Genomic DNA, 131,696 nt, shown 5'->3' with positions numbered 1-131,696 from the left:
ATGGTTTCTAACCAATTTTATTTATTTTATCAATAAATAGTGTTCAGATAACTGTAATAATTATCTCCATTATTTTTAATCTTCACTTATGAACACTGTTGTATATTGACCTTTTAAGTATTTAATCATTATAATATATTTTGGACAATTTAGGAAACTCAGTTTACAAGAACAGATTATTGCTATACAGAAGGGAAGACCAACCCCCAGCACTACCTGGTGATACATGTATGCATGTAGGCTAATTTGTAGCATGTTTCATTCAAGAAGGTGTCATTTCGTCCTGTTACCTTCTTTCCTCCTCTTAAGAAATACGCAGGAGCCGCCACTGTCATATACCCTTATTCTAGGGGATATTCAATTGTTTTACGTAGATGATTTTTTTTTTTAGAAGTATTACCTTTATGAACAATATATATTTTTTTCAACATAGCAGCATAGAGACATTGTACAATTCAAACATATAGCTTTAAGTATAGTAGATCTTTAATTAAAGCAGCAAAGCATACAGCAAATTCTGTGATACAAGTTCCTATTAAGACTGAGATTTGTTTATTCTTTATACGAAGTGATATTTCCATCTTTTTTCAGTAATCTGATGCTGCTGACACGCACGCACGCGCAGAGGTAAATTTAAATTCAGAAACTGAAAAAAGGAAAATTTTTGTGTTGTTGGATAAAGTTTCCTAGCTGCTACGAGAAAACTGTTTAAAATTAATCATGTTCAATGCTGATTATTCTTTGTTTTGAGTGATTCTGTATAAGTGCAAATACAATATAAGCTTTTACAAAAAACCACTGCATTGTACCGGTACTTAAACGAAGAGAAACAATGCATTTTCACAAATTTCGCGACTACTGTTTTAGCATATTAGTGGAAAACATCTTGAAGATATTAAGCTGCTAAACTTACACCATATTGTTTAATTTTCATTAGTATTATTTGTTAAATATAAGATAATATCTGTAGATTCTTTTTTTACGTAAAGACTTGCAGAGGGGACAAATATCTACACAAGAATTGTTTAATTGATTTAAATAGAGAATAAGAAAAGGTTGTTATAGTGGAGCCAGCCAGATATTATGATCTCTTACAGCAATCGTTTCAAAATTTTACGAAAGGTGTATGTTGTGGTCTTTTTATATTGTGAAGTGACTTTTAAAACAGCAATTTGGAAGTATAATTGTAACTTTAATTTTCATTTATTTCAAATTCATTTTTATAGTTACCTCCCTTTACCCAAACAACACAGATATGTAATGAGTAAACTTAAATAATTTAGTAAATCTTGCTTAGCTGTAAATTCACACTTTTTTAATTTGTAGTGAGCCTCAACTATATCAGACTATATTCTAATTGCAATATAAGTTGTGACATTGTTTTTGTACTTACCATTTTCATAAGTCTAAGCTAAGAAATTATCACAAACCTGTTACAAGTTACATTTATTAAGTTACTAAAATAAACCATTATTTTGTAAGACATCTTTGAGTGATGATTATTTATGACGTATTGTATAATTTCTCCGAACCTTCAAAATGCACACTTATAAGCGAAAGTTTCCTGTCAATGGGAATTGCTGTATTTTGATAAAACTTATAGCAAATTGCAGAGCTTGAAATTCAGACCGCAAACATTTGGGTTATAGGAGATGATGATCAGCTATCTTTCCAAAGACTGAGTTTCTAAAACCTTGTCAGGAGCCAAGATACCTGAACCAATAACAATGTGAACGAATAATATACACAGGATCGTAGCAAGGGACTGACGAACTGGGCGGTTACCAGGGGTGCACAATGACTGAATCGACATGAAGATTAATTGCTTATATCACGAAACGAAGATATATAAATTACCTACCTATCTTACAGGCAATTAAAACTTTACGTAAAGATTAATTTTTTGATCCTACAGAATTATCTATTATGGTTACTTACTTGCTGGCTTTTAAGGAACCCACAGGTTCATTGCCGCCCTCACATAAGCCCACCATCGGTCCCTATCCTGTGCAAGATTAATCCAGTCTATTATGGTTACCGTTGGTTATATGGAGATCATTCGCCCAACAGTGCAATGGAATCCCAGCCAACAAGTCACTCAAATGAGTGCGCTCCTTGTGTGATGACAGTTGACGTAATATAATGTGTGTCAATATGTATGTCGAATATGAAGTAAGGCCACTAAGGGAAAATACCAAAGGAAAAAGATTCGATTCAGTGTTGCGGATTGAGTCTCTGTGTAGCTCAGTGGTTAGAGCACCCAGTGTGTAGAACAGAGGGTCCTGGGTACATTAAAGTAATATACAGCAAACATTGTTGAATGTAATTCTTTGATGAGGTCATAATTGGTGAGTGGGTGGGAAAAGTGCGTTAACTCCAATTTTTCACAGCATCTTACATTTACACTCATTTAGATTCTTAATTTAAAATTGACTTTCAGATGTTTTTAAGAAAGGTTAACAATACTCTACCAAACGCTATAAGAGGATTGTGAAGTAAAAATACACAAATAAGGATTTTGGGGAACTATTTCAACTTTAAAAATCATTTTTCTCGAAAACAACTTTTCATGGAGTTAACACACTTTTCCCACTTACCTGCCAATTGCAAAAAATGTTCTGAATTACAAACAAGATAATCAATTGTATAAAATTCTTAAATCAAAACATTTAGTTGAAGTCTGGGTGGATCTGTTCCAAATTGTTGATGAAAAGCTGCTAAATTAATTAAAGTGACAGACTTTATTATGTGGAACATATTGTTCTCCCACATATACTGATGAGAAAAACAAGTTGCATATAAAGACAGTAAAATCAAAGCTTATTGTGAAATCATTTTTCAGTGAGGATTAGGTTGTATTTCATGACTTAATGCTTCACAACAAACGACTGCTATAAGAAATTAATTGTTCAAAATAATATTCTGAGTGATACTGTTCTATAATAGTGTATTCTTAGGTGAACCTATTTTATAAGAATACATTTTCAATTCATTTTTTTTAATGTATTCTTTAATTTTCAATAATGGATTAGTGTTTAATTTGATGAATTGTATTGTTTTAATCTGTTGAAAGACAACATGGATAATCACGACGAATTTCCCGTGATTTTTTTTGTTGTTTCTCAGAACCCTACATATTGTATAGCAATGAGGGAAGGAGGATGAACTAGGACATTTCTCTTAAAAAGAGAAAAAATGTAATAGATCACTTTAACATAATTTCTAATTCACCAACAGACGTCTCTCCCATTCTGTAATTACGTGGCATGTTTTTAAAGTAAGTTCCGTTTTCAATTATAGCCCTTACATCACTGCAATCGTTGTTTTGCGCATGCGTGTTTTCTTCTTCAGTCCTCAGGCAAGCTGTGCATGCAGTTTCAGAGCTTCAGTGCGTGTGTGTGGTTGTGTTCAGTTGAAATGTTTAAAGTGATCGAGCACCCCTCCGACTGTGAGATGCGGTCTGTTATCCGTGTCTTGAATGCGAGAAACATCAAACCAGCTGACATTCATTGTCAACTGATGCCATTAGTGATGGAATGGTCAGGAGATGGGTTAGAAAGTTCAACGAAGGCCGCATCTCTGTGCATGACGAGCAGCGTACCGGTCGGCCATCTTTGATCAATGACGATTTGGTGCGTGCTGTCGATGAAAAAATTCATGAGGACAGGAACAAATTGACCATCCCCCCTACAGTCCGGATTTGGCTCCGAGTGACTTTCATCTCTTCCTGCACCTCAAGAAGATCCTCGGTGGTCAACGTTTTGATGGTGACAACACCCAAAATCTCATTTCGAAATTTGACTGGGAACAAATTGACCATCCCCCTACAGCCCGGATTTGGCTCCGAGTGACTTTCATCTCTTCCTGCACCTCAAGAAGTTCCTCGGTGGTCAACATTTTGATGGCGACAACACCCAAAATCTCATTTCGAAATTTGATTGAGAACAAATTGACCATCCCCCTACAGCCCAGATTTGGCTCCGAGTGACTTTCATCTCTTCCTGCACCTCAAGAAGTTCCTCGGTGGTCAACATTTTGATGGCGACGATGAAGTGAAAACAGCAGTGCGGGAGTGGTTCGCATCGCAATTCTACAATGAGGGGATAGAAAGACTTGTGCCACGACTGGATAAATGCCTCAATAGTGGTGGAGATTATGTTGAGAAGTAATTGAAGTGTGGGGAATACAATGCAACAAAAATGGTTTGTAAATACAGTAGCGTGAAAATTAATCTGAACAACGTAATTACTTATGCAAAAACACTCAAACGGGATAAAAAAAAAAGGACCTAAGACATACCTCAGTAATCTATGTGGCCTCCTTTGTTCTTAATAACAGCTCTGAGACGATTTGGCATGGATTCCACTAATTTCCCACAAATAGTCTTCATTTCTTCATCGCGAAACCATACACCAATGAGGGCAGAAATCATCTTCTCCTTTGTAGAACAATCCATTTTTTGCAAATTGACCACAAGTCCTCAATGGGGTTGATGTCGGGTGAGTTGCCTGGCCAGGGGAGTACCTGAATATTCTTCTTATTGAAGAATTCTGTAGTTTTTCGAGACGTATGGCATGGTGCCAGGTCTTGTTGGAACACACCTCTGCCATCCGGAAATGATTTTTGCAGCTGGGGTACGATTCTGGTTTCCAATAAGTGAATATATTTGTCAGAATTCATCATTCCCTTGATATGTATTAATGCACCAGGCCCTTCATGTGTAAAACAACCCCAAAACATTACTTTAGGGGGGTATTTGGATGCTTGTTGGAGATGAGCTGCTGTTACTTTTTCGGATTCTTTTCGTACATAAGAAACACGGTGGCCGTGGACCTCGAAATGAGACTCATCAGAAAAAAGTACATTCTTTCAATCATTCACTGTCCAGTGTTGATGTAATTTTGCCCACATTAAGCGTTTTTTGCACATAACAGGGGTTACCAGTTGCTTCTTAATAGGCTTACGAGCCCTTCGTCCAGCTTCCAAAAGCCTACGCCGCACTGTTGTGACGTGAATATTCGCCCCAGTGGTAGCCATTAACTCGCGGGTTAAGTCGACAGCAGTTAGTCTAGGATTTAATTTACTTTTCCTGACAATTAAACTATCATCTGCAGGTGAAGTCTTCCTTTTCCGGCCACAGTTTCCTTTTTTCTGGGGTGTGATGGATCCAGTCTCTCTGTATCGTTTTATGATCGAATTAGCAGTAGCCAAACCGATGTGACATTCTGCAGCAATTTGCCTCTGTGTCATAGAAGAATACTCTGCTAATGTTATAATTTTAGACTGTTTTCGTGGAGTTGTATCCATTTTCGAAGGCGACAGAATGTATACAGGATTGCAGTATTAAGTCTTCAACACAACTGAAATGCTTATAAGTACAAAACGACAGGCAAAATGTCACATATTATAAAAAAAATAATGACAGATCTTCAACAATGGAATTACACGTACTACAGATGTCAATTAAAGCCATATGAGCAGCTGTGAGGCCAACAATGACAGAAAATGTAAAAATATGTCGTTCGGATTAATTTGCACGCTACTGTAACTGATTCTTCTGTCACTGAGAATATCCAAACTAAAAATTGATCTCAATAATCTAGTTGGGAACTGGAATAGACAAGGTACTTTTAATGTTTTATAATAGGCCTATAGGAATGTAAGGAACATATTATGTATCAATTCAATTGGATGTTGCAACGATCATTCCAAATTATATATATATTCAGGATTCTACAGCTACTGCCGTCTTCCTGTGCCAATCCTCCAAAGCCTTCTGTCTTGTGCGTCTTCAGTCCTCAACCCCCTCTTGTGCATGACCTCCATTACTTCGTTGTCCCAAGTTCTTTTTGGTCTACCTCTTCCTCTTCTTCCTGGAGGTTTCCACTGGTAAATTTGTTTAGGCCATCTATCGTCACCCATTCTCATCAGATGACCAAACCACTTCAAACTCTTATTTTCTATTCTATTGAACACTGTCTCTTCAGCATCCATTCTATGCCTAATTTCTTCATTTTTAATGTGGTCCAAGTGGGAGACTCTAGCACTTCATCTCAAATAATCCATTTCTACGGCCAAAATTCTTTTTCTATAATATGCATTCGTTACCCATATTTCACTTCCGTATCTTAATACAGATTCAACTAACATTTTGCCAATATATTTTTTGGTATCCTTCCGAAGATGTTTATCCCACCATATACAATTTAAACATGTTATAATTTTTTTACTTTGTTCAATTCGCTTTTTTATTTCCTCTTCGCCAATACCTTCTGCTTTAGTTATAATTGTACCTAGGTATTTTGCCTGGTTAACTTGTTTAATTTCAATTGCATCATCTATAACAATATTGTCACTACTTTTAGTATTAATGGCCAAATATTCTGTCTTCTTATAATTTATAGAAAGACCGCAGGATTCATAAAATTTGTTTAATCTTTTGACCATAAATTCTAAATCAAAAAGATCTTGGGCAATCACTACTTGATCGTCCGCAAATTGTAAATTACATAGAGATTTATCTTCAATTTTCTTAACTTTTATTTTAATTTAATGTTTACTATTCCTAACCCATATTTATCCTGATCGAGAGTAGTGCATGTAAATAAGTGGCCTAGATGAGGCAAGAGATTTCTTTTATATACTGCATTTGTCTTTGGTTTTCATATTTTTGTATTGGTACAGTATGTATTTTTTAAGTTAGAAGTACAGTAGCGTGCAAATTAATCCGAAAACGACATATTTTTACATTTTCTGTTATTGTTGGCCTCACAGCTGCTCATACCACTTTATTTGACATCTGTAGTACGTGTAATTCCATTGTTGAAGGTCTGTCATTTTTTTTATAATGTGTGACATTTTGCCTTTAATACTACAATCCTGTGTACATTCTGTCGTCTTCGAAAATGGATACAACTCCACGAAAACAGTCTAAAATTATAACATTAGCAGAGTATTCTTCTATGACACAGAGGCAAATTGCTGCAGAATGTGACATCGGTTTGGCTACTGTTAATTCGATCATAAAACGATACAGAGAGACTGGATCCATCACATCCCAGAAAAAAGGAAACTGTGGCCGGAAAAGGAAGACGTCACCTGCAGATGATCGTTTAATTGTCAGGAAAAGTAAATTAAATCCTAGACTAACTGCTGTCGACTTAACCCGCGAGTTAATGGCTACCACTGGGGCGAATATTCACGTTACAACAGTGTGGCATAGGCTTTTGGAAGCTGGACGAAGGGCTCGTAAGCCTATTAAGAAGCAACTGCTAGCCCCTGTTATGTGCAAAAAACGCTTAATGTGGGCAAAATTACATCAACACTGGACAGTGAATGACTGGAAGAATGTACTTTTTCCGATGAGTCTCATTTCGAGGTCCACGGCCACCGTGTTTCTTACGTACGGAAAGGATCCGAAAAAGTAACAGCAGCTCATCTCCAACAAGCACCCAAATACCTCCCTAAAGTAATGTTTTGGGGTTGTTTTACACATGAAGGGCCTGGAGCATTAATACCTATCAAGGGAATGATGAATTCTGACAAATATATTCACTTATTGGAAACCAGAATCGTACCCCAGCTGCAAAAATCATTTCCAGATGGCAGAGGTTTGTTCCAACAAGACCTGGCACAATGCCATACGTCTCGAAAAACTACAGAATTCTTCAACAAGAAGAATATTCAGGTACTTCCCTGGCCAGGCAACTCACCCGACATCAACCCCAATGAGATCTTGTGGTCAATTTGCAAAAGAAGAATGCAAAAAATGGATTGCTCTACAAAGGAGAAGATGATTTCTGCCCTCATTGGTGTATGGTTTCGCGATGAAGAAATGAAGAATATTTGTGGGAAATTAGTGGAATCCATGCCAAATCGTCTCAGAGCTGTTTTTAGGAACAAGGGAGGCCACATAGATTACTGAGGTATGTCTTAGATCCTTTTTTTTTTATCCCGTTTGAGTGTTTTTGCATAAGTAATTACGTTGTTCGGATTAATTTGCACGCTACTGTAATGTAGAGCACATTATATATTTAATCTCATTTAGGATGTTTACGTACAAGTTTAGGGAATTCATAGCTTATATTAAATTGAAAGAAATAGTTCAAGATAACCCATAATATAAGTACCGGTAATAATAATTTCAATATGCATACACGGACTTGGGAGGCAACATCATTGTAGCAACTGTGTTAGAAAGAGAGAGAGAGAGAGAGATATTCCCTCACCAACATGGCGACGCGCGAACCTAATGGCACGATATTTTAACATACTGTGTTTCCTCCATTTTAGTGTAGAGCCACTGCCATCGTGATCTAATACAGGCCGTAAGGCAGACCACGTGACTCGCTTAACAGCTGATCGCGAAAGGCGGTCTTTCAACCATATGAATTAGTTGCAGTGCACGAAGAATAACATATATTTCTCTGAAATGCAGTGTAATTGCGTCAGTAAAATTTTAAACAGTGATTGTGAGACACTTGAGACACAATTTACTTGCAATTTAAGGTATAATATTATTTTTGGTGTGAAAATTACGTTGCTGCAGGCAAAGTTCGTATGTGTAATACCTGCCTTTATTTCGATTAAATATTGCGCCCTTATGTGGTTAAGTGAAATTTTGGTCTTATAAACAGTAGGCTAAATATGTGTAATAATATATACGTGAAAGTGAAACACTGACTGGCATGTAAAGTAAGTTGTGATTAGGCCGAAGTGCAGCGTTACCGATGTTACTATTGTCTAATCCATTATTGTTAGTTTAACGTATTTGTCTTATTAAATTTAAATTATTGCGCCCTTTTTATTTGTGAATAACCTACATTATACGAGTAAATAATACGACGTTTGATAATATACACAATTTGAACTAAAAACGAGATACATATAGTATATTACGAAAAATTATACCCTATAGTTTTCATTACTGTTACAGTATCTAGAATTGTAATTAGTTGAAATAAAGCACTCATGCTTCATTACGAAATTCTTGCACATTCATTTATGCACGTTTCAACAATTTTCAGTTGCATCGCACGCATATTTTAATGTGTTGTATTTATAGGTTATGTTTATTCTATCAGTACTTGCCTTATTTCCATATTCGCAATTATGCATTATAATTAAGCATAACGCTACGTATAACTTATAAATACAATTTGTCTACACTTCAATTGTATTTATTCGTTTCAGACGGTACTCCAGTCTGAAGTCTGATTAGTTTAATATGTTACTAGGGCTAAACTAGCGCTGAGGTAGTTCCCTTCGTATTCATACATCTTGCATATACAAATTAGTTCGGTTCGTTCAGGATTTTAATATGCCTTGCTTATAGGATCAAATGCATCTCCACAAAAAATAAATTCAACTGTTTTCAGTTCAGAAATTACCGGAACTATATCTCAGCGCTACTAAGTAATATAACGTATGTACATTTCATATGAGGGACTGTGGTGAATTTTCTACCTATAAGTAAGGACGGTAACCGTGTTCTGAAGTTTATCCTAAAAATATATTCTTCTTTATTAAATCTCAAAACCGTTTTCGTTCTCAACTTAAGCCTAAAATGTTGACGCAGATAGGTTATGTTAACATGGTAAATTCTCTTCACATAAAAATAACACAGTTTTATTTATTATTCCTGCCACATTATGCAACACATAAATGGAACTTATGCACATATTACATTGAATAAAAATTTAATTGTATTATTTATTTGTTCCCTACTTTACTGGGTTGTAATGAATTGTATTTATCTAACCTACCAGATTAACACACAACTGTACATACACTAATTTCATAGGAGGGACTGTGGTAAATATTGTACCTACAAGTAAGGAAGGTAGACGTGCTAAATTAAAATCACAATATAAATAATTCTTCTTTATTAAATCTCAAAATAGCTTCTATTCCAAACTTAAAATGTTGATGCAACCAGGTTATGTTACCATGTAAAACTCCGTTCACATTAAAATAACACAGTTTTGTAATTATTTCTGCAACATATTATGCAATAAGAAGTGTGAAGGGGTCTTATACACACATTACACTAAATAAAATTGAGCGCCGACACGCTATAAAGTAATATCTTTCTCTCAGCTCCGTATACTCAAATAGAAAAGCCCGACTCATCGAATGACGTCACACAACCTGCATTACGGCCTGGTCTAGATCACGATGGCAGTGATAGAGCTCAATGGTTGGATCGTACGATACTTCTTTTTATCCTCTCAGTACGATACCAAATTATCGTACATACGACCCTAGATCATATATGTAATAGATATGTCGGGCTTATAGGCTTTGAGGTTAACAACTTTTGTCAGGTTTACTAAGCTGCCATCTAGTTGTTACATGAGAAGTCACGTCATAATTCCCATTTGAATTGCATTAGCGACTGTGCTGCCATCTCGTGTTCGTTTACGGCGGACGGGTGGCGATCCTGGCGGTTGTTCTCTTCAAAGTGCTGCCGATTTTAACGTAGCGAAGAGTTATCTGTTACGTATAAGATCTAGGATACGATCCAGATCATACGGTTGGCAACCCTGTTTCCTCTGAGAACTCGTCACTGAGAGATTAGAAAAGAAACTAGACTGAACAATTTCAATGTGATTATAAATTAAATGAGGAGTCAAAAACAAGTCAGCTTGATCTCCGTTCATGTAGACTTTCAGTGCAACAAGATGTTGGTTGGTTGGTGCTCCACCCAGCGCAGACTTTCTGAACTTCGTGTAAAGCTTATTTCTCACACACGCGTTGGTTACACTGGTGAACATTCCCGAGGTATAACTCGACTTTGCCCTGCATACTTGCGTTACATTTGTCCAATCAGTTTTGAGTTTAGTGGTAGGCGTTGAGGTGTGAGGAAAAGGATATTGGAATTTGTTTGCTGTGGTGAGTTATTTGGTGAGTATTCTTCAAACGATTCATAGCTTATTTTGTAATAGTAGAAACGCCATCAGAAAGTTTAAATGACTTGTTGAGTGGTCTGTTAAGCCTGTGTGTGTGTATTTATTTATTCATTTATTACGTTTTTATGGAGTGTTCAGATCGATCTGAATACGGTTACCATATTGAAACTTCCATGAAAACGAGAATTCAAAACGATCTGAGTCTCAAGGTCGATACGCCTAAAATGGGATCGGATCCTATTCAATACGGATTGAGTTCCATGAAAACGGGTATCGTATTCAATACGATCTCAATACGCGAAGCGCGTGATCGATCGTTATATGTTTGATGTGTCAGCTGTTTTACCCATTGAGGTCTATCAGAGCCTTCTTTAGTTACGTCGGCAACACTGTAATTAACTGTCACCCGGGGGCTGACCGTACAAAACACGTGTTTGTGCTAATGCCGATTTCCAATGTAAATTAATGTTACAATATAAGTGTGTGTCGATGGAATTATGTTTGCGGTCGTACCAAACGTTAATTGTTGATGTATTATAAACTAAATGCGTGTTGGTGATAAAAAAACAAGACAGTAAATGAAAATAAGATGGTTGCAGTCTTTGGGAACTTTTACGGTTATGGATGACAAAGTAATTGACTATTCTATTAAATATTGTATAACCACATTTTTATATTCTTATTTGTGATTTGTGTGTATCAGAATTCTAGTCAAATTGTTGGGTCTCGCCTGCTATATCAATAAAGTTACGCCGTTTGTTTTCAAAGTCATTGTAAACAGCTGTTTTGTGATCCCATAAATGTTGCAGTTTTGGGTCAATGTTACTTATGTCCCGCCCACTATAGAGACATAGGCCAATTTTACACATATTTAGTATAACTTGTTGCTTCTTTGACAGGTTAGGTTTGGTTAGTTTAGGTTTTTGTTATAGCCTACCTTGCATATACGATTATAGCGCAACATTGGCAGTGATAAAAGTGAAATATTCGTTCAGTGGGCGTTGGATACTCTACATTCACCCACTTCGTATTTACAGCTAAAGTCCACTGAGTTTACGCTAATTGATACATACATGTACTTAATAGATAATGTTGCGTTTTGTTACGTATTATGTTGAGGGGATGTGTTTTCATTTATTCATAAATTGTTTTACTTGGCTTAACTGTATTTACATCTTACTTGGCTTAACTGTATTTATATCCTCATACTTTTATTATGATAGGAATGTCAATAGTTTCTTCTGTTCACATTTTATTTTAGGCCTATTTGCATAATTCACATTCTTAGCTTGTTTTGTGTAGTTATATTTATTTAAAATTATATTTTTAAAAGTTTATAACAAATAATTTAGGATAACAGTATTTGTTATGATGACTGGCCAGGTTCAAACTAAAACTGGCTTCCTGGACATCTGAAATATTTATAGAAAAGCACGACATAATCACATGAAATTAAAATGCATGTGATATCCTACACTTTTCATGTCAGAGGTGAAACAACATTAAGCGGCAAAACACTGTCAATTTACTAGCCACATAATGGTTAATTGATTGGAATAGGGTATTGCGAAAATACGTCATTATTTTATTTATTTTTGGTACAAGTAACATTTCTTTAAGTATTTATTGATTTTGCCTTGTACCATCAATAAAAAAACAAGTATGTTTTTATTTTTTTTAAATTATAAGTGGCTGGCGATAAAAACAAGACAGTAAATGAAAATAATATGGCTGCAGTCTTTGACAATTTTTACTGTTATTAATAATGACAGAAAGAGATTTACCATTCTTGTAGACATCAAATATTTTATAAACTGTATTTTTATAGTCTTGTGGTTTGTAGTCCGGCAGAAATGTTGTTCAAGGGAAAGTTGTAGGATCTCGCCTGCTGTGTATCAATAAAGTCGCTCAGCTGCAAATACCTATTTTCTGTTCCCACCAGAAGTTCAGTAGTTCTGTTGAAGACTCACAATACCTGCTGTTTGTCACAACCATTTGTAGTTTGTAGATGTATATAACTGTGTTGATTTCCAAAGCTTGTTTATTTTTCTTTGTAATTAGTTGTAAAAGTGTTTTCTTTTCACTTCGTATTTACAAGATTAAAGTTCGCTCAGTTTAGGCTAATTGGCACATATTTAGTAGATAATAATGTGTTATGTTACATAGCCTATATTAAAGATATGTTTCTGCACTTTTTCGTAGACCTATATACTCATTGGCCTAACTGTATTTGCATTCTTATATCTTGTTATATGTCGATAGTTTCCTTTGTTTGTAATTTTTTATGTTTTTTTTTCGCATAGTTTACATTTTTAACTTGTTTCCTGTAGTTATTTAAGATTATATTAGAAAAAGTTGACAACAAATAATTCAGAACATTAACGTTATGGTGACAGTGGCAGGTTAAAACCAAACACCATTGAAACAGATGAAACACCATTAAGTCGCAAAACATTGACAATTTGCTAGCCACAAATTTGTTAACTGAATGGAACTTAAGAATACTGCGTAGGAACTTACGTCTTTATTGCATTATTGATTTTATTATTTTCGGTGCAAGGAATATCTTTTTTATTTATTTATTTACCTTCGTACTATCAATAAAAACATGTTTTTTGTAATTATTTTAAGTGGCAGCCTTTGTATGTAAGTAGCCTACTTACGCCGTATTCTGAAGTATAGCTAATTGATTGCAATAAAACACTATTTTCGAACCCGTAATAATTTACATCACTACTCTGAATCTTGATCTTACCTTTGTGCATGAAGTAATATTGAAAAAATACGCGTTACGTATAACGAAAGCAATGAGCAAACACAATATCACTTTAAAATCTCCCGCCTCCACTCTGGGCTGCCAAACCTACCCATGCCCCGGCTTGTAACTAAAGAAGGCTCTGTAATGTACCCATGGCTAACGAGAAAGACAGGCTAGGGCGCGACGTCACATTCTTAGTCATAACATGGCCAACATTGAACAACTTTATCTGTAAATGCACGTTTAACAGGAGTTTAATATAGGTTTTCCTCAACCGTAATGTTAATGCCAGGTAATCTATGGCGAATCCTCGGCCTCATCTCGCCAAATATCATCTCGCTATCACCAATCTCATCGACGCTAAATAACCTAGTAGTTGATACAGCGTCATTAAATAACCAACTAAAATAAAAATCTGTATTACTGAAAGTTTTTTGGGAGATTTTCAGATAATTGAAGTACAAAGAAAGGGATCAGTTATATTACCGGTTGTTCTTTACGGTTGTGAAACTTGGACTTTCACTTTGGGAGAGGAACAGAGGTTAAGGGTGTTTGAGAATAAAGTGCTTAGGGAAATATTTGGGGCTAAGAGGGATGAAGTTACAGGAGAATGGAGAAAGTTACACAACGCAGAACTGCACGCATTGTATTCTTCACCCGACATAATTAGGAACATTAAATCCAGACGTTTGAGTTGGGCAGGGCATGTAGCACGTATGGGCGAATCCAGAAATGCATATAGAGTGTTAGTTGGGAGGCCGGATGGAAAAGACCTTTAGGGAGGCCGAGGCGTAGATGGGAAGATAATATTAAAATGTATTTGAGGGAGGTGGGATATGACGATAGAGACTGGATTAATCTTGCTCAGGATAGGGATCAATGGCGGACGTATGTGAGGGCGGCAATGAACCTCCGGGTTCCTTAAAAGCCAGTAAGTAAGTAAGAAAGAAAGAGATACGTAAATGCTTTAAATGTTCATAAAAGACTTACAGGCTTAATCCATAAATATTCACCTTTTTCAACTGCATCTACTTCACTGGGTCTCAAAATGGTTCTTAAAAGCACTTCCAATACTTTAAAAGTTTTATGTATAAATAGGACTACTTTGTTTAACTAACATTTCTTATAGTCCACACCTGTGGAGTAACGGTCAGCGCGTCTGGCCGCGAAACCAGGTGGCCCGGGTTCGAATCCCGGTTGGGGCAAGTTACCTGGTTGGGGTTGAGGTTTTTTTTCCGGGGTTTTCCCTCAACCCGATACGAGCAAATGTTGGGTAACTTTCGGTGCTGGACCTCGGACTCATTTCACCGGCATTATCACCTTCATTTCATTCAGACGCTAAATAACCTAGATGTTGATACAGCGTCGTAAAATAACCCAATAAAATAAAATAAAAACATTTCTTATATACTTAGTCTTGTTTGGAAGTAAAACAAGATGTAGCCCCTAACTTACATTCAGCATCGTTTTAGTGCATTTGGTTCCTGAAAGTAAACACGTGACAGATATGATATATTAAGCAATACTACGTGATTCTATAGAATGTTAAGAATGTATTACCTATTGCGATGATTAAAACTTGTAAATATATTGTAAATTGAAGTACGTACTTAATCATATCTATTTTTTTTTAACAATTTATTGATCGATCAGCGCATTTAGCGCTATACAGATCATTTCTAAAAAATATAAATACAATATATGACACTGAATTGAGGGCAGCCTAGATAGGGCTCATCAATGAACAAAAATAATTGTTAATAAATAATTATTTACATAGGTTGGTGTGATGATGAATTTTGATTATAATATGAGGTCCATTAGAAGTCGGCTCTTGATTCTGGTGGGAAATGTGGACTTCCTTCCGAGAGAGTAGTGTATGGCGCCTGGAACATTTTCTAGGTTGTTATAGAACTTCTTAGCTTGTGAATGAATAAACTGTTTAATTGTGTCAATACCAGTTTCTCTGTGTAGTTGGCTGTTACGGACAAACCAAGGAGAATTGAGTGAAATTCGTAGGACTGTATTTTGAAATGACTGGATGTGTTTGATTTCACTTATTGCAGCTCCTCCCCAGACAGGACAGGCATAAAGCAGTAGAGGTCGTAATAGAGATGTGTAAAGTAGCATGCAATTTTGTAGCTTTAGAGTTGATTTCTTGTTGAGGAGCGGATATAATTTAGCGAGTCTTGAGTAGGCCATTGTAAGTTTGTTGTTGATGTGATGTTTCCATGACAGACGGCGACACACGCTAAATAACCTAAGCTGTTGAGAAAGCGTCGTAAAATAACCTACTAAAATAAAAATAAATAAATAGACGGCGATCTAAGTGCCAGTGACGTAGCGTCAATGTAAGCTAAAAAGCTTAGCTTCCCCAGTTAATAATGATTTCATAATAAACCTGCATTTTATGGAGAAAATTATTTATCAATTTTAATAGAATTTATATTTACGCTTTAAATGTTGTGATGAGGCAGCTCAGGATGATTTGAGATGCAGCAGTAAACAAGAAGCCTGCACACACCAGCTTCCAAGCAGACCGGTTTCTTCTGTGTAATCCACCCCACAGATTTTCCATCCCTTTCTAACTAAACTACCGGTACCCTAGTCGCAAGGTTCGCAAGAAGCTAGCTTTAACATTTAAAATAAGTAGTTTCCGAGTTATCCCTTTTCGTCAGTTGTGTTCAGTTGAAGTGTTAGTGTGCATTGTGGCTGATATAATAAATAATGAGCGAAATAACAGTTCCTGACATTAATTTACTTGAATTTTTTTAGGACAATTGTATTATCAAGACTGACTTACGAAAAAAAGTGTGATTTAAAAAAACAAATGACCGACTCCCTTGCTGTCAATGAAGGACACAACCAAAAGACAGACGCATACTTACGTAATGATACTAATATTGTGATTTCTCTAAGTATGACAGGGAGTGAGCTAATGTTATACGTATACGTGTCTATTTGTTAAGAGATATGTGTAAACCGTGAAATCATATTTTATTACGTATCATTTGAGGTCATGCCTTATTGGTGTTACTTACGATGTTCCAACCAATCTTCGACTGCTGACTTGACATTGACTACTATTTATTTAAGACTGTATTTTTGTAATACGTTTTCTCATATTGCATGAAAGACAACTTTAGTTAGCTTCCCCTGCTCAAAATTTCATGCTACGCCACTGCTAAGTGCACTCCAAGATATCTTACAGCTTCATCCTTTGGTTTCCATGGTATCACGTTGGTTGAAAGATTTATGCATGGAGGATTAGCAGGACGACACAAAGTAAATATCATTGCTTCGCATTTATTGTAGTTCAGTGCGATGCGCCAGTTTTCAAGCCAAGGGCATATGATGTGTAAGGCTTCCTGAAGGTGATTTGAGGTTATGTTAATGTTGCGATTTGTTGCATAAATAGCTGTATCATCTGCATACATAGTATCATATATAATCTTTTCGCTGTAAGAAAAATCCTAATGTAAACAATAGCACGTGATTGAAGTGAGGCTTCATTGGCCACCGTTTGGCGCCATAGATTCTCAGTACGTGTTCCCACCTACTGCTGTACATTCTGTTTCATGTTAAACATTTCCCGTTACTCATCAAGTAGGCCTAACCTCACTACTACGCATTCGTTTGCTGAGGAAACATTTACTTTATAATTACTACAATTAAATTATTTTCAAATCTTATGTCTTCACAATGGACAGTTGAGGATACAGAAGCCATACTTCGGTACTACGTGCTTACGTCAGCATCTACGAGCTCAAGTGACGCCAGCTTGTTACAAGAACAGACTACCTCGCTATTACTGTTGGTATTCATCCGCGTTCATAGTACATAACAAAATATAAAAGTAGGTTTTCTTTTACACAGCGTTTTACACATGAGTGAAGTTAAATGTTTCATCGTATTTAACAACTACAATTCAGTTTTTTATTTCCAAATAATACAAGATTATGATTTCCAAATACTAACTATATTTTCCTGCGTCATGTAAGTGTTTCGACTGGGAGCCAATCACGGGTATGACAGCAACGTGCTTATGTTTACATCAGGATTTTTCGTACAGCGAAAATAGTATATATTTGAGTGCAGTCGAAAATGTACAGAATGAATTTCATTATAGTTTGTCTTTGTACCTAACTATTTTTCTTTGTCTATAATTTACAGTGCACATTTCGTGAAGAAGCAATCATGAGGTATATAATGATGGATGAAGATGATATTTCCATTTGTGAACAGACACTAAATCCAGAACACTTCAACTATTACCAGCAAAATAAAAGCGAAGTACAGGAAATGGTTAATCAACAGGCAAGTGCATTTCACTAGTAGCTGCAACTAGTAACTACATCATATTTAAAGCATTTTTTTTTTGTGCCTTACATTGCCAACTCACTAACACGCATTTCTTCTATCGAATTAGATTACTTTGCTCCAAGTTCGTAAGTGAAAGGACAATTGAATGTACACAATTGAAGAAAATAATGTTAATACTCGGGAATTGAAAATACTATTTAATCCAATGGCGGGTAGTTAACTTCGCGTCCTCCACTCAAGCACACAGTCCAAATCAGGAATCTGGGCAGCAAAAAATAATAACTTGTAGATCCTTAATTATTTATTTTTGAGATGCATTTTTAAACATGATACATCCACAGTCTACTATATACAGTCGCGAAGCTCAATAAGTAGTAAAAAATGCAAACATGGGTAGTTGCCCACCACTAGAATCGCTACTATCGCCTCATCATCGCAGATCTCTCTCCTAGTAGACGACAAAATATGTTACACTTTCGTTATGTTCTTTTGGAAATATTAACACCTTCCTTCCATTATTGAAATATTAAATGCACAAAGTTAATTTATTATTTTAATGAAATATATTAAATTCCACCATAAACTCGAAGATACCTGCAAGAAATAGGTTAATATTATTTTTGTTTGTGCAAAACGAACTGAAATTTACTATAATCGCTTCACTCATTCAAGATTATAGCGATAATTAACTATGAAACCAATAAATATTAATTTGCATTTCCCTTTACAATAATAATAATGGAAATATGAAGTAATGGAGTAACTTACGTGTACCGGTACTTGTAGTGTAGGCTTACGTAGTTAACAAAGTGGGATGAGGTTAAGCAATAATAATCACACCAGAATTGGAAATAAAACGTGATCAATAAATTTTATTGTAACAGACTTTTTCTACGTCTCTAGTAAAGTAACAAATAAAAATAACAACAAAATTAACAGCTATAATTAAAAACATACCCTTTGAAAAAAGAAAGTAGGCCTAAGCAATAATAATCCTACCAGAATTGAAAATAAAACGTGATCAATAAATTTCATTAAAACACACTTAATTTTTCTACGTCTCTAGTAAAATATTATTATTCCAATTATTGTATTTTAGCCATTAACATTTCCATTACAACCAATAACGAACATTTCACAAGCATCAATGTGAAAAGCGCAACGAGCTAGCACTCGATGGAAATACGACGCAGTCCAAAGTCGACCGTGGACAGTCTATTGTTTCTAGTTGCTAACCGCTTGGAGCGCTTTATCACGAGATTTGCAAAAAATCACCTCAAGCTTCGCGACTGTATATAGTAAACTGTGCCTTAACGCTTTGCTTAAAATAAATTCAAGTTAGCAGCTTTTCCTTATTTCTCAGTGACGAACTAGTAGGTAGGCGATATTTGAATCCTGTGTCTCAACTCTATTCTCAATTATTATCTTAGCCTATGCTCGATTACACTAACCTCTAGCGCTTGAAAGTAGAACTAAACGCTGGTGCACAGAGAAACAAAATACAGGAAAATTCGCTCAGTGTCCATTCTTTATATAATCACAGTCTACTATATACAGTCGCGAAGCTCAATATGTAGTAAAAATGCAAACATGGGTAGTTGCCCACCACTAGGATCGCTACTATCGCCTTATCATCGCAGATCTGTCCTAGCAGGCGACAAAATATTTTACACTTTCGTTGTCGTGTTCTTTTGGAAAAATTAACACCTTCCTTCCATTATTGAAATATTAAATGCATAAAGTTAATTTATTATTTTAATGAAGTATATTAAATTCCACCATAAACTCGAAGATACCTGCAAGAAATAAGTAAATTTAATTCTTGTTTGTGCGAAACGAACTGGAATTTACTATAATAGCTTCACTCATTCAAGATTATAGTGATAATTAACTATGAAACCAATAAATATTAATTTGCATTTCCCTTTACAACAATAATGATGGAAATATGAATTAATGGAGTAACTTACGTGTACCGGTACTTGTAGTGTAGGCTTACGTAGTTAACAAAGTGGGATGAGGTTAAGCAATAATAATCACACCAGAATTGGAAATAACACGTGATCAATAAATTTTATTATAACAGACTTTTCCTACGTCTCTAGTAAAGCAACAAATAAAAATAACAACAAAATTAACAGCTATAATTAAAAACATGTCCTTTGAAAAAAAAAGTTGGCCTAAGCAATAATAATCCCACCAGAATTGAAAATAAAACGTGATCAATAAATTTCATCAAGACAAACTTAATTTTTTTACGTCTTTAGTAAAATAACACATAAAATAATAACAAAATTAATAGCTGCAATTAAAAATATATCCTCGGAAATAAAACGTAGACCTAACCTTTATTTCTCTGGAAATTTAGCAGCCCAAGTGACAGAACTTTAACCGGTATCTAATGTCCTTTCGATTAGACTGAAACATTTCATTGTGAAATTTAAGGATATAATGTATTCTAACAGTCGCAAAGAACTTCAAAATTAAGAGTTTTGTTTCTGCACAGCATTCTTGTGGAAACCCAGGAACCTTTCTGAATCTTTCGGAAATCGGAAAAAGGATAACTCTGGCCTCTTTCTCTTACTGTTGCTACAATTTATAGCACTACAAACATCTCCTCCTTGTCCCATATTATTATTCAAATTATTATATTTTAGCCATTAACATTTTCATTACAACCAATAACGAACATTTCACAAGCATCAATGTGAAATACGCAACGAGCTAGCACTCGATAGAAATACGACACAGTCCAAAGTCGACCATGGACAGTCTATTGTTTCTAGTTGCTAACCGCTTGGAGCGCTTTATCACGAGATTTGCAAAAAAAACACCTCAAGCTTCGCGACTGTATATAGTAGACTGTGATACATCTCCTAGTCCCTATTTACACTTGCTATTTGTCGTTCCACTTACAGCGCGGGCGCATGCGCAGTACGGATTTCGTTCCTTTCCTTTCGACATCTGCTGAGTAGAAGCTGTTTCTATTTCTGTGCGACATTTCCTAGGTGGGCCAGCCGAATTGACGCGACAGGACCCGAACATGGTTCGGAAAAGCAGTAGCAGACAACTTTTAATCAGCTGTTTCTCTGTTTCCTCGCGCTTTGTAGCATCATGTCAGAATGGAACAAAAACCAAGTAATGAAATTAATCAAGCTTTACGAGGAATTTCCATACTTTTATGACATCAGAAATAAGGACTATCACAATAGGATTCGGAGTTAAAATGCACTGGAGTTTATTTGGAGTCAGTTCGTCCCTCTGACATCAAAACAAAAATAAAGAATATCGGAAGTCAATATGCAAGAAAAAAAATTAAACTTTCAATTCATTTTAATATAATAAATATCTATTGGACAATTTTGTTCCAGTTTGAAATATTTACTGAGAACATGGAATAACCCTTTCTCCTGCCTTCTGGACCTCCATCTCCTTTCCCAGTCTCTCTCTCTCTCTCTCTTTTTTTTTTTTTTTTTGCTTCTCATTAGTGCAAGCTAAGGCCGGGTGCACACAGAATCAGACGCGGCGCGGCGCGACGCGACATTTTGTCTCGTGGTACTTGTCTCCCATTGATTTCTTATGGTGCGGTGCACACAGAATCAGAAGCGGCGCGACGGTCGCGAGGAGACACAAGGCGACACGAAGAGACAGCTTCGAATGACTGCTAGAAGTTCGTCGCGAGGAGACAGTCTGATAGCGGCCGTGTACTGCGCATGCGTTAGTAGTGGCTATGATTGCACGCTTTCATTATCTACAAAAAATACTATTGTTGTGTAGTGCACATTTTTCATAATGGAGCTCGATGCGGATAAATTAGTTGATTTAGTACAGGAAAGATATATTCTGTACAATCTTTGAAACAATATCACGAGAATAATGTGGTTTCTGAAAATATGTGAAAAATTGCAAATGAGATGAAAGCACCAGGTGAATCATAATTTATGATAATAACACTGCGTAACAAATGTTAACTTTTTTTTTTGCGCTAGACATGTGATATATGTTTTCTACATAATTTGAGCCTCCTGAACACGAATATGACAATAAAAACAGTTGTTGGTTACGGTTTTTGAGAAATTTTGGAATTTATATCTATTCAAAATATTGTTTTATATAATGACAATAAGGCTGTTCAGAAGATTACAGCTTTCTTTTTCTCCATTTTCTTTTACACTAGGCATCAGGTACATCACGAGCTAAAGTCCAACAATAGTCTGCTAGCATATTGGTACTCCATTGTCATTGGTATCTTTTTTCCATAGTTGAAATTTCTTGATGGAAGCGCTCATCATGCTCATCACTGAAATCGCACAATTCTAGGGAAAAAAAGTCAAGATGTGAGTGAAGGAAGTGAATTTTCAGGGAAATTTTACAACCCCTAGTTTAATACGCCAACAGTAAATTTTTCACTAGTTCTTCATAGTTCTCACTTCTACAGTTATCCAGAAAATTAATTCAACCTCCTTGAATGCAATCCAGACGGCTGTCTCTTTTCCTTCCAGCAAAGATTCGAAGTGATTGTCCATTATTTCTCTAATTTGTGGTCCATTGAAAACTCCCTCTTTTATTTTTGAACCACTAATAGCAGGAAATGTTAAGGAATGCGCGCTGGTCCGAGTCCTCATGGGGGAAGAAATTTTCTCATGAAATTTCGGCCAATGTATGGGACCGGTGCCCACCTAGCATCGTGATGCACTTGGGGAGCTACGATAGGTAGCGAAAGCCGGTTGCGAAAGCCAGATATAAGGACTGGGGGGATCATCGTGCTAACCACACAATACCACCATTCTAGTTGGATGATCGTCCACCTCTGTTTTGGCATGTGGACGTGAGGCCAGCAGCCGGCTGGTCGGTCTGGGCTCTTCACGGGGTGTAGCGCCACGGATTATTAATAGCAGGAAATTTTTCCTGGATATTTTTAAATGCTTCAGTTTTATAATTTATCCCTTTAACAAAATTCTTCATTAACCCTAACTTATTGTGTAAAAGGGGTAAAATTACTTCGCTTTGAGGTACAAGGGGTTGATGTATAACATTTTTCTTCCCTGGCTCTAGTGATTGTCGTTTTATTTTATAATGCATATCTCGAGCGCGAGTCCACACCTGTGGAGTAACGGTCAGCGCGTCTGGCTGCGAAACCAGGTGGCCCGGTTCGAATCCCGGTTGGGGAAAGTTACCTGGTTGAGGTTTTTTCCCGGGTTTTCCCTCAACCCAATACGAGAAAATGCTGGGTAACTTTCGGTGCTGGACCCCGGGCTCATTTCACCGGCATTATCACCTTCATTTCATTCGGACGCTAAATAACCTAGATGGTGAAAAAGCGTCGTAAAATAACCCAATAAAATAAAATAAAAATAAAATATCTGGAGCGCGACTGTCCAATTCGTACAGAAAGCAGCAAAATTTTGTGTAGCCTAATTGCATTCCAAAAAGCATTGCTACAACCTTCAAATCCGCACATATAAACCATTCATACTTTGAATATTATCATTAAAGCACACTTTAAAGAAATAGCCCACACGTCCTACACAGAATACTAACACCACAGAAATATCCTGGTCAACTGAAGCGTTTTCATACGGCGAACCTGTTTCTTCCCCTCCAAATGGAACCGAAAAGGACAATAAAACAATTTCCGCTTCTAGAAGTGGATTTGACATGGTGATATATTGCAAGATATAAACTACAGTAATGTAATTAAGCTCACTGTGTAAGAAATGCACATCTCAAGTAAAATCAGGTAAACTCAAGTGAATTTATACCGCGAACCTGTTTCACTCCCTCCAAATAGACTCGTAGAAGGGCAATAAAATAATTTCCCTTTCTACAAGTGCTTCTATCATGGTGCCCTACATATACTACATTTGTTTTCACATAATGGGTCTTCACATTTGTAAAACAAAATAGTTACACACGAAATACGGTGATTTTTAAATTAAATGCATAAAAATTTAATTATATTGTGCATCTCGAAAACCCGAAGTGATGGAACATTTTTCTTGTTATTTTTTAATTCAGGAGGTCTAAATTACTAAGAATTTGTTAGTTTTATGTCTGGCGCAAAATGACTGACGACCAGTGTAATTTGTAGTAAGCCTAATTCTCTGCTCTAAACTATCACTCATTATTGATTTAATATATTATTTTTCTTTATTGTGAGTCGTGAAGTAGTCATAACACTCATAACATAAAAAATGACGTTTTAATTTTAAGACTCTTTCAATCGTATAGATTTTTAGGAGCTTGCGTCCTTAGGAAATAATAAGCAACTACAATAGAATTTTTCATATAGACAGTCCTCTATTATTGACGCCATTTTCTAGCCTAGGCCAGTTTTCCAAACCCACACAGCCAGCAAATCAGTTGTCGCGAGCAGACAGTTTTAAGCTGTCGCGAGGCGTTGTAAAGCAAAACGTAGCGTGGCGCCGCGCCGCGTCGCGTCGCGTCGCGTCTGATTCTGTGTGCACCCGGCCTAACAAAACACTTGAAGCTGCAGAAGCTAAAACAGCTACTTTTTATTGTTAAAATCCATTCTGTTCATTTAAAAGGCTCACCACATCATTCACACGTTGCTCGAGCTCAGCAACTAGCCTCGAGTAGCAGACGAGAAATCTGCCAAGAGTGAACGGTGATACTACATTTAGCCGACAGAAAGCGCAACAACTTGCGTCGACTTGTGGACGGACGAGAAATCTGCCAAGTGTAAACGGTGATGCTACATATAGCCGACAGAAAGCGCTTGATGTTGCGTGACAGATAGCAAGTGTAAGATTGTTGTATTACAGCTATTTGCGTATTGACTGAAACCGCGTAATCTGAATTTAAAAAACTAATTTATCTTATTAAATAAGTGTGTTTAGCATTGTATGTGTTAATAAGCGTTAGATATTGTGTTTTTATTTGTTGTGTGATATTAAGAAGAGAAACTTTGTGTAAATAGTGAATACAGTTTTATTTTAAAGGACACACTACTATCCAAACATTGAGATTGGTATTATCCAATAGTTTAATATAATTACGAGTTTTTTTTTCTTTTACATATCGTACTGTCTTTCAAATCACACGACACAGATCAAGGTTCCCCGAAAGGGGATTCAAATTCAGATGTGAATTCGAATCAGCTTCATGGTGTAGAAGACGAGACTTCTCATCTTGTCTTATTAAGAAGTAAAAAACCAAAAACTTATCTCACGGCTAGAGGGCAGGAAGTTATGCCCCTTGCAAAAGTAAATAGTAAAAAAGATAAAGTGAAAAGAATGCTTCCAACTGACGAAGAACACCTTCAGAAATATAAACGCATCACAATTACAGAAGCGACTATGAGGACAGCTTCAAACCAAATCTCCACTGCAACAAATTCGGCCATAATATCAGGTAACGAGAACTCATCTCAGAACCACAATCCTCCAACTAATTCCATTTCTACCAAAGAAAGTCACATTGTAGCTGCCATCCCTACACATAACTATTATGATCCACTTAACCAAACTGTAGACGAAGAAATGCAAACAAATGAATCAAGTACCATAAACGAAGATTACTCTCAAAGCAACGACAAACAGAATACGAAAAGATTTCCCCCTATTATAGTTCCAACTCTCCCATCCCATAATAACTACTTTGACTATCATAGGCAACTTGAAAAGGAATTAGGACACACCCTGAAAATAATTTACCATCAGAAACAAGGAACCAAATACCATGTTACTTCGCAAGAAGCTTTTGATAAATTGCAAAATATTTTTCGTGAAAAGCGTATAGGTTATTTCACATTTACACCAAAATTTCAAAAGCCACTTCAAATTGTTATCAAAAGGCTCCCTACTCATGTTACAGCCCAACAACTTCAGGAAGAACTGCAAGTCCTCGATTTCCCTGTTATTAATGTCAGACAGTTGACAATCACTAAACAAGAAAATGGAACATTTATTAAATGTCCTATTCCAGTCTGGGTTGTATCTCTAACCAACAATGATTATGGAAGGAGTATATACGACTTGAAGGCTATTCAGTATCAACCAGTTTTAATTGAATCATATAATCCAGAATCTAAAATATACCAATGTTTTAATTGTCAACAATATGGACACACTTCTGCAGGATGCCATCTGCCATCCAAATGTGTTAAATGTAGCCAAAATCACAGAATAGCAGAATGTCCAATAAAAGGACCTTCAGTCGAACCCAAATGTGCAAATTGTGGTCAGCCTCATACAGCTAATTTCAGGCAATGTGAAGTAGCCATTCAACAAAAAAACGCCCTTCAACAAAGGAAAATGAACAAACAACAAAGGTTGCAAAACAGAGAAGCTCACTTTAAATTCTATGAAAAAGACTTCCCACGACTTCCATCGGTTCAGCCTCCATCAGCATGGTCGTCTAATGCACCCAACAATCAAGCGACTCCAAAAATTGAAATCATGAATGACATCAAAGAGTTCTATACATTTATTCAAGGTTTAGGACTAAACAGAATTGTAGCCCAATTAAAACTCGTCACGCAAAAACTCAAACAAGCTCCCGATACATTTTCTAAAATGTTCATATTATTTGAGGCTGTAACTGAAATTCTAACTCCTGTCCATGCAGCACCATAAACAGAAAAATCACAGGGAACTTCGGCTCATTGCTTTTAACGCCAATGGTTTAAAAAGACAAATCTTCGAATTCCAACATTTCCTTGTGCAAAATAATATCGACATCGCTCTTATTAGTGAATCTCATTTACAATCGACAGACAGACTGAGCATTAGAAATTACGAAATAATCCGCACAGACAGGCCCTATGGAAGAGGTGGTGGGACAGCTGTTATCATCAAGAGTAATATAACGTACACTCCAGTCCAAATTCACGGCCTCACATCAGCAGAAATTACAGCAATAAAGATCCTATTGCACAACAATGAAGAAGTGATGGTAGCAGCTATGTACTTCCCTCCCAATAAAATTCTCACACCAAATGAAATGTCCATCATCACAAACACACACAAAATTTATCATAGGGGGAGATTTAAATGCAAAACACAGAATATGGAACTCCAAAGTAATTAATCCAAAAGGAAGAGTTTTACAAAAACATGCCGATCAAGAAAATTATCGCGTCATTGCTCCAAACTTACCTACTCATTATCCTTACAATGAAGAACAAACTCCAGGCGTCCTTGACATATTCCTCCTAAAAACGTCGGTAATTCCTGGCAATGTTCAAACAATAAATGCCCTTGACTCTGACCATCTTCCGATTCTTGTCCATTTCACCTCTTCTGCTGTTATACGAACTTTTAAAACTTACAGAAAACCTTGTACAGACTGGTCACAATACAAAAATGATCTAAGTGAAGTTGTTCCAGGTAATCCAATATTAAACACTACACAAGATATTGAGGAAGGGATAAAAATTCTCTCAGATACCTTGCTAGATTCTTACAGCAAAGCTTCCCACTTTTCCGAAGAAGATATCAGTGACACAACTGACAATACAGAACTCATATTTCTCATACAAGCAAAGCACAGAGCACGAAAAAAAAAATGGCAAGATACTGGTGATCCGCAGTCAAAAAGATGCTACAATAGACTGAACAAAGCCGTCCGAAATAAAACTAAACTTCATAAAATTTCTCAATTTGAATCATCAGTAAAGGAAATATCTGAAAACCCAGATAAGATGTGGACCTTACACAAAAGATTGTTAGGAAAAACAACAAAGATATCAAACACAACAATAAAAGACGAGGCAGGAAGAGTACATTATTCCCCAATTGACAAAGCAAACATTATTGCTCATTCCTTAGAAAACAGATTTAGACCGAATACCTCTCCAATCAATCAGACATTTATTGATAATACAGAATGTCAAGTTCAACAATATCTCAGCCATTCATCAACGAATACTATTACTCCTACATCACCATCAGAGTTAAAATCTATAATTGCGGAACTCAAACGTAAGAAATCTGCAGGACCTGATAAAGTGACAACAGAAATGCTTGTGTATATTCCAAAAAATGTTACTACATATCTTACAAAAATATACAACACTTGTCTAAAATTGCAGTATTTTCCTAAAGCCTGGAAACATGCTCACATAGTCACTTTTCCCAAACCAAGAAAAGATCCAATGATTCCAAATAATAGAAGACCGATTAGTCTACTGAACATTCAAGGAAAAATTCTAGAGAAAATTATTGCAAGAAGACTTCTACCAATTCTTCAAATTCCATCAAAAGTACATCACGAACAGTTCGGTTTCAAGAAACATCACTCAACAATTCATCAACTTAAAAGAATCACAACCCATATCACAAATAACTTTCAAGCCGGCCAACATACAATAGCTACATTTCTGGATATAGCATACGCTTTTGACACAGTTTGGCACTCGGGTCTTTTATTCAAATTAATTAAACTGTCAATAGATGATAGCCTTATTCACCTAATACATAGTTTCTTAACAGATAGAACTTTTCAAGTCAAAATGGATGGCACATTATCAATAATCAAGAATATCAAAGCCGGAGTTCCACAGGGTTCCGTCTTAGCACCGCATTTATATTCAGTTTATGTACACGATATTCCATTGATTGCTGAATGCAATATGGGATTATACGCAGATGACACCACCTACTTCACCAGTGACATTTCAATCAACATCGCACAACATACTATGCAAAAACAACTCAAAATATTGGAAATGTGGCTAAGAAACTGGAGAATAAAAGTCAATATAAGTAAAACTCAAGCCATCATTTTTACCAGAAGAAAGCCAAAAATACCAGATCACCTCAATCTCTTCTCCGAAGATATCTCCTATAAACAATCTGTAAAATACCTCGGCGTCACACTTGATAAACAACTTCGATTTCATCACCATGTAGAAGCAGCTCGTAACAAAGCACTAGCCAGATTCATTCATCTATATCCATTGTTGAAATCACCTTACATCAGACTTCCCCTGAAAAAAATCCTTTACACTTCTGTTATAAGATCTCAAATGACCTATGGCTGCGAAATCTGGAGCAATGCAAAATTCCAAATTATCAGACGTCTTCATGCTATGCAGAGAAAAGTATCCCTAACTATCACTGGTGCAGACTATAGAACCACCAATAAACAACTACAAGACATGCTTGAAATAGAATCATTCTACGACATTATAAAGAAATTTACAGAAAACTTTCATAAGGACTTGCTGCACCACCCCAATCCTCTGATAAGAGCCCTGGCAACAAGAGTATAAAGTAACAACTGCCGTCAAGATCGGTCACCTCAATTAAATATAAAATGTTCCTGCTTGTTAACCATCTCTGTTAAAGTAAAAGCCTTTTAAGGCTGACACTTATGTACCATACATGTTTCTGTTAATAAAAAAAAAAAAAAAAGCAAGTGTAAATAGGGACTTAAGGAGACTAGGAAATGCTATTTTTAAAGTTTTCTTTTCATATTTCTTCTTAAAGGTTGTTTAACGCAACAGCGTATTTGTTGTGTCAAACCAGAAATTATTGTGAATGGAAGAGAAGAGTATTTCTGTATTCTCTCTAATAAGAAAACATTTATCAGGATAAGCACGTGTTCTTTATGCGGCGTTATTCAGAGAGAAATAGTGTTAAGTTAATATGTCCGAATTCACAGGTATTCTATTCCACAAAGAGTGCTTATGTATGTATGTATGATTTGTATGGAATCAGCTCGGGCTGTAAGGAGATTTATTTCAAGAGAGATTCCCAGGTGTTAAAATTCCAGTCGAAACACGATTCATAGATTGGTTGGTAAATAAATTTCGTGAAGCGGGAAGTGTTCAAGATAACAAGCATAGAAAACAACGTACTGTGTTCACAGAAGAAACTCTAGATAAAATACGTTTGACTTCTCTGGAAAATTTCTCCAAAATATCACTTAGGAGTCTTTCACATATCTTCACCACAAATATTATTTCAGTTCATTTGAAGTGTGTGGATTCTCTTGTACACCTAGTCTTTTTAATTTCATTTTTGTTTTTGGTCGAAGCATAGTTCCATCTACATGGGTAAGTTAATTCTCAGAGAAAAATGTATGTATGTATGTATTTATTTACACTGCAAGTGGGCAAGCACCTGGTGGCAGTGGTATATACAATATAAACAGTACAAAATAAAATGATAAACAATACACAATAAAATTTACAATACACAATACAATAAGAATACACAAAACAATTTCACACAATAACCACAATTAATAATAAAACATAAATAAAATACCTAATTTTACAATACAACCTACATATGTATAGGCCCTACATAAGTTTCAATAGTCTTTCACTTTACTCTCATCTCACTCACTGTAGTGGCACTATGACACATTTCACTGACACTTTAGGACACATTTCACTGACACTATAGAACACATTTCATTGACGCTATAAATTATAACTGATCGGAACTGTTCACTGCACTGTAAAACCATAACTCCACTGACTCACCTCGCTTCACTGATACAACAGTTCAAATAAGTCAAATAATTACACCCTTATACATACTTATAAACAGAACTACATTTAAACTAAACATTTCTAGTCTAAGGTCCTCTTACACGCTATTTTTAAATAATTTACAATTCAAACCAAGGAAGTAACTCGTTAGGCTAAATAAATACATGTCACCTTAAAAAATTAAATGTTAAATGTCATCTTAATTTTAATTTGCACTTTATACACAACTTTTTAAGTTATTCTTGAATCTCCTTAAGGAAGGACAGCCCTCAAAGACCGCTGCAGGTAGGTCATTCCAATCATTTATAGTTCTATTTAAAAATGAGAATTTACTTACATCCGTTTTCTGTTTCCTACATTTGATTTGAAAATCATGATCGTTCCTACCATAGTACGTTGGCTTTTCTAACCGAGCCGTTATGTCTACCCATGCTTTCTGACCTAGATGTGCTCTATACAAAGATGTTATTCTAGTTTTCCTACGTCTGTTTTCCAAAGTTTCCCATTTAAGTTCTTTTATCGTATCGTTCCCATCTTCTCTTTTACCTTTAACAAATTTAGCTGCCCTATACTGGATTCTTTCTAAGGAATTTATCTGATATATTCTATAGGGATCCCAACATGTAGTTCCATATTCCATTAACGGTCGCACTAATGTTAGATATGCTATTTCCCTCGATTTGGGGCTAGCCTTTCTCAAGATTCTCATAATAAAGTGAAGTGCCCTCCATGCTTTACCGTAACATTATCAACATGCTCTCCCCATAGTGTAATGGTTAATTTCATAAGCAGATGCCAGAAATGTGTAGAAAATGGAACTGAGAACAACGACTAAAAACGAAATTTCTAATAGAAAAAAGAAATGCTTGCAATTAAATACATTATTTTAATAACTGAAGTTTTAGGTACTAAATACATAAGTTGGCTATTCTGTCTGGCTACACTTCCGTGAGCACAAGAGGGACAGCAGTTTGATGAGGTTTTCGGTGCTTGCGGGGGGAGTGAAAAGGGTCACTGGAGCATGCGCATTGCTCCTTTTCGACATCTTTCCTGTGCTTAGCACATCTCGCACTACAGTGGAGGGTAAATGCATAGACTTCCATAACCACAACCACAACCACAACCACTAGACCGCTCACTGGCGCTAGTGTTATGCTCCCAAATTGAACAGTCGACGAGCGGCCATTTGTTTGGTAGAGCTGCATAAGTATGGTTCTTTCGTGTGCTGCTTTTTATTGCAGCAATGCACACGAATGTAACGGTAAAGAAGGAAGGAGTGTTATATTTCACTGGTTAGATAATCCTTAATTTCTACGACGATTTTTCTCCATATTAACTAAAAGAATTGAAATGATTGTAGTGTTCACTGTATTGTGTGTCCTTCGTATTTTAGTGTTTCTCACGGAGGCGAATAGGCCTGTTACATTAAAAAGCACGTGAACACTGTGCAGAAAACTGCTATAAATTTTATGATAGGCTAAATTGTTGACAAGTCTAATGTCTTAGGTTAGCTTCTGATATCCTGACTTCCCTCGCAGAAAACCTAGCAACTCTGCTGACAGTAGAGACACGGTATTAAAGGTATCGCAAAGGAAGTACTATTCCTTTAAACAAAAACATTTAGCTTTCGGATACGCAATACAACACGTATTCAAATAGCGGTTTCGAAATAATAATTTGCGATAAGTTTTATTCCTTGAAAAATTTTGATAGGACTGATATTTAATGAGATAAATTAGTTTTAAAATTAAAATAACTGCCATCTAAGGCCGTGTAATGAATTAAAAAACAAATGACTTCGTCTATAAGGGGCCTTGGACAGCAACAATCGAAAGCTATGAAAGATAGCCTACAGAGAATGTTTCTGTGTTTGTATGAAGTAATATCGGAAGCTAAATTAACCGATTTGTATAATTAATTATTATTTCACCATTGGAAAGTGTAGTTTCTCTAGATGGACATAATGCTATAATGTTATTACAGTAACTTCTGATATAATATAATATAATATATAACATAATATGTAATATTAAATAATATAATTTAAGTTATTTGAATATAATACACTAGCATTACCCTCCCTTTTATACGAAAGCGAGATTTGGTCATTAAAGAAAAAAGACATGAACACAATCAAAGCAACAGAAATGAAATTTTTCAGGAGGACAGCAGGATATACTCTTTTAGACCGAAAAAGGAATGAAGAAATTTTTTGAACAATTAGAAGTAGAGTCAGTAGAAGAAAAAATCAGCAGATACAAATTCAATTGGCTAGATCATGTAAGAAGAATGGAAAATTCAAGAATCCCAAAAATTATGATGCAATATAAACCTAGAGGACATCGTTGACCAGGAAGACCTTTAAGAAGACTGCTAGATGGGGCCGAAACAGGTCTACAGAGGCCTAATTCGTGAAGGATGATGATGATGATGATGATGATGATGATGATGATGAAGTTATTTGAAGGGTTCAGAACCATAGTGGGCCAAGTGCCATTTACTGAATACGTAGAAAACAAGGGTTAAAATTAAGTTATTACCATAATTCAATGGAAACCTATAGCAAGTAAAATAAAATATACACATTAAATCTAAATGATGTCAATCTTCATTAAACTATGGTTGCATGTAATAAAAATTAAGAAACAGGTTAAAGGAATTGTCATTGCACCAAATGAGTGTCTCTGGACCAAAATGATCGCATTTTAATTATTTGGATGCAATTTAATTTAAGTAACATATTAAACGATTTATCCTTCTATCAAACACGAATGTTCCCTGGATCAAACGTCCTATTTTAATTATGTAATTACTTTATATTTATTTCTAACGGGTGCAGTGGAGCGCACGGGTACGGCTAGTAAGTAATAAAACTGAATTGTTATATCCTGATGAAAATTTGAATTTAAATTTTACGTCAATACCCTTTTACTTCGTGGTAGAAAACCTGTTTTTACAGATTCGATGTGAGAAACATAAGCCAAGTCCCAAATGAATACTTTTCTCAGAAAAAAAGTAATTTCCTCCTAAATGTTAACACTGTTTTACTTGATAAGTGCTATCAGTACGATTCTGATTTTTACTCTTATCATTAGACAAACTGATAAGGAATGACTTATCCCCTTGCAGTTTTTAAATGAAATGGGCAGTTTTCTTGCAAATTGAATAAAAGGATTAACACATATCATTATTCCCTGCCTTTAGGAAGTCGGGCAACCCTGTTGCAGTGACTAAGGGACAAAATGCTGCTATTCAGACCTGAATTCATGTAGTTTTTGTTCGTAGGTGAGCCGATGATATGCTGTTGCCAAACTGCACAGGCTTTCAACCTAATTTTGTGATTATCCATGTACTTAATTACAAAACGCATAATAGATTTTACGTATTTATTTTAATGTAGTCTATTACCCCCTTCAACCTGCACAGTCGTATCACTTCCATTCTGTATTTATATGTCTTTGTGGTGCCAAAAACACTGCTTCATATTTTGTGAATGATTTACTCAGTGGCACAATTTACTGTATAAAAGTTAACTCTTATTTCCTTCTTCATCTCGTTCATTTAATTCTTTGTTTTTTTTTTATGTTTATGTTACTATAACTTTACTTTCTCTCATAAGTGTGGAAGAGGAAAAGTGTGAACAGTATTGAGATTTTGCAAATCATTTTTCTTGCGTAAAACCTTCCTATGAAGTTTGTTTTGATATCAATCAATCTTCCTAATGTATCCAGCTGTTTGCTGACAACATAAAGTCCACTATAGTCCACTGTAGTCTATTCAGTTGTTGTTTTTCACGAGAAATGAGGGGTATTGTGATCGGTGTTCATTATAGATGCCTGTTGCTAGTAGCCAGAGGTGGGGTGTAGTCAATATATACTGCAGGGCTGTGTCTTCTGCAACTGGTACTGATGATTTTAATTTACTTCTTTTGTGGTTTATGGATGGACAGTATAGAAGAATGTGTTCCAGATCTTCATCATGATTATTACACCACAGACAAGTAGGATTATCAGAAATGTGAAATCGGTGTAGGTACGATTCAATTCAATCATCATCATCATCTGTGGTCATACAGCCCTTTTAGTTTAGCCTTGACCTCCTTAAGAATTGCCGCCCAATCTTCCCTCTCTAGGGCTCTCCGTCTCCATCTCTTAATTCCTGCTTTAACTAGATCATCCTGAACATCATCCAACCATCGTAGTTTAGGTCTTCCTGCTCTTCTTTTACCACTTAGCGTGGCATCTAGTAATCTTTTAGGAATATTATTATTGTCCATTCTGATAATGCCCAGCCACTCCAGCCGTCTAATTTTTATATCAGTGACAATACTTGGATCTTTATATAGTTTTTGTAGTTCAGAATTGGTCCTAATTCTCCACTCTCCCTTATCATAAATAGGGCCATAAATTTTTCTTAAAATTTTCCTTTCCCACGTATTTAAGATGGTCATTCAGGTAGAGTTCAGGTTTCGCTTCCAAAAGTCACCGTAGGTTTAATAATGGTTTTATAAATCTTCACCTTTATTTTTTTTAGATATATCTGATTCTTATAATTTTATCTAATGCTCTGAAGCATCGATTATCAATGGCTATTTTATCCTTGATCTCAGTTAATATGTTGTTATCCTCGGTGACTATCGAGCCGAGATATCGGAACCTTGACACTTTCTCAAAAATAACCTCATTTAAGACAACAGTTTTTACAGTATTGTCTCTCGTGGTTATGTTATTCATATACTTTGTCTTTGTTCTGTTAATATTTAAATTTGAAGGATTTGTCTCATTATGTATGTGTTTGAGGACATCATCTAAGGATGACACATTCCGTGCAAATACAGCTACATCATCAGCAAAAGCAAAGTATTGAAACATTGTATTAAATATGGTTCCCCCTGGATTAATGGCAATCTTTCTAATAACTCGCTCTAGACCAATATTAAATAAGAGTGTTGATAAGGAGTCACCCTGTCTAATTCCATTATGAGTTATGAACTTTTCTGATAATTTATTCTGTATTTTAACTTTATTTTGTGTATTCATTAAGGTCATCTTGGTTAAGGCAATTAACTTTCTAGGGATTCCAAATTCTGCCATTGCATCAAATATATAATTCCTATTTATTGTATCAAATGCTTGTTTAAAATCAATATACAACTGGTGTAACGGTAAGTTAAATTCATAAAATTTCTCTAAAATCATACGTAAGGAAAAAACCTGATCAGTCGTGGATCTTCCTTTACGAAAGCCACATTGGTAATCGCCAAGAGCTGATTCAGCGTATGGTTCAATATATTTAGATAAAATATTGGTAAAAATTTTATGTATGTATGTATGTATTTATTTACACTGCAAGTGGGCAAGCACCCGGTGGCAGTGGTATATACAATATTAACAATACACAGTTAAAATGATAAGCAATACACAATAAAATTTACAATACATAATACAATTTACAACACATATACAATTTTATACACAATACAATAAGAATACACAATACAATTTAACACAATAATAATAAAACATAAAATAAAACACCTAATTTTACAATACAACCTACATAATTATGTATAGGTCCTACATAAGTTTCAATAGTCTTTCACTTTACTCTCATCTCATTCCCTGTAGTGGCACTATGACGCATTTCACTGACACTTTAGCACACATTTCACTGACACTCTGTAACACATTTCACTGACACTATAGAACACATTTCATTGACGCTATAAATTATCACTGATCGGAACTGTTCACTGCACTGTAAAACCATAACTTCACTGACTCACCTCGCTTCACTGATACAACAGTTCAAATAAGTCAAATAATTACACCCTTATGCATACTTATAAACAGAACTACATTTAAACTAAACATTTCTAGTCTAAGGCCCTCTTACACGCTATTTTTAAATAATTTACAATTTATAGGTGACATTTAAAAGTGAGATTCCTCTATAGTTATTACATTCCAATTTACTGCCTTTTTTGTGTATAGGACATATAATGGCTACATTCCAGTCATTAGGCATTTGTTCAAGCTGCCAAATATCAAGAATCAAATTATGGATATGTTTCCATAAAGCTCCGCCACCATGTTTTATTAATTCCATGTTAATAGAATCTGCTCCTGGAGCTCGGTTATTCTTCATCCTTCTAATTACATCATTTTACCATGAAGATAGACGATTCAATTGAATACAAGTTTATATTAATGGAGTCCCTCAGTGTAAAATTCTCTGGAGGTAAAACGTCCCTCAATCGGATCTCCGGTAGGGACTGCACTGAGAGGTGCCAAGAACCGTACTAAGTACTTATTTGTTTTGATGTAATGTAATTAAATATATCCACATATTATCCTCCTCCTCAGTCTGTAGGATTCTGGGTTCGATACATCATATCGCTCCGATCAAGACTGTACAGAATAGGGCTGACACCACGACATGATTGGAGGGCAGTACATGCGGAGGAAACGTACATCACCCTGCTGAACTTGATGTCAGACACGAACACAAGAAGAAGGTGAGTATGTTAATTAATGTTACAACATGTTAGAAATTCATAGATACACTCGTGTGATATTTTGTTACGTTTTCCTGGAATGTTTTCGAAATTTGCAATAAAAATTATGGCTTACTGGTTGGATTTTGTTCATATTCAATCTCAACGAGTCAAATTTTTCCAGGAATTCAGTTGAAATTGAAGACAAAATGGCGATAAATACAGAAAATGTTCTAACGACTTTTTAATTTCCTCCTCCCCCTGCATAAGATGAAGAAATATCTAACAATAAGCTAACCAGTATAGTCCTTAGTAAAAAGGTAAAGGTAAAGGTAAAGGTATCCCCGTAACATGCCATGAAGGCACTTGGGGGGGGGGCATGGAGGTAGAGCCCCATGCTTTCCATGACCTCGGCACTAGAATGAGGTGGTGTGGTTGGCACCACGCTCTGACCGCCTTTTACCCCTGGGAAAGACCCGGTACTCAATTTTATAGGAGGCTGAGTGAACCTCGGGGCCGTTCTGAAAGTTTGGCAACGAGAAAAAATCCTGTCACCACCTGGGATCGAACCCTGGACCTTCCAGTCCGTAGCCAGCTGTTCTACCAACTGAGCTACCTGGCCGCCCTAGTCCTTAGTAAAGTTCAAAACTTAATTTCTATATTATCTTAATTAATTTTGTGCTGAAATTTGGTATAATGATTAGACAATACTTCTACATTAATAAACAATTTTTAGAATAAAAAACACTTTTATTGTAAAGAGTAAGTTATCTGACCTCTGTGTTTCGCAGGAATTACGTTTCTCTTCCATTGCGAATTATGTTGATGTACAGCATGATGAATATTTTAGCTTATTGTAAAAGCATTTGTTACGCTTAGGTTCACACTGACAGGACATCTGACAGGTTCAGAATGAAAAGGGAGTGATCTGTTTGGGATCTTATAACTTATTTGTAAGTGGGGACCGTATTCTAGCCCAGGGCGTACGGAGATAAGGTTAGTTGTTTATAAACTACTGTATATTCACGTGGCATCATTATTTTATGCATGGCTCAGGTACTGGCATCAGCGAACACTTGCATCTTGTTTGTGCTGCAGTTGACGTTCTATTCAGGATTCAAAACTAGACCAAGACTGTTGGAAATACACTCTATTGATAAAGATTGATACTACGATGATCTTTCCTACAATTTAACTTATATTTTGTTCATTTATTTATTTCATTTATTTTTACTGGTACCCGCAGAGTTAAGGCCATAAAGCATTCTCTGCCATTCAACCAGTATAAAAATATTTAGCAAATATAAATAACAGCAATACAGAAAACAATGGTGGAATAATAATAATAATAATAATAATAATAATAATAATAATAATAATAATAATAATAATAATAATAATAATGAGATGCACTATCACCTTTAGATTTTAACTTTGCTATAGAATATGCCATTAGGAAAGTTTAGGATAACAGAGAGGGTTTGGAATTGGAACGGGTTACATCAGCTGCTTCTCTATGCTGATGACGTGAATATGTTAGGAGAAAATCCACAAACGATTAGGGAAAACACGGGAATTTTACTTGACGCAAGTAAATAGATAGGTTTGGAAGTAAATCCCGAAAAGACAAAATATATGATTATGTCTCGTGACGAGAATATTGTACGAAATGGAAATATAAAAATTGGAAATTTATCCTTTGAAGAGGTGGAAAAATTCAAATATTTTGGAACAACAGTAACAAATATAAATGATACTCAGGAGGAAATTAAACGCAGAATAAATATGGGAAATGTCTGTTATTATTCGGTTGAGAAGCTTTTATCATCCAGTCTGCTGTCAAAAAATCTGAAAGTTAGAATTTATAAAACAGTTATATTACCGGTTGTTCTGTATGGTTGTGAAACTCGGACTCTCACTCTGAGAGAGGAACAGAGATTAAGGGTGTTTGAGAATAAGGTGCTTAGGAAAATATTTGGGGCTAAGAGGGATGAAGTTACAGGAGAATGGAGAAAGGTACACAACGCAGAACTGCACGCATTGTATTCTTCACCTGACATAATTAGGAACATTAAATCCAGACGTTTGAGATGGGCAGGGCATGTAGCACGTATGGGCGAATCCAGAAATGCATATAGAGTGTTAGTTGGGAGGCCGGAGGGAAAAAGACCTTTGGGGAGACCGAGACGTAGAAGGGAAGATAATATTAAAATGGATTTGAGGGAGGTGGGGTATGATGATAGAGAATGGATTAATCTTGCTCAGGATAGGGACCAATGGCGGGCTTATGTGAGGGTGGCAATGAACCTCCGAGTTCCTTAAAAGCCAATAAGCAAGTAAGTAAGTAACTAAAATTTTAGGATGAAATTGTAACACAAGAATCACAACCGTAACTAATATTACTGTTACTATTGTTGCTGCAAAACTTGATACGAGGAGAGAGCAAGAAGGTTCGTGGTTCTTTAAAATTAGTATTACTGATATTCTTATTACTCTTTTCTGCAGGATTACATGCAGTATAAAAATTATATGGGCGTTGTTATGTAGGTCCATGTTCTTTATAATATGTGTGTGATTCCTTGCCTCCCTTCCCCTGACGTTTAAAGCTGGTTATGGTCCTGTAGAGACTGTATCACTGTTCTGTGTGGTCCTGGTGTCACTGTTGTCTACAGGTGTTGTGACAACCGAGGCTTATGTGCGGCAGTGGGGCTGTATTGTAAGTTTCTGCATAGCAGTATAGCGTAATTTTGTTCACTCCGTATTAGCTTTTATTCTTTATTGCAGGGCTAATAAAATAAACGAACTGATGGAAGATCTCCGCTCATTTTACAGATACAATTGCTACGTGACAGAATGGAATATACCTCGTGAGTACTATTATGTTAAAAAACTTTGTGGCTTCTAATTTACATCCAACGGATCTAACAGTTGTTGTTGTTTTCAGCATCACTGGCTTGGAATTTTCCAGACGTGAAGCCTTCCTTGGACAGATTATTTGGTAAAGCAGAGGATATACCTTACGTAAGGAATTATATTTTTTTTATTAATTTTATGCTTTCATGAATTCTCTAGTACGTGCATATACTTACTTACAAATGGCTTTTAAGGAACCCGAAGGTTCATTGCCACCCTCACATAAGCCCGCCATCGGTCCCTATCCTGTGCAAGATTAATCCAGTCTCTATCATCATATCCCACTTCCCTCAAATCCATTTTAATATTATCCTCCCATCTACGTCTCGGCCTCCCTAAAGGCCTTTTTCCCTCCGGTCTCCCAACTAACACTCTATATGAATTTCCCATACGTGCTACATGCCCTCCCCATCTTAAACGTCTGAATTTAATGTTCCTAATTATGTCAGGTGAAGAATACAATGCGTGCAGTTCTGTGTTGTGTAACTTTCTCCATTCTCCTGTAACTTCATCCCGCTTAGCCCCAAATATTTTCCTAAGCACCTTATTCTCAAACACCCTTAACCTATGTTCCTCTCTCAGAGTGAGAGTTCAAGTTTCACAACCATACAGAAGAACCGGTAATATAACTGTTTTATGAATTCTAACTTTCAGATTTTTGGACAGCAGACTGGATGATAAGAGCTTCTCAACCGAATAATAACACGCATTTCCCATATTTATTCTGCGTTTAATTTCCTCCCGAGTGTCATTTATATTTGTTACTGTTGCTCCAAGATATTTGAATTTTTCCACCTCTTCGAAGGATAAATCTCCAATTTTTATATTTCCATTTCGTTCAATATTCTGGATACAAGGTGGAAATATTGTATTTGTACAGATTTTAACAGGTTATTCCTTGGATAGAGTACAACTAGGGTGCCCAGGGCCATTGATAGGATTTATGGGCCCTTGTGCAATGTTGTGTTCGGGCCCCGTTGAAAAAAAAAATTAAAAATAACAAGTTACCAATTATTCTGACCATAATAATTATTTGCAAAATAAAGATAACCCCATACACAGATACGAGTCTAAAAATATACACTTTTGTTACATTGAAAACTTTTAGCAAAACTTCACATTAGCACAATATATTATACTCATCACACTTCTTTTTCAGTAGGGCTTACATTGTATGTTTCATGACGAAACTTTCGTCTTTTCGTTGTCATTTGTTTCGTTTTCATAAAACACTATTCTTAAACTCTGTAATTTCTGACTTGCAGGCCGACATCAACAAACAACTCTCCTTGACTTCATTGAGCCAAAATCATCAATTATATCAAAAAATTTAAAGACCTAGCAAGATCGCTCTCCAGACTAAAGAGGCCAAGGTTACTCAGTCTTTCTTGACACATTGTTATTCTGAATACATTTTTATTTCCTTCAATTTGTTTGAAGTTGGTGTGAAATTGAGCCTTGCTAGTGAAGGTGCAGAAAATGAACTAATCTCAAGCCCATCTGTTCAGGTTGTCAAAAATGAAGACAGTTCATACTTAGAAGTGAATACTGATGGTTGTGACTGTCTAGAAAAAAATTCTGTTAACAGTAGTATTTAATCAGAACAAGCAAACAATAGTAAAAATGATGTGTTAATATGTGCAAGTGAAACAAATTTACACACACCAGTTCCTAACTCTGAGCCATGGCAAGTAACATGCGACCTTGGAAAACTAAAAAGTGGCTGACAAATTGTGTCATTGAATGCGTTGTTTGAAAAAGTGCCTCCAACCTGCCCAATAACCTTCTAAGTGACGGGACAAGAGCCTTTCCAGTATTATTTTCAAAACTCAAGACTGGAGAATGTGTTCCCAGAGACTGGCTAGTGTGGAATGAAACAAATCAGTCGCTGCACTATTTTCCCTGATTTATTTTACTCCACACTAGCCAGTCTCTGGCAACACATTCTCCATTCTTGAGTTTTGAAAATACTGTAATACTGTTTTTGGAAAGGCTCTTGTTTTCGAACAACACATTCAATGACACAATTTGTCTGCTACTTTTTAGTTGCCCAAGGTCACTCAATTTTACACCAACGTCAAACAAAGTTCTACTCCCTTTCCAATTTTTCTGTCTCTCCTTGCGCTTCTCAACTCCCGACTTAAGGTACGGTCACACATCGCTACTTTTGCAGCTCTACTTTTATACTGCAACTGCAAAAGTTGCGTGTCGTGTTCACATGTAAGCCAAAAGTAGCGCGCTGCGCAACTCGAGTGCTGCAAAAGTTGCAACTGGAGGTTGCGAGTCTGTTCACACACAAGGCTCTACTTTTGCAGCCGCAGTCATGCTGCAGGTTTCCATCTCCGTGTTGACTTCTCAATATACATTTTGTGGTTATGTTCGCATTATTAAGAAACTCATGCGAAAGCTTCCTTATCTATTATTTGCTTTTCTGTCGTATCTAGTATTCAGAAATTGACATTATTTTTACTATAAAGCTTTTAAAAACGCCTATATACTTAAATAATAACCAACAGTATATTCACGTAATCAATGTTGGCAACCCTCCTGTTTGGAACTACGCTACGGAAAATTTAAAAAATGAATTGTATCGTCACCAATTATGCTCAGACTGTGTTGTGTTTTTAATAACTGTTACAAATAATTTATTTTCATCACATTTAACATTAAAATATATCCAAGCAATAAAAGTATCATTGGCACATTTGGGTGGTAACACTGATTGCAACTGCAGCAAAAGTTTCAACAAAACCGATATCAAAAATGCTGCAGCTGCAACCCTGAGAACCCTGTTCACACGTCGCTACTTTTAAGCTGCGCGCAGCATGAAAAAGTAGCGGGCAGCAGGTTCGGCAGCCGCTACTTTTCGGGTTGCATCGTTGTTCACACGTCACAGTACAAGAGTTGCTCAGTTTTTTGTACTGCAGTGCTGCAAAAGTAGCGACATGTGACGTACCTTTATGCTTCTACTTGTCCATTGTCCACTAGTAACACTAATGAACAGAATTTACTAGAAAAATGACAACGAAAAGACAAAAGTTTTGTCACGAAACATAGTATGTAGGCCCTACTGGAAAGGAAACGTAATCCTCCAACTTGGATTTGGGAGAGTCTACTAGCATATTGCGGTGGGCCAACAAGGGTTGGTAGTTAAGAGGACAAGCCAATTGAACATGTTCGGTACAAGCGACGGGAACATATTTCAGGCAAATCCCGGAGGCCTCAAGTGTCGTGTCGATGATTGTTAATGTAGGAAACCGATATTCTATTATATAAAAGTTAAATATTTACATAATGCAGTGATAATTTTTATTAATTCTACTATTGTTGGTTAATATGTCAGATTCATGTAACAAATGTTCTTACAAAATTTTATAGTACCCGTATGTATCTGTGAATAATTAATCGTGATAATAAAAAGTAATCAGACTCACTTAATCTGACTGGCCCATATGCACTTGCCCCCTTTGCCCCTCCTCGGCGGCCCTGAGGGTGACCAACTCTCCCGTATTTCAGCTAATATTTTTGGATCCTTCCGGCTCCCATTTTGATCTCCTAATTCTTCCGTATTTTTCTTCATCAGTCATGATCACCAATTTTTTATGCAATCAAATAATAATACCCGACAAATATATTTAGATATAAACTGGCATTAATACCAATAATTAAGATGTACAGTACAGTTCCGGTAATCCTGTAATTTTGGTGTTACTGTATGTACATATGATTGTAGAGAGATTTTTTTTTTCAATTTGCATAGCAATATAAAAAATTAAATGTTCTGCAGTATCCTGTTGACAAATATAAATTACGATAAAACTGAGAAACACAGTATTCTTGGGAAATATTATTGTAATCAATGTTGTGATCTAAACCATGTTTTTACATTATAGATAAATTGATACTTTTATACTAAAAATATAAACAATTCTATCAATGAATCCAGGTGTCACAACCCAAAAAAATTGCGCTAAAATTTGTTGGGACCAAATCTCCCGTATTTTTCAGATCACAAGTTGGTAACCATAAGTACAACAAAAAATTCAAATACCATATTAGTCCCAAATGAATACTTTTCTCAGAAAAAAATTATTTTATCCAGGGGCGATTTCTCAGGACATGCTATGCTTGCTGCGCAAGTCCAATATTTTCGTAGAATGTGTATTTCTCACAATGGGATTACGTACATTAAAATGTATTTTGATTTTTGGAATATTGTATAGGCGTATTACCATCCGCAGGTTGCAAACCGCAAGTATTGCAACGCTTGCTCGTTTCTCGGAGCTACAGAAAAGACGTAGAAACAGCGAGAATATGATGCGCGCGCAAGTGCCTTCCTCCTTAGTCCGTCCTAGGCGCACATGCTTCTGTTGTGTGTTGTTTGAAGCTCTGATCCGAGAGCTACACCAACGACTATTTAACGTTACACAGAGCAGTATTGACAGCGGGAATGTGCTGTGATTTGCGAGTGCAGTGTAATTGTATGAACGGAATGCATGTGTTAGCTGCTGCATGTATTATTAATTCTTAAACGCTAATTTGAAGTATTGCAATGAGTTCGGAATTGTATGTTATTGAAACCTTATTATTAAATCCATTTTCCCGAAGGACTATTCAAGAGAAGACAGACATTATAGAGAATATGTGCGCTCGTTCAGTGCAGCTCAATATAACAATGTGCATTGGTTGGCAGGGTCGAAAAAACTAAATAAACTGTTTTGTTTGCCATGTTTGTTATATTATATCGAACTTCTACATCTGATAAGCGAATATGATCCATGACTCATAATTATAAAATAAATTATTTATGTGGGTCTGATTATTTTTATTAATTATGTATTATTATATCCTCCCATCTTCCCCTATGAATAAAAGAGCAAGCCTAACTTTCGTGACTAGCATTCACCCCTGATTTTATCCTAAATGTTAACACTGTTTTACCCAATAAGTAACTATCTGTACGATTCTGTTTTCACTCTTGTCATTAGACAAACTGATAAGGAATGCAGTTTTCTTTCATATTTAATAAGTCGTTATGTCCTGCAGTTAGGAAGTCTGACAACCCTACTGCAATGACAAAGGGACGGAATGCTGCTATTCATAAGTGAGCTGATGATGCGCTGTTGCCAAACTACGCAGACTTTCAGCCCAGTGGCGGTTTTTCGGGGGAGGGAAGGGAGGAACGTCCTCCTCACATTTTTCTTCTTCTGCAAGTCAATACTAAATAAAATATGTGCCTTGAAATTCGAGAAAGATTCGATCATTTTTATGTTCACTGCTATAAGAAAACCTGGGTTGATTGAGTTTTAAACGACACGCGCTCATGAGCTGTGCGAAAACTGTGAGAAGGATGCGAGATTGTTAGTGGTGAGGAAAGGCACTCCATTCCTCCTCTGCTGCAGGTAATACACATAGACAACAGCGCACTAGTGGCCAGAGAAAGAAGCAGAGTTTTAGAGCAAGCGAATGAACGTGTAGGGAGGAGTTCCTCCTCTGATTCTTCACATGCGCGGTAAATAGTGTAGCAGACAAACCGACAGGTCGCGTGGCAAGCTGGCTACTGCTGCCATCTAGCGATATTGCATTTAACCAGACTATAACACCATAGGAGCCATAATAAAAACAGTTTTAACACAAATCTATGAACTTGTTGTTCAATTATAAATCAAATATTATTTATTGCACTTTATAGAGGATGTTATTTATGGTTTGAAACTTTCGAGGATATTTGAAAGTTAAAAGTCGGGTTTACTTACTTACTTACTTACAAATGGCTTTTAAGGAACCCGAAGGTTCATTGCCGCCCTCACATAAGCCCGCCAGCGGTCCCTATCCTGTGCAAGATTAATCCAGTCTCTATCATCATACCCCACCTCCCTCAGATCCATTTTAATATTATCCTCCCATCTACGTCTCGGCCTCCCTAAAGGTCTTTTTCCCTCCGGTCTCCCAACTAACACTCTATATGCATTTCTGGATTCGCCCATGCGTGCTACATGCCCTGCCCATCTCAAACGTCTGGATTTAATGTTCCTAATTATGTCAGGTGAAGAATACAATGCGTGCAGTTCTGTGTTGTGCAACTTTCTCCATTCTCCTGTAACTTCATCCCGCTTAGCCCCAAATATTTTCCTTAGCACCTTATTCTCAAACACCCTGAACCTATGTTCCTCTCTCAGAGTGAGAGTCCAAGTTTCACAACCATACAGAAGAACCGGTAATATATAAAAGTCGGGTTTATATAGAAGAAAGCGGAAGTAGTTCTACATTACTAGACAGACGACAGCCAAGTTGCCAGTTTTATACAAATATTTTTGAAATTGAAAGTACTCTATTTTTAACATAAACAAAAAGAAATTAATCGGCCACCGGCAGCTCATTTTTAAGACTCTCACTGAAGAGAATAAAAACTTATTGTCGGAACACTATGGGTCAAGACAGGCTATCTTCTCTTGCACTTATGTCAATCGAGAAAGAACTGTTGCTGCAAATGGAAAAAGATCCGAAATGGCATGATTAAGTGATGGAACATTTCGCAGCAGCAAAGCAGCGACGAGCAGAATTCTTCTATCAGTAATGACTCTCATAAAAGGTAATCAACTTTGTTTTTACATACTCATGTAGACTAATTTATTGCATGTTTAATTCAAGATGGTGTCAATTTGTGCTGTTAACGTCTTTCCTCCTCTTAAGAAATATGCAGGAGCCGCCACTGTTTCAGCCTAATTTTCCAACTAACAATGCACTTCATTACAAAATATATATTAGGTTTTTTATTTATATTTTAATGTATTCCATCGTCATCTTCAATGTGCATTGTTACATCACTTCCACTCTGTGTAAAACACACACAGTTTTGCATTCCATGGCTCCAAGATAGTAAAAGTTGAGAAGGTGGAACAAATCAAATACACAGAACGAATATGTGATACAAGTGAAATTAGTAGTGTAATAGAATAGACTGGTGGATCCTATAAAGCACCTGTTCCGAATTATCTACTTATTTATCAACAGGGCCGCCGAGAAGAGGGGGCAAAGGGGGCGAGTGCATATGGGCCTGTGAGCAATAAGGGCCCGTCAGATTAAGTGTATGTATTTATTCACACTGCAATGGGTATATACCCGGTGGCAGTGGTAACTAATTACACTCAATAATGACAATAATAAACTTATTAATTAAAAATACAATTAATAATAATACTAATAATAATAATAATAACAACAACAACAGGGAATATACTAAATTAAATGAAACAATCACTTAAAATAACATTTGAAATATTCTAATTTGTATCTTAAAACTAAGATCGAACAAAAACCCACGAGTATACTGTATGTTCATATCTGCACAAGTACCTTTCAACATTACACTCATTTCGCTGTCAACTCACTCACTGCACCGGAACTACGGCACATTTCACTGATTCTATCCCGATTTCACTAACACTTCAAAAACATTTCACTGTTCAAATACTTTGCACTGCCACTATAAACTATAAAGCTTCCCTGACAGGAACACGTTTCACTTACACAGCACACATCACTGACACGACATACTTCTTCACTGATACAACACATTTCACTGACACAACAATTCTTCACTGATACAACACTTCAATAACAACATATAATTTACATCCTTTAAGTACTATGTATAATTACCGTCTATTAGTAAGGTCCTTAAGCCTATTTTTAAATGCATTTTTGGTTGTTGGTAAAGCCTTTAGTAAGTCTGCAGGTAAAGCATTCCAGTACGATTGAGAAAAGAAAACTTTCCAGTGTCCGTCCTCTGCCTTCTTTCCCTCAATTTATATGTTTTCCCTCAATTTATATGTGAGTCTGATTACTTTTTATTATCATGAATAATTATTTGCAGATACATACGGGTACTATAAAATTGTGTAAGAATATTTGTTACATAAATTTAACATATTAACTAAACAGTAGTAGAATTAATACAAATTACCACTTCATATATAAATATTTGACTTTTACATAATAGAATATCGGTTTCCCGCATTAACGTTCACCGACACGACACTTGAGGGCCCGGCATTTGCATGAACTATGTTCCCGTCGCTTGCACTGAACACGTTCAATTATTTATTGGCTTGTCCTTTTTAACTACCAAACCCCTACTGGCCCACCACAATATGCTAGTGGACTCTCTCAAGCTGAAGTCGCAGGATCACGTTTCTTTTTCAGTACATTGTATGTTTCGTGTCGAAACTTTCGTCTTTTCATTGTCGTTTGTCTAGTAAATTTTGTTCATTAGTGTTACCGGTTATAGTTCAACTGCACAATGGACAAGTACAGGCATAAGTCGGGAGCTGAGAAGCACAAGGAGAGACAGAAAAAATTGGAAGATATTAATATGGGTGCTAGACTGCGTGAAAAATATTACAAAGATATTAATAAAGAGATCAGTGATGAGCCGAAATATTTAAAATCAATTCATGCCTCTAATTTAGGGCCAACCCCACTGAAACCTATGAATCTCCTAAATAGTCTGAGGGAATTAAAACTGGATACTTTATTTCCAAATATTTGCATAACCATTAGAATATTCTATACAATTCCCGTGACAGTTGCTGATGCTGAAAGATCCTTCAGCAAAATGAAGGAAATAAAAAATGTATTCAGATAAACAATGTGTCAAGAACGACTGAGTAACCTTGGCTCCTTAGTCTGGAGACTTTGATTTTTGATGACATAATTGATGATTTTGCATCAGTGAAGTCAAAGAGAGTTGTTTGTTGATGTTGGACTGCAAGTTGTTTAGAATAATGTTTTATGAATATAATATATTGTGCTATTGTGAAGTTTTGCTAAAAGTTTTCGACGTAATAAAAGTGTATATTTTTAAGTTCGTATCTGTGTATGGGGTTATCTTTTATTTATTTTGCAAATAATTATTATGGTTAGAATAACTGGTAACTTGTAATTTTTACTTTTTTCAATGGGGGCCCGAGTACAGTATTGCATAGGGGCCCGTAAATTCTGTCGGCGGCCCTGTTTATCAATGAAGACTTTTTGTGTGTTAGTTTCGTATTCTTCAAAATTAGCGAAAGGTCTGCCATGGACGATGTTGTTTAAGTCTTTCTAGAGGCACATCATGAGAATACTGAGATAGCTAAACTAATGTCATCTCCACAATGTTGCAGAAATTCGTGAAATTGTTGGTGTGGACCAGATTTTCCGGAGGGTTGGTAAATATTCACAAACGCTGGAAGAAAGCAAAGCCAGTGAATGCCTTAACTGACATGCCATGGAAAGCCCCAGTTCAGTGGTACAACTTTTCCAAGGTTCACAGAGTTCACCTGTTTGAAGAAACCCTCAAGAAAAAGTGGGGTGACGAACTGGCAGAGTTAGTTGGCTTCCAGCATGCCATTCCCTGGTGGCATGCAGTTGAAGTACGTGTGATGTGTAATCTGTAATACATGTTATTGCAGTGCTCGAAAGATACCTACTAGACATTGAATATATTGTACTAATATGATTCTCATTTTGGGAAATGTGTATCCTAAATATTCAAAGTAATTGGCAGCATGATGTGAAGCAGTATGACATTTTTAGTCATTAGTCTAGGGCTCTGAAGTTCATGATCTAAAATTACCGGTACTAAATATGCTCCTAAAAAGTGCAAAATATGCCAATAAATATGCACTAATAAATGAAGAGAAATTACATTTCTTATAACAGTACAAATGCTAATGAATATGAACTTACATTATTCCTTATAAGTTGAAGGAAAGAAGGTTCTGTTGTCTAAAATCAGCAAGTACTTGCAGATCACAATCAACTATGGCTGAGGTTTTCAATTGCGAAACTGCGTTTATTGTTCCTGAAGATGCTTTTGTTTCATGAAAACTTCTTTTCACGTCATACGAGGTTATTGGGGCATATTTAAAAGATTTTAATTGTTCCATAGACAGATAAATCTTTTGGTGCAATAGAGATTTTTTTTTCGAGAATGTATTCAGGAGTTTTTAAGTAATGTCAGTCACTTTTCTCTTTACTTTTTCCCTGTACTGCCAGAAACATGATATCTTCATTCTGCTTGTGGTCGAATTTATTGTATCCCACAGTCCTCTTCATCAATTCTCATCCCATATGCTGTGATTCTGATAATATCATGAGCTCTTAATGTCCATGCCTCACTTCCATAAGAGAGAACTGATCTTGCGAGAATATTATACAGGTATAAACGGGTATATTTCTGAACAATTGCAGGCTTAAAACACTACTGATTATGCTCATAGTTTTAGTGTATTTATTGATTTTCTTGGAGATATCCCTTTCAGATTGAAAAGATAGGTTGTATCCCAAGTAATTGAATTCATTCATCCTTTCCAGGATATTCAAAGAAAATTTATTGTCTTGTGTTCTAATAGATTTTTACCAAATTCCGATTATAAATATGAGATTAACTGCAAATATTTTAATTCCTGTAGTTTATTTACAGACGTCAAGATTTTGATTATTTATTATTTTGTAAAGTCATTAAGGGTGATATTGATTGTGAATCATTCATAAGCAATATCAGTCTTCGTATTCCTGCTAAGGGTTTAAGATTTCATAAAATGTTTTATAATAGGAATTCTAAATCTCTCTCTCCGGTCTGCAGATGTATAAAATATGCTAATTTGCATGGATTGAACTTCGATCCATTTAATGTGTAGAATATATTTTTTGTGTTTAATATCAGTTATTATTAATTTATGCCTTTTGTTTAGATATGTATTATAATATTCTCGTCATCTTGTATATCTTTGTAATACTATTTATATGATTCCATTCTTCATTTACATGATTCTATTCTTTCATTTGCAATTATCGTCTTATTTAAGTATCATTATTTTAATAATTATTATTTCATTGTACTTATAATTTATATCATAAGCACTGATTCAATATGAAAAACTTATCAGATTACCAGGAAACAATTGGCATTCATACAGTCCTCTCTGTAGATTGAAAACTCAAAAAAGTTTCATATCCATTGTTCAAGAATTAAAACAGAAAATCAATTTCCCGAATTTAAAAGAAAACTTACAAATTAAACCAAACCCTTTAACTCTATTAAATATAGAATATAATCTAAATTTAACAGAAGAAATACTGAAATCAGAAGTAAACACTGAAATACTGAAACAATTGTCTTTAGAGACAATATTAGGTACCCTCCACAAAACTGGCTTCATTTATACATCGACGGATCCTTGATCTCCAGAGAACAAGGTGCCGGTGCAGGTGTTACGTGCTGTCTCTTCTCACTTTATAGATCTCTTGGATATGGAACAACAAGTTTTGATGGAGAAATCATTGCAATAAGTGAAAGTCTCAGGAATCTTCTATGCCACATAAATAAATTTAAAAATGCAGTTATATTGTCAGACTCCAAAGCAGCTATTCTGTCAATAGTCTCTAAACACACACCTTCATCTCAAAAAGCAGAAATAACTAAAATGCTCTCTCAATTAATATCACTCAATAAAAGAAGTATTCCAATGGATACCATCCCATTGTGGAATCCTGGGAAACGAGAATGCGGATGCTTTAGCAAAGAAGGGCAGCACTGCTACTTACAGACCTGTTACTAAATCTACGTATTACTCTGGGAAAAGATTTATTAAATCTATATACTTAGACTTCAACAAACAAAATTTGATAACACAATCTCAAGGGAAAAAATGGAACTCTCTCCCTCAAAATCCACAGTTAATTCCCGATTTACCAAGCAAATCGTCTGTAGCTGCATTTAGATTGGCAACAGGCCATGATTGTTTGGCTAAACACCTGCATAGAATTGGAATATATCAGTCCCCTAACTGCCCATTGTGCAACTCAAACCAAGAAATGGATTCGAAACACCTCAAAATCTGTGCTTCAGCGGCTGACCATGATAATATCTTTGAAAAATATTGGAGTGCAAGAGGTCAAATGACTTTATTGTCAAACGCCTGGCATTAGAAAACAACAACAACAACATTTCATTGCTATTGTTTTTGTTATATTGTCTTTGTGTTGAATTGTAATTGGCCACTGGCTGTTGTACAGCACATTAAATATAAGTAAATAAAGGAATTATTATTATTATTATTATTATTATTATTATTATTATTATTATTATTATTATTATTATTATTATTATTATAAGTTAACTCATAAGCCCTGTATGTGAGAGGATTATTTCATATTATTACAGTAAATTTTTGTTTCTTTTATTTCAAGGAAATTGCAATGAAGAAAACTGCGAATTTGCCCAAGAAATATCCTCTGGAAACAAGTAGTGTAGGCATTCACTTCATGTATCCCATATTAAGTGACGATGATGCAGATGATGACGACGAGGATGAAACTGAGTCTGGTGAAGCTGCTCTTCCACTACAATCCGTCAACCCAGCAGGCAAGCCTAGTCAGGCACAGCGGTCTGTGGCAGGTGCGAGTAGAGAGAGTGACCAGGCTATACAAGGTATGCATGTGTATTCTGAGCAGTTTTTGGCAAGTATACAGGGTGTTTAAAAATAACGCTAATTGAAATTAAAATTGAATGAGGGGATTTAGAACAAAAACTCAGACACGTCAGATCTTATGTTTAGAAACTAATATTTTTATGGAAACAATTTTTTTGCGACTATTGGTGTGCAAATTATGACGTCATCGAAAACATTTTTAGATGGCATCCTATAGCATTTAATATCATCTGAAAGAGCATATTTTTTTACGTAATATTTCATTTTGTACAGAGCACTATGCACAGCACAAGAAGATATTATGGTAACAGTTTCATTGTTGATATATTATTTTGTTAGTTCTTGTGTTATGAAAACAATTTTATTGATGATATCAGAATAAAATAAGGTTATCAGATATCCTCGTTTTCCATAGACAGTCCCCGAATTTTGCTTTTTATCCCCGAACTTAGTAATTTGTCCTCAGATATCCCCGAATTTTAAGTGTTAATTATTATAATTTTATGAAAATGCTGTTGAATATCTCAGTGCCTGCGGTATTCATTCAAAACATATCTGTGGGATGCATATTGCTGAGATCTCTTTCACAACTAGAAAAATTTAGAGAGATAGTTCATTAATTTTCTTCCAATGTAGATGAACTTGACCTGCATGAAATAATTTATTTTATACAATTTCTTGCTTGAAGAAATATGTGACTTCAGAGAAAATAGTAAAGTGAAATGAATAAAATGCTGATTTTTGCTCAAACATTTTCTCTGAGAAATGATTTTCTATGCATAACCTGTCTTCGGACAGTTGACTAAACAACTACTCCAGAAGTTGATTGAAATGTCTCCGTGTCTTCCTGGAAGTAATGCTTGTGTGTAAATAGAATGAGCATTTTAATTCTTTAAGGTGTTTGAAAATAATACAAATGAATGACAAACTAACAGAAATTTAAAAGTAGTTTCTTCATATATACAGATATCTGTCCCCGAAAATTGTGAAAATATCTAGTAACCCTAATAAAACAAGATGTTCTTAACAGAAAATGGGAGATTTGAGATTCTGATGATGATAGAATTTGGTGATACAAGACGTACGCAAGGAGTATGCACACTTTTTAACAAAAATCAGCCAAATCACCGATTTCAGTCAATTGTGAGTAGAGTAGAGGCGAAATTCAGAGAACATGGATATGTTAGAGACATAGAAAGACCATTTTTGTTAAGGATATCTTGTTTTACGTTGATTTCATCAATAAAACTGCTCTCATAACACAGGGACTAACAAAATATATCAAAAGTAAAATTGTTACTATAGCAACCAAACATAACCATAGTGCTGCTGTACATTTACTTACTTATGGTTTTTAGAGAACCCAGAGGTTCATTGCCACTCTCACATCAGCAAGATTAATCCAATCCCTACCATTATATCCCACCTCCTTCAAATCAATTTTAATATCATCCTCCCATCTACGTCTCGGCCTCCCTAAAGGTCTTTTTCTCTCCGGCCTCCCAACTAACACTATACTAAAAGCCAGGTTATGAACCGACTAAACAGGAAGTAGTTGGCAGGGCGAGAGGAAAGTGCGGGTTAGAGGGGTAGCCTGTGCAGTGATGACAGGTTGAGTGTGGGAGGTTGAAGGGGAAAGGAAGAACCGAGCTTTTCATTGGACCTCACGTGAAAATGTCGTCTGCTAACGAAAATCTGGCAACGGAATCACGGAGACACTGTAGCCAAACTTCCACAGTTCATTTGTAGTACCACGTGCATTACGAGTCGCATTTCGTAAGAGTGTCATTAGCTCGTGCTTTCTTAAAACAGTAATTTTAATTACTAATATTGTTGAGTGTTATCGAGAACTATAGAAAGTAGTTAATTTAAACATATCGGTGACAAACGCTGAACACGCTTTGAATCTCGCGCCACTATGTGGCAACAGAGCTCAGAAAGAGAGCAACAGAATGACAAATGTATAAAACAAATGAAATATTACATAAAAAATGTGGTTTTTCAGATGATACTAAAAACTATAGGGTGTCATTTAAAAATGTTCTCGATGACGTTACAGCTCCCACAATAATAGTCGCAAAAAGATTTTGTTTGCATAACAAAATATTCGTTTCTAAATGTTTGATGTCTCTGAGATTTTTTTTTTTTTTTTTTAATAAAAGTTTTAAGTTGATGTTTTACATATGGAGCTCCAATCCATTGTGCTTACTCCAAATCCTCTCAGCTAATTTTAATGGGAATTAAGCAATACTTTTGAAATATCTTGTATGTAGGTAGCATCTCGACACTATTCTAGTGCATGAGTTTTAATAGATCTGTATTAAGTACTATTCTTGACTCTTGAATAGTATTTGATAGAATTTCCCATTCTACTTACTAATTTGATGCACAACAGTAACAATAATGAGTTAGTCAAGCAGGATAGCTGTTGTAATGACACCAATGAGCAGGTTACCTTTTTTTCCTCTCCCTTTTTCATCTGAAGACGAAGATAATGCCAAACTTCAAAACTTTGTGAATTCCATGTTCATTAGCAGTAAAGGATAAAGTCCAATCTATACCTCTTCTTAGTAATGGCAGAAGCACATTAACTAGTTCCATGCCTGTTAGTCACTTGCAGAATAATGGTGGTAAGACGGGGTTTAAACAGACCATTTTAAACATTTCAGACGAACACTCGAACATCATACATCAAAACGGCTACCGGTATTCTGTACTTTGACAAATAGTCATTGATGTAAAAATGTGCATGCAGAAAGCCTTGTATGTCTTCATCCATTACAGGAAAAAAAAAATCTTAAAAAGAGAGTTTGCATTAAACATTGACCATCAAATCAGTCTGAATTGTGTGATGTCAATCTTATAAACAAACTACAAATGACGAATCCAAATGAACATAAACATTATTTGAGAATAGGCGGTAAATGTTTTGAACTTCTGTTAAAAAAATTGCACTATTTCTTCCACAGACCGGAGAAATACCAGTCTGTATCACAGACACACTCATTGCTAAAACTCCAGTTGTGAACGAAATTCCTCCATGGAAATGGATGATTCCAGAACATAGCATACAAATTCCAAGAAATCATTCCAAAAATGATCCTCCATACATTCTTAAGTTAGATGCCATGGAACTACTCTGCAGCACATATAAGGATCACCTTCAAATTTATACAGATGGATCTCTAAATCCTAATAATGGGACATCAGGAGCAGGGTATTATATTCCAAAATATCAGAAAGTTATTTCATACCATGTTCATCCTCCTCCAGTCTTGACACTGAATTGCTAGCTATTGATGCTGCTCTTCAGTCTGTTACTCAAATTTCTGAAAAATCTATTTGCATACTTACCGACTCCAAGGGGGCTATATTTAATATAATTAAACATGTACCAAACCTATATGCACGTAGAATTATTCCACTTCAGAAACAACTAAGTAAACTAAAAAAACTCCAAAAGGAAATAACATTTTAATGGATACCTGGTCATTGTGGTATACCTGGAAACAAGAAAGTCGATAATATTGCAAAACAGGCAACATATTTGCAACCAAGACCTCTTCAAGTGATATCTCTATCCAGTGCTTTTGCTTCAGTAAAATCTCATTTTATAAACCTATGGATCAACAATTGGCTCTCTTCTGACAAAGGAAAAATTTTACAGTCTGTACAAAAGAAACCAAATGACCTGGAAATGTACAAAAACTTGCCCAGACGTGTTCAAACATTTTTAACAAGAGCCAGAACAGGTCACATTGTCACACAATTGTACCTACAACGATTTCACATTTCTGATAATCCTACTTGTCTGTGGTGTAATAATCATGATGAAGATCTGGAACACATTCTTCTATACTGTCCATCCATAAACCACAAAAGAAGTAAATTAAAATCGTCAGTACCAGTTGCAGAAGACACAGCCCTGCAGTATATATTGACTACACCCCAACTCTGGCTACTAGCAACAGGCATCTATAAAGAACACCGATCAAATTTCTCTGAATAGACTACAGTGGACTTTATGTTGTCAGGAAAGAGCTGGATACATTAAGAAGATTGATTGATTGATTGATTGATTGATTGATTGATTGATTGATTGATTTTGGAATAATTTCAGCACGAATTTTGTTTGCTCCATTCTTGATATTTCGTGATAATGGTAGTTGAATGTGGAATAATAGAATCTGCATCTATCTTACCATGAGTAGCTCATCATTGTCTGCGATTAAGCATCTCTTAATATACACTACTGTAAAAATATTAAGCAAAGTGAACATATAGATTTGGTTTACTTTTATTAAACCCTGTGACTGAAATAGATTATGTCTCTTTTTAAAGAAATTTGAGATGCATCACAAAATATTTGTTCTTTTTATGCAATCACATATTTACTAAGCTATTTTAAACATTTTCGTTACTGATGTAATGAGTTCGACAAGATGGATGCTGAATAACATTATTGATAATATAAAGCATTATTTCATTTAAAGAATTGTGTTATTTAAACATTTTTTCCTTGTTTAAATGTTCAAATACTTCCTACTTTTCGTGCTATCTGAAATAAAAACAAAATGGTACCCTTCTTAGATAGGCTGTTTTGTGTATCAGGCATTAAAAGGTGATGTAATTGTAATTCTATAGAACATTCCTTTTCAACTTTATTCTTATAAAATTTCATTTTCATATTCGTATATCAGTTGTCTCACGTATTCTTTTTATGTCATTCACAGATGGACTGAGGCTGTGTGCTTATTGTAACAAAGCTGAACCTGCTCCTAACACGTATAAGCGCTGCAAGTTATGTGTTGATGAGGATTCACCAGATCAGAAACACTATTGCAACAAGGATTGCCAGAGTAAGTCTATTAGGGATCTAGTGATGCCAACGTTTCTCATCTCATAATTCATTATGTATGTATGTATGTATGTATTAACACTACAATTGGATATACACCCGGTGGTAGTGATATATAATATGCAATAACTGCAATTACATGAAATAAAATAAAATAAACGTAAATCTATAAATAGTAGATGCAAGAAACCTAGGACTATAAATAAAAACTATTCTATAATAATGCCTACGATAAGCAAAAGTAAATCTAACTTATAAGTACTTCTATTTCACCCAACTATTACCAATTTAAGTAATTACATATCACCTTAATTAATTACATACGAACTTAATTACATATTATCTTAATTAATTACATATCACCTTAATTTATTTATATATCAACTAAATTACCTATCATCTTAATTAATTACGTATCAACTTAATTACATATCAACTCAATTAATTACATGACACAACTTAAATAATTACACTTCACCTCCAATTAAATTTTCAGTCTAATCTTCTCAACCTTTCCTTAAATGCATTGATTTTAAGAGGACCACCCTGAAAGATTGCTGCAGGTAAGCTGTTCCAGTCTACTATTGTGCGGTTAACAAAGGAAAATTTTGCCACTTCCGTTCTTTGTTTTCTACATTTAAACTTCCTAATATGATCAGCCCTTCCTAAGTATGATGGTGTTGCTAATCTAGCATTGATATCGGTCCATGCTTTGTGTCCCATTTGTGCCTTGAACAATGCGGTGAGTCTGGTTTTTCGTCGCCTTGACTTGAGAAGTTCCCACCCTAAGTCTTTTACTACCTCCTACTTTATTGTTTACAAGTCCTCTTAAAAACCATATCTGACTCCATACGATCCTTTATTGTACCATCTGTAGTAGAAACAAAATCAGTTACAAGGCAATCTATCTCACTGCAACCATCTTGAACATTTTTACAAGAATATTGCAAACCAGATTAAAAAACAACTGGAAGAGAAACAAGCAGCCTTTAGATCCAACAAGCAAACACAAGACTTACATTTATTCATTAAGGTGTATTTCCGAGAAGGTAATATCAAGGAGAAAAAATATTGATCTTATCTTCCTTGACTTGGAGGCGGCATTTGATAGTGTAGCAGGGACAGAGATTGGGACACTCTGGCAAAACATAGAGTGAATGCGAAGCTTATGCGGGTTTTCAAGTCAACGTATGATAAAGTTGAGGGAATTGTAAGACTTGATGGCCGACAATCTGGTGAATTCGACATGGAGATGGATGTGAAACAGGGAGATAATTGAAGTCTGCTGCTGTTTCACTGGCTCAGTATTATGTCTATGTCAGAAATATTACTACATTCACCCTTGTAACATTTAGCCAGCTGTTTATAATACTGATGGACGAAATTCACATAATCTACATCGGCAGGACAAAGGTTGGGAATTAGAGAATGAAACCATTATATTGCCAGGCACCTAATCTATTGTGACAGCGACGTGAGATTCGAACTCACGTCCAGCGTCCCGCGAGAGAGAGCATATTGCGCGGGCTTCATGAAGCATGAGGGACGGCGCGCGGCGGAGAGAGGAAAGGCCCACGCGGCGAGGGGAGAGTGCACGCGCAACTGCTGCATGCGGAGTAAGGGGGAATGGACCTTCCCGACCCTTCCAGAAGTGCGTCGAAGTGGAGATATCCAGATAATTCTCTACACACCTGTAGAAATTTCTCGCAACTATGATTTTGCTATAAAAGAAGAAGCGCCAGCGAACTCGAGCAGTTTTTTCAGTTATTCAGTCAGTGAGAAAGCCAGAGCAAGGAAGCCAGTCTTGTGCACCGGAACTCGACTCGAGTGTGCGTCCGCAACTGCGTCAGCAGCCGAAGGCCTGAGTTCGAGTGCAGTGGATCGCAGTTGGAGGGACCTGAGTTCGAGTGCAGTGGACCGCAGTTGGAGGGACCCGAGTTCGAGTACAGTGAACTGTCTCTGAAGGTCTGTGGTTCGAGATACTGTGAACTCGAGTGACTGAGATAGAAGAACTGTGAACTGAGAACTGGTAGTTCTGATTTGTAAATAGTGCTTTGCAAATATTAGTTAAGATTAACAGTTCATTGTTGTGCGTAATAGTCCAAGTAAATTGTCATTGTCGTCGGTGGAGTGCTATAACGAATACTGTGTTGAGTGAAGATCCAATTGTTGACGAGAGCGTTTAAGGTGAATTGTAGAAAGGAATTATTGTTGTGACGAATAAATTACATTGTTGTTACTAATAAAATTCACACTATGCAGATGACGTAGTCCTTATAGCCGACACAGCGGCAAAATTACAGCAGGCTGTCATGGAATGATATGCTACCCTGACAGAAAAAGGAATGTAGACCAATCCTAAGAAGAGTACTTTGATGCAGATAGTGAAGATAGAACAGCATTCAGGTCGAGCAATTCAAGATTTAAGTCAGTTAAGAATAATTACGTAAGTTACTATAGTCCATCAATACAGTAAGATCTGCCATGAAGTTCTAAACAGGGCCTGTAGGTGTTGTACAGTCTATTATCAACGAACCAGACTATCTTTGGGAAAGTAGAACATACTACAGAGACAAAATTTAAAGTATATCGGACGGTATTGGAGCCCATCTTATTGTATGGAAGTGAAAGCTGGCCAGTCAGGGGGAAAAATGCCAGTAGAGTCTTTCACTGCAAACCCAGTATTCTCCAGTCTTTTCTATTTTCTGCCTTCCTCTTAATGTAGCCTTCCCCAGAATCCCAATCCCGGACATCCGAATGGGAAGATAGTTTATGTCTAGAATCTTCTACCGTGGAAAAAGACTCATCATGCCATGTTTGCAGTTTTTCTTGGAAAACATAAATGCGGTAGCTTCCCGTTGCTTTCCGCACACCTCTCTCTCTTTCGCATTTTAAAAGCTCCCATGTGGAGGTGAGGAGAGTGGATTTAACTATTTAGATTAGGCCCTCCAGACTTCACCGAATTTCATCGCAAGGGTTAAATATCAGTTCTATCAGGGTTTTTGGCCCGATCAGAGACCGGTACATCCCAATTAGCCTTTGTCCCCCTCCTCTGAAAGTGTAGCATCTGTAATCGCACAACCCCTTACTCAGCTATCACATACAAGGTTCTACCCAAAAGTTTGGGGAGTGTGACTATAAAAATCAGTTACCTTAATTCCTAGTTTCCACCATTGCGATTGTGTCTAGATCTCCTCAGTTGTATCAAAACGACGTCCTTAAAGTCGGAATTTCATCTTGAGGTGCAGGAAAAGGTTTCAGGTAAGAAGGTCCTACCAATAGGGATGATGGGATTACGATTGTCGTATTTTTGGAATATATATTATTATAATGTACCGAAGTACATATGATATTTCCATGCAGATATTATGCGTCATAATACGATGAAAGAGTAATGGAACGGAGGAAAATTCTCTCCGGTGCCAGGATTTGAACCCGTGTTTTCAGCTCTACTTGCTGATGCTTTATCCACTAAGCCACTAGAGGGAACCCAAGAGTTGGAACTTAAAACTGAGACGATTCTTCTGATGCCGGGGTGGAATCCGGTGTGGCTTAGTGGATAAAGCGTCAGCACGTAGAGCTGAAAACCCGGGTTCAAATCCCGGCGCCGGAGAGAATTTTTCTCCGTTCCATTACTCTTTCATCGTATTTTTGGAAGCCAGGAACTGCTGAATGACGAGTAATATGTGAGTGAGTGTATTGCCATGCCGAAGAATCCAGTTCTTTCACTTAACTGAACGTTTGCGTTCAACAGTCCTATATGATAGCTCCACAATGCCACAGATGTCAGGAATAGTTTGCCTTCGATCTGCAAGAATAACCTTGTGCAATAATTTTTCTGGTATTGTGCTCATCAATAGTCATATTGAATGTTCACCACCACTGCCACCCCCACCCCCACATCCACCACTGCTACAACCACCACCACTGCCACATGTATTCCATCTATAAAGCATTAGTACTACAAAAACGTTTTTCTGTAGTTATAATTTTGTATACACTGTATTTTTTCTTTCTCAGGATTTAATAATGAAATTATTTTCCTTCTTGCTTCCCAATATTTTGCTATATCCAGTTCCTGGGTAAATCCAGGATTGATTTTGTATTATTAAAGAGGGTTATCCACTTTCCTATAAAAATTTTTACTTCACCATTGTGCTCAGTTCCTTTTTTGCTATAAAATCAGCTTTTTCATTACCATTGACATAGCAGTGTGCTGGAATCGATTACAGTAATAGTTTTATTTCAATTTTGTGTACCGTTTAATCATATTAATTTTTTTTTTTTTTATTTTATAGTTCACTTTGGTACAAGCAATAATTGAACTTCTAGCCTGAGTAGCAGCTTGAGAATGTGATAACTATATTAGTAACTACATTTCTTTAACTAAGCAAATAAATACTAGAGGAATGTATAAATGGCTTGAATGTTCAGTGTGTTTCTACAGGAGTTTCTCTTAGGCTGAAAAAAAAAATGTGATGCAGATTTTTTGCCCCTCAAAAACCACCATTTCATTTGGAGAACATTGCCGAATCTCTCAGCCACTACGATATGTAACAAAAATGTACGTACACAAACACTGAGACTTCTCCAGTTGGTGGTTGTTGCCACGTTGATGCACAGAGAGTGTTAATATCATATAAATTAGTTTTTATTTTTCAGTCAATCACTTATCATGTTATGATGGCAGAAATGGATTTTGTTACATCAAGATACAATGTTAATATACGTCACGAATATTTTCGACTTATTTTCAAGTCATCTTCAGGTGATAGTCACCTAGTTCAAATGTTTGTTTGTTAAAAACTATCACCTGAAGATGACTTGAAAATAAGTCGAAAATATTCGTGACGTATATTAACATTGTATCTTGATGTAACAAAATCCATTTCTGCCATCATAACATGATAAGTGATTGACTGAAAAATAAAAACTAATTTATATGATATTATTTCACAAACTTATCTGAACTCAACATGTCTTTCAAATTTGCAAAGAGTGTTGCTCACTTCTTTTAGCAGTGGATTGTACTTCAGTTTTAAAAGCGATTCAAATTCTCGAACTTTTATGTAGAACCTCATATCTTCTTATTAAAATACTACTGTAAGCAATGTTAAGTTCTCCTTTTGGTTTTATGTTATGTTTACATCTGGGATATATGTCATTACCATAAACGTTTGAGTTTGAATTGATTTCTACATTTCTGTAATTAAAAGTATTTTTCAGTAAAAGTCAACAGAATTCGCCACGACAAATATGTGGATAAATACTAGCAGAATACAGCCCTTCTGTTAAATAGTTCAACCCATACTGGTAATATTCCAGTAGCCTACGCAATAATAAACAATAATGTTATATCACTCACAAATCCACAATTCACGAATGTTATGATCCATATTTCGTGACAGATAATAATATAGATTGTGATTAAATGAGACTAGATTTTTTATTTCTTTTATTTGCTTCGCTTGGACACTCATTTTATGTTTCGAATTATTTGTTTCAGTTAAGCATTGGAAAAAAGGTCACAAATATGATCACTAAGAGGATACATCTGCTAAATAAGGTGTGCCAGTTCGACTTTTAATAGTATTTGCCCAGGTGAGTATGTACTGAGCAATACATAGAAATAAAAAAAAAATAGATATAAAACTTTATTAAAGAAAACTTACAATTTTTTAAAAGTATTAAAATTATTTTAAAAACTACCAGTATAATAAATAATTTAACACTTAAAATCAGAGTTTTTTTTTTTTTTTAAATAAAGTTTTATATTTTAGTAAAGTGAACCTCAAGAAGAAAAAATAATAAAACTTTCAAGTTCTTATTGTAGAGATGTAATAACATAGTGTGTAGACAGATTTTATTTTTATCAGTAAAATAGGTGATTCATCTGCCCCTTCCTTTTCAGTTTTATACAACCCTGCATTTTATAGCCTGCCCTCGAAATTACAATCTCTGATCGAAGAAGATTTCAATTCAAGGTTAGATGTGAAACTTCTATACTTCTAGGATGAGTCATCTAGGTCTTTATTACTAATAGGCAACTTTGCATTTATTGTGTAGCATGGGAATATTAACACAAATTTGTAATTAGATATTTTCTTGTTTGCTTTAAAAATCATAATGAAGAAAGCTGTGATGAGTTAAGATAGGTTTTACTTATAAATTTTAGTAACATATTACGTTTATTGCTCAAACTGCTGACCTCGGTTTGTGATGTACATTGTGTTCGTAAAGTCATAGTGCAGTTTTTAACACTTATAATGGCTAAACGAAATGAAATCAAAGGATGAAACTTATGATACATTGAAGAGTATGTCAAAGAGTTTCTGAAGAATAAATTTCAATTTTGTGCGCGCGCAGGTAATGACGCAACACAACAATGAAGCGAATCACACCAGTTAGTCAAGATGTGGATGGTGCAAAGGAAAGTTCAATGCATTCTGTGGCTTGCAAAATTTGAATCCGTGATGGTGTGTGGATAAGCTTCAGGGCTTCTACCACTTTGTCTTGGTGTTATTGGCTGATGTTTCAACCGCTGTGTTGTTGTGTTCATATTATGAGGGCCAGTATTTAATATGAATACTCCGCTTCATACAGACCTCAACCGGATTGGACAACGTAGGACCAATCAGATGCCAGAAAGAGAACCTACGACCTATCACAGCAAGTACTCCCCCCATCGAGACTACTATATATATAAGAGCCGGCAGACTATTTCCTTCATGACAACAATCACCTCCTACATAATAGCCAAATTGGCTAGTCTCTTATACATGAGACAACTCATCTCGCCTAAGGTATTCCGTGGTTTTCCTCAGGCATAAGACAAATGTCGGGATGAGCCCTATAAGAAATGGGCCACGGACCTATATGCCCTTCCCCATACATATTCCACCCTTATTGTAAACGATATATGCCCTAGTTCAGATAATATAAATAGTATATTAAATATACGAGGTCACTTAATAAGTCGCAAATTGAAACGACAGGGACCTCTCAAATTGCAGATTAGATTTCACGGCGCTTCTTCCGACAGCCTTCACATGCTTTGTCATCGAACAACAGATGACGGCGTCTTGCCATTCTAACGGCAAACACCAGCCAACTCCTCCTCGCCCCTTCCGTGATCAATTGATCAATGTCAGCCCCCTCGCATATGTGGTACCTAAGAGGTTACGTCCAATTTCGGCTTCCCCTTCAAAATTTTCTAGAGCTCCTTCAGGGGAGCAGCATAACCCGGAGTGAGACTAGTGGCCAACAGGCTTGGAGCTCACATATTTAGTTTTGTACAGCCCCCAACCCACTTGCAAGGACGCGTTTTGCGTACCTTTTAAATTTTCCTCCCAATTCTCCTTCGATTTTTCGATTTCGACTATTTCCTTATCCAACAACTGCTCTGAAGATGGCCACAACACAGCGGTCGAAACGTCAGCCAATAACACCAAGACAACGCGGTAGAAGCCCTGAAGCTTATCCACACATGAGTATATAGTGTTTATTTAAATCAGCAACATAAAATATTAAGCACATTTTCATTTTTATAAATACAGAATCCGCCAAAAAAATGTATACACTCTTTGTCATTCTGTATCGGAATATTGATATTGTCAATTGATTTGAATTACGAATATGTTGTAGTACGGTCTTTCGCTCAACAGATGTCGGTACTTTGATCATGATAGTGAGAAAACAAAATGGCTGAAGCACGCTTGACGTTCGAGCAGCGAAAATGCATTCTGGAGTGGTTTATGAGGTTTGATAATGCTGTTGAAGTGCAGTGTAAGCGGAGGCGGGAGTATGAAACAGAACCCCCAACCCGCCTAACAATTAAACGCATTATTGACATGTTTGAGGCGCATGGAACAATTTGTCATATTCACAAGGGAAGATAAGGAAGACCACGTACAGCTATAAGTCCTGCTTCGTCGACTCTAGTGTTGGAAAGGTTTGTTACTTCTCCACAGAAGTCTGCTAAGCAATGTGCACGTGAAGTGGGGATTAGCAGCACAAGTGTACAACGAATTCCGAAAGCTGCTAAGTGGAAAGTTTACATCCCACGATTACTGCACGCGATTAATGATCATGATCCTGGTCGTAGAATGCAATTTTGCGAATGGTATCAGTGAATGGTAACTGAAGACGAACAATTTGTGACGAAGATAGTGTGGTCTGATGAGGCCCAGTTTAAACTTACTGGAACAGTGAATCGGCATAACTGCGTCTACTGGACACTGAAAAATCCGCATGTTCATGTGGATAAGGTGGTCAATCTACCAGGGGTTCATGTGTAGTGTGGACTATCATCTTGGGGCTTAGTAGGACTCTTTTTCTTTGATGGTACTGTCACTGGAGAAGTGTACGTCGAAATGTTACGCACATCAATTTTACCAGGTGTACGTGTGCTTTATGGAACTGATGATGAGGTCTTCTACCAACAGGACGGGATGCCACCACACTATCACCTAGCCATACGAACTTTCCTGGATGACAATCTGGAGGGACATTGTATTGGACGAAGAGAGCCCATTGAGTTCCCTCCATGGTCACCAGATCGAACCCCTATGGATTTTTAGTTGTGGGGAACTGTAAAAGATCAAGACTATCGATGTAAGCCGCGCATGCTGGAGGACCTTTGCCAGGAGATTACAGCGGCATGTGCAGCGATCTCCATGGAAACATTGACCGACGTAGCTGCGGCGACTGCTCGTCATTGCGTTGTTTGTCTGGCCGCCAAGAGCAAACATTTTGAACATCTGGAGTAACCATGTGCTTAACTGAAGACAGTACTACATGTGATCAGTATTTAAATGTAAAACAAACACATAATATAGTAATATACGTTACAAGAGCGGTATGTTGACGTTTTCATGTTCGAGGAAAAAATTGAAAAAGCGAAACGTAGTTGAGCTTTTTTAATTTCCGAGAACATGAAAACAAACATACCGCTCATGTATCGTACATTATTTTGTGCGAAGATGTTTATTACATACCTGAAAGACGAATTTCTACTTAGTTGCAATGAAATCTCCATGTTGGTTTCTGTTTAATGACGGCAGCTTCGGAAAACCAAAATATCTTTCTTCAACATTGTTGCTATAAAATGTTTTCTGTGTTTACTATACTCCAGCATGCCGTGATATACGTCTGTCTTCCCCCCCCCCCCCCCAGTCTATAAATGCGAACTTAAAACAAACAGTAAGGTTATGTAATGATTTATTTTTCATTTTAATATTTTAACAATATTATTTATATAACATATTGCAGTAATAACATCGGCATCTGGAATCTTGTTGATTTTTTCAACGGCTTCCTTAATGTTACTTGTATCAGGAATGCAATAAGTTTGGTGGAGTAGTAGACTTTACTTAATTTTTGCAAATATTTAAAAACAAATTAACATTGCAATTTAGGTGAAATTGCAGTGGTAAGTTTCCAATTTATAATTATTACTATGTTAAACGTCTCTAAAAATAATATGTTAAAAGCCTAAAGCAGTAAAATGAATGTCGCGCTTAAGTGGTAAGAAGAGGGAAATTGTTATGTGTGTTACGTTGGGAATACTGAATGTGGTATTTCACACTTACCGCGTATTGGTTCTGTGCGGAAAACAAGCAAATATGCACGATCTCGCACAAAATAGTTTTCGTTCCTTAAAGAATGTATACTTTTTTTTTGGCGGACTCTATTACAAATAGCATCTTTCATTGTATATAAAGCACCCCAACTGTGAAATCCTGGCACAGACACTATCTGTAGGTTTTGAAATTAATTACTCATATTTTCTTGTTTGCTTACAGGTGTAACTTGGGATTTAGGAATCTACTCACAAAGGGTTATGTCTGCTCACAGCTATTTTCAATATTTTAAAAACTGCCTTAAACAAATGTTTTACGGAGATTATTCTTTTGGAAGTATAATTTTTATGAACATAATATTTTTTTTCATCATAACAGCATAGAGACCATGCACAATGCAAACATATAGCTTGAAACTCTGTGATACAAGTTTTATTAAGACTGAGATTTGTTTATTCTTTATGCGAAGTAACACTTCCTTTTTTCAGTAATCTGATGCTGCTCACACACACAAGCAACACACAGAGAGGCAAATTTAAATTCAGAAACTGGCAAAAGAACATTTTTGTGTTGAAAAAAAATTTTCTCCATGCTACGAGAAAACGATTTAAAACTGATCATGTTTAATTATCTAATGTCGATTATTCGTCCTTTTGAGTGATATGTCTAAGTACAAATACTTGCAATAAAATACTGCTTTGTACATTAACGAACTGGAACAATGGATTTTCACTAATTTCGCGACTGCCCTGTTTTAGAATATTAGTGGAAAACATCTTGAAGCTATTAAGCTGCTAATCTTACACCATATTGTCTAATTTTCATTACTATTATTTGTTATATATTTTATACCCAAGATAATGTCAGTATTCATTTTTTTCTTAAGGACTTGCAGAGGAGACAAAGATGTACACAAGAATTTGTTAATTCATTTAAATAGAGAATAAGAAAGTGTGATTGTAGTGGAGACAGCCAGATATGGTCTCTTAAAGAAGTCATTGTTTAAATTTTGCAGAAAATTTATTTTGTGGTCTCTTTACAGTGCAAATTACTTTTTAAAATAGCAGTTTGGAAGTATGGTTGTAACTTTAAACAATTTTGTACAAAATGTTGAATATAGAAGTACAGTATAATAGTACCGTATTGCCAACTGTATCGTATTTCTCAAAATCTCTTGTTGTTCGTCTTATTTTATTGTAGTATCCCATGGCATGTATTTTCTGGATTATTCCCGCATTCTTTTCGACGTAAACTATAATTTTATTACAAGGTATTGGTATTGTAATTTTTATGTTGCAAGTGTGATTTTAGTATTAAAATTATGATATAATTTATAATTGTTTGTCAGTTTGGCAGCCTTATTATTGAGATAAAAAACTATTTTATTTTTGGTTTAATAGCAAAAGTAATAACTGATTCGAAAATTAAACACTGAAAATGTAGATTGTATACAATGTATACTGTAATGGACATTAATGTTTTATCACATTATGTGATACCATAAAATGGAGTGAATAAGAATGCTGGGGTAAACAGGAACGAATATTTACTATATTTTATTTCCTTGTGTCAAAGAGTAAATATTATTATTATTATTATTATTATTATTATTATTATTAATATTATTATTATTATTATTATTATTATTATTTGGAACACGAAATATTTATTACAATATAACAATAAATCATTTTGTTAGAATAGCAGAGACCACTAGTGCAAATAAGTTCACACATCACAGGATATTTTTGTTCTGAAGCAAGATTTCTATGACAGTGTTGTGTATATTATTTCACTTTTCTTCTAATTTTGAAGAAAGAGTAATCGATTTTATTATTATAATTATATAGGTTACATAGCATATAATGTGTGTATATATATGTGTGTATATATATATATATATATATATATATATATATATATATATATATATATATATATATATAACGATTTACCTGATCAAACATTATTTACATGTGAATAATTTCATATGAGGCAATCTTCCTGAATAACAATATATAATATACAGCAATATATAAAATAGTCGATCACTATTTCAAAATGATTTGAAGCACTATATCATAAACAATTTTCACCCCAGTGTTCCTAATAATAAACACAAGACACTGACAACCTGTAGTGTCACTGTAATGTTACAAACAACTGTAAAGAACAAACTTCGGGACGCGTGAGAATGGGGCACAGTAATGATTCAGCTGATCATTTATGGTCGTTTATGCATTGCTCATAGATTTCTCAAGGGTGTGATACCTGAATATGTTTTTAATATACTATATTACGAGAAATTAGCAACAAAACTAAAGGATGCGAAATACTCTCTACAGCTCTACACGAAATAAAATATTTCGTCCAACGATTTAGATTCTGGAAAAGTCCCCATAACACTTACAGCGTTCCTCGTTGAATGGCAATACTAATTCTTTGGCGGAGGAAAGCCGTACAGCGAGAGTCGCCGTTAAGTGCTGATTGTTATTATTATTATTATTATTATTATTATTATTATTATTATTATTTATTGCTAGAACAAAGATAAGTTACACATTTTTTTACATATAAAAATCACTCTAGCACCCCTAGAAAGAGTACATACTCAAGCTCAACGAGCATTCCACAAAATTTTAAGACATTCCATTAATTAACACAATAAAAAGTAAAAAGAGAAACAAAAAAAAAAAGAACAGATATTGCAGTAATTGAAACTATTTTATATTTTCCCCCTAAATAATAATTTTTTGATTAATTTTTTAAAATAAGAAACATTAGCATTTTGAATGTTTGGTAATTTAACTGTTATCTTATTATAGAGCCTTGGACCAAATAATAACAGTGTTTATTTGTTTCCTCGTTATGAATGAAAACATAAACACTCTTATATATTATTTAATGTACCGAAGTACATATGATATATCCATGCAGATATTCTGCGTCATCATACGATGAGGTGGAAATATCATATGTACTTCGGTACATTAAATAATATATATGATATGCGTAAATCACTCTGTGATTTAAGACGGCGCTTATTCCGTCGGATCCCGGCCAACTAATCACTCATAACGAGTGCACCTCAGCACATGTGTGGACTTGAGTCCTACGTTCATAGACATTTATGACGTAGTGCAGAGGGCGGCCACTAGAGGGAACCCAAGAGTTGGAACTTAATCTGAGACGATGCCGGGGTGGGTATCCGGTGTGGCTTAGTGGATAAAGCATCAGCACGTAGAGCTGAAAACCCGGGTTCAAATCCCGGCGCTGGAGAGAATTTTTCTCCATTCCATTACTCTTTCATCGTATAAACACTCTTGTTATTATATTTACTCTTTGCCACAAAGAAATAAAAAATAGTAAACAGTCGTTCCTGTTTACCCCTGCATTTTACGGTACATTTCGTTATAGGCTACTGTTCTGTGGTTGCATTATATTGTAAAATAGTGTCAGTTCTTAGTGTAAAATATATCTATACATTGTGTAACGCCTGGTTCTGACGGTTCTTGTTTCCGTGATGGATTCCAAGGTGGCTGCGCTGATGGCTAGCCTGCGGGGACACTTGCTGGAAGTAATGCGCTCTGGTGGCTGTTTTGGTGGCTAGCTTGCTGGATTTCGAGGGTAGGTTCCTTGCTATTTTTCGTGTTTGTTTGCAGGTTGGAACCAACGATGATGATATAGTATCACTACTGAAACCATGACGCCATGTTCGTTGTTTTCCAACTAAACCTATATTCTGTAGTTTCTAAGAAACAGCAATTAAATATCGGACTTCAGCTGTTTTGTACTTATGGCTTAATTACCTTATTACGACATTTACTATTGTTAATGTAGGACTTCAGTTGTTTTCCACTCACGGTTTAGTTTCTTTTTGACCATGAGTGTTGGCAACAGATGAAACAGCAGATGATTTTCCAATTTGAACTGTGAAAAGAGCAGGCTCTGTGAGAAGAACAACAACCATCACCGTAGCCAACACGGGAACCAGCTTGCTAGCCAGCAAGAAAACAAGCATCGTCTGAACCAGGCTTGAGTTAAGTTTTTTCCATTCCTTCAGTCGCGGCTCGTGGTTTTAAAATTGAAGAAGGCTCTAGGCTGAATTGGCAAATTTTCAAGATCACGAGAATTAGTATTTGTTTATTCGTGTATTTCCGTAACTGGGAATTTTTAACAATAAGTTATTATTATTATTTTATATACAGTATATAACAGGCACTTGACTTACCTTCATTCGTTTGCTTGTAGACGAAATCGGCCCTTCTCTTTTTCGATGTATTACACACACAATTCATTATTCTCAAATAAACACTCGCAAAAGGTTCTCACAATCACAAGTTCACAACCACATACAATACTGATACTCGTATTACGAAGCAAGCCAAAACTAATCGCATGTTAGAATTTCCGTTGTGTTGTTTTCCCTTCCCTGACAGAGGTTTGAAAAACTTTCACTTTATGGGATACCATTTGTGTCAATGAATAACTAAACGACTCCTTCATCTTATCATCGCAATGTTATCCTAAAATGCCAATTAGGCCTATGATCTACCGTAAAATGAATGAGAGAGCAAACACCTAACCTCAAGAATGGAGTGCTAGACATTGTTTCTTTTCTCTTCTCCAAGAGAGTTTTTTAAAACTCAGAGCTAGAAAATGTTGGCAACGACTCAAGGCGTAGCTATACTCCACCAGGAAACTACCCCGTCCTGTTTCTATTGTGCGGAAGCGACAGTGAAAGGTTGAGCCTTTATTACTTATAACCTATCTCAAAAACATCTGTCGGTACAAACAGTTCCAAATATATTGATCGTTATTAACAAACGACCCGAGTAAAATTTCGATGTTTCTCCTCTATTGAAAATCTTTATTCTACTATTAAACACAAACAAATGTCAAGATTTTTGTAGGAGATTTTTATAGGGGCAGCTCCACCTAAGAGCCTTTAACTACGAGCCGCTACTGCATTCCTTCATCTTTAATTTTACAGAAGTTGGCATACGATGATAATGGTAATGATAATATAAGAAATGAATATGTTTGCATTATTTGGTTTGTGCTTTTCTTCAAGATGATCAATTTTCTTAAAACGAATGCAGTCACTTCCAACAGTTCTGAATTCTCAAGTCTTGTTTAAAGTGCCATAGTACCTATTACTATACTTAAAATAATATAAACACAATGGCAATACATTACTTGGATTAAAAATTCGCATTGTTTCATATATTGTTTTACTATTTAAATTACAACAATACGCTACACTATTTTTATATAACAGCTTCAAAGTAGATTAAAATGAACACTGGAAAGTTAATTTATTTTAGAAGGTTACATGGAACACACTTATTCTGGAAGTCATAAAACATGCGTGTTGGAAAAACAACAGGATTAAATAGTTTTTTTTATTTAGAAAAACAGACAAAAGCTAGAGAGAATGTTGTCATTTCATAACCTGCACATGTGTTACTATCTTGTGCTCGGTAATGTTCGAGATCAACTCTAGTTGGCATTCTTTAACTGTGAAATCCCTTTTGGACAGTCAGGGAAGAAATATAGGCCTAATGCTTCCAATCTCTCATGATGTCCTGTAGGAGGCATACAATTTGCTGGAAGTGTGAGACGTACTTATGTGTGAACCATATATGCAATGAGTAAACTTAAATAATTTAGTACCGGCACCGATAAGTCTTGCTTTGCTGTAAGTCAAACTGTAATGTGTACTTAGCTTCAGCTGTATCAAACTATTGTCTGATTGTAATGTGAATTGTGAGATTATTTTTTTTACTTACCATTTTCATAAGTCTAGGCTAGGACATCCTCGTGAATATGTTATAAATTGTATTTGGAAAGGGTTTTTAAAATAAATCATTATTTTGTAAGAGATCTTTGTCATTATTTATGAGGACTTACAAAATGCACACTCACAAGCGGAAGTTGCCTGCCAATAATTATGCACAATGTTCAAAACATACAGAGGTGAGCCTGCCTGGAGAGAAATAAAAAATAGGTTGCAGCCGCCAAATTACTCTTCAAGGAACGACCACTCATATAAATTCAGGAAAGAAGACAGAGGACGGACACTGGAAAGTTTTCTTTTCTCAGTCGTACTATTAGGGACTGGAATGCTTTACCTGCAGACTTACTAAAGGCTTTACCAACAACCAAAAATGTATTTAAAAATAGGCTTAAGGACCTTACTAATAGACGGTAATTATACACAGTAGTTAAAGGGTGTAAATGATATGTTGTTATTGAAGTGTTGTATCAGTGAAGAATTATGTTGTGTCAGTGAAGTGTGTTGTATCAGTGAAGAAGTATGTCGTGTCAGTGAAGTGTGCTGTGTAAGTGAAACGTGTTCCTGTCAGGGAAGCTTTATAGTTTATAGAAGCAGTGCAAAGTATTTGAACAGTGAAATGTTTTTGGTGTTAGTGAAATCAGGATAGAATCAGTGAAATGTGTCGTAGTTCCAGTGCAGTGAGTGAGGTGACAGCGAAATGAATGTAATGTTGAAAGGTACTTGTGCAGATATGAACATATACTCGTGGGTTTTAGTTCTATCTTGGTTTTAAGATACAAATTAGAATTATGTCAAATGTTATTTTAAGTGATCGTTTCATTTAATTTAGGATATTCCCTGCTGTTGTTGTTATTATTATTATTATTATTATTATTATTATTATTATTATTATTATTATTATTATTGTTAGTATTAATTATTAGTATTATTATTATTAATTGCATTTTAAATTAATAAGTTTATTATTGTCATTACTGAGTGTAATTAGTTACCACTGCCACCGGGTATATACCCATTGCAGTGTGAATAAATACACATACAATAGAAAATATTGTTTTTATTAAATTCACAGCAAATTGTAGAGCTTGCAGGTTAGACTCACTTGGGTAATAGGCGAAGATGATCGGCTATCTTTCCAAAAATTGAGTTCTGTAATCTCACTGTCAGAAATCAAAATAGACGAACAAGTAACAACAGCTTATAGGCAATTAAAACTTTACTGGATTAATAGGCCTAAAGTAACAGCAATGTATCAGTGTTTGCTTGGAATCTGACCGAAATCCCTAACTTCAATAATATTCGTTTATTTTTATTCATTGGAGAGATACTAGTACCATGGTATGATTATCTATCTCCAAATTTTCAAATATATTTAATTAAAATATTTGTTATTTTATATCATTATTTTATCTCAATTAGGAAATCAGAAAGGGGATAATCAAGAACGAAAGCTAAGAAGAAAAAATGATGAACAGATGCTAAGGCAAAGAAAATATTTTATTTTTCCATGCTAAGACCTTGAGTATATATATTAAAAATATTCTTTAATATGAAAGTAGCATATTAAAACATGTTAGACTGTGGTTTTTTAATTAAAAAAAACTATACTCGAAATACTGTATGTTTGTATGATTTGAGGCTTTCTCGGCGTTGGTTCGCTAATATGTTTTCGCGGGATATCAGCCGAGTTAAGATTTTGGAATGCTCCAAGCTTTCGACTGCTATCTCTGCAGCCATCTTCAGGGAAGTGATGTCCGAACAGAAAGTCGAAAGGTTATATAGATGTTAGGCTGTCTCAGGTGAAACGGGATTGGTTGGCGGATCGGCCAATCCGGGGCCGGGAATTGTCATCGCTCATAAGCTCCGCCCCTCCCAGGATTCCTGCGTGAAGTTTGGTGGGCGGCGAGCCCTGTTCCGCCGGTTGGAATCGGTTGCCGTCCTCGGTCCGTGATCTTCATGACCTTGATTGTAAGAGGGCCTGAGTTGGTCTAAGGCCGGTGTCCATGCCTGACTGAGCTGGAGTCCACTGTCTCTGTTAAAGTTGTTTTTCTCCAGCTTGATCTCTATGGCCTCCTTGATTGTACGATCCCAGTAGTGGCTTGATTTGTTAATGACCGACCTTGGTGTGGTCAAACAGTATTTTATGCTCCTTTTCTATGCTGTGTTGCGCCACTGCAGATTTTTCTGGGTAATACAGCCTCAGGTTCCTCTTATGCTCTTTGATTCTGTCTTCTATTGTGCGGCCAGTCTGCCCTATGTATACTTCGCCACACTCGCATGGAATCTTGTAAATCCCTGGAGTCCTTAAGCCCTGACTGTCTTTAACCTGACGTAGCTGACTCCGGATTTTGCTCTGTGGTTTATGGATGGTTTTGATATTAACCTTCTGGAGGATTCTGCTTATTTTGTGTGACACGCTCCCGCAGAATGGAATGAAAGCTTTCTTTGTCGGTTCTTGCTTGCTGTCTAAGTCTATTGTGTTACATCTCGTGGTAACTTGTTTGAGGGCTTTGTTGATGTCTCTCCGGCTGTAGTTGTTTTGTTGTAGTGTTCTACGAAGATGGTCCATTTCTGCAGGCAAGTTGTTGACTTTCTGTTCGGACATCACTTCCCTGAAGATGGCTGCAGAGATAGCAGTCGAAAGCTTGGAGCATTCCAAAATCTTAACTCGGCTGATATCCCGCGAAAACATATTAGCGTACTGTATGTTTGTTGTTTTCGTAAACGTTTGTTGGTATTGGTGTTTTCATAATACGACTTTGTAATAGATTTGTGAATTATCTAGTACCGGTAGTACCTATCAAGTTATAACTCATAACCTAGGATAAGAAGAGTTACCATAGTACTAGAAATTCAAAATAGCATGTTGGGTTTGTCAGTAATTAAAATGGACGTTAACAACAATAATAAAACATAACTTTGTAACAATAAACGTTAAAACCGAATATGTTATAATAATGATATAATACTTAAAAAAAAAAAAAAAGAAACAAATTAGTAGGCGTGGTAACCACAATAAGCCTCAGGCTGACGTGCAAGCCTTCAGATTCCTCTGGGGGGGGGGGGATCCCACATGTCATTTTCCTTCTCTACATTTTTATCAATCTGAACACCACCTGTTGGATTAGTTTGATATGCTGTTTGAAGTTGATCGAATATAATCAGGCAAATGAAATGGAGTGAGTGAAAACAGCCTTGAGAATAATGATAAAGGACACATCAGCTGGTTGAACAATATTTTATTACACATTTCAACTGAGTGTTGTACAGGCACGACAACTTAATGTGGTTCACTACTGCTTCCTCAGCTTTCTTGTGGTCGTGGTATTTGGCTGCTGTTGTCTCCAGAACTCCTGTCTTCTGTTGAGAAATTCTACACCTTCTTTGGCATATAATGTGATCTGACTACGGTCATCCTCGTGGTTCATACATTTTATATCTGAAAACAAGACATTGTTACGATATAACATGCAACTAGGCATTTGGCCTGGTCCATTTCAGTGGGTTGGAGACAATTGGCCACAGAGGCAATTCGCCACATAATTGAAATTCGTATCAAAGACAATTAAAAGTCAAGGGAATACTCAAATTCGCAACAATTTATAATATATTTCTATGGTAACACAAGACAAATCTAGAAGCTGTAAACTAAATAGGAACTATGGCGGAAGAAATTCGCTTCACAAAATCAGAAAGAGGCTTTGACAAATTAATATATCTTGGCTACATGTACACGAGACTTAGAGAAAATAAGAATGGAGTTGTTTGGCGCTGTGACATGCGTGGCGGTGTAATGCAGCAGTCACGTTATCAGAAGATGGAAGCAGTGTCGTCAAAGAACCGTCTGAACACAAGAATCATTCTGCAGACTGGGGAAGGATTAAGGCAAGGGAATGTGTAGAGAACATGAAGGCAAGGGCGGGGACTTCCCGAGAACCAACGTCTGTCATTATTCAAAATGAGTTACAGCGTATTGCAAGCGAAGCCAATGTGAATCTACCGAAGAAACCATCTATTAAAAAACTGTGCGCCGTGCCAGGAAGCTGCACCTACCACCTGAACCAAGGAATATTGACGAACTGAACGTTATAGCCGACAGATACACTAAGACCGTACAAGGAGAAAGGTGGTTGTATTTTGAACCCGAGGATAACGTGAAAGTTATCATATTTGCCACTAATTCACATTTAAATAAATTGTTACGATCCCATTTTTGGATAATGAACAGTGTGGCAAATTGTCCATCTGTGGTGAATTGTCTCTATTACCAATTTTCTGTGGCCAATTGTCCGGAACCGCATTTCAGTGTGTGTGACAGATGGAAAAAGGAAGGGGGCTGCATGAAGGAGAAAGTGTACCAAACGGAGATAGCAAGCAGGGAAGAGCTCGTTGCAAAGGTTAACATGGCTGCAATGGAGATACACCAGCACAGATTGGATAATGTGAAGCAAGAGGTCAGATGGCGCACTGAAGCATGTATTCGTGCAAGAGGGGGAACATTTTGAGCATCTGCTCTAGACAATTGACAACAAGCAGACAGGTCCATTAGGTGTGGAATCAAATGGGGATAGAAACAGTACCGGTACGTGATACTCGTGTAACTCGGAAACGGGGATGAATATTGAAAAAGTGTATTAGGATTTTTTATTGCAAGTAAGGTCCTGAATCACCTTCTTAAGGATTGACCTGACCTTTTGATACACCCTGTACGTAAAAGAGGAAAGCCGCTCATTTTATGAGTCTCTTTTCCAACCTTCTGAGACTATGGAAGATGAAGAGGAGAGTGGACGTGATAACAGAGATGAGCAGGGAAATCTTGTGGAAAATATGGATGCGGAATGAACAAAAATAATGTCCTATCTTGTTTGAAAACCTTTTTTTACTATTCAACAAGTTCATGATGTGTTACCTTGTTTGATAAACTTCTGTTCCTTATTTTGTTTTGAAAACATTTTCAAAATGTTCGTGATTTGTTATTTTGTGTGGAAAAAATGTCATAAAGTCTAAATATTCATGATTCGTTTTTTCTTTTTAAAACATTTCTAACTTTTCGAAATGTTCTTCATTTGCTGTGTTATGAGGAAAATATTTCAAGTTCCAAAAATGTTACCGGTAATGAATATTGATAATAATGCTAAATATTGGTAATTTGCTAGGAGACGTCGTTGCATATAGACAACAGTTAAACGAAGTATTTTCGCTGGACCAAAAAAACAAGATGTGTTGCTCGTTTCACCTTATTATGAATAAGTATCGGGGAAAGTGTCTTATTTTAGATTGTAATTCAGAACGTGTTCAATATTTAATAAGATGTTTAGGATTAGTGTAAAACTGGTCTATGTGCAACGACGTTTCCTAGCAAATTACCGCTATATTTTATATAAAAATGTAAATAATAATAATATATTTTTATAAACACTACACACAGCTTATATTTATTTTTGAATTGAAAGTACGTTCTCCAGAAAAAGGGCCTATAACATGCATTACTTGAATACATCATTCTTTAAATTGGATTAAAATGCTTTTAGCAATTCTGTTATATTATGTGACCGACAGTACTCCTTATCCAGCAGTTTCATACACATTAGTTAGTGCATTGCTTTAAAAATTTCAACTCTATATCTCAGAACAGCATTATGGAACATGGGCCCTTATTGCAGCTACGTCCTCAGTTACAGCTGCGGCTGTGCAGCTGACATGCAGTTACGTCATCGCTATGGTCCGATGGTGGGGGTACAGTTCTACTCTTATCTTACAGTGGATTGGCCACTTGAAACTTTTCTATAATTTTTGTGTTGTTTTGGAGTTACACAGATATGGAAAAATTATTTTACACTATAATATGTACATTAAAAAATCCAAGAACTGTCAAGAATATGTGAAGTCTTATATTTACGTATATCAGCGACTTATTTAGTTTTTCGCGTGACTGAACTCGGTCTCTCATTGGCGCAAGAATACAAAACGCGGTAAATAAATGATTATTGAAATATTGGGATTTGTATAATTAAATTTAAACATAGATATAAATAATATGCGAGAAGTAATTGAGGCTCTTTTTGGAATTAATAATGAACATTAAAAACTTACAAGATTTGGGGTTATACAAAGGAGAGCAAAGTACAAGAAGGAGGGAAAAATATTCTCTGGACCACAACTTTCCATCGAGAAACAGTAGACAGTCTCTGTAAACAAATGACTTCACATCAGTCTACAATGGAGCCTATACGAATGATGCATACTCCAATTAAAAATACAAGATTGTTTACATTACTTCTTGACGGTCCCTTGGAATTTTGTTGTGTATTAATGTAAAATAATTCTCTTCATCTTTGTGAAGGAACGACTTCAGAATAATGGGTAAGTACTGATGTCATTATTGTATTATTAAATTATTTATTTTTGGTGAAACGAACATCTGTTTTATGTACTGTATTTGTTTATTTATCCTTGTATTATTAATAAAAACATGTTTTTTTAATTACCTATTTTAAAGTGATAGTTTAAAAAATACTATTAACAATACTTGCGCTCGAAAGGGATTGCTGTAGCAAAAAATCGCGAATGCACACAATGCTAGATTCTTTTTTTCGCAGACAAAATGAAGTCTCTAGTTGGCGGATCTTTCTACAGCAGCATTAAGTGCAGTGGGAATATTTCTATGACGCGCGCAAATTAATGTAGTCAGGAATTAAGATGGGGGGGGGGCAAAGTTTTGGGTAACATTATTTCGAGAATTTGCCTGTAACTTACATGCAACATATTTCAAATACAATAATAATAATTAATAATTGAAGAGGGTAAACCACAAAGTACACAGAACGAAATTTTTCAGGAGGGCCAAAAACATTATTTTTTCTCATTCAGATCATCTGCAGCTGGCTATATGTGAGTTTTTTCACCCAGACGTGGATGAACCTAGCTCTGAGGTAATTCCGGTCATTTTGGAAGTGAAAATCGTTGAATTTGTGAGGGACTTTTTGTGGAGATGGACTTGATCGTATGTGCGAGACATAAAAAAGCCTAACCTAACCAAACCTAACCTGTCCAGATTCGTATATACAAAGTATATAAGAGGAATAGGAAGGGAACTACCGCAGCGCTAGTTTAGTCCAGGCTTGTCTTCGGACCGTTGTCTAAACAACTACTTTGAAAATTTAGATTCCCCAAAAGTTGTTAAAAAGCAAAACCCATTCTTCGTCATCGAATATTGAATCAACAGACGCCGAACGTAAGTCTAGATATTGTGTTGGGAACGGTAGCTTCATAATCATCATGCCAATTTAAAACAATTTATCAGCAAAAATATAAATGATTTGTTATTCTAAATATTGATCATTGTCGGTAGAAACATTCAAACTATTTTTTTGTTCAGCGTCGCATTCGCGAATTATTTCTTCATGGTTTGAATCTAATATAATTTCTAAAGAGAGGAGCTTCAACCCGGTGAGTCTTTCCCCCGCGCCAACACCACTAGCTAGACCAAGGACAAATAGGTAAAAAATAGTAGTAGGGGAGACTGTTGTACCTTCAGCATAGTGTACCCAGCGAATAGGGATTATAAAGAATGGACACTGAGCGAATTTTCCTGTTTTGTTTCTCTTTGCGCCAGCGGCTAGTTCTACTTTCAAGCGCTAGAGGTAGTGTAATCGAGCATACGCTAAGATAATTAATTGAGAATAGAGTTAAGGCACAGGATCCAAACATCGCCTACCTTATAGCATAATCCAGTAACGCTTTGCTTCAAATAAATTCAAGTTAACAGCATTTCTCAGTGACAAACTAGTTGTAATAATAATATTTTATATTTCAGATATAATACATTATATTATAAAATAATATAATACATTATAAAATTAAGTATCGAATTCGTTTAATATTTGTATAATAATATAATATAGATATATGGTTTTACTTCTCGTAAGAGTTTTGTTTTTCCATTTTCAGCGCTATCAAATCATTACATATTTTAATTGTTGTTGGGGTCAACGTCTCAACTCTCATTATAAAGGAACTCTAGAGTCTAGACATTACAGTTAATGACGGATTTATTATTTTGTGGATCCAATTTATTTTATTTGAGTACATAATGTACCTAGATGTATTAATTGTATGTGTTATATTTCCGCTGTGTCGACTGCTAGCTGGTGTGATGTCAGCGCCAGCTGTAGGGAGAAAGCAGAATCTGACGCTTTAGCTGGCTTGAAGGTAATTAAAAAATCAGTCCGGCTACATCAAAGGTACCGACGCGAAGTGTCCATTCTTTATAATCCCTCTTCGCTGGTGTACCTGTGAACAGTTTTATTTCTTACTTTTGCTGCCACCTAAAGGACTCAAACTGAAGTAGATTGTAGAGAAAGCCGCTAAGTAGCTCTGGTCGTAGTTTCGGTTTGATTTATTGCGAAGTATGAGTTCTGTGGAGAAAATTTTTAGTAGGTACCAGAAGTAAATATTTCGTTCATTGTTATATCTTTCTAACACGAGACCGAATTATATTTGTGGCTATCAATCAAGAACGGTGTATTCCCTATCATCTGGTGAGTAATGACGTATGTTAATTTCCATGATTTATTCGAACCTGTAGTCCATACGTGTGGAGTAACGGTCAGCGCGTCTGGCCGCGAAAACAAGGTGGCCCGGGTTCGAATCCCGGTTGGGGCAAGTTACCTGGTTGAGTTTTCGGGGGGGGGTTTCTTAACTCAATACGAGCAAATGCTGGGTAACTTCCGGTGATGGACCCCGGACTCATCTCACCGGCGTTATCACCTTAATTTCATTCAGACGCTAAATAACCTGAGATGTTGATACAGCGTCGTAAAATAGCCGAATAAAATTTAAAAAAAAAATCGAACCTCTAGTTTTCGCATAGATATTTGTTTAAATGTGCACCCTCTTGTACCTTTGAACACAAAACATCTTGTACCATGGAACATGTTCCAAAGTACACGATACTATTGGTTTTTGTTTTGTTCTTTTTTAAGATCATGCCACGAAGTAAGTCTCTCTTGACCCCCAATTGATCCGGATGCCTTGAAGAAAATTGTTGAAGCAGTTATGGTTCCTCTAGGAAATAAAACCTCAATCAGAGAACCCTGCACTGTTGATAATGGCAAATACATTTTAAATATGATTATGAGTCCATGTTGAATCTTTCGTACACTACTTTTAACACTTGAATATAAATAGTTGATTAAATGGCGACCTTAATTACAACCCAAGTATAATAGACAACATCATAAGGAAGACAAAACAAAAATCAACAAACACAAAAACACACAAAACATAACACAAACACAGGAAATACATCACACTAACATACGAAAACAAAAACACACACAAGATCGCATCCTCATTCAGAAAACAGAAATACAACATAGCATACAGAACAGAAAACACACTACAAAGACATCTCAACACACAAACAAATAAATACAAACACACAGGCGTATACAAACTCACATGCAATAGTTGCGACAGTTTCTACATTGGACAGACAGGCAGATCATTCCAAACTCGATACAAAGAACACATTAAAGCAATAACCAGAGGACACAATACATCTACATATGCCGAACACATAACTAATGCTAACCACACATACAATAACATAAATACAGACATGAAAATCCTACACATACAACCCAAAAACCGAAAACTCAACACACTAGAACAATATGAAATATACATACCCCAGGCAAATTCTCAACACACAGATCAATTTCAGAACACACACACTATTTGACACAACTCTTCATCACACGAACGCACCCACACAACAGGCAGCGAAGTTGAGATAGCGCCGAGATGTAGTAGGCTCTGAGGATGGTGTCAAGTAGCACCAGAAACAGCTGTAAACCGCACATGCTTACATAATTAACACGAGTAAGATCGCCATTTAATCAATTATATATGCTTATGAGTTTTTACAGCTATATTCCCACCTATTTTCCAGGTCTTCCAAGGTACAAAAGACTACGTTGTACCTTTGAACAAATTACATATCCCGTCATTTTATTTTTTTCCATCCTTAATAGATATGCAAAACAGGAAAGTAGATACAGGCAGTTGTAAAGGAATCTTCAATAATTATTTCAATCATTTTTTCATTGAAAAAATTTCAATTCCCAAAATTAAAAAAAATAATAATAATAAACTGTGAAAAGTGTTTCAAAGTACAACCACAGTCACGAAGCTTGAGTTGTGAGGGTGCTAGGAACAATAGACTGTGTAGGTACTATTTAGCATTGTCTGTAATGAGGCAATATTAGTGATCCTTGTGGTTAGCAACTATCTTACTTACTTACTTACAAATGGCTTTTAAGGAATCCGAAAGTTCATTGCCGCCCTCACATAAGCCCGCCAGCGGTGCCTATCCTGAGCAAGATTAATCCAGTCTCTATCATCATATCCCACCTCCCTCAAATCCATTTTAATATTATCCTCCCATCTACGTGTCGGCCTTCCTAAAGGTCTTTTTCCCTCCGGTCTCCCAACTAACACTATATGCATTTCTGGATTCGCCCATACGTGCTACATGCCCTGCCCATCTCAAACGTCTGGATTTAATGTCCCTAATTATGTCAGGTGAAGAATACAATGCGTGCAGTTCTGCGTTGTGTAACTTTCTCCATTCTCCTGTAACTTCATCCCTCTTAGCCCCAAATATTTTCCTAAGCACCCTATTCTCAAACACCCTTAACCAATGTTCCTCTCTCAAAGTGAGTGTCCTAGTTTCACAACCTAAAGAACAACCGGTAATATAACTGTTTTATAAATTTTAACTTTCAGATTCTTTTGACAGCAGACTGGATGATAAAAGCTTCTCAACCGAATAATAACAGGCATTTCCCATATTTATTCTGTGTTTAATTTTCTCCCGAGTGTCATTTATATTTGTTACTGTTGCTCCCAGGTATTTGAATTTTTCCACCTCTTCAAAGGATAAATTTTCAATTTTTATATTTCCATTTCGTACAATATTCTCGTCACGAGACATAATCATATACTTTGTCTTTTCGGGATTTACTTCCAAACCTATCTCTTTACTTGCTTCAAGTAAAATTCCCGTATTTTCCCTAATCGTTTGTGGATTTTCTCCGAACATACATCATCCGCATAGACAAGCAACTGATGTAACCCGTTCAGTTCCAAACCCTCTCTGTTATCCTGACTTTCCTAATGGCATACTATAGAGCAAAGTTAAAAAGTAAAGGTGATAGTGCATCTCCTTGCTTTAGCCCGCAGTGAATTGGAAACGAATCCGACAGAAACTGACCTATACGGACTCTGCTGTACGTTTCACTGAGACACATTTTAATTAATCGAACTAGTTTTTTGGGAACACAAAATTCAATAAAAATGTTATATAAAACTTCTCTCTTAACCGAGTCATATGCCTTTTTGAAATCTATGAATAACTGATGCACTGTACCCTTATACTCCCATTTTTTCTTATTATCTGTCTAATAAAAAATATCTGATCAATAGTCGATCTATTACGCCTAAAACCACACCGATGAACCCCAATAATTTCATTATATTATTATATTAGCTGTATCCTATCAATGACATGCTGGCCCACTTACCGGTCTCGCGCATGTGCAGTGTCACATCGTTGGACTGGAACACATAGTGCAGCTTCATCTAAATTTATCTCAGTGTCATTTGGTGGAAAAATATATAAGCTGAGTAAATGTATAAAAGAAATATACTTTGTATATGACCCAAAATTTGCAACAATTGTATCATTTTTATCTCTTGCGTATAGTACGCGTAGCATAACATTACTATATAAACATGAAGTTGTGCATCATAATATTGCCTAGAGAGGTATCAGTGTGTGGAGATGAGAGATTAGGGGGTCACCGCCTTTCGGTAGTTTAGTGTGTTCACGCTGAACAGCTGTATAGAGCGCAGTATTACTACAGTCTAGTAATACAGTCACGAAGCTCAACACAGAATATGGATCCATAGGTAGTTGCGAGCCACTAGGATCGCTACTATCGTCTCATACTACTCTCATTACCACAGGCTTAGTGGCTGTATATACTAGGCTGTGGTATTACTGTGTAAAGAACGTGTCTTCCGAATTTCAAATTTCCACACGATACCGCGGTACTTAGACAAGTCAGTACCACATCTAGCATCAATTTTTGCGTTGCTTTGTTTGTGTTAAAAGACTGACTGAACGATGGGGAAAGCGTAACTGTTCGATGATGTAAATTTGAAAATAAAGTTTCCAATATGTCTATTAATCAATATTACTGATAATACAGGGACATCATTTTGTTTTTACTAACATTTTTAATATTAACCTGGTTATGCCTTTGGATTAATGATTGAAACCCGGAAACACCGTTTGCTACCTCCTTACCTCCTTCCACGACTGCAGTTCGGTGATACTGGCGTTAAATACAAACAAATAACTTTACTAGGTACAGGAGGGAAGAAAAGTAGTTCATCCATTTACGTAAACTAGGAAATATCGCGATTTTGAGTGTGATAATTTTCATTAGGTTTTGTTAAATCAAAATACAGTACAGTATTAACAATAAGTGTTTTTACTCACGAACTGAGTTATCCATGCGAACGTATTCTTTATGCAGTGTATATTATACTGTCTACAGCACATTAGCGTACACTATATAGAATGAAGTTAAAATAAAAAATAACCATAATATTGATATTATAGTGCCTTGAAGAAAGTTGCTGAAGCAGTTAAGGTTCCTCCAGGAAATAAAATCTCAATCAGAGAAGACTGCACTGTTTATAATGGCAAATACATTTTAAATATGGTTATGAGTTTTTACAGCTATATTCCCACCTATATTCCAGGTGTTCCAAGGTACAAAAGAGTACGCTGTACCTTTGAACACATTACATATCCCGTCATTTTATTTTTTTCCATCCTTAATAGATATGCAAAACAGGAAAGTATATACAGGCAGTTGTAAAGGAATCTTCAATAATTATTTCAATCATTTTTTCATTGAAAAAATTTCAATTCCCAAAATTAAAAAAAATAATAATAATAAACTGTGAAAAGTGTTTCAAAGTACAACCACAGTCACGAAGCTTGAGTTGTGAGGGTGCTAGGAACAATAGACTGTCTAGGTACTATTTAGCATTGTCTGTAATGAGGCGATATTAGTGATCCTAGTGGTTAGCAACTATCTTACTTACTTACTTACAAATGGCTTTTAAGGAATCCGAAAGTTCATTGCCGCCCTCACATAAGCCCGCCAGCGGTGCCTATCCTGAGCAAGATTAATCCAGTCTCTATCATCATATCCCACCTCCCTCAAATCCATTTTAATATTATCCTCCCATATACGTCTCGGCCTTCCTAAAGGTCTTTTTCCCTCCGGTCTCCCAACTAACACTATATGCATTTCTGGATTCGCCCATACGTGCTACATGCCCTGCCCATCTCAAACGTCTGGATTTAATGTTCCTAATTATGTCAGGTGAAGAATACAATGCGTGCAGTTCTGTGTTGTGTAACTTTCTCTATTCTCCTGTAACTTCATCCCTCTTAGCCCCAAATATTTTCCTAAGCACCCTATTCTCAAACACCCTTAACCAATGTTCCTCTCTCAAAGTGAGTGTCCAAGTTTCACAACCATAAAGAACAACCGGTAATATAACTGTTTTATAAATTGTAACTTTCTGATTCTTTTGACAGCAGACTGGATGATAAAAGCTTCTCAACCGAATAATAACAGGCATTTCCCATATTTATTCAGTGTTTAATTTCCTCCCGAGTGTCATTTATATTTGTTACTGTTGCTCCCAGGTATTTGAATTTTTCCACCTCTTCAAAGGATAAATTTTCAATTTTTATATTTCCATTTCGTACAATATTCTCGTCACGAGACATAATCATATACTTTGTCTTTTCGGGATTTACTTCCAAACCTATCTCTTTACTTGCTTCAAGTAAAATTCCCGTATTTTCCCTAATCGTTTGTGGATTTTCTCCGAACATACATCATCCGCATAGACAAGCAACTGATGTAACCCGTTCAGTTCCAAACCCTCTCTGTTATCCTGACTTTCCTAATGGCATACTATAGAGCAAAGTTAAAAAGTAAAGGTGATAGTGCATCTCTTTGCTTTAGCCCACAGTGAATTGGAAACGAATCCGACAGAAACTGACCTATACGGACTCTGCTGTACGTTTCACTGAGACACATTTTAATTAATCGAACTAGTTTTTTGGGAACACAAAATTCAATAAAAATGTTAAATAAAACTTCTCTCTTAACCGAGTGATATGCCTTTTTGAAATATATGAATAACTGATGCACTGTACCCTTATACTCCCATTTTTTCTTATTATCTGTCTAATAAAAAATATCTGATCAATAGTCGATCTATTACGCCTAAAACCACACTGATGACCCCGAATAATTTCACTATATATTATTATATTAGCTGTATCCTATCAATGACATGCTGGCCCACTTACCGGTCTCGCGCATGTGCAGTGTCACATCGTTGGACTGGAACACATAGTGCAGCTTCATCTAAATTTATCTCAGTGTCATTTGGTAGAGAAATATATAAGCTGAGTAAATGTATAAAAGAAATATACTTTGTATATGACCCAAAATTTGCAACAATTGTATCATTTTTATCTCTTGCGTATAGTACGCGTAGCATAACATTACTATATAAACATGAAGTTGTGCATCATAATATTGCCTAGAGAGGTATCAGTGTGTGGAGATGAGAGATTAGGGGGTCACCGCCTTTCGGTACTTTAGTGTGTTCACGCTGAACAGCTGTATAGAGCGCAGTATTACTACAGTCTAGTAATACAGTCACGAAGCTCAACACTGAGAACATGGATCCATAGGTAGTTGCGAGCCACTAGGATCGCTACTATCGTCTCATACTACTCTCATTACCACAGGCTTAGTGGCTGTATATACTAGGCTGTGGTATTACTGTGTAAAGAACGTGTCTTCCGAATTTCAAATTTCCACACGATACCGCGGTACTTAGACAAGTCAGTACCACATCTAGCATCAACTTTTGCGTTGCTTTGTTTGTGTTGAAAGAGTGACAGAACGATGGGGAAAATGTAACTGGTCGATGATGTAAATTTGAAAATAAAGTTTCCAATATGTCTATTAATCAATATTACTGATAATACAGGGACATCATTTTATTTTTACTAACATTTTTAATATTAACCTGGTTGTACCTTTGGATTAATTATTGAGACCCAGAAACACCGTTTGCTACCTACTTCCACGACTGGAGTTCGATGATACAGGCGTAAAATACAAACAAATAACTTTACTAGGTACAGGTGGGAAGAAAAGTAGTTCATCCATTTACGTAAACTAGGAAATATCGCGATTTTGAGTGTGATAATTTTCATTAGGTTTTGTTTAATCAAAATACAGTACAGTATTAACAATAAGTGTTTTTACTCACGAACTGAGTTATCCATGCGAACGTATTCTTTATGCAGTGTATATTAAGCTGTCTACAGCACATTAGCGTACACTATAGAGAATGAAGTTAAAATAAAAAATAACCATAATATTGATATTATGGTGCCTTGAAGAAAGTTGCTGAAGCAGTTAAGGTTCCTCCAGGAAATAAAATCTCAATCAGAGAAGACTGCACTGTTTATAATGGCAAATACATTTTAAATATGGTTATGAGTTTTTACAGCTATATTCCCACCTATATTCCAGGTGTTCCAAGGCACAAAAGAGTACGTTGTACCTTTGAACACATTACATATCCCGTCATTTTGTTTGTTTCCATCCTTAATAGATACGCAAAACAGGAAAATAGATACAGGAAGTTGTAAAGGACTCTTCAATAATTCATTCAATCATTTTTTCATTGAAAAAATTTCAATTCCGAAAATTAAAAAAAAATAATAATAAACTGTGAAAAGTGTTTCAAAGTACTCGTACAACCACAGTCTAGTATATACAGTCACGAAGCTTGAGTTGTGAGGGTGCAAGGAACAATAGACTGTGCAGGTACTATTTAGCATTGGCTGTAATGAGGCGATATTAGTGATCCTAGTGGTTAGCAACTATCTATGGATGCATATTTACTACGTATTGAGCTTCGTGACTGTATGTCCTAGACTGTGGTACACCAGTCTCCCTGCAGTATGCGCCAAAACACGCTGTACTGAAATAATCGTTCATCTTCTGTCCACGCTTCCCTAGCAACGAAGTGTTTATTTAGTTATTGTGTATTATAATAGTTGAACATTATTTCCGGTCATAAGGAGTACTCAAATTACAAACATAATCTGAAAATCAAGATAAGTCATTATAACATGCAGAGCGACATAAGACTGATTCCGTACGACAGAACTTCTCGACGACAGCTGACATTGTTGTGTAATTTGATGCCCCAATGTTAAATCGCTCCTGGTACTGCTCTTTAACGCGGCACAAGCTGGCCCATTCTGACGCCCCACTCCGTATGATCGGAAATAATGCTGGACAATAATCACCTTATCCTCTGTTGTGAGGACCATAATTGCAGAAATCAACACAACACTGACTATGCAATATGCCACTATTATTATACTTACTGGCTTTTTAGGAACCCGGAGGTTCATTGCCGCCCTCACATAAGCCCGCCATAGGTCCCCATCCTGAGCAAGATTAATCCACTCTCTACAATCATATCCCACCTCCCTCAAATACATTTTAATATTATCCTCCCATCTACGTCTCGGCCTCCCCAAAGGTCTTTTTCCCTCCGGCCTCCCAACTAACACTTTATATGCATTTCTGGATTCGCCCATACGTGCTATATGCCCTGCCCATCTCAAACGTCTGGATTTAATGTTCCTAATTATGTCAGGTGAAGAATACAATGCGTGCAGTTCTGTGTTGTGTAACTTTCTCTATTCTCCTGTAACTTCATCCCTCTTAGCCCCAAATATTTTCCTAAGTACCTTATTCTCAAACACCCTTAACCTATGTTCGTCTCTCAAAGTGAGAGTCCAAGTTTCACAACCATAAAGAACAACCGGTAATATAGCCTAACTGTTTTATAAATTCTTACTTTCAGATTTTTTGACAGCAGACTGGATGATAAAAGCTTCTCAACCGAATAATAACAGGCATTTCCCATATTTATTCTGTATTTAATTTCCTCCCGAGTATCATTTATATTTGTTACTGTTGCTCTCAGGTATTTGAATTTTTCCACCTCTTCAAAGGATAAATTTCTAATTTTTTTTATTTTCATTTCGTACAATATTGTCGTCACGAGACATTAATCATATACTTTGTCTTTTCGGGATTTACTTCCAAACCTATCTCTTTACTTGCTTCAAGTAAAATTCCCGTATTTTCCCTAATCGTTTGTGGATTTTCTCCTAACATATTCACGTCATCAGCATAGACAAGAAGCTGATGTAATCCGTTTAGTTCCAAACCCTCTTTGTTATCTTGGACTTTCCTAATTCATACTATAGAGCGAAGTTAAAAAGCAAAGGTGATAGTGCATCTCCTTGCTTTAGCCCACAGTGAATTGGAAACGAATCTGACAGAAACTGACCTATACAGACTCTGCTGTACATTTCACTGAGACACATTTTAATTAATCGAATTAGTTTTTTTGGGAATACCAGATTCAATACAAATGTTATATAAAACTTCTCTTTTAACGGAGTCATATGCCTTTTTGAAATCTGTGAATAACTGATGCACTGTACCCTTATTCTCCCATTTTTTCTCCATTATCTGTCGAATACAAAATATCTGATCAATAGTCGATTTATTACGCTTAAAAACCACACTGATGACCCCCAATAATTTCATTACGGTATATTATTATACTAGCTGCACCCGTGCGCTCCGCTGCACTTATTAGAAACAAATATAAAGTAATGACATAATTAAAATAGAACATTGGGTTCAGGAAACATTCGTGTTTGATAGAAGAATAAATCATTTCATATGCTACTTAATTTAAATTCTATTTAAATAATTAAAATGCTATCATTTTGGTCCAGAGACCACTCATTTGGATCAAAAATTATTCGTTTAACATTTTTCTAAATTAGTCTTGAATGCATCCTTAATAAATCGCTCCAAATTAATAGAGTTGATTGTGGACGAAGATCATTTTTATGTTAACCTTATTGTGCATTTTTTTTTGTTTATTTTATTCACGCCTTAACACCTGTGGTCATATCGCGTGTTTAGAATGTGTGAGTATATCAGCAGGCCGTTTTTACTCTTGTTGAGTTCCTGTTTCTATTGTGTGTTGAGATGGCTTGTGTTCATGTACTTAACTGATTATAGACTTTGATTAATGTTTTTGGTATTGGTAATTGAGGCGGTGATGAATAATGGCATGTATCTTTCCAATCCGGCATTTGCGTTTATGTCTAAGGGAAATCGTGAAAAACCCCAGTCAGATTGGTCGGCCACGGGGTTTGAACTCGGGACCCCCGAATGCGTGTCTCAAATAAAAAAATGAGGTACCCTACATAAATATTATTTTAAGAAACACAGGAAACGAATATGGGTAAATTATGAGCGCAGGAACGCCATTTCATGACACCTTTTAAAATAACTCAGCTCCAGTGATCTCTATGGTAAAATGAGCGTATAAAATTAGAGTATTTTATGTGGACCAAATAAAGTTGCAATAATCAAGTTATACAATATTTCGACAGAATATCAAGTTTTCTGTGCGTACAGATTTCTTTTCATCTTACCTCAGTCCTCTTTTGTAGCATTACATCCATCTAGAGAAACTACAAATTTCAAATAGTGAAGATTAATTAGCTTCTGAGATTACTTCATACAAACACACAAAATGTTATCTGTATATTAATATTGATAAACGTCAAGGCCGCCTTAAATAGACGGAGTCATTTGTTTTGATTTCATTGTAGCCATCGTCGTTTTTCCTGCAATAACTCCTATGTCACATATCGATTTTCAGATTTTTGCTCTATTAAATAGCTTAAATAGTGATGCAGCAATTAATACAATCTACTATATATAACTTAATTATATTTTTTTCTTTCGAAAATGTAAGAATTCACGATCTCCTATGCACTATTGCCATAGAATGAATAAATTTGTTTTTCTTCGTACTGAAAAATTTAATATTTTGCACTTAGAAGTTACGGAACGACACTATAATCTGAGGCGGTAAATGTATTGTATTGTTATTTTAAAACTCTTGTATATCCTTAAATATCAGTCCTATCTAAATTTTGCCTGAGATAGAACTGATCGGAAATCATTTTTAAAGAAACTTTTGTCATGTAACATTTTTCACAAAAACAATAATAAGCGAGATATTTCGGTTTATTTTATTAAGGTCCCCTTATAACCTCCCTTTTAAATAAAGTATTTTGAATGATATATAGCCTAAAATCTAAGTTACAACGAACTTAATTTATATTTCAATTTTCATCGTTCAGCCATTATCGCGTGAAAAGATAACAAACATCCAGACAGACAGACAGACAGACGGACTTTAATAACAATCCTATCAAAATTTTGCCTGCAATAAAACTTATCAGAAATCATTTTTAAAGAAACTTTTGTTATGTAACATTTTTTACAAAAATCAATAATAAGCGAGATATTTCGGTTTATTTAATTCAGGCCCCCTTATAACCCCCCTTTTAAATAAAGTATTTCGAATGCCATATAGCCTAAAATCTAAGCTACAACGAACTTAATTTATGTTCCAATTTTCATCGAAATCCGTTCAGCCATTATCGCGTGAAAAGGTAACTAACATCCAGACAGACAGACAGACATACAAACAAAAATTTCAAAAAAGCGATTTTCGGTTTCAGGAAGATTAATTATATATGTTAACACCAATTATTTTTGGAAAAGCGAAAATTACCAGAAAAATTTCGCTTACAGATTTATTATTAGTATAGAGATCGACTATTGATCAGATTTTTTGTATTCGACAGATATTGGAGAAAAAATGGGAGTATAAGGGTACAGTACATCAGTTATTCATAGATTTCAAAAAGGCATATGACTCGGTTAAGAGGGAAGTATTATATGATATTCTTATTGAATTTGGTATTCCCAAGAAACTAGTTCGATTAATTAAAATGTGTCTCAGTGAAACATACAGCAGAGTCCGTATAGGTCAGTTTCTATCTGATGCTTTTCCAATTCACTGTGGGCTAAAGCAGGGAGATGCACTATCACCTTTACTTTTTAACTTCGCTTTAGAATATGCCATTAGGAAAGTTCAGGATAACAGGCAGGGTTTGGAATTGAACGGGTTACATCAGCTTGTTGTCTATGCGGATGACGTGAATATGTTAGGAGAAAATACACAAACGATTAGGGAAAACACGGAAATTTTACTGGAAGCAAGTAAAGCGGTCGGTTTGGAAGTAAATCCCGAAAAGACAAAGTATATGATTATGTCTCGTGACCAGAATATTGTACGAAATGGAAATATAAAAATTGGAGATTTATCCTTCGAAGAGGTGGAAAAATTCAAATAACTTGGAGCAACAGTAACAAATATAAATGACACTCGGGAGGAAATTAAGCGCAGAATAAATATGGGAAATGCGTGTTATTATTCGGTTGAGAAGCTCTTATCATCCAGTCTGCTGTCCAAAAATCTGAAAGTTAGAATTTATAAAACAGTTATATTACCGGTTGTTCTTTATGGTTGTGAAACTTGGACTCTCACTTTGAGAGAGGAACGTAGGTTAATTGTGTTGGAGAATAAGGTGCTTAGGAAAATATTTGGGGCTAAGAGGGATGAAGTTACAGGAGAATGGAGAAAGTTATACAACGCAGAACTGCACGCATTGTATTCTTCACCTGACATAATTAGGAACATTAAATCCAGACGTTTGAAATGGGCAGGGCATGTAGCTCGTATGGGCGAATTCAGAAATGCATATAGAGTGTTCGTTGGGAGGCTGGAGGGAAAAAGACCTTTAGGGAGGCCGAGACGTAGATGGAAGGATAATATTAAAATGGATTTGAGGGAGGTGGGGTGTGATGATAGAGACTGGATTAATCTTGCACAGGATAGGGACCGCTGGCGGGTTTATGTGAGGGCGGCAATGAACCTTCAGGTTCCTTAAAAGCCATTTGTAAATAAGTATAGATTAGCTGTATCCTATCAATGACATGCTGGCCCACTTACCGGTCTCGCGCATGTGCAGTGTCACATCGTTGGACTGGAACACATAGTGCAGCTTCATCTAAATTTATCTCAGTGTCATTTGGTAGAGAAATATATAAGCTGAGTAAATGTATAAAAGAAATATACTTTGTATATGACCCAAAATTTGCAACAATTGTATCATTTTTATCTCTTGCGTATAGTACGCGTAGCATAACATTACTATATAAACATGAAGTTGTGCATCATAATATTGCCTAGAGAGGTATCAGTGTGTGGAGATGAGAGATTAGGGGGTCACCGCCTTTCGGTACTTTAGTGTGTTCACGCTGAACAGCTGTATAGAGCGCAGTATTACTACAGTCTAGTAATACAGTCACGAAGCTCAACACTGAGAACATGGATCCATAGGTAGTTGCGAGCCACTAGGATCGCTACTATCGTCTCATACTACTCTCATTACCACAGGCTTAGTGGCTGTATATACTAGGCTGTGGTATTACTGTGTAAAGAACGTGTCTTCCGAATTTCAAATTTCCACACGATACCGCGGTACTTAGACAAGTCAGTACCACATCTAGCATCAATTTTTTCGTTGCTTTGTTTGTGTTGAAAGAGTGACCGAACGATGGGGAAAGTGTAACTGGTCGATGATGTAAATTTGAAAATAAAGTTTCCAATATGTCTATTAATCAATATTACTGATAATACAGGGACATCATTTTGTTTTTACTAACATTTTTAATATTAACCTGGTTATGCCTTTGGATTAATGATTGAGACCCAGAAACACCGTTTGCTACCTACTTCCACGACTGGAGTTCGATGATACAGGCGTAAAATACAAACAAATAACTTTACTAGGTACAGGAGGGAAGAAAAGTAGTTCATCCATTTACGTACTACTACTTACTGGCTTTTAAAGAACCCGTAGGTTCATTGCCGCCCTCACATAAGCCCGCCATTGGTCCCTATCCTGAGCAAGATTAATCCAGTCTCTACCATCATATCCTACCTCCTTCAAATCCATTTTAATATTATGCTCCCATCTACGTCTCGGCTTCCCCAAAGGTCTTTTTCCCTCCGGCCTCCCAACTAACACTCTATGTGCATTTCTGGATTCGCCCATACGTGCTACATGCCCTGCCCATCTCAAACGTCTGGATTTAATGTTCCTAATTATGTCAGGTGAAGAATACAATGCGTGCAGTTCTGCGTTGTGTAACTTTCTCCATTCTCCTGTAACTTCATCCCTCTTAGCCCCAAATATTTTCCTAAGAACCTTATTCTGAAACACCCTTAATCTCTGTTCCTCTCTCAAAGTGAGAGTCCATGTTTCACAACCATACAACCGGTAATATAACTGTTTTACGTAAAGTAGGAAATGTCGCGATTTTGAGTGTGATAATTTTCATTAGGTTTTGTTTAATCAAAATACAGTACAGTATTAACAATAAGTCTTTTTACTCACGAACTGAGTTACCCATGCGAACGTATTCATTGTGCAGTGTATATTATACTGTCTACAGCACATTAGCGAACGATATAGAGAATGAAGTTAAAATGAAAAATAATCATAATACGGATATTTAAAACATTTTTTAAAATGGTGGTCGTTCATTTCGATACAGGCTTCAGTTCTTTTGTGCTTATTATCGCACTATAGACTATTGCATCTAATTCCAATTACCAATTTCGTCCTCCATACTTAGTAACTCATGTTGAAATAATTCTGTACCTACTCTATAAAAGAGTACCTTACGTACTGTAAATTCAGTCTTCACTTCTGCCCGACCCGCACAGATAAAAGTACTCAGACATGCTATCTACTGTCCGTCCAAGTGGTTATGTCGCAGGATCGTAGAAAGGGGGGGAATCACGTGATAGTTAATTCCTTAACAAGGTCCTTTTATTTAAGTTATTTTAAACAGTTGCATAATATTACGTAGACGTCCAATTAATTCCTAACAGAAATTAATGTTTTCAGAAAAGAGCTAAGAAAGCCCAGCCACTAGTCTTTACAGTGGAGCGAGCAGAAGCGGGTGGGAGAAATCGGGATGCGACGTAGGCAAACGGACTACAGTACCTGTGCGAAAATATTATTCAATATTGGAAGTTTTCATCACTGGAAAACGCGAGCATATTTCTGAAACGTACTATAATCACTAGACTTCGTGGAATTGCCACGAGAATCGTAAGGTTTACTGCGCACGCGGTATAGACTGTATGAGAAGGGGGCGTGCAAAAGATGAAGTATGCCTATGATGTAAACACTGAGCAGTATACTGCGGTTACAATAAAACCTGTATCCTGCATTCAAGAAATATAATGAATGATCATTGAAGTAGGAAATGTCTAAACATGTAAATACACAATTATTTATAGTGAGATGTATTAACTCTTAAATGTAAGATACTCATATCATCCTTGAATATGTGCATTGCAGTGAAGAGTTACGTACATTTTGAGCTACTGCAAAGTGAACCTCTTCCGATGGTCACTTACACAGTTTTTATATTGGAAAAATGGACGTTCAACATCACACGATGTAATAGGTGCATATTTGAAGAACGGAAAGTCACTACTTTTTAGTACACCAACTTCAGACTTCTTGTCGTGACCTGATAGTACATCATTTATAGTACGAAGTTGTGAATAGGCAGAATTTTTAGCAATAATGTTTCTCAACTTATATTTAACCTTTTCTGAAATTAGTGAAATGTTATTTTGGATAATGGTTTGTGATACTTTATCCACTATATTAAGGGCTTCTGAGAGTTGTAGTTTAGACGATTCTAACAGGATGATGCTTTTGGACACGATTTTAAAATTATTAGAATCAATGTACAGAATAGTATCTTCGAAAAAAAAATGTTATGTTTTATTTAACGACGCTCGCAACTGCAGCGTCGCCGGATGTGCCGGGATTTTATCCCGCAGGAGTTCTTTCACATGCCAGTAAATCTACTGACATGAGCCAATTCTGAAATATTATATTACAGCATGTTTGATTGAATTCTTGTCTGCACTGAACAAACGTTAAGCTTTGACTATTCCAACCACAGTAATGCAAAAACAAGTGCTTACATAGGTATACATTAGCTGTAGCTGCTCTATCTATTTGGACCGGTCACAACTCTTAACATGAACTGCTTATACTACGAGACCGGGCGGTCGCTCACCTCTATACTACCGTACATCGGCAACCTGATTGCATGCTGCGTGTGGCAATTCAAGGAAGTCTGATAATCACTAACTCAGTACTGCGGCCTTGGTTCTGTGTGGAGGACAGTTGGAACTTCGTTAGTAGAAGTACTTTCAAAAACTCAGGTACAATAAAAGTTGAAATAAAAGTAAAATGATGTCCCTGTGATTGTAATAACGTGGGACAAACTGCACTTTATGCGCTACAAAATGTTCCTAGTTCAACGACGTGACACTGCGCGAGACACAGATGGTGGACATTTTTTATTTTCAGTTATGCAGCGGTATACAAATTTTTCCCCTTTTTGTAGTAAAGAAATAGGAAAATTAATAGGCCCTACCTGACGTTTTTCTAAATATGCCACAGGTCTTGCAGAATACCTTTTACTAACAATTTTACTGAAAAATTCAGCGACACATTTCATTTTTAAATATTCAAATTTTTCAAAATTTATTTGTTAACAGATCAGAAACTAACTGAGCCACAGGAAAGGAACCTTAATACACATAATTATCTATTTTTTATTTTAGTAGGTTATTTTACGACGCTCTATCAACATCTGAATGAGATGTAGGTGATAATACCGGCGAAATGAGTCAGGGGTCCAGGACCGAAAGTTACCCAGCATTTTTTCATATTGGGTTGGGAGAAAACCCAGGAAAAAATCTCAACCAGGTAACTTGCCCCGACCGGGAATCGTGGAATTTTATTTTCGTTTTAATCAGTCAAAAATTATTATTGCATTTTAATTAGGAATTATAGGAGTTTGTTAAGTTCGCAAATAAATAGTATGAGATTATATTTCCTAGTAAAAGAGCCAACTTTATTTATTTATTTATTCTGGTGTAGTTAAGGCCATCAGGCCTTCTCTTTCACACCACCAGAAATACAAATACAATAACAGAAATAAAAAGGAAAAAAAAAAACACTATAAACAAAGTAAAGTCACACAAAAATATACACAGGTTGCAGTCACACAAACTTTAAACGAGTGATTAAGTATAATTAATTGTAACCTAACTAATTAACTAACATAAACAAGAAACTTGCGATTTTAATCTAGAGTAAAAAACACAAATCAACACTTCTAGCAATACCTAAAAAGCATTAAATAAGACAAAATTTTCCAATTTAATTTTGAATTGTGATAAAGTCCGGCAGTCCCTGACGTCATTAGGTAACGAATTCCAGAGACGAGGTATTTCTACAGTATAGGAAGATGAGTATAGAGACGTTCTATGATGAGGGATAGAAAGAAGAGCTTGGTGTCGGTTTCGAAGAGTTGTAAGAAATTGAAAGCGCGATGACATATAATTCGGAGTAGAAGTATGCATGATTCTAAACAGAAGAGACAGTGAATGTATTGTTCTTCGTTCCTTCAGACGCACCCATGAAAGTAACTGGAGGGAAGGTGTTATATGGTCAAATTTACGAGTATTGCAGATGAATCGTATGCACATATTATGAACACGTTGTAGCCTTTCAGCTAAGAGTGAACTTACATTAGTTAGCAAGGAATCGCAATAATAAAAATGGGGCATTACAAGCGTCTGAATAAGATTCTTTTTTAGACTAAGTGGTAGAAATTCTTTCATGTGAAACAAGGAGTGAAGTTGAGAAAAAATTTTTTTGCAAGTGTGTGTTACTTGAGTGTTAGTTTCGACGTAAAGTAAAACCCTAGCATGTTTCCCGTTGTCATACTGTACCTGGATGCTTGAGGAACTGCTCCAGGTATTCTTTATCCACGCAGAGTTCTCCCAGAAGACGGCGGGACTGTTGTTTGCTGATTTGTGACGTCTGTTCACTTTTTCTACAGCTACTAGCTCTCTTGGCAGATCCGTTACTTTCTGTGGAGCCTGTGTTGGATTCTTCGGCTTGCGGTAGTTGATCTAAAAACATGTACGACATGAAAATAGTATATTTAACAAATAATTTGTTATCATGTAATCTATGTCCAAAGACCCTAGTAGGCAGTGGCGTAGCATTAAATTTTGAGCAGGGGAAGCTAATTCAAGTTTCTTGAAATCATGCAATATGAGAAAACGTATTACAAAAATATAGTCTTAAAATAAATAGTAGTCAATGTCAAGTCAGCAGTCGAAGATTGGTTTGGAACATCGTAAGTAACACAAATAAGGCATGACCTCAAATGGTACGTAGTAAAATATGATTTCACGGTTTACACATACGAGTATCTCTAACAAATAGACACGTATACGTATAACATTAGCTCACTCCCTGTCATAGAGGAATCACAATATTAACGGTCAATAGATACAGTACGTAAATATGCGTCTGTCTTTTGGTTGTGTCCTTCATTGACAGCAAGGAACTCGGTCATTTGTTTTTTAGATCACACTTTTGTCCGTAAGTCAGTCTTGAGAATAGAATTGTCCTAAAAAATTCAAGTAAATTGGTGTCAGGAACTGTTATTTCATTCATTATTTATTATATCAGCCACAATGCACACTAACACTTCAACTGAACACAACTGACGAAAAGGGATAATTCGGAAACTACTTATTTTAAATGTTAAAGCTAGCTTCTTGCTAGCCTTGCGACCAGGGTAGTTTAGTTAGAAAGGGATGGAAAATCTGCGGGGTGGGTTACACAGAAGAATGAGTGTAAGAAACCAGTCTGCTTGGAAGCTGGTGTGTGCAGGCTTCTTGTTTACTGCTGCATCACAAATCATCCTGAGCTGCCGCATCACAACATTTAACGCGTAAATATAAACTCTATTAAAATTAATAAATAATTTTGTCCATAGATTGAAGGTTTATTATGAAATTATTTTTAACTGGGGAAGCTGAGCTTTTTAGCTTACATTGACGCTACGCCACTGCTAGTAGGACTACTTGCTAACAAATTTCACTATGAATGTCTAACAAATTTGTAAGAAAATGGGAAACAGTGTTGCCAACTCAGAATTCCATTTACCGCCGCACAAGCTTAAGGGGAGGTTGTAAGCCCTATCCTCGCCGTGTTAAATTTAGCAATTTCAGGTACACTTATCTCAGAAACTATTCAATCTACATCTATGAAAATTAGCACACCTGTAGTTGTGATCTTCCTTAACCTGTTGACTTTTTCTTAATTTATTAGTTCAGCTAAAAACCAAAAAATGTCAATTTTGATCCAAATCAGCTTACAACCTCCCCTTAAAAAAACCCGCTAAACTGTAGTTAAAAAACTCCAGATTTTTCTTAACACATCACTTCCAAATCTGAAATACAAACTATACAGTTTTAGGAACTGAAGAATTTTATATAAATATAGATTAAATTATGGAAAGTGTGTATCACTTTGTAGGCTCTATGTTTATGAAAAATCGTCTTCATATTCGTACAAAGTCTCACAGGGCATATTTCTTCAAAATTGAATGAAATAGATCAAGAATATTATATTGGAACTTCGGAAATAATCACATTCACAATCACACCAGTCGGTTCGAAATCTGATTTCACACTGAGCTGGAGACGTGCCTGCCAACAATGAGTCTGGTTTTAAATAATTTTAAATTTAATTTCAATGATTTGCAGTCTGGTTTTAAGTTTTAAGTATGTCTGTGTTACATGAACTATAATGTGGAATGATAAATTAAATAATATATCACAAATAAAAATAATAAATCAGTTCATTATCTATTCTTTATGATTAAATACATCGATTCATTTACAGATACAATGCATACATTAGATTAAGAGTTTAACGAATGCGGCATACCTTATTGTACAACAACAATGGATGAGGCAGGAAACGGACGTAGTTGCACCAAATCAAGTTAACATAAAACGTAGATATTTTATACTCGCATTTTGAAAAAGTGTGATAATACCATACTAAACTCTGGTTTATGATTAACTAACATTGTTGTTCGCAAGTACATATAAAAACAATTATAACATCTTTACAGAAAAAAAAATATATCATTTCCCTCTGCTGGAATCATCAAAAAACGCTAAATATATAGCTAGCCGCTGAAGGTAAAATTCTGTAGCTGACCATAGTCCTGAAAACACCAGATTTAGCTACAAAACCGCTGACTTGGCAACACTGATGGGAAATCTATTTAAATGTCTACCACCACATTTAATCGCTAATATAAATACAATATTTCTATAGTTGATAGCCTGTAACTAGAAAAACTAACATATTTTTTAAATACGATTGTTCAGATTGACTTCCATTTTTGGTAGTTATATTATAAATGCAGGCGTTTTTCTTTTCAGCTTCGTGCCAGTTTGGATTGTTGGGTGTTGCATTAATGCTTTTGCCACTACTGTATTTCCTTCGTGAAACAATTGATGATTTTTCAGTCCTGAATGTCCATACACAGTTCAAATTTAAATTTAAAAAAAGTTCATTATCTGTTTTACTAAATATAACCAAAGTATAAATAGCAATATGTCATGAAGTAAATATTCAGACAGTGGATGATTTTGATCAGGCTAATAAAAGTAGATAGTTTTGTATGACAAATTTTTTAAAAAGAAAAATAAAACAAAATTTTCGCAACTTATTTCTCATTTATTATATTGTTCACAAGATTACACTTTCTAACTTTCCATACCGACTATTCTCTTATGTAATTATAGCCGAAAAGCTGTGTCGTGACACATACCCTGCCTCTACTCAAGTCTAACGATGACATCATACCCCCACCCTCTTCTTACCCCTTTCATTTCGTTAGAAGTAGGCAGACATATCACTTGCAATACTGTAAGTGTGTAGGATACTGTGTTCCGAAATGTTGCTTTGAAAGCAAAACAATACGCAAAAACGTAGATTTCAGAAAGCATGGGAGGAACAGTTTTTCTTTCGTGCTGATGGCGAAAATATAAAGTGCTTAATTTGTTCTAAAATGTTAAATAGAGTATAAAAGAACAATGCATGATGTCAGTATTCTTATTGCCATAAAGATTACCACGCCCTTATCTGTAAGTTGAATATTTCATTAATAAACAAAGAAAAAGAATCGGCTAATTTGTAACTTCATGATCAGCCTCCTGCTTTTTTCTAATTTCAAATTGTCTGCTGTTGTGAAGTATGTGTTTTCTTTCTTGGTGAATAAGAAAATAATATTTCTTATTAATAATACGTACAAACATAATGAGTACGAGAAGTAGCTAATACTTACTTACTTATTGGCTTTTAAGGAACCCGGAGGTTTATTGCCGCCCCCACATAAGCCCGCCATTGGTCCCTATCCTGAGATAGATTAATTCAGTCTCTATCATCATATCCCACCTCCCTCAAATCCATTTTAATATCATCCTCCCATCTACGTCTCGGCCTCCCTAAAGGTCTTTTTCCCCTCCGGCCTCCCAACTAACACTCTATAGCATTTCTGGATTCGCCCATACGTGCTACATGCCCTGCCCATCTCAAACGTCTGGATTTAATCTTCCTAGTTATGTCAGGTGAAGAATACAATGCGTGCAGTTCTGCGTTGTGTAACTTTCTCCATTCTCCTGTAACTTCATCCATCTTAGCCCCAAATATTTTCCTAAGAACCTTATTCTCAAACACCCTTAACCTCTGTTCCTCTCTCAAAGTGAGAGTCCAAGTTTCACAACCATACAGAACAACCGGTAATATAACTGTTTTATAAATTCTAACTTTCAGATTTTTTGACAGCACACTAGATGACAAAAGCTTCTCAACCGAATAATAACAGGCATTTCCCATATTTATTCTCTGTTTAATTTCCTCCCGAGTATCATTCATATTTGTTACTGTTGCTCCAAGATATTTGAAGTAACTAATAAGTAGAAGAATATTATATTGTTTTTTATTTCCGGGTTGGTTCGTCTCTGCACGTTACCTCTCTCCCTTCCCCTCTCTCTTTGCTACAGTGGTGTGCGGGTTGCATTTCTATTACGCCAGAATAATTTCGTGGCGTTTGGCAAAGAGGACTGCTGTAACACTATTCATATTGCAGATTGAAGATTGGAAATATTCTGATGAAAAGTTAGTACTCATTTATTTTGTAAGTAATTAAGGCCTGGATGTGACAATGTGATAATATAGTTGTTCCTGTATTGTTATTATTATTATTATTATTATTATTATTATTATTATTATTATTATTATTAGGCCTACTACTATTATTATTATTATTATTATTATTATTACTTTCCTAAAATTTAATTATTCTCTTAGTAATGTCATAATTACTAAGAAAAATAGTATTAGACATCGTGGTGTTTTACTTGATTCTAAATTATATTTCCATGATCATCTAAACTAATAATAAATCTGTAGCCGAAATTTTTCTGGTAATTTTCGATTTTCCAAAAATAATTGGTCCTAACATATATAATTAACCACCCTGAAACCGAAAATCGCTTTTTTGAAATTTTTGTTTGTATGTCTGTCTGTATGTTTGTTACCTTTTCACGCGATAATGGATGAACCGATTTATATGAAAATTGGAATATGAATTAAGTTCGTTGTAACTTAGATTTTAGGCTATATGGCATTCAAAATACTTTATTTAAAAGGGGGGTTATAAGGGGGCCTGAATTAAATAAATCGAAATATCTCGTTTATTATTGATTTCTGTGAAAAATGTTACATAACAAAAGTTTCTTTGAAATTGATTTCCGATACGTTTTATTCTTTACAAAATTTTGATACGACTGATATTTAATGAGATAAATGAGTTTTAAAATTAAAATAACGCCATCTAAGACGGTGCAATGAATTAAGAACAAATGACTTCGTCTATAAGGGGCCTTGGACAACAACAATCGAAAGCTATTAAACATAGCCTACAGAGAATGTTTCTATGTTTGTATGAAGTAATATCAGAAGCTAAATTAACCGATTTGTATAATTAATTATTATTTCACCATTGGAAAGTGTAGTTTCTCTAGATGGACATAATGCTATAATGTTATTACAGTAACGTCTGAGTAAATCGAGGACAGGTAAGATTAAAATAGCTTCTTATGCACAGAAAATTTGATAGGCTATTTTGTAGGCCTACATTCGTTTTCTGTATTTCATAAAATAATATTTATGTACACTCATTTTAATCTCAGAGAATTAACGAACAACGAGATTGTATTGATTTAGTATGCAGTAATAGTACGTTAGCTTAGCAATCCATTATTTTATAATTCAAATTTTAACTATGCTCAATTGAATCGTGTTAAAATACATAAAATATATATATATGCAATAAATGTAATGCAAAAAAAAAAAATTGCGTAATGAGCGAAGCAGATTATCTTGCGCTGTTGTAAAAGTTGTTCCCTGGATCAAACGTCCTATTTTAATTATGTAATTACTTTATATTTATTCCTAACAGGTGCAGCGGAGCGCACGGGTACGATTAGTATAATATAATATAATATAATATAATATAATATAATATAATATAATATAATATAATATAATATGTAATATTATATAATCTAATATAAGTTATTTGAAGGGTTCAGAACCATAGTGGGCCAAGCGCCATTTACTGAATACGTAGAAAACAAGGGTTAAAATTAAATTATTACCACAATTCAATGGAAACCTATAACAAGTAAAATAAAGTATACACATTAAATCTAAATGATGTCAATATTCATTAAACTATGGTTGCATGTAATAAAAATTAAGAAACATGTTAAAGGAATTGTCATTGCACCAAATGAGTGTCTCTGGACCAAAATGATCGCATTTTAATTATTTGGATGCAATTTAAATTAAGTAACATATTAAACGATTTATCCTTCTATCAAACACGAATGTTCCCTGGATCAAATGTCCTATTTTAATTATGTAATTACTTTATATTTATTTCTAACGGGTGCAGCGGAGCGCACGGGTACGGCTAGTGTGCAATATATTTATACCCATTCATTAAGAATGCTTGGTCTAATTAGATCTATAACTTATTCTTTTTCTACTCCGATGTGTCTATTAATTTCATACTATACATTGGTTAGATCCAAGCTTGAATATGCTTCTGTTGTATGGGACTCCATTACTTCCACTGACTCGGCTAAAGTGGAGAATATTCAAAGAAAATTTATTTCCCTTTGTTCTTATTGATTTTTACCAAATTCCGATGACTATAAATATGAGATTAACTGTAAATATTTTAAATGCTGCAGTTTGTTCACCAGACGTCAGGATCTTGATTATTTATTTTTTTGTAAAGTCATTAAGGGTGATATTGATTGTGAATCATTCATAAGCAATATCAGTCTTCGTATTCCTGCTAAGGGTTTAAGATTTCATAACATTTTTATAATAGAAATTCAAAATCTCTCTCTCCGGTCTGCAGATGTATAAAATATGCTAATCTGCATGGATTAAGCTTGGATCCATTTAATGTGTAGTATACACCTTTTGAGTTTGTCATGATATATCCTTACTTGTTATTATTGTCAGATATTGCTATTTATTTTGTTGCGTTTGATCAAAGATTATTGATGACTATTATATTGATTGTATTTCATCTCACTTCCATTTCTATCATTCATTCTCATCATCATTTGTTGTTTTGTTTTGTATCGTGCTAAACTGTAATTGGCCTTGTGCTGTTGTTTTGCACGTTAATATTCTAAATAAATAAATAAATAAATAAATAAATAAATAAATAAATAAATAAATAAATAAATAAGTAAGTAAATAAGTAAGTAAATAAATAAATAAATAAATAAATAAGTAAGTAAATAAATAAATAAATAAGTAAGTAAATAAATAAATAAATAAATAAATAAGTAAGTAAGTAAATAAATGAGTAAGTAAGTAAATAAATAAATAAATAAATAAGTAAATAAATAAATAAATAAGTAAATAAGTAAGTAAATAAATAAATAAATAAATAAGTAAGTAAATAAATAAATGAATAAGTAAGTAAGTAAGTAAATAAATAAGTAAGTAAGTAAATAAGTAAGTAAGTAAATAAATAAATAAATAAATAAATAAGTAAGTAAATAAATAAATAAATTATTATTATTATTATTATTATTATTATTATTATTATTATTATTATTATTATTATTATTATTATTGATTCCTTTATATGGGAAAATTTCTAAATCTCGCCTAAGAAAAATTAAACATTCAGAATACCATAATACTTACTTCCGATTGTGTTTTCAATGGCCTCCTGAGCCTTCTGCACACCCAAGCGAAAGCCTTCGAGTTCAGGGCGCAGGTGGAGCCCTCTGTGATAGTACATTAAACTGTGTTCAAAGTCGCCCAGGTTGTAAAGAGATTCCGCTTTCTGGTAAATAGCTGAAACATAAATGATACTGCGCTTCGTGATATATTAAATAATTTTATTATATCTCAGTAATTTTCATGTCTGGAAATGACTCAAAATCCTCTAAATAGAGAATTGTGAAGTTTCCAGACGCTTGAAGTAAGTAGCAGTGATTTCGCGTATCGAATTTTTGTTACAGTATTTTTAAACAAATGGCAGAGTTGGTTAAACCTAAAAATATTGTGGACTAAGGAGTGGCCCATAACTTACTGCATGAGAAAGTGTCACTTCTGTAATGCTCGTTTTTGTCACTCATAATACTTAAGTCTAAACATAATGACTGTCACAAACAAGAATTTCTTTGTTAACATACATTATACATGCTAAAATAGTTATTTACGACATGAGTAGCGTAACGTTTTATATTACAATACGAGTTTGATAACCAGCCGAATATTGTAATATGAAGTTACGATAAGTAATATCGTACAACATTTTTTCCACTTTGACAAACAATTATTTTTTAATAAAAATAATTCTATTATTTTATTAGTTTTGAACATGTCTTTGTGGAGAGGCGATTGTATTAATATTAGTTTCTTCCTGCGAGAGACGATTCGTTTATGTTTGTTTTATTGGTTTTGAACACGATAGGTTTTTGTTTATAACAGAAGAACAGCAGTACTAGGAGAAATAAATAAACATTGTTAAAGTGAATTCAAACGAGGATTCAGATATTGAAAATGTTGCAAATTCTGCAATTGAATGTTTAGTACCATCGAAATGCGCGTAAGATATGAAGTGAAATATAAAAAAAAATTGAAGATTGATGTTCCACGAAAAATGTGTCGTAGAAAATAATGCTGGCAAACTTTTGTGAGTTTCATTTATTTATTTTAATTACTTTAATTTACAGTCTATGAACACATAAAGTGCAAAAGACATTGTCTTAAAATTACATAACAAAAATACATAACATTAAGATTATAATAAGACCTACTGATCAACCATTCAGATATTTTTTTAAACAAGTTTCTGTTAAAACCAAAAATAAAATGAAATTTATTTGACACTTTCATTACCATCATCAAAAAATTCTGTTTTGATTTAGACAATCTTGTCATAGGCAAATATATCTTTTTTTGCTACCTAACTAGAGTATCATTACCTAACTAGTTGCGTAATGAACGTGTTTACATCTTTAAGATGTTGAATCAATCTGGTTGAGCATTAAATACATACATACATCTTGACTAGTGATGTAAAACCCACATTACATAATCAAAGTGGATAAATAATGTTTACAACACCTTCATATAAAGTGGGCCTTTTATGATTGATTATGCTGTCTAAAGGGGGTATATTTTTGACAATGAAGTAACTTACTTAATTTCTCTGTTTTAAGAGAAATAAAGCAATTTATTTTTCTGTAACATTAAGGAAGAGATTTAAAGCTGTGAAATAATAAGCGTTTAGGTAATGGAGTGTGCAGCCTTTGCTTATTATGTTGGCAGATTCATTCTTATTTGTTTTTATAAGGGGTTAATGTGCATCACAGAATTTCCTGAAAGAAGCCATCTTGTCATATTGGATGTCGTCTCTTTATTTAGGCAATTCCAACAATAACGATGATGTATTAATTAATTGTATGTTTAGTCAACAGTCTGAAACTGGTTGAAACCTCGTGTCACCAATAAGGCATCACTTCTCAGGCAACTAAGCCAGGAGAAATGGGATAGGGTGGCCAGTTCCTTTCCCTCTCCATTGCATACATAGCTGACCAGTATCATAGTTCACTAATCATATTATTAATTAATTAATTAATAATAATAATAATAATAATAATAATAATAATGATTTATTTAACCTGGCAGAGTTAAGGCCATACGGCCTTCTCTAACACTCAACCAGAAGTAAAACTGCGTTACAAAAAACACTACAAATTTACAAAATACAGTACAATTTTACACACAAAACTGAATAAGATAATAATAATAAAATGTAAACAACAAGTAAGTAGAAATCAGACATAATATATAACATACAGAAAGAAAGAAAAAAGCATAATAAAATGTGAACAGCAGGTCAAAATAAATTAGACATACAAAGTATAAAAAAATAAGACAATTATTGATAATAATAATAATAATAATAATAATAATAAAAATAAGAATAGTAATAATAATAATAATAATAATAATAATAATAATAATAGTAGTAAAATAGTGCAGTACAAAGCATACAATGAATACAATATTTTTAGGTACACACAGTAAGGAAAATTATGATTATATATAGCTCAACCTATCACATTATAGACATACCATTATCGGAAAATATGAAAACAAAAATATAAAATAAGTTAAATATCACTAGAACATAAAAAGAATGGATAGTATACAAAAAAGTAATAAATTATTTCTATGCTATGGGTTTGAGAGCTGGACATCCAACAACAAAGAATAATTGGCCGTCAACTCATTTGTAAGAAAGATTCTAAGGCGAATTTTGAGACCAATAAAAGAAAACTAGCCTATATATGGAGATATAACAATGACTTATACAACTCTACAAAGAATCAGCAATCTTTGTAGTGCTTAAACTAAGAAGATTATCTTCACTGACTAGACGTCCAACGAATGGCAATGAACACATTACAAAGAAGGTGCTATACAGGACAACAAATCGGAGGCAAGAGACGGTAGACAAACCAAGAAGTAAGTAGAGTGATGAAATCGAGGAGGATACACAGAAGATTCTTAGCATAATGAATTGGAAAAGGATAGCGCAAGATAGACAAGAATGAAGAGGCTTGATGAAGTAGACCAAGACCCAATAGTATGGCTAATATAATAATAATAGTAATAATAATAATAATAATAATAATAATAGCAGTAGCAGTAGCAGCAGCAGCAGCAGCAGCAGCAGTAGTAGGAGTAGCAGTAGGAGTAGGAGTAGCAGTAGCAGTAGTAGTTACTCAATGGAAGTGCAAAGCATTAAAGTATAAAATATCGCATGGTTTATTAACTCCATTCTATTACCCTTCTATGAAAAAAATAGTTTGAAATTACCATCGCCTATTAACTCTCACTGTAGGCTTAAGGTGAAAAGAAATAAATGGTAAAAGTCAGAAAAAATTAAATTTACAAAATAAGTTTGTCCTCTCACGAATTTTTCTAACTTTTCTTGTACCGTGGATGAAGTTCTTATCTCCGTGCAGAGCTGTCTCAGCATCCTTGAGGGCCAGTTGTGGCTCTCCCAACAGCAGGTAGCATTTACTTCTGGCTACTAACGCGTTCTTGTCCTTAGGGTTCAGTTCCAGGGCCTGGAACAGCAATGTGAACATTTTATACATTTGCTTGCAATGTATTGCCAGGCTGGGAAATATGAGGTCATTCATTTAGTTTTATTCTAACACAGGCATCATGTTTTTGTCGTTAACTTATGACTTATTTGATATTGCGAATTATTCCATCGGGTGTACGCCTGAAAACAGATTTCGCTTAGTGCGACGCTGTTCAAAAAGTGACATAAGTAATTAACAGCTTTGGCCTGCTTTATGATTAGTGCTGGTACTATCAGTTGCTGGAAATATGGCACAAAACTTTTTTTTTTTCCATATTTCTGCTTAATATGCGTACCATAAATGAAGATTTGCTGTTCTAATATGTACTGCATTGTCACAAACTAAACTGAAGTGCATTGAATGGAAGTCAACTGTATATTAATGCTCTAACCCTGACGTCCCTTCAGCCTGTGTTATCTGTCCTCGTCATAAAAATAGGCATAGGACTTCTGATTCTTTTATGGGGAGTCGTAGGGAAATAAAAGACAAACTACCTATGCTACAATTAATATTGAGATGTAAATAATAGGCTATGTATTATATTTATTGAAATAAAAGAAGAGCCTTGTGAATCCCGGTGTTTTTATAGTCTAATACCGGCCTAAACGTTAATAAACCATTTATTTTACACTTAACAATTAGAAATTATGCTCAATATCCAGGCCGCAACAATGGGAAATATTTACCACTGCCTCCTTGAATGTCAATATCGCTAGGATGAATGAAAATCCCATGCGTATTTAATGACCATCTGTGTAGCCTACACACTAGGCTATTTCCTCGGCAGATGTATTCGATCTATAACAGTTAAAAGCAGATAGTATTTATCTGAGCGAAGCCTATTTCCTGAAGAACGCTCTGTATAATGAAAATTTGCCTATACACATCCTTGTATTGTCATTCAACACGTTTAGTAATATTGAATACTTACTTACTTACTTGCTTGCTTACTTACTTACTGGCTTTTAAGGAACCCGCAGGTTCATTGCCGTCCTCACATAAGCCCGACATCGGTCCCTATCCTGAGCAAGATTAATCCAGTCTCTGTCATCATATCCCACCTCCCTCAAATCCATTTTAATATTATCTTCCCATCTACGTCTCGGCCTCTCTAAAGGTCTTTTTCCCTCCGGCCTCCCAACTAACACTCTATATGCATTTCAGGATTCGCCCATACGTGCTACAAGCACTGCCCATCTCAAACGTCTGGATTTAATGTTCCTAATTATGTCAGGTGAAGAATACAATGAGTGCAGTTCTGTGTTGTGTAACTTTCTCCATTCTCCTCTTAGCCCCAAATATTTTCCTAAGCACCTTATTCTCAAACACCCTTAACCTATGTTCTTCTCTCAAGGTGAGAGTCCAAGTTTCACAACCATACAGAACAACCGGTAATATAACTGTTTTATAAATTCTAACTTTCAGATTTTTTGACAGCAGACTGGATGATAAAAGCTTCTCAACCGAATAATAACAGACATTTCCCATATTTATTCTGTGTTTAATTTCCCCCCCGAGTATCATTTATATTTGTTACTGTTGCTCCAAGATATTTGAACTTCTCCACCTCTTCAAAAGATAAATTTCCAATTTTTATATTTCCATTTCGTGCAATATTCTGGTCACGAGACATAATCTTATAGTAATATTAAATAAAGACGCTTATTTGTAGGAGGATATTCCGTTCCATTGGTTGCTTTTAACTTGGAAACTGAAATGCGTGTATGATTTTATGCATTGAAAATGAAAATAATTTTATAAAATATAACATCGTAGTAACCGCTGGTATCTCTACCTAATACTATTGACTAGGACATCCTAAGTATGTCGAATGTGTATATGATCGTAATTTTTTACTTTTTTTAGAAATATATTTCGTGATTTTCACGGAAACACATATTTTCACCATCCTTAATATTGAAATATTGGTTGTCATCATGTTTTCCGTCTGTATACTACAGTAATTCCTCCTGAACTATTTATATTGAATATCTGAGTCAATTAAACCTATACGGTAATTATGCACTTGAAATACAGGGTCAGGCAAAGGAACGGGCGATTATGAACACTTGGTTATTGACTCAAGAACTTATTACAAAAAATAACATACTTGAGATCATAAAGTGCATAGCCTGCAATTTATATCTTCAAAAGGATGTCCTTTAAGTGACTACAACTGAGATGGAAATGGGCTTCGTCAGATATCCACAAAGTGTCTTCATCCACACGATTTAAAATCTCCTCACAAAACGCCCTCTGGTTGAAAATATAGCGATGTTTTAATTGATGTTCCGCCTGAATTTTGTATGGATAATCTGATGCTTGTAATAATTAGTAAAGGTATGTGGACAACAATAAAACTTAATTTGATAAAACCTTAAAATCCAATACATTTTAACTTCTATTTATTTATTAGGTCTAAATAAAAAAACTAATTTGTATTTTTCTATCAACACAAAGACGAAGGAATAGGCCTACTAAAGAATGTTGCTGACTCACGTTTTATGAACTGTCGGAAATCGAAAGTACGATTTAGAGCAATTTGTAATGCTATAATTGTCACAATTATAAACAGCACATATACACCCTGACATTTTAACACTAGTACTAATTCATAAAACTATTAACAAATTAACTAGCCCAGCAACAATATACATTGCAGTTGATTACAGTTTGTTTCGCGAGTATCTCCATCCCGGCAGGTATTATTATGGTAAGGTATTTGGTTACAAGGCCGTCCAGAATGTGATTTTCCCTCGGATCGTTTACAGATAAAAAGCACAATTGCATAGAAGATTTATTGAAATAGATATACCAATTGTTGCGCTATTTGTCAACATATCCCCTCTGGAATTGAGACATTTGTCATACCATGGGATCAATTTTTGTATCCTTGTGTCGTAGAAGTCAACCGCCTGGGATCGGAACCAGCGTTTGACAGCCGTCTGCACTTCACTGTCGATCCCATAATATGACAAATGTCTCAATTCCGGTAGAGAATATGTTGGAAAACAGCTCAACAATTGGTGTTGTCTGTCCCAATAAATTTCTCCAATGAAATTGTATTTTCTTTTTGTTAACGGCTTCTGGCGAACTTATTTTTTACGGCCCTCGTAATTGCGGTCGAGTGGCCAAATTTTGTATAAGCACTTCTTTTGGCGTTATTAATATGGTGAAAGAATAGTACATTATGCAATGAGCCTATAATGGTAGTAATTAAGACGCGAGTATGTTTGTTTATGAAACTCGCTTGCGCTCGTTTCATAATTTTCATACGAGCGTCTTAATTACCATTATAGGCAAGTTTCATACGACTTTTTATGCTCGACCATATTTCTAACTTGAAATTATTCATAAGTATTCATGTTATGATTATGTAAGTGAGGAGCGGAACTGACTTGAATTGTGAGATGTGCGCAGACGCGAAAGTATTGATTTTTTCCGAGGCACGAATGTCATTGACCTTGATATAATCTAGAGAATAATATAAAGATTAGTCTTGATATAACCTGGAAATTGATTTAGAATTGAAAAACGAGATGTCAAATTGAAATTATTTGGATATTATTTACAATTAACCCTAATTATTATAGTAACAGAACATAACCTTCTGCGACAGTATTGGATTTCCAGCCTCCGTGACTTTTCGCTAATTGTCTTTCGATTGCATATCCGAGAATGATCGATACTTACGGTTTTATAATGGTACAGTGGTGATTTCTCATTGGCTGAACAACTGAATTATAATGAATAGGTGTACTTTAATGAGGTGCATTAAAGGGCTACTACCAGGTGTATAATTACTACATTTCGGCATGGTCGAGCATAAAAAAATGTAACTATTTTATCTGCTCCCATCAGAATGTTTGCTTGTTAGCACCCGTTGTTTAAAAGGCAAGTATTTTTACAAATCAAAACCACAGGCCCAATTTTCGGATATTTTTGTTCATTTTGAAAATTCCTCCCGGACGGGAATTTAACCCTTAAAAATGAGGACATGTCCGCGAAAATAAGGACGTGTGGCAGCCGTACAGATGATGGAACCTGTGTGTAGTTCCGAAACGTTGGAAACGTCAAGTTAAAGCACGCAATGAAGTAGGGTAATGGCCTAATTCCTCATAATCGTTATGACGAGGATATGCAAGAGATGACCTTGTGCACGAAGTTAATGGCGATGCTGACGTCCCCACTTCGCATCTCCCGGCTCCCGAGAGCCAGCAGGGTGCCCGGCTCCGCCTCCTCCGGGATCTGGAGGGCCTTGGTTCGGTCCTGGCGGCGCTTCATCTTGAGGGACTGCTTGATGTCGTGCGAGCCCATGTTGACGGCGGCGGCGCGGTCCTTGTCCGTGTAGCACTCCTCCTGGCGCCGCCCCCGGCTGCGTCGCCGCCCCCGCTTCGGGCCCTTGCGCAGCTTGAGGTCCTTGGTGAGCTGCGAGAACGTGGTCTTGCCCGCGCTGGGCTCCTCCTCGTCCTTGACGCGCGCCTTCTTCCGCCGCTCCGCCTCCCGCCGCCTCTCCGCCGCCGCCGCGGCCATGGCGGCCGACTCCGCCTGCCTCCTCTGCTCCTCCTGCTCCTGCTGCAGCTGCTGCTGCTGTTGGATCTGTTGGATCGGCGGGAGGAGCGGCGGCGGCTCCTCGGCAGCCTTTTTGCCGCCTCTCTGTCGGGGACGGTCGGAGTCATCCCCCTCGTGGTCGGCGATATTCACGCGCAGGAAACTCTGCAAGAACTCTGTGTCCCTCGTGAGCTTCAGTATCTCCTGCGCATGCTCGCTCAGTTTGGAAGTCTTCTTGTGCTGATTCTCTGCTTCTGAGGACCCTTCTACTGGAGCAGGCTCTTTGGACGCTTGTTCGGTCATTATTATTATTATTATTATTATTATTATTATTATTATTATTATTATTATTATTATTATTAGGTTAAAATTATACAAGCTGCGAGATCCGTTTATTAATATGTTTGCTGAATATTTGTTAAGATATCATAGAAGAAAATCAGACATATGTGACCAAGTGGATATTATAATATGCAATCCGTATAGAACAGAATATTACAAATAACTGCAAACCGAAAAAGTCCAAGAGATGTTAACCGTCCTGTGAAGGTGTGAAGTAATCGGCTAATTGCAACATGGAGACGAGATCTCTATTTTTATTATCAAGTCAGAATAGCAGAGGCTGCAAAGATGCGACTGTTAAGGAGTCTAGTTAAGAGATAATAAAGAAACAGCTGTATGCCTATATCACATGTATTTAAGAAGTAATAAACTAGTAGGAGAAAATGGCTGCAGTCAGAATTACGACTAAACTGTATAAAACAGGTCGAAGGAGTTTTGACTTTCCTATAAAGAAGAGACAGACATCATCAATTATAACATGGAGATAAAATTATTATTATTGTTATTATTATTATTATTATTATTATTATTATTATTATTATTACAAATAATAATTATTAGGAAAAATTCTATTAAAGATCTTGGTGTACTACTCGATTCTAAATTATACTTTCACGATCATGTTCAATATATTTATAATCATTCAATAAGAATGCTTGGTTTAATAAGGTCTATAACTTATTCTTTTTCTACTCCAGAGTCACTATTAATTCTATACTTTACTTTGGTTCGATCTAAACTTGAATATGCATCTGTAGCCTGGAATTCCATTACTTCAACAGATTCGGTTAAATTGGAAAATATTCAAAGAAAATTTATTTCCTTACGTGCTTTTCGATTTATACCCAATTCCTCTGACTTTAACTATGAGATTACCTGTAAATATTTTAACTCTTGTAGCCTTTATTCTAAACGTCAAAATCTTGATTATCAATTTCTTTGCAAAGTTATCAAGGGTGATATTGATTGTGAGTCTATCATAAACAATATCAGCCTTCGTATTCCTACAAAAGGTTTAAGATTTCAAAAAAATGTTTATAACAGAAATTCTAAATCACTTTCTCCAGTCTGTAGATGCATAAAATATGCCAATTTGCATGGGCACAAGTTAGATCCTTTTAAGGTATAGTTTCGTTTTGATTATTAGTATTTACTGTTCTTGTTATCTATTTTATTTATGTATGTTTTTGTTTATTTAAGATATTATTTATTAGTTTTTGCACCTTTGTATCTTCTGTTTGTGTTTTGTGCTGAACTATAATTGGCCTCTGGCTGTTGTTCAACACACAAATATTAATAATAAATAAAATAAATAAATTATTATTATTATTAGGCTAAAATTATACAAGCCGCGAGATGCGTTTATTAATGTTTTTGCTGAATATTTGTTAAGATATCATAGAAGAAAATCAGAAATATGTGACCAAGTGGATATCATAATAATAGGTAATAAATATAGAACAGAATTACAAATGACTGCAAACCGAAAGGTCCAAGAGATGTTAACCGTCCTGTGAAGATGTGAAGGAATCGGCTAATTACAACATGGAGATAAGATCTCTGTTTTATTATCAAGTCAGAAAGCAGAGGCTGCAAAGATGCGACTGTTAAAGAGACTAGTTAAGAGATAATAAAGAAACACAGATACAAGAAACAGCTGTAGGCCTATATCACATGTATTTAAGAACTAATAATCGAGTAGGAGAAAATGGCTGCACTACGTAGTAGTGAGAATACAGACAGAATTACGACGAAACTGTATAAAACAGGTCGAGGGAGCTTTGACTTTACTATAAAGAAGAGACAGACATCATCAATTATAACATGGAGATAAAATTATTATTATTATTAATTATTATTATTATTATTATTATTATTATTATTATTATTATTATTATTATTATACACTGTTTAAGAAGGTCCGGCAAGACACAATTTTGAAATTCTACAAAACAATGGCGATTCCAACTTTGCTATATGGATCAGAAACTTCGACTCTAACAACTAGTCAACTGAAAAGAATAGAAGCAGCTGAGATGGGATTCCTAAGACCACTAGCAGGCTACACTCTCTATGACCATAAATATAATGAAGACATCCGACAAGAACTAAATATCGCAGTCATTACAGAGACAATCCACAAGTATCGGAGCAACTGGCATGAGCATGTTCTACGGATGCCAAATGATAGACTACCCAGGAGATTATTAAATTACAGACCCCTTGGATACAGAGATCGTGGACGCCCGAAGAAGCGATGGAGAGACCAGCTTTTCACCTGAGACGGAACAGGCCAAATGGCCTAAACCCTGATAGCTATTGATGATGATGATTATTATTATTATTATTATTATTATCATTTAATTATGTTATGATTACGCCACTACAAATGTAATAGTAATAACCAGTAGTTATAAGCCTGCAAGTGGCATTTAACCCAATAAATAGGCCTACTGTAGAAGCTTATAATTTCGAACTAAAATGTCTACTTAAAATCATAATTATTGCTGTTTAAAATTAAATTAAACGCATGCCAGTTTTTCGAGGTCTAGTATCAGACCTTAAAATACACAATAAAATATTTAATGCACTTATAAAATAAAAAATATGTTCCACAAGACGTAACAGTAGTCACGATAACTCTTTAGTTGTATTGCTTTACACATAAACTATTCTTGTTGCTGAAGGTAGCAGAAAATATGACAGATATGGAACTTTCCAGACACTTTGCACTAGATCGAAACTTCGCATTTACAAAGTGGGAGACACTTAACACTTTCACTGTCAGCTGTACACTTGCGAAACGCCTTAGCTGTCGGTTACCCTGGCAACCCGTCAACAACGAATCAATTCCAAGTGTGTCTGAGAATCCTGTGAATATCTCGCACTGTCTTTTTGTGTAGGCTACTATTCTTTGAACTCCAAGCTACGTTTCGGTGTAACGACCTTAACAATTGTAAGGTTACAGTGGGTTGTTTTGTTTCTCGTAAATCGATGAATAAGATAATTGGAAAGTTGCAACAGCAGACAAAATAGTTTGAAATTACCGCTCGTATCTACTGTATGCAGAATAATAAATTTTGTTGTCTTTACAGTATCTCTGCTACAAGAGTGTATGGAGCGAAGTAATGCGTATAGGTCGAACTTACTCAAATTGTCGAAAATGAAGATAAACTTATTGAATTTCAGAAATTTGACGTACCGCTACTACTGCAAAGGAATGTATTTTTACAATTGAAGAGTGTGATTCTAAAATTCCCTGAATCCATTTGGCCATTTTTATGTATACATATGATTATGTTTGAGCCCTCTATCATTATATTTTAAGCTTTTTCTTCCAAAACAACGCCAATTCTTGCCTAAAAGTTTGTGTTCTTGTGCATGTCACTTGAAAAATCGCTGAGTCCGTAGATCGGTGGATAAAAAAACTAGCCAGTCCTTTCATAAAAATGGACTTAACGCGTTTTGGGATCACACTGTTCAATTGTCCTTCTATATCTGCTTTAGTGCTTCATAACACAAATTATTTGAATTATTTACATTTCAATCAATCAAACTCCTGTATCTCCTCATGAGGAGCATAGGGCATTCACAAAGTGCCTCCATCGGACCCTATTTGTAGCCAACTTCTTCACTTCGCTCCATGTTTTCCCCTCCCTAGCAATTTCCTCCAAAACTGTTCTCTTCCATGTATTTTTTGGCCTTCCTCTTGTTCTACTACCCTGGGAGTTCCAATCCAAAGCCATTCTTTCTACTGCTCCATCTTCTTTCCTGATTGTGTGCCCTATCGAATTGCATTTTCGTCTTTTGATTTCTATTGTGATTTCTTTCTGATTTGTTATCTTCCATAGTTCTGAGTTTGTGATTATATCTGGCCATCTAATTTTTTTCATTCTTCGTAAACATCTGTTAACAAATGTTTGCAGTTTATTTTGTATAATTTTACTTGTTTTCCATGTCTCACAGCCATATAATAAGACTGATTTCACATTACTGTTAAAGATTTTAATTTTTGTAGATGTAGTTGGGTACAACTGGACAAATGCACTATTTGCATTTTTTATTCGGTTCTTTACATCCTCAAAGGTTCCACCATCCTTGTCAATTGTACTACCCAAATATTTAAATTCTTGAACAGTATCAATGTTGTCCGTCTGAAGAGTATACATACATACATACATACATACATACATACATACATACATACATACATACATACATACATACATACATACATACATACATACATACATACATCAAACTCCTGTATCTCCTCATGAGGAGCACAGGGCATTCACAAAGTGCCTCCATCGGACCCTATTTGTAGCCAACTTCTTCACTTCGCTCCATGTTTTCCTCCAAAACTGTTCTCTTCCATGTATTTTTTGGCCTTCCTCTTGTTCTACTACCCTGGGGGTTCCAATCCAAAGCCATTCTTTCTACTGCTCCATCTTCTTTCCTGACTGTGTGCCCTATCCAATTCCACTTTCGTCTTTTGATTTCTATTGTGATTTCTTTCTGATTTCTTATCTTCCATAGTTCTGAGTTTGTGATTATATCTGGCTATCTAATTTTTAAGATTCTTCGTAAACGTCTATTAACAAGAATTATTTACATTTAATGAAATACAATTATTTAGAATAGCATAAAGTAAAATATTCGGTGTTATTAATAAAGATAACACATGCTTTCTAGCAACGCGTTTTATGCGTTTACAACAACTCACTTTCTAGTAATTTTACAATAACATTTCTCTTTAACCACTTCCCTGATTAACCCGAGTTAACTCGGGTTGCTAACTTGTGTCAAAATTTATTAACCCGAGTTAACTCGTTTGAGTCCCATTTTCGCTGCTAAGGATTATATCCCGAATACAGTATATACGTTTCCATTCTTTCATTAACCTTTTCCTCACTAGATGGCTACAGAAGTTAGTGATATTGCTATATCTGGTGGTGTTTTTTGTACTTCTTCCTTGCGAGTGGAATTCTATGCTCATATAGCATTCACACACAGTAGTGAGTAGATGCTAGCTAGTTTTGGTGGTTTCTGTTTGTGTTTAGTGTTTTTTGTGCTGTTTTATGTAAAGATGGATCAAGTTAGTGATTCCGAAACTTTTGATCAGGAATATATTCCTGTAGAAGATTAGGAAATGAAACATCGGTATCAGAAGACGAAGTTATAGACCAACAAACAAATTCAGATCAGTTGATGTCGCGTCTTATTTGACAGTGTTTGAATAGAAGACATCTGGCACCATTTCTTCTGCACCTCTGAGGTCCCCATTCCCCGAAATTTTAACATTGTTTCTGATAACGATAATTCTCAATTTTTTAAATTATTCCTTAATAATGACCTCATCTACATTATATTCGAGGAGACGATTCGGCATGCTAATAAGTGTTCACAGAATGCTGAAAATAATTCGTGGCGGCCTACTACAGACTCTGAAATACGTAGGCATAGTGATACTGCAGAACATTATTCACAAACCTGAAGAACAGATGTCCTGGTACAAATATTCAATGACTGCTACACCATTCTTCCCAAAACGCTCTCATATAGGAGAGCAGATACTACTGTCCGGAATGCAATATGCCACTGTGCGTAATACCCTGCTTTCGAGTCTATCACACGACAAGCAACATTTAACGCCTTGATAACAGCACTGGTATTGTACCTCATCAATTAATCCATAAAAAAATATAATTGGTAAATAGTTGAGGAGAAAATCAAAGTGGGACAACTACCAAAGCTGGAATGAAGGTGCACGAGATAACTCGGGATAATAATTCAGGTATGAATGTATGTCTATTTCATAGTGATTTTTAGCATGGAGGGCACTTCACTTTATTATGAGAATCTTGAGAAAGGCTAGCCCCAAATCGAGGGAAATAGCATATCTAACGTTAGTGCGACCGTTAATGGAATACGGAACTACGTGTTGGGATCCCTATAGAATATATCAGATAAATTCCTTAGAAAGAATCCAGTATAGGGCAGCTAAATTTGTTAAAGGTAAAAGAGAAGATGGGAACGATACGATAAAAGAACTTAAATGGGAAACTTTGGAAAACAGACGTAGGAAACTAGAATAACATCATTGTATAGAGCATATCTAGGTCAGAAAGCATGGGTAGACATAACGGCTCGGTTAGAAAAGCCAACGTACTATGGTAGGAACGATCATGATTTTAAAATCAAATGTAGGAAACAGAAAACGGATGTAGGTAAATTCTCATTTTTAAATAGAACTATAAATGATTGGAATGACCTACGTGCAGCGGTCTTTGAGGGCTGTCCTTCCTTAAGGAGATTCAAGAATAATTTAAAGAGTTGTGTATAAAGTGAAAATTAAAATTAAGGTGACATTCAACATTTAATTTTTTAAGGTGACATGTATTTATCTAGCCTGACGAGTTTACTTCCTTGGTTTGAATTGTAAATTATTTAAAAATAGAGCGTAAGAGGGCCTTAGACTAGAAATGTTTAGTTTAAATGTAGTTCTGTTTATAAGTATGCATAAGAATGCAATTATTTGACTTATTTGAACTGTTGTATCAGTGAAGCGAGGTGAGTCAGTGAAGTTATGGTTTTACAGTGCAGTGAACAGTTCCGATCAGTGATAATTTATAGCGTCAATGAAATGTGTTCTATAGTGTCAGTGAAATGTGTGCTAAAGTGTCAGTGAAATGCGTCATAGTGCCACTACAGGGAATGAGATGAGAGTAAAGTGAAAGACTATTGAAACTTATGTAGGACCTATACATAATTATGTAGGTTGTGTTGTAAAATTAGGTGTTTTATTTTATGTTTTATTATTATTGTGTTAAATTGTATTGTGTATTCTTATTGTATTGTGTATAAAATTGTATATGTGTTGTAAATTGTATTATGTATTGTAAATTTTATTGTGTATTGCTTATCATTTTAACTGTGTATTGTTAATATTGTATATACCACTGCCACCGGGTGCTTGCCCACTTGCAGTGTAAATAAATACATACACACGTATGTAAGAAAATTAGTGATGTACAGTGATTCTGCAATATTAAATGACCCCTCTTTATGAAAATAAAAAAAATATGACACATTTTTTCACAAAACTGGTAAAATATATGGTAAGGGAAGAGGTTAATCCTAGTCTTGGTTATTTGTATTATACGTAGTTTATTAAAAATGATTCACCTTGTCGTTTAAAGACGTGTCTTTGAGAGGTCCTTCCTTGGGTTAGTAACAACTCCAGAGGAGAATGTGGATCAAGAAGTGAACAATAGAGTGGAGAAGGCCAACCACATTGTTACCAGCCCAGAGAAATAGTCACTGGAAAAAGAGGAGTGCCGCACAAGGCGAAGAAGCGAGTTTTAAAGGCCATCTACACGCTTGGAGTGAGGAACATGTGGCTGGAATCTTCGCAACCGTTTTAACTTAGATAGATTTCTTTCATGTGCCTCAGATATAAGAAACTGAACACCCGGTTGTTTTTCTCTTCAGAAGGAAGCCGTGGAAAGAATTTTCATTTCGTCTTAATATATCGCCTTGGTCTTTGTTCGAACCCGCAATTTCAGACCCAATGAATGGTAAATGCAAATGTCTTACACCGTTTGGTTGGAAAAGAAAAGTGTGATGCTTCCGATTATGAGCCGTAGAAGTTGCACAATATATTTGCACGTCTTACATTGATGTGCTGGACAGAGAGTAGGCTTTCTCTTTGGAAGATTCACGTTCAGAACCCATAAAATGATACTTGTGAAAAAAATGGTATTGTAACATCAGGACGTCCACACCTGTGGTGTAACGGTTAGCGCGTCTGACCGCGAAACCAGGTGGCCCGGATTCGATATCCGGTTGGGGCAAGTTACCTGGTTGAGGTTTTTTCCGAGGTTTTCCCTCAACCCAATATGAGCAAATGCTGGGTAACTTTCGGTGCTGGACTCCGGACTCATTTCACCGGCATTATCACCTTCATCTCATTCAGACGCTAAATAACCTGACATGTTGATACATCGTCGTAAAATGACCCAATAAACATCAGGACGGTCCACACCTGTGGAGTAACGGACAGCGCGTCTGGCCGCGAAACCAGGTGGCCCGGATTCGATATCCGGTTGGGACAAGTTACCTGGTTGAGGTTTTTTTCCGAGGTTTTCCCTCAACCCAATATGAGCAAATGCTGGGTAACTTTCGGTGCTGGACTCCGGACTCATTTCACCGGCATTATCACCTTCATTTCATTCAGACGCTAAATAACCTGATATGTTGATAAAGCATCGTAAAATAACCTACAAAAAACATCAGGACAACCCTATTTCTCCTTTATCATTCCTTCATTTGTCTATATTTATACAGATTCAGAAAACAATGGGGGATTAATTTCATTAGCGTATGTTGTTTGTTTTTATCCACTCGTTTTTAACGCTAGAATGAGCTCCATGAAATGTATCTGCAGAGAATACATCTAAAAAACCAAATTGTTAACACAGTATCGAACTACACAACATTTCGAAATTGCGTACGAATTTTGTTTTCAAATTAGTCGTATTCCTTCAGATTGTGATCTGTAATCAATGGAACATTTATTTTCTCACTGCGTATTTCATCGATACCATCCCGAATGACGTGGGTAAATACATGGAGTGTAAGGGATAGGCTTGTACGTGCAAACATTTTAGAGGTAATCTGCAATAAGGTACTGAGTGAGCCACATTATGTCAAACATTTCTGAGTCTTCGAAGTTATTTTTTAGACGCGAACAGTGGCGTGTGGTGATAAATAATCCTGGTGGTGCACAAATATTTATTATGATTATGATTATCGTAATATTATTACACCCTATTATTATTATTATTATTATTATTATTATTATTATTATTACTACTACTACTACTAACTATGACATAACTATTAACATATGTTATATAGGTATAGATTTACATAATTTTGTTAGTCAAGAAATTGCAGTTAATCAGTTTCCTATGTAATCCATTAATAGCAAAGTAAAGTGTTCTATTTATATTGCAGCACACCGTAAATAATATTGTTTTCGCTATATTACGTTTTATAACACAGTTCACACGTTCACAGGCATTCGATACATCTGTCGTCTCATCAGCCTTAACTGCTAAAAAGTCAGCAGCATTCTTTATTTCTTTGAAATGTCATCATGGCATACATCCAAAATTCGTTCTGTATAGTGTTTGATGTGCTCTTAAACACTGCTGCTCTTTCTAAATGTTCCTTAAGCGTGCGTCTAATTCAGAATTAAAATTGACGAGGCCAAGAAAAATACGGTACTAGCGTTTAAAGATGAGTCTCCGTCATCGTGACCTCTTAAAGCCAACTCAAAAGCTCCAAAAAACCGCACGCACATATCTGTTCTTGGTAACTTTATCATTGTGAAGTTCGACAGTCTAATTGAATCCAGTTGTGTCTGTACGTTTGTTTGACTCAACACTACCAATGTAACATTATTGTTGATGTGTGCAGCTGAAGAACGGTGTTTCTTAATTCTTTCATTCATGTGCTTCAAATCAACCATACCTGCAGAACGGTAATCAAAATTATTTAGTTACTACGCACAGTCTTAAATTCAAACAGAAAAATAAATAACATTCATAAAACGTACTTGTTTTTGTCAATGAATGTTTGCCACCGAACAATAGGCAAGGAAAACAAAATACAGCGTCTTTTATATTGCAGCTGCATATTGTATTTCTCGTAAGTCCGAATGTTGAATTTTCTTGCCACTTCTCTATTACTGTTCTTCGTCACTTATAATTTTAATTCCTGTGTACGTCTACCCATCTTCTTTATTTTTATCTTTTCGTGTAAAGTTCTTACAGAAAATTACATATTTAAAAGATTTTTCACACTATTCATTGCAATATTCATGATGGAACGAGCTAACAACTACTGCAGGCAGCTTGAGAACACATCTGAAGGTGCTCCTAATCCCTCCTACGCACACTGTACTGCCTCCCTACCATGCTCCAGAACCTGCCAGTGAAACAGTACTACTGCGCATGCTCCAATGGAACAGTGTGCCGCAAGTGTCGAGCGGTAAACTTAAGTCCCAGGCGTCAACAAGACCAGTACACATGCAGCGTTATTTTTACATAGTATTATAATAAAGAATTACGTCGCTCACATAGTCTATTGCATTTCATTGATATAACTTTAAAAACATGTGTTATTGGAAGAGGTGGTGCACTGCTCCTGTGCTCCTTAAGAGAAATCGCCACTGGACGCGAAGAATAGTACCGGTATGTTTTTAGATTCGTTAGTACTTCCAGAACGAAGAGATCCTGTTTTCCGAAGTCTTTGGTGCACAGCAGCGAAAATTCGACTATTTGGAAGAAAAAAAAAACTATTTATAAATCTTTGGCGATAGAGCTCCCTTGAAACGTTTGAGATTCTCTTGCTGCTCCGTAGCTCTACAATAAATGAAAATCGGCTAATTCAGCTTGAATAATTCTTCAATTACGTCACATATTAGTGAGTGAGCTTCCTGCAAAGCTAACAACCTTGAACTAAGACAGAATGTTTATGCTGAAGTATAAACGATTGAAAGACGTGCATATAGTCTAAACTGACAGGCGTTTCATAGTACGATAATTTTACTGTAAAGTACCTACGTGACACATTAATATGAGAAAAGTATTAAGGCCCATTCACATTGAAAATTAAACATAACCGTAACATAAACACAGAAGTTTGCGCTCAGGCTACCAAATGGGATCATTCACAATGATTCACATAAGCATTGACATAAACATTACCGTAAGACGTTAAAATGAAAGTTTGCAAACTCCAAACTTTCATGCTTATGCTTACGTGATTTGCAAACAGAACACAATCGTGGAGCGCTGAAGTATACGACAGAATATGAGGAAATGGCGTCGTTGTTATGTTTCCATGGTTACCAAGTATGTTTGCTGTTATGTTTATGTTCCCATCGTGAATGATGGTATGACTTCTTGATTTTACCGTAACGTTTATATTCTTAAGTTAACGCTTACGTTATGTTTAATTTTCATTGTGAATGAGCCTTTAGCGTGGGAAAAAATATGTTTATATGAATTTTTATTAAACAAATGTCAGAATATTTTCACGTATATCTATTGCAACCTAATTTAAAAGGTACAATATTAATTTCAGAATAGTAATCCACAAAACATGGGGAGAAAGCCTTAAGGCTCATTCACAATGAAAATTAAACATAACGTAAGCGTTAACTTAACGTTACAGTAAAATCAAGAAGTCATACCATCATTCACGATGGGAACATAAACATAACCGCAAAGATACTTGGTAACCATGGAAACATAACAACGACGCCATTTCCTCATATTGTGTCGTATACTTCAGCGCTCCACGATTGTGTTCTGTTTGCAAATCACGTAAGCATAAGCATGAAAGTTTGGAGTTTGCAAACTTTGATGTTAACGTCTTACGGTAATGTTTATGTCAATGCTTATGTGAATCATTGTGAATGATCCCATTTGGTAGCCTGGGCGCAAACTTCTGTGTTTATGTTACGGTTATATTTAATTTTCAATGTCAATGGCCCTTTACTTCAAAAGCAATATTATTTAGGTTGTAATACAAGCGTTAGGAATTTCAAATGGAATAATTAAGATGTGACATCACTTTTAGTTCCAACAGTATTTTGTTACGTTGTCTGTAAAGTGCATAAACATTTTAAAATATCGTGACATTGCTTTCAGACATTTTTAATCCCAATAATAAAAGTAGGTCAAAATCTAACATCTCTGCCCTAATTATGAGATAGGTAAAAAAAAATGGATTGTCACAAACTGGAAGCAAGAGCTATCTTTTGGAAAGATGTAGAACTAAATTTTCGTGTCCGTACACTCACGCTATTGTGCTGAACTTGGGAACTACAAGTCAGAAGGCACTCGGCAGCTGCTTATAATAGCCCCCCTGCATTGTAACAGTCGTGTTCTTACTCAATTGCACGGAATTATCTGATTGATCCGTTAATTGAGGACAGGAGCGCGTTGCAAGTACAATGGGACGTATTTCCGCACTTAATTGGAGTTTGACAGCGATCTTCCTGCTGTTGTATTCAACAACTTCTACTTCTTTTATTAGTTTTATTGAGTAGTAAAGCGTTCTATTTAAATTCAAAGTACAAAAAATTATCACAAAAGGTCGGCCTTTTATGATAGCAAATCTTTTTATTTTCCGCTGAATCAAAAGACTCGTTGTGCGTTTTAAGAATTCGATTAATAACTTTCGTGTGATAAAGAGGACGCGTTCCTTTTATGTTTTACGAGTTTTGTACTAGGCCTGACTCTGTTATTATCACAGGTATAACTCAGTGGTAACACGATAAACTCTTGATCCAAGACTGAGCTTGAGCCTGGGTTCAAATCCCACTTCGCATGATTACCGAGTTGCGTTTATTCCGAGGTTTGCCCAAGTGTATGCCGAATGCCAGATAATACTTGCTCGTCTCTCCAAAATGCAATCTTGCAATCAACCATTCTACTGACTTCATAAACATAATAACCGAACATTGAAACAGTGACGTTAAATCGTAATTTACTTGCCCAAATTATAAAACGAGATTCTGAAACTGTCTACCTTCGTGTTCCAAAAATATGTGGTTCTTGCAACGAATTATTATTATTATTATTATTATTATTATTATTATTATTATTATTATTATTATTATTATTATTATCATTATTATTATTATTGTTGTTGTTGTTGTTGTTAAGTATATGATTATGTCTCGTGACGAGAATATTGTACGAAATGGAAATATAAAAATTGGAAATTTATCTTTTGAAGAGGTGGGGAAGTTCAAATGTCTTGGTGCAACAGTAACAAATATACATGATACTCGGGAGGAAATTAAACGCAGAATAAATATGGGAAATGCATGTTATTATTCGGTTGAGAAGCTTTTATCATCTAGTCTGCTGTCAAAAAATCTGAAAGTTAGAATTTATAAAACAGTTATATTACCAGTTGTTGTTTATGGTTGTGAAACTTGGACTCTCACTTTGAGAGAGGAACATAGGTTAAGGGTGTTTGAGAATAAGGTACTTAGGAAAGTATTTGAGGATAAGAGGGATGAAGTTACAGGAGAATGGAGAAAGTTACACAACACAGAACTGCACGCATTGTATTCTTCACCTGAAATAATTAGGAACATTAAATCCAGACGTTTGAGATGAGCAGGGCATGTAGCACGTATGGGTGAATCCAGAAATGCATATAGAGTGTTAGTTGGGAGGCCGGAGGGAAAAAGACCTTTGGGGAAGCCGAGATGTAGATGGGAGGATAATATTAAAATGGATTTGAGGGAGGTGGGATATGATGATAGAGAATGGATTGATGTTGCTCAGGATAGGGACCAATGGCGGGCTTATGTGAGGGCGGCAATGAACCTCCGGGCTCCTTAAAAGCCAGTAAGTAAATAAGTAAGTATTATTGTTATTACGGTTTGTGTAATGTAATAATTTTGTTTAAAATTGGGCGAAGGCCGCGGGTTCGATTATCGATGAGGTCATAGGTTTTCTCTAATGATCTAATCCTTCCGGCCACACGATGGCCTTGTAGTTCACTCAGCCTCTAACAGAAATGAGTACGGTACTAAGATCATTTCCTTGAGGGTAAAGGCTGCAGGCACGTAGAACTGACACCCCTACTGCTACTCAGTACCTATTGTTTCTTGAGGTGAAGTCTTAACATCCCTCCATCCCAAAGGCCTTTCAGATCCTCGAAATGGATATCTTGACATATTCTGTATGCAATGCGTGTTTTACTCTTGACCGATTCTTTCTAAAGTCATATGAAACTTGATACATCCGTGGCATGATTTGTAAAATGGCTTGTTTTGAAATTCGACAGAAGTTCCTCTGAGAAGTGTGATTTCAAGGTTTTCAGCGTGGTACGAGGATTTTGTGTAATTTATTCTGCGTTTAATTTCCTCTCGAGTGTCATTTGTATTTGTTAGTGTTGCTCCAAGATTTAATTTTTCCACCTTTTCAAAGATACCCAACGTTTCGAAGATGCATATCGTCTCCATCATTAGAAAAAGAGCAACCTTACTGTTGGATCCGTTACCAAGAGCTACTCCTCAGGAGTGGATCCAACAGAAACGTAGGCCGCCTCTACAGCTGGCGCCAGTTTTTTTGGCGTGTGTCCTAGTTTGTGAGCATGTTGCTAGTGCAGCTGAAAATGGTACCACTTCATATACACGCCACATGAGCCATTTGTCAAACACAATTGTCAGACTGACTGCACTAAAGGTAAGGCCATGGATAAATATATAACAGGATGCGAAAATGCGGTCAGCACCATCTGGCGGCAGGGGGCTGAAATAAGATGATCAGCGCCCAACGTCGTAGGTGGTGAACATTAGAACTACGTGTTCGGTACATTACCCAGAGTTCTTTATTTATCCGTTCGAGATATTGCTCGAGGAGACGAGATGGCAGACAGAAACTTGCCAATAAGTGAACATAACGTGATACTATGTGTGTGTATAAGCAGTGTATGTTAAACAGTGATGTTTGTGGACGTTGTGAAAATAGTGTTGTTGAATGTATTGTAAAGTAATAGTAATATAATAAATATTGAAGTATCTAAGTAGTTCTTGCAGACTTTTCCATTGCGCTGTACAATAAATACCCAAAGAATACAATCCCAATTATCTAACCTTTTGCTTTATTTTTTATCTCTGTCTGGTTATGTTTTAATTGGGTAGTGTAAAATAGATCGTCTCTTTTATCTTCCTGTTGGCTCCGGTAAGAATTTTCAGTAGAAGATGCTGTGAGGAATAAAAATGTAAATGTTTTATTTTAAATTGGGTTAGTTTTGAATATCGATGAGGGTGGGAGGGAATACTTTCTGCACAGTGTAACATTGTCGTCACCAGGTGCGCTGCTAAATGCATGGAGTAATTACTCTTATCGCTACTTGGTGCGCTGCTAGATGTAATAACGCCCCTCCCCCCCAACAGGTGGCAGCAAGATCAATTTCTACAACAGCGCCTCTAGTATGTGTTACGGGAAACTCGGTAAGTTTCGCATCCTGTTATATATTCATCCATGGTAAGGCACTAGCACTTAACGTTCCCATTACTTATTTCACACGCCAAAAACGGTGACGCGGACTATACCTCTCCTCGCAACCGATAAGAGAAGTATATGGCCCTTCTTTTACGAGTCGTCGCTTCATAGACACGTATCAGACTCGAAAATAGTACATACAGTAAACTAAGATTGATTTCTATACTGTAAGACCTAATTACCAAAAATAAAAATAAAACGTAATAAAATGTTGCAATGTAGGAGGATATCGGTTCGAGGTCTTTTAAAGTAAGACAGTGCGCCAAATATGATACACTTTTCTGGAGCAGACATTATTGACTTGCGCACATGCTGTATACGAAGCAAATTATATATAAGTTATGGTCCGTCTGGATAAATGGAGACATGTCATGATGTCGCATGGGCAGTAATGACTCCGTGCACAGAAATGTTTATTTAAGTAATGGGGGATTTAAAAGATCCCCTTACACAGCTTACGACATTTATTCTTAAGTTCCTATAGCTGTAAACTTAAGCAAGTACACTATTATTTTACTGTAGTTATCAATTTCTCGTTTCTACAAACTGTAGCGGTAGTATCATAAACTATAAACTTCCTGACAAGTGTTAATTCAGTTCTCGTGCTTGCATGAATACAGTTCTGTGCAGAAGATATTGTTTCAGCATAAGATATAAATTATAAAGTACAGACGTGGACAAATTATTAGCAAAATTGAAGATTTTTATTAGTATATATTTTTACAAAATATCACTCTTCAATTCAGAATACAGTTGACATTTTTGCGTATTTACACATTAAAAAAAATGAAGATTTGTATTGTATATTTTCTAAATTTGACTCTTCAATTTGGACTACAGTTGATATTTCGGATGTTTCCAAATTATTAGCGAAACTGAAGACTTTTATAATATATTTTTACTAAATTTGACTCTTCAATTTAGACTGCACTGGCATTTTTGCATATTTACAAGTTATTAGCAAAATTGAAGATTTTTATTATATATTTTTACAAAATTCGATTCTTCAATTTAGACTGCAGTTGACATTTTTGCACATTTACAAATTATTAGCAACATTGAATATGTTCATTATATATTTTTTCAAAATTTGACTCTTCTATTTAGAATACAGTTGAAATTTCTGCATAGGCCTATTTCTATCTACTGTAATGATGGAAATATGCAAAATTGTCAGCTGTAGTCTAAATTGAAAAGTCAAATTTTGTAAACAGAATTATCATAAAAATCGTCAAATTTGTTAATAATTTGTCCACGTCTGTAGATGCAGAACAACAAGGCATATGAATTACCTTACGGCATGACTTTCTTGCAGGCCTGTAACCAATGATTTCTTTTATAAGTTACCCAGCTAAGATCATATGAGCTTCCGTTATGACTGCGTCTATTGTCTACATGCGCGCACGGTAGATTTTCGCAATCGCGATAAATGTGAAATATGCCCGAATACTGTCAAAATAAGTAATTTTATGAGAAACGTAAAAAATTATATATTACTACATCAAATATTCATTACCAAAGCTCGGAACTTGGGGACTTGTGTCTTTGAACGTGGCTAAGCGACCGGACTTCAATGTCAACAAACTCCCGCTTCCAGCACAGAGGTACTGTCAGGTCTGCTGTAAAAGTGGTTCCTGGCTGGAACAACATAATGATAATATTATGATAGGTTGAAACACGTAATTTTATAGCATATATATAAATAAACATGCAAAATACATCAAATTTACAGTTCTGCTCTGTATATTTTATTACAGTGTATGACTACATGCATTCGAAGATTTTCGAACCCATAAATTCTTCGTCTGTTAGTTAAACATGATTTGAAACGAAGGAAACTTATTTCCACGTCACATGAAGTGACGGGAGCAAACTTTAATTTTTTTATTTTATTTATTTTAACTAGCTACCTAGTGAGTACAAATTAAAATTATAAAACAAAAATGTTTCTAGCCACTACCGTAAGAGCCAGGCTCGTGTACGGTGTGGTCTTAGTCAATAATATAACATAAAATTTACAAGGACAGTTTACTAAATATAGTAAGTAACTTAATTCAAACCAATAAATACAACACAAGAGCAAGAATAAAGAAGAAAGAGAAAACGAGAGAAAAATACACATTTAATATAAATTGACAATCCGACAGAAGCCAGTGATATTCAATAAAAACATGAATATAGTCGATAGAAATAAAAGGTAAAAAAA

At 35.6% G+C, this 131,696-nt stretch overlaps 2 protein-coding genes across 8 annotated transcripts; one reads left to right on the top strand and one right to left on the bottom strand.

The window, feature by feature from the left end:
- Positions 1 to 10,330: 10,330 nt before the first annotated feature.
- LOC138691204 (uncharacterized) lies at positions 10,331 to 72,665 on the top strand. Of its 5 annotated transcripts, none has more exons than XM_069812995.1 (10): positions 10,336 to 10,905; positions 17,842 to 17,985; positions 36,823 to 36,974; positions 39,738 to 39,820; positions 39,898 to 39,974; positions 49,031 to 49,279; positions 52,101 to 52,341; positions 57,076 to 57,201; positions 62,707 to 62,801; positions 67,004 to 72,665. In XM_069812995.1, the coding sequence occupies exons 2-9, from the start codon at positions 17,866 to 17,868 to the stop codon at positions 62,742 to 62,744; spliced, it is 1,086 nt and encodes a 361-aa protein (XP_069669096.1). In that variant the 5' UTR covers positions 10,336 to 10,905; positions 17,842 to 17,865; the 3' UTR covers positions 62,745 to 62,801; positions 67,004 to 72,665. The 5 variants fall into 5 exon arrangements, with proteins under 5 accessions (XP_069669099.1, XP_069669096.1, XP_069669098.1 ...); XM_069812994.1 differs by lacking the exon at positions 10,336 to 10,905 and adding an exon at positions 11,264 to 11,542; XM_069812998.1 differs by lacking the exon at positions 17,842 to 17,985 and having other exon boundaries at positions 10,331 to 10,905.
- Positions 72,666 to 75,831: 3,166 nt separating this feature from the next.
- On the bottom strand, positions 75,832 to 114,879 carry LOC138691202 (outer dynein arm-docking complex subunit 4). Of its 3 annotated transcripts, none has more exons than XM_069812990.1 (5): positions 113,643 to 114,824; positions 109,313 to 109,469; positions 106,024 to 106,176; positions 98,637 to 98,819; positions 75,833 to 76,020 (listed from the first exon to the last, which is right to left on the bottom strand). In XM_069812990.1, the coding sequence occupies exons 1-5, from the start codon at positions 114,342 to 114,344 to the stop codon at positions 75,875 to 75,877; spliced, it is 1,341 nt and encodes a 446-aa protein (XP_069669091.1). In that variant the 5' UTR covers positions 114,345 to 114,824; the 3' UTR covers positions 75,833 to 75,874. The 3 variants fall into 3 exon arrangements, with proteins under 3 accessions (XP_069669093.1, XP_069669091.1, XP_069669092.1); XM_069812991.1 differs by having other exon boundaries at positions 75,834 to 76,020; positions 109,337 to 109,469; positions 113,643 to 114,510; XM_069812992.1 differs by lacking the exon at positions 106,024 to 106,176 and having other exon boundaries at positions 75,832 to 76,020; positions 109,337 to 109,469; positions 113,643 to 114,879.
- Between the last annotated feature and the right edge of the window lie 16,817 nt (positions 114,880 to 131,696).

This window comes from Periplaneta americana, chromosome 16, assembly GCF_040183065.1.
Source record: "Periplaneta americana isolate PAMFEO1 chromosome 16, P.americana_PAMFEO1_priV1, whole genome shotgun sequence".
NCBI classification, from domain to species: Eukaryota; Metazoa; Arthropoda; class Insecta; order Blattodea; family Blattidae; genus Periplaneta; species Periplaneta americana.
The sequence above is the reverse complement of the archived record's forward strand: the minus strand, read 5'-3'. Positions and strand labels throughout refer to the sequence as shown.

Excerpts from the sequence above, each read along its gene's own strand:
- LOC138691202 (XM_069812990.1), bottom strand. The coding sequence starts at position 114,344 with ATGACCGAACAAGCGTCCAAAGAGCCTGCTCCAGTAGAAGGGTCCTCA. Across the intron at positions 98,820-106,023 it reads CATTGAAAACACAATCGGAA|ATCAACTACCGCAAGCCGAA; the intron begins GTAAGTATTATG and ends ACATGTTTTTAG. Across the intron at positions 76,021-98,636 it reads GCAGTTCCTCAAGCATCCAG|ATATAAAATGTATGAACCAC; the intron begins GTACAGTATGAC and ends TCTTGTTTTCAG.
- LOC138691204 (XM_069812994.1), top strand. The coding sequence starts at position 11,489 with ATGAAAATAAGATGGTTGCAGTCTTTGGGAACTTTTACGGTTATGGAT. Across the intron at positions 36,975-39,737 it reads GACACGAACACAAGAAGAAG|GGCTAATAAAATAAACGAAC; the intron begins GTGAGTATGTTA and ends TCTTTATTGCAG. Across the intron at positions 39,975-49,030 it reads AAGCAGAGGATATACCTTAC|AAATTCGTGAAATTGTTGGT; the intron begins GTAAGGAATTAT and ends ACAATGTTGCAG.